The sequence below is a fragment of the Sabethes cyaneus genome, chromosome 3, assembly GCF_943734655.1.
Source record: "Sabethes cyaneus chromosome 3, idSabCyanKW18_F2, whole genome shotgun sequence".
In the NCBI taxonomy this organism is placed as follows: domain Eukaryota; kingdom Metazoa; phylum Arthropoda; class Insecta; order Diptera; family Culicidae; genus Sabethes; species Sabethes cyaneus.
This window is the reverse complement of record NC_071355.1, coordinates 229,628,704-229,769,111: the sequence shown is the minus strand read 5'-3', so window position 1 is coordinate 229,769,111 and position 140,408 is coordinate 229,628,704. Positions and strand designations below refer to the sequence as shown.

General features: G+C 40.5%; 17 protein-coding genes across 24 annotated transcripts; 10 read left to right on the top strand and 7 right to left on the bottom strand.

Moving 5' to 3' along the window:
• Positions 1-33,763: 33,763 nt before the first annotated feature.
• LOC128743787 (probable cationic amino acid transporter) lies at positions 33,764-36,578 on the top strand. The gene is made up of 9 exons (XM_053840454.1): positions 33,764-33,809; positions 34,088-34,254; positions 34,308-34,502; positions 34,568-34,794; positions 34,878-35,032; positions 35,098-35,486; positions 35,564-36,121; positions 36,184-36,351; positions 36,412-36,578. Coding segments are annotated over exons 1-9 (2,028 nt in total). The 5' UTR covers positions 33,764-33,807.
• A 3,410-nt stretch (positions 36,579-39,988) lies between these two features.
• Positions 39,989-41,642, top strand: LOC128743739 (epsilon-sarcoglycan). Its single transcript, XM_053840390.1, has 5 exons — positions 39,989-40,723; positions 40,785-41,026; positions 41,137-41,199; positions 41,283-41,441; positions 41,501-41,642. Exons 1-5 carry the CDS (start codon positions 39,989-39,991, stop codon positions 41,640-41,642), a joined length of 1,341 nt encoding a protein of 446 aa, XP_053696365.1.
• Positions 41,643-52,530: 10,888 nt separating this feature from the next.
• LOC128744484 (ATP-binding cassette sub-family C member 10) lies at positions 52,531-57,686 on the top strand. The gene is made up of 4 exons (XM_053841530.1): positions 52,531-52,568; positions 52,678-54,541; positions 54,599-55,990; positions 56,056-57,686. Exons 2-4 carry the CDS (start codon positions 52,763-52,765, stop codon positions 57,490-57,492), a joined length of 4,608 nt encoding a protein of 1,535 aa, XP_053697505.1. The 5' UTR covers positions 52,531-52,568; positions 52,678-52,762; the 3' UTR covers positions 57,493-57,686.
• On the bottom strand, positions 57,576-58,593 carry LOC128744486 (guanine nucleotide exchange factor MSS4 homolog). The gene is made up of 3 exons (XM_053841531.1): positions 58,361-58,593; positions 57,909-58,043; positions 57,576-57,820 (listed from the first exon to the last, which is right to left on the bottom strand). The coding sequence occupies exons 1-3, from the start codon at positions 58,487-58,489 to the stop codon at positions 57,674-57,676; spliced, it is 411 nt and encodes a 136-aa protein (XP_053697506.1). The 5' UTR covers positions 58,490-58,593; the 3' UTR covers positions 57,576-57,673.
• Positions 58,594-60,960: 2,367 nt separating this feature from the next.
• On the top strand, positions 60,961-64,038 carry LOC128742437 (A-kinase anchor protein 10, mitochondrial). Its single transcript, XM_053838803.1, has 3 exons — positions 60,961-61,107; positions 61,346-62,352; positions 62,419-64,038. Exons 1-3 carry the CDS (start codon positions 61,083-61,085, stop codon positions 63,421-63,423), a joined length of 2,037 nt encoding a protein of 678 aa, XP_053694778.1. The 5' UTR covers positions 60,961-61,082; the 3' UTR covers positions 63,424-64,038.
• Positions 64,039-66,156: 2,118 nt separating this feature from the next.
• On the top strand, positions 66,157-70,799 carry LOC128741200 (ubiquitin-conjugating enzyme E2 E1). 3 transcript variants are annotated; one of them, XM_053836830.1, is made up of 5 exons: positions 66,157-66,320; positions 66,936-67,368; positions 67,428-67,575; positions 67,639-67,723; positions 69,235-70,799. In XM_053836830.1, exons 2-5 carry the CDS (start codon positions 66,949-66,951, stop codon positions 69,245-69,247), a joined length of 666 nt encoding a protein of 221 aa, XP_053692805.1. In that variant the 5' UTR covers positions 66,157-66,320; positions 66,936-66,948; the 3' UTR covers positions 69,248-70,799. The 3 variants fall into 3 exon arrangements, with proteins under 3 accessions (XP_053692805.1, XP_053692806.1, XP_053692807.1); XM_053836831.1 differs by having other exon boundaries at positions 66,923-67,368; XM_053836832.1 differs by having other exon boundaries at positions 66,919-67,368.
• A 1,099-nt stretch (positions 70,800-71,898) lies between these two features.
• On the bottom strand, positions 71,899-74,249 carry LOC128740851 (uncharacterized). Its single transcript, XM_053836420.1, has 3 exons — positions 73,852-74,249; positions 73,275-73,794; positions 71,899-73,221 (listed from the first exon to the last, which is right to left on the bottom strand). Exons 1-3 carry the CDS (start codon positions 74,247-74,249, stop codon positions 71,899-71,901), a joined length of 2,241 nt encoding a protein of 746 aa, XP_053692395.1.
• Positions 74,250-76,111: 1,862 nt separating this feature from the next.
• LOC128741780 (malectin-A) lies at positions 76,112-78,472 on the top strand. Its single transcript, XM_053837814.1, has 2 exons — positions 76,112-76,582; positions 76,741-78,472. The coding sequence occupies exon 2, from the start codon at positions 76,797-76,799 to the stop codon at positions 77,652-77,654; it is 858 nt and encodes a 285-aa protein (XP_053693789.1). The 5' UTR covers positions 76,112-76,582; positions 76,741-76,796; the 3' UTR covers positions 77,655-78,472.
• Positions 78,473-85,468: 6,996 nt separating this feature from the next.
• Positions 85,469-86,886, bottom strand: LOC128740850 (uncharacterized). The gene is made up of 4 exons (XM_053836419.1): positions 86,776-86,886; positions 86,416-86,691; positions 85,626-86,299; positions 85,469-85,517 (listed from the first exon to the last, which is right to left on the bottom strand). Exons 1-4 carry the CDS (start codon positions 86,884-86,886, stop codon positions 85,469-85,471), a joined length of 1,110 nt encoding a protein of 369 aa, XP_053692394.1.
• An 11,404-nt stretch (positions 86,887-98,290) lies between these two features.
• On the top strand, positions 98,291-105,735 carry LOC128743113 (uncharacterized). 5 transcript variants are annotated; one of them, XR_008412282.1, is made up of 5 exons: positions 98,291-98,746; positions 98,813-98,896; positions 98,956-105,466; positions 105,533-105,616; positions 105,676-105,735. XR_008412282.1 is itself a non-coding variant. In XM_053839636.1 (4 exons), the coding sequence occupies exon 4, from the start codon at positions 99,063-99,065 to the stop codon at positions 105,003-105,005; it is 5,943 nt and encodes a 1,980-aa protein (XP_053695611.1). In that variant the 5' UTR covers positions 98,291-98,579; positions 98,677-98,746; positions 98,813-98,896; positions 98,956-99,062; the 3' UTR covers positions 105,006-105,656. The 5 variants fall into 5 exon arrangements, 1 of the variants encoding a protein (XP_053695611.1); XR_008412284.1 differs by lacking the exon at positions 105,676-105,735 and having other exon boundaries at positions 98,956-105,299; positions 105,397-105,466; positions 105,533-105,656; XR_008412283.1 differs by lacking the exon at positions 105,676-105,735 and having other exon boundaries at positions 98,956-105,299; positions 105,397-105,656.
• Positions 105,736-107,145: 1,410 nt separating this feature from the next.
• On the bottom strand, positions 107,146-109,856 carry LOC128742172 (mediator of RNA polymerase II transcription subunit 15). Of its 2 annotated transcripts, XM_053838427.1 has the most exons (4): positions 109,718-109,856; positions 109,509-109,648; positions 108,845-109,453; positions 107,146-108,748 (listed from the first exon to the last, which is right to left on the bottom strand). In XM_053838427.1, the coding sequence occupies exons 1-4, from the start codon at positions 109,774-109,776 to the stop codon at positions 107,319-107,321; spliced, it is 2,238 nt and encodes a 745-aa protein (XP_053694402.1). In that variant the 5' UTR covers positions 109,777-109,856; the 3' UTR covers positions 107,146-107,318. The 2 variants fall into 2 exon arrangements, with proteins under 2 accessions (XP_053694402.1, XP_053694401.1); XM_053838426.1 differs by having other exon boundaries at positions 107,146-109,453.
• Positions 109,857-111,847: 1,991 nt separating this feature from the next.
• LOC128740849 (zinc finger protein 239-like) lies at positions 111,848-112,690 on the top strand. The gene has a single exon (XM_053836418.1). The coding sequence runs from the start codon at positions 111,848-111,850 to the stop codon at positions 112,688-112,690; it is 843 nt and encodes a 280-aa protein (XP_053692393.1).
• A 311-nt stretch (positions 112,691-113,001) lies between these two features.
• Positions 113,002-114,275, bottom strand: LOC128743679 (uncharacterized). The gene is made up of 2 exons (XM_053840302.1): positions 114,103-114,275; positions 113,002-114,037 (listed from the first exon to the last, which is right to left on the bottom strand). The coding sequence occupies exons 1-2, from the start codon at positions 114,223-114,225 to the stop codon at positions 113,408-113,410; spliced, it is 753 nt and encodes a 250-aa protein (XP_053696277.1). The 5' UTR covers positions 114,226-114,275; the 3' UTR covers positions 113,002-113,407.
• A 1,018-nt stretch (positions 114,276-115,293) lies between these two features.
• LOC128743441 (uncharacterized) lies at positions 115,294-117,199 on the bottom strand. Its single transcript, XM_053840019.1, has 3 exons — positions 116,919-117,199; positions 115,462-116,830; positions 115,294-115,401 (listed from the first exon to the last, which is right to left on the bottom strand). Exons 1-3 carry the CDS (start codon positions 117,060-117,062, stop codon positions 115,310-115,312), a joined length of 1,605 nt encoding a protein of 534 aa, XP_053695994.1. The 5' UTR covers positions 117,063-117,199; the 3' UTR covers positions 115,294-115,309.
• A 2,409-nt stretch (positions 117,200-119,608) lies between these two features.
• LOC128742986 (zinc finger protein 865-like) lies at positions 119,609-124,281 on the top strand. Its single transcript, XM_053839487.1, has 5 exons — positions 119,609-119,772; positions 120,873-121,586; positions 121,644-122,529; positions 122,599-123,032; positions 123,253-124,281. Exons 1-5 carry the CDS (start codon positions 119,656-119,658, stop codon positions 124,162-124,164), a joined length of 3,063 nt encoding a protein of 1,020 aa, XP_053695462.1. The 5' UTR covers positions 119,609-119,655; the 3' UTR covers positions 124,165-124,281.
• Positions 124,282-126,826: 2,545 nt separating this feature from the next.
• Positions 126,827-131,377, top strand: LOC128742173 (zinc finger protein 729-like). The gene is made up of 5 exons (XM_053838429.1): positions 126,827-127,071; positions 127,931-128,692; positions 128,752-129,652; positions 129,726-130,156; positions 130,436-131,377. The coding sequence occupies exons 1-5, from the start codon at positions 126,937-126,939 to the stop codon at positions 131,342-131,344; spliced, it is 3,138 nt and encodes a 1,045-aa protein (XP_053694404.1). The 5' UTR covers positions 126,827-126,936; the 3' UTR covers positions 131,345-131,377.
• Positions 131,378-134,193: 2,816 nt separating this feature from the next.
• On the bottom strand, positions 134,194-137,893 carry LOC128741421 (trithorax group protein osa-like). The gene has a single exon (XM_053837227.1). It carries the CDS (start codon positions 137,580-137,582, stop codon positions 135,864-135,866), a length of 1,719 nt encoding a protein of 572 aa, XP_053693202.1. The 5' UTR covers positions 137,583-137,893; the 3' UTR covers positions 134,194-135,863.
• Between the last annotated feature and the right edge of the window lie 2,515 nt (positions 137,894-140,408).

Here is a 140,408-nt window from a genome sequence, read left to right as displayed (position 1 = left end):
CAATGGTGTTGATGCCAAGATGGAGCTAGATGGGGTATGATATGAAGTAGTTGAGGAATACATATACCTTAGTACACTCGTGACATGTAACAACGATGTGCCGCGAAGTGAAACGACGAATTGTAGCCGCGAAACGGTGTTTCTGCGGATTACGTAGTCAGCTGAAGTCCCGTAGTTTGGAAATTCGCATAAAACTGGCGCTCTACAAAACGCTACTTTTTGTGTAGCCTTGCCAGGTAGCGCAGGGAGTCTATCGATTCACGTCTTACCTCGTTGGTGGCCCAGTGGGAAAAGAGGGCGATTTCTCTGCATCCTTTGATGCATGCGTGAATTTTGCAGCGCATGCTAAGATCCGTGGATCTATGTGTCGGAGTTGGTGTTAAACATTAACTATGCGCATACAGTACGCATCCATGTGTTGGTGCATATATTGTTGCGTGGTATTTTCCACAGGCCACACAATCCTTCCGATGGCCCTGATGGGACATGAATCATGGACGCCAAAGGAAGCTGACCGACCGACGAGTGCTTGGGGTTTTTAAGCGTAAAGTTCAATACTGGGTGGCAAACAAAATGAAAAGCGGAGTGTGACGCAGACGCATGGACCACGAGCTGTATCGAGTATGTAAATATGTTGATATAAACAAAGTGTACAAAGTGACAGGCTGCGGTGGGCTGGACACGTGGCCAGAAAGCCCGACGGAAGAGTAGCAAAAACTATTTTCAGCTGAGAACCAGGAAAACGTCTTCTTTTTGTAATGATTGGACCATGAGCAGTGGTCTGCTTCCCAACCACTTCTCGTGGTCGAATCATTACAAAATTTATTTCAAAAAAAGCGTAGAATCAAAATCCGAAATAGCGATTTTTTCCAAAATTTTTAGGCATTCATGTCTTAATTCAGGTGCACGCCATAGACAAAATCATTATCATTTCTTGATAGGATAGTTTAAGCTTTTACGTTAAAAGATAAAATATCTTAGCTTTTAGTAAAATTCATTACTTAAACAGCAATCTTCCCTCATATTTGAGTTTCTACTAAGATACTCAAATATGACTTTAGTTTTTTTGAAATTCCTTTTGAAATCAGAAGTTAAAAATTGTCCCTGATAAAAACAGATTGTTGGGTGCGAAATGCGTAGACCCACATAGAATTGAAGGGAACAGTTCCGTCTTTCTAATAGGATACATGCTTGAAACGAAATTACCAGATACCTTCTTCCATTTATTTTTACTGATCAAGCCCCATAATTAGGCACACCGATTTTCAGAGTGCATTCGCATAATGTTTCCAAAAACTGTGGTTCACTTTCATTCGTTCAAACTTTTTGCCACCACGCACCGCTGTGGCCGGTTTTCAATTGAACTACTACCGGAGATGACCCTAAGAAAGGTAACCGAAAGGCCCTTGTTTTATGGTAACAAGCGAAAAACAAGCAAATCATTCTCTTATTCTGACGACCCACGACGCTGCGCTAGCGGGCTTGAAACGGTGAGAGTGTAACAATTTCCAAGCCTGCAATAATAATAACCCCAGATGATCATTACTCTTCACTTCGATGCCAGCAATACCAGACGGTGTTTTTTTTAAGGACAAAGCAAAGCTAACAGGCCTCCTTCACGACTCTGCGTTCGCTGGTAGCAGCAAGTCTTCAGGTTATATGCTTACAGCCTCTGACTGGAGCAGTAAAAAACGAGCATCAGAAGACGTATAGAAACACGAGCACAACAAAAACAACATTTGAGAAAAGTAAGGAAATGAAGTAAAATTTTGCTTCTATATTTGCCTACCCCATGACGGTTCGTGGTTGGGAGTTTAGTTGCATCTACCGTCACCACCCACCCTTCATAAGAGCGAAAGACAGAGAGAGAGAGAGCTGTCACTAAACCGTAAACCAAATCGTTCGAATGTATGACTCTGTGTAGGGTGACTCCCGTCATGAAATCTAACGGAAGCTGCTGGTGAATGGAACCGCCATCGAAGCTTCACCCTGGGTTACCCTACGGTTGTCTGGACCCACTCCGCATTGTTGGTAGCAGCAGCCTAGAGCCTAGGCAAAGTAGTAGATACCACTCTTCTAGACAGACTCAGACCGAACGCGGAATCGTGGCGGTTTATCAGTTTTCAATTTGCACTTCGCGACGTTAGACGCGCTGTCTGGAACCACGTGCCGGACGAGCAAGATTTTATTTTCGCGCGCAAGTTGTTATCAATCTGCAGTCGGCGATCATTCCGCGTTTCGTAATTGGTGAAGATCGTCGTTCACTAGAATTCTGTGGCATGAAGTTTAACTACTAGCAAATCATTAACGTTCCATCGTATGACAAACGGCTGCTTCGGGTGTTTTGATTGATCTCTGATCCATGGTTCAGATTTTAGCTTCTGGGAAAATGTAAGTAAAGTGAATAATAAGTGACACTCTGTCAACCATGAATCAGTTAATATACCCCGTCTAATGCAACTGTTAGGTACAAATTGGTACAACAACTGGCTGGGGGGAATCGCAAAAGATAATCAAACAGAGTTTTTGACATTTTGGTTTAGTGAAGTTACACGGAGCGGTTGGAAAAGTGCAACCGCAGCATGCAATAGCGGTGAACTAGCTAAGGCAAAGTGGCAAAGTGGATAGTACACTACGGTAGTGTGTGATGATGGCAGATCATTGTGGCATAACACGAAACTTAAGAGTTATATTTTTATTTGCACGGGCGCATAAAGAAAGGAAGAAAGAAACTAATACAGATTCGCATACTGTCTATTCAATTTCCAGTTCCCACAACCCGGGGATCGTGCGGTTTTACCAGAGTTTACCCACTATTGTGCCGTGATTTTCGCAAAGGTGATCACGAAAAAATAAAATCTGTCGTACACGAGCATCAGATTTAATGATTACTATATTGCCGCTTCTCAGACTGTATAAAGCTTCTTTGGCAGGAACGAGGTTGATGGGTTATGTTGAAATGTAAACGAACGAATAGAAGAGTTACGTGCATCGATATATAATATAAACAATTGTTCAAAAGATTGGTCATTAAATAAGCATAAAAGCACTTTACAACATCGACTGAAAATAAGAATAAAAATGTTCAACGAATACGATCGTTCAGCAGTAGTTTGTCGAGGCATGACCCCAATGAAACATAGAAATACCTATCATCGGCAAACGTCGTGCATGTTTGTAGAAATATTTTAATGCAAAACCTGTCCACCAAACCTGTCGCGTAAGAAATACATTAATTTCAAATTGGTTGTGATGTGTTGAAATTCTTATGCTAAATTTTTGCTTCATTGTGTTCAATGGTTTTAGTAGAAATAAATTATTTTCTCCTCTCTATTGCGGTTGATTGCATCGATGATTTGCGCGATTTTAATAGCGTAAGACGGGGCAAAAAGTGTCACCTAAGCTCAAGCTGCGCCAGATTATAAAATATCAGTATTTTAACCGCAATGCGCTGTGTACTTAACATTTTAGGATATTTTCTAAGCAATAGTGGAGACATTCAGCATTAGAAAATATTTTTTCCATTTTTCTAAGAGCTTTGAAAAAGACCCTTTTTTCTGGTAGTGAAAAAACACCGGAGCAAAGTGTGCCATGTTGTTAAATACAATGGTTCAAATTTGTCGGATCCAGCAAAATTATTTAAAACAGTGAAAAACAATTGTAGTTGCATGTTTAAGAAAATTAGTGTAAGTTTTACAGTTTTCCGTAACGTGTATTCAATATTTTCGACACGTTGTTTTAAACATTTCACCGTTTGGTCTATTTTGCAGCTCATGACTTCTTTTTTTCAATCGTTGTTATTTTATGCACACATATAGGTCATAAAGCAAAGGTAATCTAGATTGAACGATAGAAATTTAATATGTTATTTGAATAAACATGAAAATTGACGCTATAAATAGCCTGCAAATCACTTTTCTATGCAGTCGTTAAACATAAATCAATAATTTTTCTATAATATGGGTTAAATACATTGAATTTTTAAATAATAACTAGTTTTCCATTTTGATGTATCGCATAAGCGACTGTGCCAAATATTTCACTAATTTTTAAGTAGTAACTGATAGCTTGCTGGTTATTAGTTATCTCTCTATAAAAAGGTACTGACAAGACGTTTGAAAGAAAAAATATCTCAAATGCGGAATATTGCCTTAGGACATAGAAAACTTCACTGACACACTTTGCCCTGTCCTAGCCTAGTTTGCTGTGGATCAATAAGAGTAGATATAATAACATCAATCAGGCCATATTAATTTGAAAGTCATACTGTTTCACAATAGCGCAGAATGCATCTACTCTTTCATTACAATTTGAAAGCAAATTGTACGATCAAAGAGTGGAAATTGACCGCAACAAACTCAAACTGCATCCATTTTTACAACCTCTTTTAGCGCAAATGATTATCTCTAAATGACATGTCGTAACATGAGATTTTATTAAAAAGAACACTTAATAGTTGATTGCTATGTCGTTTATATTTATTAGTAATAGTAGTTTTAAGGTTTTAACCATGTTTGACCATTAAGTAATCGTAAACTGGTGGACGGATCTATTTTATCTGCGGATATATATTTCTTATCGCAGAACCACCGTCAAATTAGGTTTAAAAACTCCGAACTTTTGAGTTACGCCACACGAATTTTTTTACATTAAATATTACAGAAATTGTGAAGTACATGGCCCAGCCTATGCTCATCAGTTAATTTGAAATTAAATTTGAAATTGGACATAAACCTGAACTTCACATTAGATCAGTATCGGCGCTTAAATTTGAATTTGAAATATGAATTTTGAAGTTTTATTTGAAACTAGCTGATTGCTCGATCTTACTCTGGGTCTCTTTATCTTTCAGCCACTTGTACTTCTATTATTGTAACAACAATTCTCATAATGCAAGAAACAAAACCCTTTGTCTATATTTGAATATGTCTACTCACTTTGTTAGTTTCCCTCTCTTCTTTTGTCACCAGCCTCTTGTAAATCTGTCTTTTTGGTAATCCCAATAAAGTGAGGCCTTTTTTACGTTTTTGAATATCCCTCTTGCCAATGGGGACCCTCTCTCCCCTTTCAGAAACCCCCTCTTATCATACAGCCACTTGTACAACTGCTATCGATCCAAATGGAAGAGAAACGTACCCCTTTACCCATTTGAACCTTCCGCGCCCCTTGATAAAAGACCACCTCTCCCTTTGCTCAACCTCCTTGCGCTGATTAGTTTGTGTCAAAAAACAGGTGTGCTAAGTTTGATCTAGAACCGTTCAGGCGTTCCGGAGTTATGGCGAAATATACATTCATACTCACGTTCCCTGTCTCCCCCCGTGCTAACCCCTTCCCAGTCACCACCCGCTTCTTTCACGTAACCAAATATACATCTGTTTGCTCTCTGAAAATCCCTATAACAGAAGAGAAACAAACTTTTTTAATATATCCATACACTCCTAGAAAGCCCCCCTCCCTAACTCCCCTTAGCATAACCGCCCGCCTTCTTGTCTCCCAGTCACTTACCAACTGCAATCAGTCTAAACGCAAGAGAAACGCAATTCCTTTCAAATATTTGAACCTCCATCTTTTGTCAACCCCCCAGTTCTGATTCCCATATGTCAACGAACATGTGTGTGCCAAGTTTGGTGGAGAACGGTCAAGGCGTTCTTGAGTAATGGCAGAACATACAAACATACTTACGTTCACTTTTATATGTACACTAGCTGATTGCCCGATCTCACTCGGGCCCCTCTGTCACTCAGACACTTGTACATCTGTTTTTGTAACGACAACTCTCATAATGCAAGAAACAAAACACTTTTGGTCATTTCAATATGTCTACCCCCGTTGTCAGTTCCACTCACGTTGTCCTCACCCTGTAAATTGGTCTTCTTCTCAGTAATCCCTATAAATCGGCACAAAATCTTTTCACGTTTTCGAACCTCCCCCTTTTTAATGGCCACCCCCTCGAATTCGAATCGAAGCCACGACCACTTGCTTGTCAAATCAGACTCGTTAACCTAGTTGCTACGGAGCCCCCCTACCCCTTTACCCAATTGAACCTTTCTCTCGCTTTGTCAACCCCCCTGCGTTGATTCTTTTATGCCAAAAGACATGTATTTGACAAACGCCGTTTGATAAAGAACAGTCCAGGAGTTCCGGAGCTATGACTCATACTCATACTCACGTTCTCCGTCCCCCTACCTGTCGGTATCTTTCCAGTCAGCTCCCCTTTCTATCACGTAACTAATTATGCGTCGGTTTGATCTATGAAAATCCCTATAATGGAAAATATCAAAGTTTCTTTTTACCACATATTTCTCCTCGGTGAAATCGCCCTCTTTTCTCAAAGCCACTTGCACAACTGCAATTGGTTAAATGCTAGAGAAACGCAACCCTTTTACTGATTTGGACCTCCTCTTTGTTAGGGTTCCCCCCCTTTTGTCAACCCAGTTCCACCCTTTTTATCAGTTCTGATTCCCTTATAAAACTGCGTCACTGATAATCTGACTATAGTCAGATGTAGAGCTACATTTTCCTTGGCGGTAATGTATTATGCAGCTTCTAACTATTGCTGGTTGGTTAAAAATGTCATCCACGCTACTGGCACGAGCCATTAGCATCCTAGTTCAATTAATCGTCTTGAATAGTTATTCCGCTCACATTCACTGCAGCAAGGCCACCGGCCCCCTACCCATGTGGTTTCAAACTCCCGAATAGTATCGATATCTAGGAGTAGGCACCTGAGTTGTTTTTCTCTCCTTCAAAACCGACACAGGCGGCAGTTTACTTTTGGCGGCATCATCGCTTTATAGGGTTTCAATTACCTACCATGTGTCATCACGAGCACGTAAAGCGCCTGCACTGAATTGACAAAGGGACTTCCTTCGAGGCTGGTTGGTCGTTGGTGCCTATGAGGTAGCACAAACTACAAATTGCTGAATAGTAGTGCGCTTCAAACCACGCGCGCACTCTAGGAATTATGCAACTGAAAAATTGATGAAGCTCGCCCGGTTCTTCGCCGTCTGGCCAACGAATGTGTGGCATGCTTACCTGTCTACCTCTCTGGTAAGTACTGCTTCTGCACTGCACCGCAGTACCATTCATTAACTGTGGTGGTAGTTCGAATGGCGCCAGCGCGCACTAGGCCAGGTTATGCTTCGCCGACGATTAAACGGTTCGGCTTCTTCAGGTGCCGTGACAAGGTCTCCCTAGTTGGTTTGGTTTTCGCAGTAGACGCAATGTTGCACGCGAATGGCATTTTTGCGTGCTGCTTTGAATAATTGCACTTGTTTTCTGACTACCGAAAATAGGAGAGATCTTGAGCCAAACTTTTAGAATTTAATTTCAAGAATATGTATTATGCGAAAGTTACCGGAGAAAAACATTTCGGCACCAATTTTACAAAAGGGCCAATCTGCAAAATGTAAACAAACCGAGTGAGGGTTGTTTTCTGCTGGGCTAGCATAGGGAAAGAAACCCACACTCGGTTTGTTTACATTTTGCAGATTGGTTCTTTTGAAAAGTTGGTGCCGAATTTGGTTTTAAAACGGCATCCGTATCTACATAGCTCTGTTTAAGTTCAGTTTTTGTAGATTCAGTTCAGCAGACAATTCATTTATTTGGCCACAAAATGTCAAAATCGACTGATATCATGCTGACACTGTCCGCCATTCTTCCTCATGGAAAACTGAATTCGACGTTTGCCTCACTTTTTTTTCGGTTTCACCCTCTTCAGCATAATACATAAATTGGTTATTTTATTCTTCCTGCTTGGAGGTCAAGAAAAAAGTCGGATTAGCTTGGTAAATAATAGCTCAGTTGATGATTTCTAGTGAAATTGTTAGAGCCGATTCTATGGTGAACATTTGTGGTTAGCATGCCTTACCGTATCATGATTAAAATTGGTTCAAATATTCAACAGCTTACTTGCTGTTCAAATGCTACTTGACATTTATTTGTTTTTGACGCGTGCCAATGTTCGTCGTCAATGACTTATGTATACATGCCGCGTCTTCTGTTTGAGCACAAAGTCCTCAATTTCATTAAACTTTTTGTTATTATAGAATTATTTTGCGTTTTCATCTAGCGTTTGGCGATAAAAAACGACTAATTATTTTGCCAAAGCGCGGTCAGGATCACGAATTACTCCAATTAACCAATTAAGTCAATTCCCATATACTGCGTAGACTCCAATAAGGACGGATGGAATTAATGGAATCACTCGAGACCTCCTTATTGGAAACGTTTTTATTCGAAACCGCCTTATTCGGGGGACTGCTATACTTCTCTTTATCGAGAAGGAACACAAAAATTCCCCTCTGATATGAAAATATGAATCAATTTTCATTTGCCAGCAATTTGCAGCATCTTGTTGTTGATTTTAGTCTAAGCCAACCGAGGTGCGTCATTTACACTTACAAATGTGCGAGTCAGATGCACCTGGAACGCTTCTAGCAAGTTGAAATAGCTAGTTTTTGAGTGACAACCACTTGCTTCTGGCGCTAGTGTATGGACGATTTAATGTACATTAGCGTCAGAAGCAAGCTGTTGTCACTGCAAAACTACTTATCTTCAATGAACCGGTATGTAGGCAACGCTTGAAAAAGACCGACACATAAACCATCTGACTCCCTTTAGTCTGCTGATGAAGTACAGCAATCCACTGAATAGGCCCTTGGGTGGTTCTGTTTGTTCATCGCAATTTCTCAGGCTTCTTCAAATAGATATAGCTGGTTTTTGATAAGCGAAAAGCCTTTTATAAGCCTTAACAATATGACAAAAATCAGCTTTATTGTTGCGCAACTAAAAAAAATAATGATGAGCTTACGCGCAGTATCACGCATTGTGCGATTCAGGGGATTGCTTTAGAACTGTTAAGGTTTGTACCATACAGACGCGTTCGGCCTGCCGGTAATTTAAACCACACAGACACCACAATAAAAGAGGGGCCTAAAATAGTCGCAGCAACCTGATCATTTCTCGCGACTATAACTCAAATTTAATAGCGTTTTATTAAGACCAAAAAAATGCGCTCAGATATTCAGTAAATGTTATCCAAACAGTTGTTAGGAAAATCTGGTCTCGAATAAATATAGTTTCAACGTAATTCATGAATATTGTTTAGGCTACCGCTTAATGGGCCTAAAATACCCATATAAATACCCACCCTATAATCATCAAAAATATACCCACGCTGAGTAAATGTGTGGAGAACGTAACAAACTACTTGATTTAGTGGAGAACTACGAACGTAACTTGATGCTAGACTACAGAATATGTGGAACAGTGGAGTGGTATAAATAGACGAACACACTCAACCGGAGATTGAGAGTTGTGAGCTCGAACCTCACCTTCACTGAACCCATATTTTAAGGCTAGTAATGAATTTTGCGAGATCTTAGTTTTCTATAAATTCGTCAATAGAGGTTTTCCGTCATATCATACCCCTCCTTTTCTTATTTTTTCTCGAAAGTACTCCCAATACGAGTGACAATGGTGCAAAAATATATTTTTTTCGTTGACTCTAGAATTGACTACGATTTTTTAAATAATGCAAATTGCAAGAATGTTGAGTTTCTTTTCACCAATTCACGAATGTTGAGTTTTAAAAAATTCGTTTCGGCTGCACTGCTTATCAAAATTTTTAGATTTTCTGGCAGCATTGCACAACAGTTTTTGACATATGTGTATCAGCGGTAGAATGAAAAGGACAAAACGAATGAAAAGCTAATGATTACCTTCTTTTTCATTTCGTTTGTTGCTTGCCACAAGAGTAAAGAGTTGCACAAATGGTTTCGAAGTGGTGAAAATAGAGGACACTGGTACAAAAAGGCATGTAATACATCCGAGAAGTGACGGGTTGAAATATACTTATTTTAGTTTTTCATTTTTACAGTAGTTAGAGGCTTTAATAATGAAAGTTTTATATGGGTATCATTTCTAAGAGTCAAAACCGAACATTTAGTGAAAAAAATTTTTTGACGGAAAACCACTATTGTCTTACTTTGTCTCAAGTTACTCGTTTTATTGCAAGAAGAAATGTTCCAATATCAGCACAGTACCTAGATGTCGTCTCCCGGTGCCCGAATATCCTGAAACTTCGCACACGCGAGAATCAAACACTTAGTGTTTTTCTCGTAAAGGTTGGCTAATTGCCAACTACAGTTCATATAATGTTCGAGTCAATGCAATCTGTTCTTATAATGCCTTATCATTATGTCATTATGCCTTAACACATGATTACTTTCCCTGCCGTTGGTGACCATACAGAGACAAATCGACTTTATAACAGCAGTTTTGAAACACACAAACCTTCCTTTTCGGAATAATTATGAATCTATTAAGATGAAACGGTACAGAATCCCAACATGGCCAGATCGATGGCACCTATATCCTCACATGGGCGCCATTTTTCCGCCCATATTTGGATTCAGTACCGTGAAACGGTATTGACGGTGAAACGGCTTATGACTTTTCGTTTTTGACTTTTGAGTTGTAACTTTAGACATGTGACTGCTGACTTTCTCTTAGGCATTTTGTTTTGGACTATCGACTTTTGTCTATTGACTTTTACCTGGCGGGTTTTTACTTTTGATGTTTGTCCTTTAATTTTTGACTTTTTACGTTTAACTTTTAATTAATCAAAAGTTATTACTTTGAGCATCTTAGCAGAATCCCAATGGATTTTTTTACTTTAACTCGTGTTTAACTTTTAATTTTTGGCTTTTAAATTTGGACTTTTGAGTTCATGTTTTCGACTTTTGGCTATCACTCTTTGATTTTTTATTTTTTGTCGTTTGATTCCGACTTTCGACTTTGGGCTTTTGACTTAACTCTTGACCTGTTATCTTTACCTTTGGCTTCTTTCTTTAGACTTTCGACTCTTGATTTTCAAACTATGATTTTGATTTCTAACTTTTGATTTGATTTTGGCTTATGAGCTTTGACTATTTGACTTTGGTTTTTGTCTTTTGAATTTTGCATTTTTATTTATGGCATTTGACTTTTAATTTTTGCTTTTTTTACCTTATTTTTAAGCCCTATCCTTACTTTTTACAAAACCGTGCCGTTTGTAATATATTTCATAGCAAATTTTGGAAATATCAGAATAATTATATGAAAATTGTGAAGTTTGCTACAGATAATTGGTTGTTTTATTTCGCGGATGTCAATGCACACCTTATTTAATAAATTTATTGTATAGTATTTTTTCCAAAAGTTGTCTTAAAATGAAAATGGGCCGGGGGCTTTCGGCGAAAACGGCAATTTATTGATTAAATCCAATATGGTGACCAAATCCAAGATGACCGCTAAGATTTTTGTTTACTCCATTTGAAAGCCCTGTTCTTCTTCTTTACAGAACTATACCGTTTGTTAGTTGTTTCATTGCAAATTTAGGAAATATCACATGAATTAGATCCCAAGGTTTGCTAAATATTCAACTTTTTTTGAAACTGTCGGGACCCTGTTGGCTACTGTTTCGAGGTTTTAAATGCGGAATTCTCATTTTTTTTATCCATTTTCAACCAATCAAGTACAAAAGTTCCAATATTTGAACAACTCGTGGCCCCATTTCGACGAGAATTACTTTTGTGGCTTTTGTGTTTTCTAAATTTCACTGGTTCTGGTCAATCAGTAACTGAGCCAAGCTATTCTGAGTTTTGTATTTCTCACTTTCAACTTTAAAGTCCAATTTTAGATCCGATTCTAGGCTCAACTTAAACTCTGCTGTTATATTCGCTAAATTCTGTAAAAAGCAGCACGTGGTGTTTGGAGTTAAGTTAACTTCCACTTCCACTATTCTGTGATGTTATTTCAAACTTTGGAGTAGAGATGGACAAAGATCTGCAAGTTTCAGGTGTTTCCCTGTTGCAATTCTCATGAAATTTCTTTGAAGAGGGATTACCTATTAAAAGTGCTAGTTTTTGTTGCATAACTTAATATTTTCTCGATTTTATTCTGAAAGGTAATTTTTTTTTTGTTATATTTGTCTCAAATTGCTGCCCACTTTGACTTTTTTTCATCTATTTTGCATCTTCTTTTATTTAAGAGGTATCAAATGTTCTGTACTGTCAGATTTGAAATATCAACTATTACTGTCACCCTAATGTACCTGACCAGGAAATGACCAGTAAAATAGTTAACTCCGTACTTACGCCGTAAGCCATTCACGCACCGAAGATTCATTACCTGCGTGAGGTCGTAAAGTGAACCCTTCGACCACAGACCTAGACTTTTAATTGTTACTCAGTAAACTGGTAAGTTAATTATGCTTTACGACTAATAAAATTTCCTGCTAGTCACATTTAGATCTAGAAGTCTAGATGTTACCGCAAGCACTGTTTCGTAATTGTTTAGAAAAATCCTCATTATTGTACAATGTTTCGGCGTTAGTTTTCCGACTTGACGATAATGAATTTTTACCATCGAAGCGTTAGTCTAATTTTCCTAGCATTATTTCACACCTAATCTACGCTGCAATGTGAGTGATGCACGACGGCCCATCAGCATTTTCACACTGTCTTTTTATCACGCTGCTTTGCTCTGAAACCGGCAAATGGGGCGAACATGTCGGCAGCAGATGAAGGCCCCGTAATTTGCGCATAGATCTTTCCTGCCCGCATTTACGAGGCACTTGTACCTGTACCTACCTGTGCTTGCTTGCACGAATGTGGTGGGCCAGATGATAAGCCTGCAAGCGGTGGCACTTCATGGTTTGCTAAACTAACTAACATCTCTTACGCACTTGACGCAAGCGGGAGCATGGGATCGCGAAAGCCAGCCGGTGTAATTAATAATTTTACATAATTCTAGCCACCATAACTGCTTCGGACGGGATCACTTCACTTTCTTTAATTAGGATACCGCTCTGTACGGCGATTTGCGTTGGGTCTTACCCCCGAGGACTGATAGTGACAAGTGAGTGTCGACGAAGGTTGAGTTATGTCTTCTTGAGTCTTGAACATTTTTTTCTCAAATCTGCATATGCATCTTTGTGGTCATTCGATTCAATGACAACAGGGTTTACCTATATTATTGTACGGTATCAGAATAGTAGTTGTTTTAGTAGAGATAATGTGGTGGTACATCGCCAAGTAATTGACCTTTTCCTCTGATATGACAGCCAATATCTTACGACACACGCTCAGTTTTGCTTCACTCCAGTGTGAAATGACGAGTTCCTTCAATTTAAAAATAGGATTGTTATCTTCATGCTTGGGCTGCGAATTTTTTTAAAGAACAAATAACATTTATTAAGAGATTTGTACTATGAGTTAATATGAGCAAAGTTAAATTTGAGAAAATAAGTAATGTATAAATCAGAAAATTCGCATCCAAATGGATTCGCAACACCTGCTACATTATATGTAATTGTCCAATCTCATCCCAAGTTCCAAATCTGACCAAAGTGGTAAACTAATCAATTTGTTACTGTCGGACAGGTACATTGACTTGCGCGTGTACTTCCACTACTGCCAAAATAACTCGATAGAGCGGACGATGATTTTTACTCTTCATGTTTCAAACGTTCATTTTGGGACCACTCAATGCTACTTGAAGTGTTTTTTTTTCGTTTTTTTTTTGCTTTCATTTATTTTATTGCAGCACTTAATCGGATTGTTGTCCATTGTGGTACCTACCAACTTGTGATGAAATGGTCATCATCTTCATTTTGGTTGATATCTGATTCGTTCTGTCACGTCTCGGTTTGATTGCCGCAATGTTCATAACAACGAACCGTGGAAGCGAAACATGTGCAATATCTGGTGAAGGGAGCCTGCTCTTCATGCAGGTCCTACTTCGTTTACCGAGCTAATGTGTGATGCAGTCTACTACCGTAAACCGGGTTCGTCGCCTGGTATTGTGTCGCCTAGTGTCAATCCAACCAAAGACCAGTACCGAGTGTCTGTCATTCGCACACCTCGTGTGGCTGATCAGTTGGTTGATGAAGTTATTAAAAGTTGTTGATGGTTTTTTTGAATTCTGAAAATAGGCATGACTATATTTGCCGCTTTTGAGCTGAGAACATTAAACTGTTTAGTACGCACTGAGAAAGACCCTCAAGCTTTGAGTCATAAACATGGCCCATTCAGGGTCAATGAGTCCCGTGAAGTTCACAGACATTGAATTCGCACGTAGCTTATTGTACACTAATCTCTGCTCTGCTGTTCATCATTTTTACAATTACTAAACGATGTTTTGCTAATTTAATATTACGGTCTATGATAAGCACTGAAATGTAAAACATTTCAGGCATTTATCGCCGAGCGGCCTGTCCTTTCCTTATCTACACTAACTGTACACGCACTGGTTTGCATTGCGCAACGTTACAACATTCCAAGCCATCGAGACATCAGTCAGTGTCCAGTCTAAAGACATTTCCTAGTTGACTACATCGGTCGTCGGGAGTAGGGACGCAATCACCAGCCAGCCACACGTCGACCGCATCCCGTGTTGGAACCAGGCGTGATGGAGTTTACCGTTCGTCGTCTATTTGTGTAACCGAAGCAGTATGTCAGCGGGTAACCGGGCAACATTCTTTCCCAATTAGGTATGTAACAAGCCGACCATAATAAAAATGCTCATGCCATTAGCTTTGCGCGGCGGAGACGCGCGCCTGATCTCCAGTCAGACGGTGACTATGCGCCATTCGATGGTGGCGTTTCTTGTGATTACAACATTATAACCAACACGTAGAATTTCACTACGAGACAGTAGCAGCACAATTTGCCTTTCAGTTTTTATTCAATAAATGCCACAACAAACTACCCAAACTGACGGCATACGGCTTTAGTTCTAGAGTTTTCTTAGTGGATCAAAGCAGCACTTGAACGGCACTGGTGTGTTGCACGACGGTGTTTTTCCCCCTGCGCAAATAGCTGAAGCACAAACATGTTTCCCTCATATCTCCGAGATGTTAAGGAAGAGATTCTTTTATAATTTATGGAACGGGTTTGATGTTACGGCTGCGCGGTAATACATCGGATCAGCGGTGTGTGGTTTTATCATATTTTCTGCAGTTTCGTTGTGAGGCGTCCCACCGTGAATTGAGGTAAAGCTAAATTTTCTAATCGATCTTCTACGACTCAGCTAAAAATTTACAGGGTTATTTTCGGGGACTGCAAAATCATGTTTACATGCCATGTTTGTTGCTTAACGCCATATTTTTAAAACAGATTGTTTACAAAATCCAAAATAAAACGAAGTTTTAAAAATTCGTTTTACACAAACATTTTGGCGGATTTGAATGTTGTCTTCGGGCAATTTATACTTTAAAGCTGAATTTTGAACCATTTTAAATAGACCTGTTTTTATCAAAACCAGTCAAAATGACTGGTGTATAAGAAACGGTTGGCAAACGGCTCAATAATATGCAACACAGACCTCATAGTGGTCCTTAGCTTTTTATCCTGCATCTTCTATCCCCATCTTCTCATGGTAGGGTAGTCAACCTTTTTTGGACCTCATCTGCAGCTGTACATAATTTGAACACTTATATTTGATTTTGCTGTAAGTGTCCAGCCGGAATGCAACCAACATTAGCGGAGATCTAGGAACCAACCACAGTGGAAGCTACGATCGTATACCGACAGGGAAAAAGGCACTGTGTTGTCTCGGCACTATACGATGGCAGCCTCATCATAAGACTCGGTAGCGATTTAGATAGATTTGGATCGATTTGGAACATTTAGCATGGACAAAGGCGACGAAATAAGGATTTGGAATGGATACTTGGTACATGGAACTGCAAATCGCAAAATTTCGTGGATGGTAACAGCGTTTTGTTTATTTATTTACTATTTGATGGGGCTTTCAACCGTTGGTTGGTTCGCCCCAAATAACAATAGCGTTTTGATCGTTCAGTTCGAACCGCAAAAGTTCTGCATCGTGGCACTATAGGAGATCTGTCGCAAATGTGAGAAGGTGTGGATTTTACCAGAACGGTGGAGCGACCAACGAGCTGGAAACGGACTTTGTAGTGATGGGCATAATGCAGGATCGCGTAATGATCTGGAAGGCGATCAACAAAAGGCTATGTGTGTTGAGGGTAATAGGCCGTTTCTTCACCTACACCATCAAAAATGTGCACTGTCCACACGAAGGTAGACCCGACGGAGACAAGAAAGCGTTCTATGTCCAGCTGGGGTTTTTTTTCGTTTCTACGACAGCTGCTCGCCACGGGATATCATTGTCATCGGGAACATGAACGCCCAGATGGGCAGGGAAGCAATGTCTAGCGATAGCGGCTTTGCTTCAACTGTGCGGCTTCTCGAGGCCTGGTGATCAGAAGCCCCGCTATGTTCCACAAAACCACCTAGAGATCACCTGGTCAACGAACATTGAACCTAATCGACCGTATTCTTATTGAAGGGCCGTTTTTTACGAACATCACCAACGTACGCTCCCTGCGGGGCCTAGGGTACAGATATCGACTGGGACCATTACCTAGTAGCCGTACATGTGCGCGCAAAACTATTGACGATATGTATCTCGCGATAAAGCCGCGCTCGGTTAAACATTCGGCAATTAGACAACCTGCGAGTTAGCGAGAACTACGCACCTTTCTCTGTGAAGCCAGGTGCTTCGTCCCTCGAAGACAGATGAAGCAGGTTAAGCTCCGCCATCAGTGAGGCCCGCAAAGCGCCAGAAGGAGAGCTAGAAAACTATTTCAGCCTAGTGAGACGCGCAAATTGTATGAGAAGGTAAACCAATCTCGTAAAGGATACGATACGTGGGTGTCCCACATCAAATAGCACCACGGAAGAAACGCTGTAGTAAATTACCTGGCTGATTCTTTTCATAGTTTCAGACAACAAAAAATAACCCATTAGTAAGCGTTTGGCACATTAGTTTCAGTCAACTTCAATACCATAACCGTACCCAAGTAGCACACTGTAGGTCCATTTAGTTGAAGCAACCGGATTACGACTGAAATTAGTCATAATTCGGTTACCACAACTACTTTGTAACAACCGTGCTAGTAGGGTATGCTCGCACCTTACGCTCAACTCCACTCAAAAAGTGTTGTACAACTTAGCTGCAGCTTCATCTGTACGGAAATACACTTTTTCTTCATGTCTTCCTCAGATTTGACCTCCTTGGGATACTTTCGTAGTGCCTGCTTAATAATAGCCTAGTATTTTTCGCTGGGCCTTAGTTTCGGTGCGTTGGAGGCGTTCATGTCCTTGGGTATAAAAGTGACTCCGTTGGCTTCGTACCACTCCAATACACCCTTTGAGTATTGGCATGAAGGTAGATCCGGCCAGAAGATCGTAGGGCCCTCGTATTGCTTCGACAGAGGAAGCAGATGCTTTTGTAGACATTCCTTGAAGTAGATTTACCCGTTTACAGTCCCAGTAGTCACAAACGGCTGGTAAATGGTTGAATAATGCGCTCCAGAACCACCACGAAGTTCCACAGCCTCTTATTCAGCAACTCCTATCTCTACCTGCTCGTGGTATCATCCGGGATACGTTACTTAGTTGAAATCGGACAACCGGTGGAAACTAGGGTCGTATACGGACAGAAAAGGGGGCACTCATGCGCAGGCTGAGTGTAAACTCTCCGTCTGCAGGACGGTTCTTGTAAAAGGTATAACTACTAGGAATCAAAGCAGAGGGTACAAAGGCCCTAAAGGAGATGGTTTTAATAGCTGTTATCCATGGCTATTATGTAAAAACTTGAATGGATAAACCTCTAATCCAAGGAGTGAAGCGACCCGTGCCGAGGGTTGAATGGTGGAGGGGGTTCTCTCGCCGCAACGGAGCCTGTGGAGTACCAGGGCGCCCACCACAGTAATCTGCCCTTGCTGCATCAAGCCGGTCACTGATGCAGTGGACGATTTCTTCTCTGCCGGAAAAAACAAAGACACGAAAGAGGTGGAGAGGAGTATAGTAGCATAGGGGAGGAACATCTAGCCCTGTTCCTCGTCTATCCTCAATACACCGACTCGTAGTGAGTCGAAAGACGAGATGGCTCCAACTCTGAAGGGTGAGCTGAAACTATGGGAGAGCCGAACAGTCATGGCCAATTGAATGGCCGTACAATCGCTCAAACATTCTAACCCTCTATAACGTCGAGTATTAAGGTACTCAAAAGTTGCTGAGTCTCAATAAAAGAGATATCAGCACGCTTACCGGTCTTTGACAGGACGTTGTCCGAGTAAATATTATGTTCGGAATCTTGGTTTCGTACAACAATATTTAACGACGGAACACTTACTCTGCAATTGCGGAGCACAAACAGCACGCAGACTGCAATATCTCAAAAAGGGGAGATATGGTCTGCGTCGCCGATCAGGGTAACAAGGTTCAAACCCAAATCACCTCCAAGTGGCACCTGCCTCGCTTCAGCTACCAGCATATTACTTCCTTAATAAGTAATAAGTCAGCTTGAAGCGTACAGAAAAAGTAATAAACGGGGCATACCACAATAGTTCAAAATAATGGACGCAGTGGTAAGGGTACCCAACAGAAGAAGAAGAAAGAAGTCACGAACGGCACACTCCGTTTGCCACATGACGTATTTCTTCCCAAATCATGTTTGCCAAATCATGTATTTATTTGCAAACTATGAAAGTTTCTGCATCCTTACTTCCTTCGGAACATCAAACTTGTGCTGGGCGATGAAGTACAGTAGCCCCGGAAGCTGCCGGAAGCCCGCCTTGACGTAAGTCTCATCATTCATGATGAGAGAGTTGAGGATATTCCAGGTGCTTGCGCAAAATAAATTCGCGACGTTGCTTTTCGGATGACGCCATTTTTTCCAATTTTCGAACAAGTGACCGCGATAAAAATAGAGTGTAAACAATACACTTTAAACTACTTCTACTCAAATTTTCAAGAGAAAATACCCAATGGGTCATTTTCTACAGCGTTTCTTCTGTGGTACAATTTGATGTGGGACACCCTTTACACACCGCAGCCTGACTTGTATAGGAACGAGGAGGGTATCCTGGCCACAAACGACTGCGAGGTGGTTGGTTTCCACCAACCTAGTTTCCCAGTTCTTTGATAGGTATCTCAATTGTTATATAGCATAAGCAAATGGTGCGAAAGTTAACGTAGTAGAGCCTACAAACGATAACAGCGTATCGATTCCCTATCTCAAAGAGATCCGGTGAGAAATCGGTCAGCTGACGAATAATAGAGCCACCGAAAAGGACCGACTCTCGACGAATCTCTACAAAAATGGCCAAGAATCATTAGGAACGGCACTTCACTGGATAACTTCACGCATCGGTCTCGTCGTACTTCCGAAATGCTACATTTCTTTATAGAATCATGCACAAGTCATTTTGACAAATAAACAAATAAACATTAAGTTTATAAAATGTATCCTCTACTTAAAGCTACAAAAGTCATAACATCGTTTCTGAAAGCAAATGTTGCATGTTGTAGAAATTTCGAATTGAAATTACGCGACCAGTCAAAAGGACTGGTCTGGAATATCTAGTGTTAAAAAAAAATCTTGCACAAACACCTGGAAAATGCAGAGCGGTCTGGATCAAAGTTGGCTAAAGTGCTAAAAATAACAAAATGAAAATTAGCAGTGTGTAATGTTCTGAAGGGTTATAAAGAGAACCTAGGTGTCGATAGCAGTGCAGCGGAGAGCTGCAACGGGCATGTGGAACGGAATCAGCGGAACGATTGGTTTAACGATGAATGTAGGGAGGTGATTTATGAGTAGAACGCTGCACGGGCGGGCAAGATACTCAGTGTCATATGTCAGAACGTGGAAAGACGCAAACAGAAGAAGATGCTGTGAAACCAAATCTATCGGGAGAAAAAGCGCTATCAGGAGGAGCAGGAATATGCAGAGTTGGAGCGGCTGCATCGTTCTAGGGAAACCGCGGTGTCGGAGAAAGCGGGGAAGAAGTGCTAGCCCCAACGCAAGGCGAATTTGAGGAGGCCATCATGCAGCTAAAGAACAATACATCAGCTCTCAGCTGGGAAAGATGGCATTGAAGCGGAGCTTTTTAAAATGGTACCAGAAAAGCTAGTCGTTTGTATGCATCGGCTAATTGTTAGAATTTAGGATACAGAACAGCTAACGGAGGAGTGGAAAGATGGGGTTATCTGCCCGATCTATAAAAAGGGCGACAAGTTGGACTGTGACAACAATCGAGCGATCATCGTTCTCAATGCTGCCTATAAAGTGCTATCCCAAGTTATTTTCCGCCGACGCCGAATTGCGAACAGATTTGTGGAAACTTATCAAGCCGGCTTCGTAGGAGCTCGGTCTACAACGTATCAAATATTTACACTGCGTCAGATCCTCCAAAAGTGCCGTGAATACAGAGTTCCCACGCACCATTTGTTCGTTGACTTCAAAGCCGCATATGATACCATCGACCGGTGTTACAGAACTAAATCCGCGAACCAGTCACGTGATATATTTATCATTTAAGTTGCGTTTGTGCTGAATATGGATTGCATTTTGCCACAAAATCAAATGCAACTCTACACAAAACGAATATCCATGGGCAACGTATTTCCAAAAGCACTCGCACTCAGAAAATTTTAACAAGAATTTTAGTAACTCTGCTAATATTCAGAAGACACTCACCCTTATTCTGCGAGGCGAGTGACGTGACTATTTTAGAGTCCGCGAATCAGGTGACACGGTTTGTCACTTAGGTGACACGGGTTTGTTATCTAGGTGACACGGTTGTCACCTAGGTGACTCGACTCGCCGGGGCGAGTCACGGCGAGTGACAATTGTCGTATTGAGTCACGTGACTCGCAGAATAAGGGTTAATGTTCATGCCAATTCAAACAATTGAAAGAATCGTGAAATCTGTCAATTTAGTTTAAAGTTTACTCAGTCAAAGTCAGTTATCTAAAAGGAGAAAAACAAGTTTACAACTCATAACAAAGTTGTACCATTTTTACAATAACGTCAGTTCTTTGGCCTCTCACAACCGAAATGTCAAATCAACGTGAACCAACAACAAATAGCACTAATAAATAATATATAATTAACTGCAAACAACCTATAATTGATTTGAAATATGATCCGCGATAAAATGTATTATTAATGTTACACTTATGCTCATGACGGCAATTTTCATCGATTAATCATATTACGCTCCTGTTTACCATAGCATCACCATATAGCCGTTAGCTGCTGGTGTTTGCCAGAAAAGCTCGCCTATCGAGTTGCTGGCAAGTACTTCCTCGTCCACTGATGCGTCTCATGCAGCGCAGCACAGCATTCCAGGTGGTCATAAAAAGCAGACAGACTCGAATAGGCCACACAGCCTAACTGAAATATTTTCTGATCGTGGCTTACAGTGGCTGCAGTAGCAAACCAGACAGAAGCATTTTCAAATCGAAAATTACATGCAAGCAACATAAATTAGTGCCTCAATCGGTTGGTGAAATTCTTTGCTGACTTAATCGGGGCGTTTTAAAACAACAATTCAAATAAATTGCAACCGAAAACAAGCCCAGTCAATAGATGATTGCTTAGCGCATTTGTATCAGTAACAAATTGGCGAAAAAGTAGTTAGTGACTGATCTTGGGATGAAAATTACGAACGGTACACTCACCAGCGATCAAACCATGTAGCTGATTGAACTCTAAAGACCCTCCGATTATAGTCCACTTTACCAAATTGAAGATCTGATCTACTTCTTTAGCTTGTTGTGTTCGTTATAGGGTATGATTTGTAAAATTTGTAATGCAGATCCAACAATTTACGCACCCGCCTGTCTGATGTGATCCTTCGTCTTACTGTTGAATGGTTTGGTGGTATTTTCGATAACATATAATTACCGCAACTACAGCTACAATTCAATTGAAGAGCATTTACTCGTCTCGATGCAACTTGTAGTGGAAACAGGCATTTATATGTTGGATAACTAAATTGAGACTCAATGAGTACGCGAGGGCCACTTAATAGTTGGAGAGCCTGCTTATTCCGCTTCCGCTTACGGACCAACGTACAATCTCTTAAACAAATTTTTAAGTTGAATCTTTGCGACAACAACAATGTGTAGATATACTGATATACCTACACGCTAGGAAGAGTTGAAATCAACATTTCAATCACGATTACAAGCGTCGTGTCATTGCATTGACCTCATATGAACAGTCTATTGCGATTGTTGTTTGGCGTTATGATTAAATCTTTCCACCTTGAGGATGTGTATATTGAGACCGGTGGTTCAATGTTGGTCATGACAAGTAAAGACGTGATCAGAATTGACCCACATTACCCAATAACAGATTAAATTATTCAAAATCGAATTCTGGTGAATAAAGCGAAAACCTTTTCTCCTCCATTTCAGGTGGATTAAGCTGTTCTGTTTGCTGCAGTCCATTCTGTTGGTAGCGTGCATTTCCCGATACGCCCACCCAGCCGTACTGGAGAATGATGCCAATGAAGCACTTTTACCGGATTATCTTCGAAATCAGCACTACCGAATACCACGAGTTGCCAATGCACTGGCCCGCTTCAGTTGGTTTGGTCCCGGAGAGGAGCTGGTACGAGAACGTCACGCGGAAAAAATATCCCGAGCGGACATCTATACCGTTCTAACGCACGCCGGATTCGTGCCTCGAAGGTTCCACGGCTTTCATCGATAATAATCGCGGCAACAAGCTACGTACCCATCAAGAGTTCACTCGTTACCTGTAGCATAGTCAGAGCTTAGTTGGTTGAAATTTCGAAACTGTTGCCAAAAATGATTGATTCTTAAAACATGTAAATAGACGGCGAGTGCATAATGAAATATGCTGTAGGTATGTTTAGAATTACAACCGGTGAACTGTCAAAAAGATAAAATGCGATTGTGTAATGCTATTGGTAGAGCAAAACGCCAATTTCCTGAAATTAAGAGAATATTTTTTAAACTAGTAGAAAAACAAAACGCTGGAAAAAGGAAATTCTGTTTAAATTATCGCTATTAGTAAACCATCCTTGATTCTAGGTTTGTACAGCAAAATAAAACAAAATGAGATTTCAATAATATTGAGTTTTAGCTAATAAACTGTCCATTTTTCATATAAAACATTGCGCTACACGACGATGCATGAGGCAAAAAAAAATTGTGTCAACTTTTTCCATACCTGAATCCGCACAGAAACCATTGTAGAAGAAGCATGGTTTTATGCAATTGATGACAAAACAGCGAGTTACTTTGTGCTGATTGAATAATACTGATACTGGGAAAACATGAATGCTGGATGTTTTCCCACCGCCTTTCGTGGTCATTGATCAGCAACAATTGGTGATTATTTTCCGGTTACAGTAAGCCGCTATTTAGATCGCTGCTGGTCAGAGGGCATACCACCGTTGAGGTTCGACCTATATCGGTTTAACCGGCATCCGTTGCTAGTGAACGGTTTTATTTGCGGCGCAATAATTAAGTGAGTAAAACACAATAAAACATAATCGTGTTTTAGAGCAGTTCTTATGCTTGTCGTGTTGGGTTTTCGGTTCACAATCATTTTATTATCGAGAAATAATAGACGCTGTAGATATCTACTTGCGCTGCGAAAGTTGGATCGTAATTTGTAACTAACAACTAATGGTTGAATACGAAAAAATCCGGACAAATGAAAAATGCTGCCATTAAACTATTTTTTGACTAAAAGTTTTCAAAATCTTACTGAATTATGCTAAATAGGCATTTGAAACGTTAGTTTAAAAAACCCACAAGTCCTTTCGACACAATTGTTGTAAAACGACTCGAAATAAAATCGATTTTCTCAAAAGTTCCTTCAAATCCTTTTATTATTACAATGCTTTTAAGTTGTTGAATTTTTGGGGGCTTCAAACAAACGAGAACTTGAGTAGTTTTGGACCGTTTTCATTCAGATTTGAGATCTTTTCATGTTCATATTATGTAATTTGCTAGAATAGATTATTATCAATTTATTACGTTTAGCCGCAGGAAGAAGAAGGGGGTTGTAGAGGTCACTAAACCTTATTTGATGAGTGAGATAGGATAATGCAGATTTTAGACACTCGCTGAAGTCGCTTTCTATGCGGTTTGTTTTTTACGCGACTTAAGCGAGTTTCGGAATTCACGCAGTTTTTTACACGAATTACAGAGTTCACGTTGTTTTTTAACGTAAATTTTGAAATTTACATGAATGAACTCTATGAGTTTTGTAGCGTAGTTTTGGTATTCACGAAAAAAAATCCAACCTCCAAAATCCAGAAACATATGAAATTGAAGTTACAAGTTTAAACAGTTTTAAAACGTTCCCGACAGTATTCAATGCAAACGCATGGTACGCCAACCTGCGCTGCCCGTTCTTTGCCTAGGTAGGTCATTTCCATGCTAGAACACTTTTCCTCGCAGTGCGCAGACTCTACCTTCCGGTGAAGCCAAGTGTTCATTTTTCCAAAACATTACATTGACCCAATCGGGATTGCTCGCTGTTGTCGGTGGTCGGGCGAGCTAGTCATCGTGGACGTTTTCACCCGTTCGGTACCGCACTCGAGGCTCCCGGCTGTCTGCAATATTAGTCGAGTGCACTCTGGAAAATAAAAGAACCATAACGTCCAATCGAATAGAGCAGGATTGCGGTGACGGTGACATTTCGAGTCACTCCCCATGTGAGCCGATATTTACTGTTTCATTACATTACATTATTTCGGAATGGTGATTAGTAAAACTAGTTTCCACGGTCAATAATCCTATAATTGCATGAAATCACTTCGAACTGCATACCACAGGAAAAGTGGCCTGGAGTAGGAGTAAAGTGTAAATAGCAGCTACTCGTAAATCGCGTAGAGGTGTTCGATGCACGGAAATAGTGTCGATTCTTACCTGAACTCCGCTAATCAGTGTTGCACAAATGGATATCATATGCTGTTAGAAACGTATCTCTAGTTTCATTGCTGAAAAAATACTTACTGTTGTACATGTTACAAAGTGCCGATTTGTTAATATTAGCCAAGTGTTAATAGCTTGTTCTAGTGTCAAAGTCACATTGACGGTCTCGTGTCTATGGTATTTGCGTTTTGTCGACAGAAAAAAAACCAAATAGGAAAATTTGTTGGATCGATTCTTCTCATTGAAAATTTATTAAGGCACTAGGCCAATTTAGTACAAAAAAATTGGCCTGATTTTGAGGGTATTCCATTAGCAAATGATTTCGTGTCATGCTAGACCCTCGACCACATGGGCGTTCGTGTGCTTTAATTAGTTAAGAGCCACGATTATAATTCATATATTATTTTTATTAAAGTTAATTATCGCGACCACGATAGGTTTGTATCAACCATCGCGTGGATTTTTACTGAACTTGAGATTTACTAGAAAGAATATTTTTTAGGGTCGAACCAAAAATGCTAAGGGATATATTGATTCATCTAGTATGACTAGACCGTCGGTAGAGACAGCTCTGTTAGTGTGTCGAGTGAACTATCCATATAACCATTGCTAATCCTTATTGATTTTCAATAAGCTAGTGTAATAGACCTTGAATAACACATATTGAGGCATTTGTTTTCGTCTTTTCTTCCAGTGTTGGAGTGAAAGGTTTGATATTACCAAACTACTGTATTTCTATCACACATTATTTTAGAAACTATAAGCAAAAACATAACGACTAACAAAATACTTTCATAAAAAATCTTTTTTTTTTTGGAAAATTTTGTTCTTAGAATCCCATGAATTTGATCATACGAGGACACATTTGTGAGATTATTATTTTTTCACAAAACCAATATGTACTTATAGTGAAAGCAAACGTTTCGCAATATTGTGTTATTTTAAAAATCCAATTAGCTCCAGAGCTGTTTCAATAAGAACCCGTGTAAAGAATTTGCCGTGCCGGGCGGAAATATTATAAACAAATTTTGATGTGCTTTTTACTTGAACTAACTGAATCGGATCTGAAAGTGGATGAAATCTCCTTGTTATTATTTGTTTAGACCGAGATAAAAAAAGATCATAATTGGTGAGTCGTCGAACAGATCAACTTATGAAGTTCTGTAAGTGTCTATTTTGTGTGTCTGCCGGCTTGAAGTGACTATCTGCCTGGAATACCCACAGCACCAGAATACGGGTTTATAGTGAGCCTTTCTACAAAGCAAAAAATTTAATTTTCTTAGAAATTAGAAAAAATGGTCTGGGAAGGTTTATCACAAAAATTGGTTATGGAGAAGGGACCCCAGAAAATTGCAAAGCCAAATATAAGAAACGATTGCAAAAGCCAAAATTGTCATTTTAATCTCATAGTAGTGCTACCTAGTATGCAAAACAGAAGTTGATTTGATATGTGAAGCACCGAAAAATAACGGGTGACAACTAAAATTTTGGAATTTTTTTTCTCAAGCTGTCAAAAAAAGGCAAAGATACATGAAGAAGATCTGGGGTGACATTGCGATTCTCGTTTCAAGTGATTTTGGTTCGAGACGCCCATTTGTTTAACGTGGTCGAAACGAAATAAAATCACTCGAAACGAGATGCGCAATGTCACCCCTGATTTACCGAAATTAAAGATACATTATCCATTGTTGAAAAAAATTAGTGTACATTTGAAAACGGTCCGTAATCGGCTGTTCGGCGAAGCTTTCGTTTGCCGTCGAAGCAGGAGCGTTGTACGGCCGGCAGGTCAACTTTGCGAATGCATCTCTTTATTCTACCAATCAACTGTTGGCAATTCGTGGCTCTCCAGTTATTTTTGTACAGGAACGCTTGTGTTTTTTTGGCATAATGCGATGATGCTCTATCCGGCCAAAACACGTATTGTCCATCTGCATGATGTTTTTGTAGAAACAGGATCAAAATTTTCTTCAAACAGGAGGGCTTGTTGTTGAAGAAACGAGAAAGAGAACGATGTCCTTCTGCGTCTATAATTTTGGCTAGTCTTCCACTACCTTGCTTGCGAATAGTTGTTAGGCATCTTAGGATATGGTAAACAGTCGAAACCGCAACATATTTGCATTTTAAAGGTTGTACCGTAAACTTTTTCCCGAGATTTCTGTGAAAGTTCGTAGTAGTTTACAACGCGCTCGCGGAATGCTTCTTGTTTTGACGCCATTTTAAGCAAAACTTGGCAAGCATAAACAAAACAAAAAAATACTGACAGAAAGATGAGAGAAAGAGCACACTCTCATTTCTCCCTGAGCTCGTTTGTTGTTGAGTATAGGGGCCTCGAAAAAAAATCCAAAATTTTAGTTGTCACCCGTTACTTGGAGTGAATAAGAGTAACTTGAAAAACCAGTATGAATAATCGTGACAGAGTAATGCAATGCGAATAAAAAATCCGATACAGTGATTAGAAATTTCAAATTTCTCCTGTAAATGTAAAAAATACGACATTTACTGAACTAAAACAGCTTATTGACTAAGAAATCTAACTGAAATATCAAAATAGGCTATTGCTGAGACAAGAAGTGACAACTCGTAGCAGATTTTTAGACCAGCCGCTGATTGGCCTTGCACGCATAAAAAACACGAAAAGGGCACTCAACAGTGTTATCAAGAATAACATATTTATAACTTTTGGTAACACTGCTAGACAACATGTGAAAAATTAAAATTAAATTAAAAAATAGGTGAAAAGAAAACAAAGAAGCCAATTGTCACGTCTTGTCTCAGGGCTATTGTAACAAAGAGAAAACTCTGTAGCTGGCCGAATCTGGAAAGTTACAAACATTGAAAATCAAAACGAAATTTGGGCTTTCAATTACTTAGTTTACTTTGCGTTTATGGCCTCGCTTTGTCTTGGACTATCGTTTGCAATCATCCTAAGCATCTATGTAACGTAAGAGCCGAAAGATAACATCTGCTGCTCGAGTATTCTCGTCGACAGCGCATATCCAACTGCCTCAAAATCGTCAGCCTCTTTCGGGTTCGAGCTGAATGTTATCTTTACTGGGGTGAAATTGCGATTCTCGTTTCGAGTGATTTTGGTTCGTTTCGCCCATTCGTTTAACATGGTCGAAACGAACCAAAATCACTCGAAACGAGAATCGCAATATCACCCCTGATCTTTCAATCAGTATCCTCGCTACATCACCAATCTATTAAAGCTTGCAGCGGTTTACTGATTTGAGTTTGATACTGGTTATCGAAGGATTGGTTGGACGGAATTGTTTGTCCCATCTACAAAAAGGGTGATCAGCTCGGGAATCATCAAGCGAGCTTCATAGGAGCTCGCACCAAATATTTAAAATCCGACAGATCTTGTCGAAATGTCGGGGGTGCAACGTGCCCACGCATCGCTAGCATATTTATTGACTTCAAACCAGCATACGATACAGTCAATCGAGACCAACTATGGCAGATAATGCACGAGCACAGTTTTCCGGACAAACTGACGCGACTGATTAGAGCTACATTGGATAGCGTGATGTTTTTCGTGCGCATCTCTAGAACACTCTTAAACCCATTCGAGACGCAGCGAGGGTTGAGACAAGGTGACGGCTTAGCCAGCATGCTATTAATATCGCTCTTTGAGCGGGTTAACCAACGAGTCCAGGAGGCTAAAAATTAATGCATCGAAGACCGGGACATGAAGGGAAGAGGCTCAAAGGAGATAAACGCGCGCATTCTATGGACGGTAACTGTGGGCGGCGGCAAGCTAGAAGTGGTAGATGAATTCGAGTATTTAGGATCGCTGGATCCTTATTAGATTTATAGTTACTTATGGACTTGAAGCTTTGACGCGGCTCACGGTGGACGTACGCGCCCTTCCCGCAGCCATATGAATCACGAGCTTTAGGTACTGCTTGGAGAGATTCCCATTGTACATCTGGTAAAATAGGTGGACGGTGGACCGGACACGTCGGAAGAATGCCGCATTATAGTGTGACGAAAACCTGATCGAAAGTGACTTGCGACTTCTGAGACAGCTGGGAAATTGGCGACGAGTGGCCCAAGAACGAGTTAAGTGAAGATAATGGCTTGAAACAGCACGAGCCACCCCGACTCTATGCAGATAACAACGACGACGATGTTACGCTAATCAAGAGGCACCAAGCGCTCCTTCTGCGTCTACGCTGTGTGACCGTAGAGATATTTTTAGTTCACTCCTCCTAGCTTCCGCTTTTAGTCTAGTGTAGGATGTCTACGCCGTCGCGTCGCTAAGTTTTTAGGTGTTGTAGTAGTAATATTAGGCAGAGTGTAGAGTAGAGTTATATAAAAGGAAGACGTTTGTTCTAAAGTAAATCATTAGTCTTCAAGAAGTGTACCAATAAACGTTTTGTTAAGTATACCCGAGAATATATTCTACAGTATCAAAATCATTTGCGAATCCTAGGAATTACTCTTGCTGAAAATCGTGCGTCTCGATTCTAAAGGACCAAACAAAATGCTGCGTCGACGCGTCCGTTAGCGTCACTCTGACAGTTTTCCCATGGGTTTACTGTCAAATTGACGCTGACGGATGCGTTGACGCAGCATTCTGTTTGGGTCTTAAGTCCACCGGATCATACGCTTACTTACCTACTTAGGTGGCTTGCCGTTCTAAGACAAAGCCTGTTGAACAAAGCTTCTCCATATAACTCGGTTGAGGGTTACCGCTCTCCAATTACTCGGACACCGAGTACTCTCCGCCAGATCTCGCTCCACCTGGTCTAACCATCTTGCTCGCTGCGCTCCTGGTCGTCTTGTTCCTACCGGATTTGAGGCGAACACCATCTTTGCAGGGTAGTTGTCCGGCATTCTTGCAACATGCCCCGCCCATCGTATCCGTCCAGCTTTAGCCGCCGTCTAGATACTGGGCTCGCCATAGAGCTGTGCAAGTTCATGGTTCATCCTCCGCCTCCATACTCGGTTCTCCTGTACGCCGCCGAAGATCGTTCTTAGCACTCGTCGTTTGAAAACTCCGAGCACTCGCAGGTACTCCTCGAGCATTGTCCATGTTTCATGCCCGTAGAGAACAACCGGTCTAATAAGCGTCTTGTACAGGGTGCACTTTGTACGGGGTTTTAGTCTGCTCGACCGCAATTACTTGTGGACCCATAGTAAGCACGACTTATGCTGATAATACCAGTGTTTTTGCCAAGTTTGTATAACCATGCTGATAGTTATTTAGCTTTGCTGGTTTTCAGCATGCCGATTGCTCATTTAACCTCTTGGAATTATAAGCCTTAGTTATAAACTGTCGTCTTTCAATTTGGTTCACTGAATCATACACTGCCTTGAAGCGTATAAACAGGTCGCAATGTGAATATTTGGTTCCTTGTGAAGTGTTCCTCTCGGAAATTACATTAATATCCGCTAACAGAGAGTTGCTGTAACTGTTTCAGAAAGAATTTTGTTTACCGAATTGATGAGGATTATACTTCGATAATTAATGCAATCGAGCCAATTGTTGTTTTTATATACCGAATTTATAAGTCCCTTCTATAAGTGACACGTACATTACTTTTTGATATTATGCTTGGTTGAGGTGGTAACGTCAAAAGAGCAAAATCAAAACAAACTGTGCGTGCTATCCCTGCCAGGAGGATGCACAATCCGGTTCCTGATTTTGTTAACAATTTACAGAAGCATATCGTGCCTAGTGCTGACATTTGTTGCTGCTGTGAAGTCTCTTTTCGGCAGCCAGTCTCTTGATATTACAGTGGACCCCCGTTCGTTTGAACGATTCCTCATGCAAACTAACGGGGTTACTTTTTAATTTGAACAACTGGCCACCCTAAATATGCTGAAACTCGTATAAACTGGCCGCCCTGCTCTTTGTTATTATTTTGATGATTTGATTTAGTTAGCAGTTGCAAACAGCGAATATTTCATTCTCTGATCGAATTTCTATCGTAATCGTTGGGAAACAGATTGTGAAACTGATTAAACATGCACCAGTACAAACAAATCGTGTTTATGTGCATTGTCTGCATTAGCAAACGATGCGATGTTGAGAATAACATTTGAACCATTTTTAATTTGCACGTCGTGCAAACCAACGGGGTTCAAATTAAAAAGTGTTCAGATTAAAAACGGTCAAACGAACGGGGGTCCACGGTACTCCCTAGTCTGATGCGTGATAGTAAAGAAACCCAACATGTGTGCTGTGGCTTAGTTTTTCTCAGCTGCAAATCACTCGCACTCTAATTCAAACAATTCACTAGAAGTGACCACAGCAGAATTGTCCAACACTTCTCGCGCCGTGGGGTGCTTTCACTGCTCGTTAGGTTCTCTCCAATCTGTTGGTCGATCCGCTCACCAACTTTGCGTGAGTACTTTACACCAACCTATTCGCTGATAACCGCGAGATGTTCAGCTTCTGCTCTTCTTCGTTGGTCTCGATTTAAATACTTTGGATAGGCGAGCACGAGTCTTATATGTATACAGTGACCCTAATCAAAGTTTGGTCCAGCTAGCACTTTTATATGTATATTGAAGTTACAAATAAGAATTCCGCACGGATATAAGTCCAAAAAATCGTATTTGATACGCCAAAACAGGCACCGCTCGTACGACCATTAATCAAAGCGTGGTCGATCTGAGACCATGTCGCTCCATTTGAGAAAAATCCAAAAGGAGGGGTGTGCTCTCAGGTGTGCTTTCGAATTTTCCGAGTTGCAAAACAACTACTATAGACACAGCGGCAAAGGAATTGCGGTAAAGTTTATTAAAACGGATCGAAAAGTGTTGTCCTGGCCGACCTGTGCACTCAAAATAATTTTCACGTCGAAATTACGGGAAAAGTTATGTGATTATTTTCCATGCAACTTTTCCCGTACTATTTATGTGAATTTCATGTAGTTTGCATTAGTATGCGTACATTTACTTGCAAATCAGATAGATGTTATTGTATTTTCCAATAATGTTCAACGTAAAGTCACGTAACTCCCTGTAGAGAAATTTACGTGATTTTTCACGTGGACAGAACGTGTGGATTATTTTGCGTGTACATTTGAGTCCCCCATTATCGACCTTCATATCATGTCTCGGAAACTCTCCATACGTCTTTTCGGAAAGCTCAAAGAACTCCTACTGCACGTCGTCTGGTTTGCTGTTAGTTGGTGCGTACACGTTGATCAAGCTGTAGTTGAGGAAATTGCCCTTGATTCTCTATATGTATAACCGGTCATTGAAGTACCTTTGAAGAAAATCTGTGGTTTAATTAATAATTAATAGTCGTGTGGTACAGGCTAAAATATTTTTTTTACATAAAATTCAATTTAATTGTCTATTCATTAGTGTAATAATGATCAGCCGCAGCTGATCTAGTCCTTCAAATTTGGTCTCGTTCTTTTTAAGCCAATCAGTTGCCCAGCAATCCATATTAAAATAGGTACCACCGATTTTTATGCCAAAGTTACTTTCCAGGACAAATTAACTTACTTAATTTGTAGTCCAGTGTGTTATTATATTTTGCTCTACACCTGTTAATTTCGCTTTCAATGTTTTAATTTTGAATTCCATTCCACTACGATGAACAATGCGTCAGTGGCGTAGATAGTTTCGCACAGTTGAGGGAATGTAATGCTGTAAAGCCTATCACTGAGGAGCTTGCTATCCTTTGGTTAGGTTGCTGCAGCTGCTCATGGTGTGATAAATTCCCCGAGATCCCCGCAACTACGTTACCGGGGAGCATTCATGTTTACATAACAAACCGAACAGGTTCACCGGAGGTGGAGACTTAAATACCCTATTATACTTTTCCCAGTGGGTAGAATATAAAGAGCTAAGTAACGATGCCGGCAATGTACTGCGTACTTATATGAAAAGCTTAGAGCTACTTGTTAAACAGCAATATACACGTATCGATATCGCCTGAGAATATCACTAGCTATGGCTTTCACAGACAAACGGATAACCCCCGACAAACAGCATCGGTTCAAGTTTGTTCCCAATGTGTTATGTTTGCTTGCGGATGAACTGCCCTTACCATATGCTGTGCCGGTGAGTAGTTTCCCGATTTATGTGCCAGCTGAGAGCGAATACAAATTTACTGAGTCACCTCACGAGGCTGTTAGCGAGGCGATATCGAAGCGTTGATTTGTTCGTTCAATAAACGAACCAGATTGTGCTCGCTGTTGTTGTTGGTTGAGTAGCTTTTCCTATGAATTTTTTTTTTTTTTTTTTTTTCCATGTGTGGACTCATTACTGCGACCAGTATAGTTGATCTATTGTAATATCGCCCGGGTGTTTGCTGTATGACCTGCACTGCATTTCTTTTTTGCTATAATCGCTATTGAGTGAGCGATATGCTTATTAAATTTTATGCGTGCTTGCGTGTATTGGGGTTTACCCTTCCTTCAAAGCTTAATCTACTTTACCCACTTATTCCTCGCTGCCAGCACTATCCCATATTATAGCCGTCCCTGGCGAGGACTCATTCGTACCTCTGACCAGTACACTTAACTATAGGAGGGACATTTGCACTGTCAAGAGGCTTCAGAGGGTAAATATAGAATTCAGCACGAAGGAAGGGTAAATGGAGGGGCCTGAGAATAAACCCATGCTAAAGTCACTTGACATCGAATGGTTTGATTCTACTAAGATTCGAACCCACGACCACTCGCTTGTCAAAGCAGACTCGGTAACCTTGCGGCTACGGAGCCCCCCAAATGAATCCTATGAATTTGTTTTCGGAAGCAATAAAAACAAGAACCAAAACAAATGTCAAACTTTGAAAGTAGAATACGAAATTTACCACGGTGAGCCACTGCACTGCCGACATCGTTGGAATCAGCGAAAATCGAAAAACGCAAGGAAAAGTGTAATTAAAGATAAATCAAGTTGAACCAACCAACCACCCACCCACCCACAGCACGGGTAAGGGTGAGTCATGGGTGCGGTTTGCTGTTGCTGTAGCACAAACTTTGAAAATACACATTTCGTGACGAAAACAAACTGCCGAAAGCAGTGACCACCGTCAAGCCTGCACCTTTGGAATATGTGAGTGGAAAAATGTGCTCAATTTTGGAACGGTAGTTTCTGTTGATTTGGTCTTTTTGTGCCATTAGTCTTGGAAAGAAATTGTTACATCAGTTTTCTATAAACGCTGTAATTTAGATGTCAGGACATTATGATGAGCGAAGTTGATCAGTTTAAATTGCTTGGAAGACCTGTTGCTGTTCGAGAGTAATATTACTGTATTATTAATGACGAATTATTGTTGCTTTGAACTTAATCTAACCGAGCGTACGTCTTAATACATTCTTTTATCTTCGTAGGGTCTTCCCGTCATCTAGCACCTTTCGGGGAGTCGTCGCTCCCGGTACTGGAAGCCGATGGGCTGTCGGAACGCTTATCCTGGTACACCTGATAGCGTACAATGAATCCGGCGGGCCAGGCACTATGGTTGGAACGGCAATAGCTGCCGTTTTTGCTATTTTTTCCGGTACGCTGAAATAGAAATTCTCGTAACAAAAACTTTATAATGTATTATTTTAGGTATATGCAAATCAAGCGTAAAAGTAGTACAAATTTATTATATTCGCACTACACATCGTACGGATTTCTTCTGTCTATTTTTGGCCAAATGGATGGATATTCTGGCCTTGTTTTCCGCCTGTGCCGTTCTAGTGCGAACCCTCAGCTCGTCACTAGATGCAATGACAGGTGGACTCGCCCGAATGTACATTCTAGGTGAGTCTAAATCAATTGAACACTAACAATTTAAGATTTAAAAAACTATCACCTTTCAAAAACAGGCCGGAATTCCCCCGCCAACGAACCCTGGCCGGATGTGATTGGAGTGGTGGTTATCTTCCTCATCAGTGCGATGTTTATGTTAGGGCTAGAAAATACAAGAATATTCAGCGTCCTAATGGTGTCCGGAGTGGCAGCGATGGCAACTGTAATCGGTGTCGTAACAGGCCTAAGGGGAAGCTTTCAGCAGTTCACTACAGAGGCAATTCTTCCCAAGGGAGTTGTTGGGGTGAGTTTGTTGACTTTTACTTCTTTGCATTCGACACCGTGTTTCCGTACATACGAAATTATGTTGGTTTTCCTTTACAACAGCTCCTTTCCGGTGCAGCACTGTCTAGCTTTAGCTATTCTAACGATCTGCTAAACGGCAATTACTGTAAACGGCTCTTGGGGGTTGGTGTTATCATCCTGGTGCTACTATCGAATGAGCTGATTGCTGCTTGCTTAGTAGCAGTGATTAAATTTAGGTGAATGATCATTGTTAATAATACTGCATAATTTATTTTTACAAAGAAATGATTATTATTAACAGTACGAACCACGACTACGAAGCCGTGCCCATATTCGCGATTCTGGAAAATAAGGACTTCCACAAAGCCATCCCGGCGACGGCATGCGTGCTGGTGTTGACCTGCTCGGGCGCGTTGCTCGAATTGTTCCCGGAAATGTACAACCAGATCGTTCATTTGACCACATCCGAGTGGAAGATTCTAGCCAAGCAGATCGGTTATGAAAACCGGGACAGCGGGAGCCCAATACTGGCCGTTTTCACCGGAGGCAGTTTATGTGCGATGCTTACATTTGCTTGTCCGTTGGAGAATTTGATCTACATACTAGCCGCCAGTAATGTGCTGGCAACTTTTTGCAGAGCTTTCTACTTGCTGTATATTCCATTTCGGCCACAATACTTGGAGCAACAAAGTAAGTATTTGAAGTAAACCAAAATATTCCTGTATTTGTCAAGATCATAGTGTAACCACGGATTATTTTTATTGCAGATGACACCTCGCTGGCCTACAGTCGCCTAAGTACAACTTCCAAACCTGCACCTTCGCAGCAGGTCAGCAGCAGCAGCAACAGCAACAAATCCAAACAATCGGTCTGGTTCTTCCGAAAGCCTTCGTCGGCTTCGCTTGCTCATCACGTCCTGCCGAAAAAACACGCCAGTGGTGGTCCCTCCCACGAGGAACAGGAACGGGAATGGCTGCTGCTCGGTGAACCACCTTCGCCGAAAGCTCCGAGCAGTCCACCGAGTGTGGAATCTACGGTACTTTCGGATCAAGTTTCCGATATCGAATGTATTGCCCTGGCGAAGCCGGAAAACGACGAAAGCGACGAAGACAGTTCTACCGATATTGACGCAATTGTTGACGAATACAGACAGAAAGTTAAAGTTTCGACTGCTGGTCCGTTGGACAACAATACGCTGCGACTCCCATCGGCCGTGAGTTGGAGATTTACCTTGTTGTTCATAGCCACGATCCTATGTGGAAGTATACTAACATCGATCGGATTGATGGTATGGGAAACTAATACCATGATCGTTGGGATAAATTGTGAGTTTTTATAATTATTCTCGTTGCATTGTTTTTTAACATTGCTAATCTGAACGTTCTAGTGGTGTTCCTTCCGTCCGCCATTTTGATGCTGTTTCCTAGATACGACCAAGTGACGTCTACATCACCTGCAATCTTGACCTGTACGATAACACTATTTAGCTCAATCGTAATGTTTGCCGCATCATTCAGCATGTCGTGGCCTGCCTTATTGTTATGGTTTTTAGCAGGTACATCAGGATGCAATCTATCAAAAACTTTGGTAATTCATTTACATTTATATGCTCTAGGTCTATTCTTGTTCATCCGATGCGACACCTGGTGCTGTCTATGCTTAGAGCGTCCGTCGTCTAGCCAAATGCTTATTGCAAGTGTTTCCAGCACACGAACCACCATCCGTGTACCACGGCCGCCAAAGGGATCGATTGTACCCTGCCGAATTGCGAATCACAGCTGACACTTGGAGGATAGCGAGGCTGACAGTGAGTTTTTCGGAGAAGAAGACACAGTCGAAGAATGGACCGATTGATGGGTCTAGAATGGGGTGGATGCTTTGCTTTCTCGTTGTACCCCGTGGAATTCCGAAATGTGATCCTGTTTGAAAAAAAATATAAAGCAAGAATAGAAATTGGGAAACAGGGTGAACCGTGTAGTTGATGTGCGTTGAATCTGATCGATAAAATGAAGCAAGGAAGACACCTTTTAATGTGATACAAACATGTTACGAGACAACGTCCAGATTAAAAATGTTAGGTGTGTTTTTCAACTTTTATGTCAATTTGAAGTTAAAAGTTAGTTGTATAACAAAACGGAATACAAATATAAACGAGTTGAAACATAAGCAATCAATGAAAGTATTACACAATTGCGCAACTCATGTGACGCCTTTTGCAACGAAAGCATCGAAAAACCAAAGATATAGCAACGCCGAAATTTCTTATTCCAGATTTCGTTCAAATTTTAACTATCTATATTAGTTGCAGCAGTAGTGAAAATAATTACGGCAAATATTAAGGATGAGTGGCCTTCAAGATCAAGCAGCGATTTTTTCAATATCAGAATCTAGCAGACTAGTAAAACAAATCTCTAAAGGTTATGGCTTAATATTTTATGATCACAAATCAACGACGGGAAAAATATTTACAATTCGATTGCTGTAGAGAAATAATTGTAGTTCAGATATACAAAATTCATTAAGTCTTTTAATGCAACAAAGTTGCGTATTTCAAACAACTGAATTAATGTACAATAAATGAAAAATTTGTTTGTTACATGAAAACCGTGTGAAGAGACGCCAAGATTATTGAAAATTTTGAAAACACTACGTAGGGCAGAAGACCTATCTTCAATTCATAGCGGCTGCCGGTGCGCCCACCGTAGTCTCTTAGTGACTTAATAAACGAAAAACTGATTTTTTGGTGTATTGTTCGAGCCTATCAGAGGCTTATCGTCTACCCCAAATCAGCTAAATCTTTTGAAAGAAACCTGAAAAATTGCGATCAGCGCACCACCCAAATTAGTCAATTGCTATTTCGAAATCGATCTCAAAGCTGTACGAAGCGATCAGAATCGTTTTTGGTTCAAAGAGCGTAGAATTTAAATAAATTGTGAATATTTTTGTATTATAATTTCTTGAAATACATTTTAATCAACGAACAGCCAGTCGTGTTCGTGTATTTTGCGTGTTGCTTTCAAAAGTGTTCAAAATCTTGCGCAGTCTTCTAATGGATCGTCATTTGTTGAATAATGGATGTATTTTCACTATTGACTATCTAGAATCTTGTTTAAATCTAAATTATTAATAAAGAAAAAGAGCTCCAAGCTAAGGTATTTATTCAGACTAAATATAAAATTTACGAAATACAACGTATTATTCTTTTACTCAATGAACAATACATTTTCCTACGGACTAAACCCCATTTCTTTAATTAGAAAAGCATTGACAGTCACTCAAGGTGAATCAACAAGTTCTAAAAAAAACATTTTAACTATAGTACCCGCGGTCGAACTTCCGCTCCAGTCTTGGTCACATGCGCTCGAAGTGAGTTTGTAACGGACGGGGGTCGTCATCGGCATCGTCGGCTGTATAGAACCGGGGCTCTTCTTCTTGTCCTGGTGCGATGTCCTTTGGGATTTCATCTGCATACACCAACAAACTCGGTCCAAAGGTGTCCTTCTCCAATTTCTAGAATGTCCCACACTTTCCAGGTCTCGCTCCACTATAGGTCTAACCAACGAGCACATTCCGAGCGCACCTCAGCGTCTGGTACCAACCGGATTCGAGGCGAACACCATTTTTGCGGGAATGTTGTCTGGCATTCTCACAAAATGTCCCGCCCATTGTGCACTTCAAGCTTTAGCAACTTTCTGGATACTGGGTTCGCCGAAAAGCTGCGCCAGCTCGTGATTCATCCTTCCCCTCCATACACCGTTCTCATATACAAAGATGGTCCTAAGCACTCGACGTTCAAAAACGGTCAAAGTTTTCAAGTCCACGTTTCGTGCCCACAGAAGACTACCGATTAGTTTGTACATGGTACATTTGGTACGGGGGTGAAGCTTACCAGAGCTAAGGATCTTGTGGAGACCGGAGTAAGTACGACTTCCGGGAAGAATACGTTTGCGTATTTCTCTACTGCAGTTGTTATATGACGTCATTAACGACCCGAGGTATACAAATTCTTCCACCTCGTACTCGTCCCCGTCGACCATTTCTCTGGCAACTTCTTATTCTCCTAAATCTTGGAAATAACCCAATGTAGAACCGTTACCAGTATTTCTCGGCCGTGTTTATGAAGCTCTGCTGGCAGATGATCCTTACCGGCGTCTTTGTTCTCGATTTCCCGTTCGACCTCTTGGAGATCAGCAGCTGGGACACTAATGTCTTCCATAGACATTCCTAGGTTGATATCCTTTCCACCTCCTTCTGCAACTTTACCTTGGAGTTGTTTTTTATTTATATATAGTCACTTTAACCAGTTTTTGGTCATTCGTGACTTCTGCGAGATTGGGATTTGAACCTGGGTCCTCGGCGTGAGAGGAGTGTTTTATGTAAAATTTTGTTCTGATTCCACGTCTAATTTCAAACAGACTTTCATGTTTTCATGTTTTTAAGTCAAGTTTTTCCAAGTCTGATTTAAAGTACAAATTCAATTCAAGTTAAAATCCCGTTTCAAATTCAATTTCCAGTTCAAAGTAAAACTGCAAGCCGAATTTAATCTAGGTAAATTCAAAGTCTAGGCTAATATTTTCAAATGAATAAGAGACCTCGTAGGTATGTAGCTATCATCAAAAAACATTAAAATTTTTGGAAAAAATTCTCCCTGAGTTGATTTTTCCCCACACAGTTTCCTCTTTTACCACCAAAAAAATTATTTCGACCTCTTTTAAAATATGTTGAAACTAATTGAGCAAATTGAACGAACACTAACAGTATTAAAACCTATTATTTGACAAACAAACTAAAAGAGGATTATTTTAAACTCTTTCATTTACCTACGTTGGAGTTGATGTAGTAATGTACATCCACATAGTTTTAGTTCACCAGCAGCGTTCTGCTTTCTGAAACAACTTCTTGTAAAATCATTCGAGCAAATTTTCCGGCAAAATCGCAAAGCGCATGCGTCCAGAAAACGAAACGGTATAGAGTAGCAAAAGTCTAAAAGGAGAATAATAATTTTCCCAGCAAGTTTCCATCTTCATCTGTCATTTTCCACACAGAGGAATGTAGTTAAATTATTTCTGAGAAAAAAAAATCTATCAATTCATACTGCATTCAAAGCGTTTTAAGTTGAGCATTGATAAGTGCAGCCGTCTACTGGCAGGATCACGCAGATTATTTGAGCTGGAAAATCTTATTTATAAACAATGGATGGTAAATCGATTTTCCTGCTCCTCGTAATCTCAGTCTTACAAATCAAGGGAGCCGTCTACCTTACTGATGATGTCTACGTTTCGGAGCTGTTCTCATTGCGGGTGGAACCGCGGATGTTCAACTGGACCTTCCAGGGATTGACGGAACAGTTTCAGTATCGACCTTCACTGGAAGGCTACCCGGATTTACCCGCTTGGGTACAGTACATGTATAGTACCGAGTACCATTCAGGATTCCTATACGGTACGCCACCAGAGCGGACCGCGGACAGTAAGGTACCGATTGAAATTATTGCTCTGAACAAGCAAACTTATGAAACCAAAAGGATCGTGTTGATTCTGACCGTGCACCGAAAACCGCCACCGCGGAATGTGATTCAAATGAAAATCGATAACCTTAACTGGGTGCATATGATGGATCCGGGACGAATAGAAAATCTGAAAAACATTTTTCGCAACGATCTATGGCAGGAGAGCCGCGCCGACCTGCACATAATATTTATGGATTCGGCCATTAAGTTGGGTGCTAGGCTTCCATTAAAGCCGCAACAGCGGGAGGGAGTCGTAGTTCATTTGGGAAGTAAGGCCGATTTTTCTGCTAGGCTACTGGATCTGCAGGAAGAGGTGAAACCATTGTATAAAATCGCCTCGTGCAACTACAAGCGGACCTCGGTGCAGACTACTTTCGAAAATTCTGGATTCAAACTGGATTGGTGTGCTTTTAAATTGGTAAAGATTTACGGTGTTAATCTTAAGTAGGATATTAATTTGAATATTTTGGTTATCTCAGCGGGCAGCTGACGACGATATAACTGCGATGCCACACCATCCGCACGAAAGCTTCAAACCGGCTAAGGGATCAGAGCTTAAAACTCTGCACCGTTCGGACAAATGGGATGCACCTATGAAATCGGAGGTCCCCGAAAGGAACTACAGCGATGAGTTTGCGGTTTCGTTCGCCATACCGGGAATGATTTTCGTTCTGCTGCTGTCCATCCTGACGGTGATCCTTTGCTTCCAACACGAGAAACTGTAAGATTCGTTGATTACTGCCGGATTGATATGATAGTTTAATGTTGTGCTATACATATTGATGTTTTAATTTTTGTTTCTTATTTCTTTTAAATGATTGATTTTTCTAGGCAAGATGACGATTCTGAATATTATTTCGATTTTCTGTTTAACATTTGTACAGATTTCTTCAGGTGATTTTTTGTTCTCGATTGTATTAACTTGAGTAGTTTGTGATCATGTAGAGGAACAGATCGATGCATTATTTTATTAACAGGTTGAAAAAATCTTACAGGCAGGAGTATCGCCCGGTTCAGGCAGTTCAGATGGTTCAATATTCACAGCCGAAAGCCGGCTTGGATGCTCAGCGAACGGGCACACTAAAAAGTCTTAAGGACGTTCCGTATGAAGAAGGTTTAAGTCTACGTTCTGCCAGGTAAGAAAATGAACCCAGCAATAAGGCAACTTTCGAATGCATTATTTTCGATACTCTAGCCCAGCGGATAGCTTTTATCCCGATGGAAGCCCACGGATTGGAAATTCTTATCTCCGACCCAAACCACCACCCTACAAGCCTACTTCTGGCTCAACCAGTTCTACTATGCAACGAAAGGTCGGCCCCGGAGTGGATATATGACTTGGAAACCCCCCGAGAATTTTGTTCTGCTAGATGCAGCAAAAATGCTAACATAATCGCACAACCTTACGTAGGGTTTAAATCTATCTAGAGCAATACAAGGATAGTGAATCTGTTATGCAACAGTAGAAATTAACCCATATCTGCCTAAAAGGTATATAAAAATACTAAAGTGATGAACCGCGAATGTGCGAAGGTAATAAATGCCTTCTTCTGGCTGTTATGTTATTTACTCAGATTTACTTATCTTGCTGTGAGTGTGAAGTACAGAATCATAAGAATTACACAAATCGATATTTTAGATTTTCCATGTTTTATTTTCTTTTTTGTAGTTTACTGGTATCAATATTGACTGACAATGACAAATGCCATATGTTAATCAAAAGTAATATCTAAATATCAAAAATTGAACTAATAAGGAGATTTTTCTATACTCGAGTACGAACATTCACAGCAATCTGAGTAGTTTCAGCCCAAATCTGAACTATAATTTATAAGAAACTTCCTAATTTAACATTATCAGGAAGCTGAATTGGAAGATTTGAGCCAACTAAGAATCAATCGTTATTGCTTGGCCTTGAATACTTCATACCATCGATTAACGTTAATCCACCAAGTTCGTCGTATTTAGCAGGTTTTCGTCATTGTTGTATAAGCACGTAGGTCCTAGTACATAACCCAACAGAGATACATGCAATTTTTTGAGGATCAACCTAGTTAAAGATAAATAAACAGTATCTGTAGGAATAAAGTAAACTCTATTTTTTATTTGAATCACTGCAGAAATCCTCTCTGAATCCCATGAATAAATCTTCCTAAAATATTGAAAAATTTAAAACAGATTTTAAGTTTCCAAACTTGTTTGCATTGGCATCATGATATGGTTTTCCTACTAATTCTTTCATTTTATGAAAACATAACTAAATGTAGTTAACATTACCTTAATATGTTATTTTCCAAATGAGTAAAAATGTACAATCAATAAGTAATATCCGACTGAAAATTACAAATACACAATAAAGCATACTGATTTTTAAGTTATTTTATTTCTAAATAGGGTTCATAAATGAGAATTCATAACAATGCACTATGGGCAAAAACGAGAGAAAAAATTCTTATAAAATATAGGTGATCTTATGTAAAATTTTCCGGAGAATCGCGTGGTGCCCACCCCTTTCCTGTTTGTCATCGGGAAGGGCCCCATTTTGCAGACTTTCCCCTATTTTTAATATTTTTCACCCTCGTTGGATTATTCCAAGCAAGGTTTTGAGAAAACTTCAATTTCAATTTCAAGTAAAATTGTACTGCCAGTTTCAACTCACATTTAAGCCCAATTCAAGTCCTATTTCAAGTGCATTTTCAAATCCAACTTGAAGTTTAAATTTGAGTTCAATTTCAGCTACCTTTTTAGGTCCATTTTCAATTCGAATTCAATTCCAATTTGAAGTCCAAATTCCAATCCGGTCCGATGATTTTATGCCTAATTTAGTAGTTTATTTAGTAGCGGCACTTTAAGTTGTCGGAAAACACATTTAAAACCCATAGCTAAGGAGTTAACGTTTAGCGTCTACTTGTTAAGCGAGCTACCAATATCCCTCCCTCACTGCTCTTTCCCCACCATTCCAAAAAAACTTTTATTACTTTCCCCTGCCGTCCCTTCATCAATTGTAGAACCACTGTTTCAAAAAAACAGTTTTTTTGTTTGATATAAAAATTCTGTTCATGAAAATATTCTGTTCATGAAATTTCCGACGAAAAGTTAATGATTGCTCATTTCCCGTTAAGGTTACCACGAGGTTACCAACTTTTTTTGACACTCTTTTATGATACTTGTCCATTCATAGTGCCTGTCGCTAATGAATGTACTAGACAAGGACTAAAAATAGTAAACTTTTCATATTTACTGCCAACAGGTTACAAAAATCTGTTGGATTTAAAATCGTGAAACAGTGTTATATCATATTGTAGAAGCTATTTAATAGCAAGAAACAAATAAATCATCAAAAAATCAAGATATAAGATTGAGACAAACGATCATTCTTACAGCTCATTACCTATATGTAGAATATTTATCGAATCGGAGTATCTGTTTTTCGATTCTTTAAAAACAACGATCCATCGCACATAGGAGTATTTGGCCCAAAAAGTTGGCCATAAGTCCGAAATATGAAATACATGATTTTTATTTATATGTAGTATCTGTAATCTCAGCATAGTCTACTAGTCACGTTAGTATGATTTTGAACTGAATTTATGCTTTTCTTCACTCAGCAAGCTGCCTATTTAGAACGCCATTCGGCAGTAAATTTTTTCGCTTTTAAAATGCGTTTTTCAGCTCGTTGGTGCAAAAACCTAAAAATCCGAGTGAAATAGTGTCTATTCACCATGGGTAAGTATTTATCAGCAAAGAAGGATGTTATTCAATAGTTTTCATGTATAATTGCATGAAATTAATGAATGTCTTCGATACGAATAGTGATTACGAAAATTACCCCAAAAATAGTGGTAAGATCTTAATACTTTAATCAATGTTTTGGTAACCTTCCGAGCATGTCCCGGCAAAATTTCAATCACCATCAGATAGGTCAAACATCACAGAATATAGTGGAATCGAAAAATCTTCCGCATGGTTCCGCTTTGTCGTTTTTTAGACATTTAATTATTTTAAGGTAGGAGTCGTGCGGGTAAGACCGGCACAGAGGATAAGACAAGCACGCATAGAGTTTTACTAGATTGCATTAATCAATTGCGTTATTAAAGACTCAACATATTTGTATTTATTATTTCAGATGTTTTAAAACAGATCGAGCTTACTATAAATCGTAAAATATCAAAATAATAAACAAAATAAACGCGAGTGTCGCTGATGCGCACCCCGTTGTAACTTTTCGCGAGTAGGTTTTAAGCTTTATTTCTCAGAAGAAGTTTCAAACTAAATTTTAAGATTTTATATATTGTAGCTAGCATTGTTTTTCATAAGTGAGATTTAAGTAGAAATATGATTAATAAATGTATAAAAATCGTCTTCTTAAAAAACGTGCCTTGGGAGTAAGACCGGCACCTTTCGAACGGGGTAAGAAAGGCATATTTGCAGGTCGCCGGCAACAGTCACAGTCTGCGTTTGTCTCGCCCTGAATCATTTCACACACTCGTTCAAAGTCATTTATAGAGAAAAAGATGTTATTCAATGTTACGGAGAACCCTCATTATGGTTACCGTACATGTACCGTATTAATGAGTATCGTCCGATGGTCAGTAAACTGACCACTTTCGCGGAGGTTAACGGAAGTTATTCGGCTCTGGTCATTAAGGTATATGATTTGACTTCTATTGGGTTTGCCATCGACTTCTAGAGTGATTCGAGAAAGTACATGATGGGCTTAGTTAATTTTAAATTCCATTTATTCTCATAGTATGTATGTTTAAATTATTCTTAATAAAAAACAATATACTGTACTAAATAAAACTTTGGTAGGAAATTTTCAAGAATACAATGCAACAGAGATGTTTTGAATAGACTTCTGCTTAATTCGGATCCATTGCTTAGTAGCTCAAGGCCGATACCAAGAAAAACAAGCAAACCTTTTTCGACCGAAACGTTGAAGATGTTGCAGGCAAATCAATTTCAAACTGAAGAATATGAGAAATGCAGGGACTATGAAACAGAAGACTAGAATGTGATGCTTCTATACGTACACACCTACACATTTACATACATACATACACTTTTACATCACACATACACCTGTACTAGCTCACATACATACTGACACACATACATACACACATCCAAACACCTAATAAATGGTTATGTTCTTAATCGGTTTTTTATAAATATAAGAGAAAGATACGAATTGAACTTTACAGGGGATTAGTTGGCAATTTCTTTACCTTCATATGCAGAGTTGGGAAATATTTAATTTCTGATCATGTTTTATCAATATCGACTGGAAAGAAGCAATTTAGAATTTTGGCCAGCTTTTTGGGGTAAATACTCCTATGTGCATCGCCCAAGAATAAGAATGACAATTAGGATTACCAGACAAGTCTAGTTTATGTTATAAAAGAAGTAAAAATTCTTTTCATGATCTGAGTAAAAGAGGATAACTCGCAGGTTTTGTTACATATCATAGTAAAATCATTAGTCAACGCGTGCAGGGCGCTATATCTCTGCATATTAGTGTTGATAGGAGGAAATGCTTATCAACTTAGGGACTATATTGGTACACTTCATTGTGCCTGATTTTTAATTTCAGATATAATAAATTTAAGTTTGTCACGAGGTTTTCAAGCCACCGTAAATCTCGCATGTGTATAATATTTCTCGATATAAATTTTCAAACTATGGTTCATTATGTAGTATCATTACCATTATATTTCATTTATAAAAAAGTTGTATTTTTGATCTTAATTTTCTTAATTTAACTGGCAGTACACGAAAATTTCCGAATGTCCAGGTTGGTCTCATATAACCGGTGCTTATAAACTGAGAATCTTTTCGTATGGTAATTTAGCATCGTTTGCTTTCGTGTCTCGCTCATTGCATTTTTCTGACAGCGGTTATTTTAGAACGCCATTTTGAATTCATTTGAGCACACTTAGAAATGGTGCGTTTACAAACCGGAACTTCTATTGAAATCTTATAAACGTGCATTTTAATCGTAAACTCGGTTACCTAGGAACATCGCGCGTTATTTCTATCATATGATTATCAAATATCAAAAACTTAATACCTTTTATACAGCTTAGGGAGAAGTCAAAGTCTTTAAGCAAGTAGTTCTATGATCAAAGGATGCCCAAATGGTATCTCGCGCAGTCAATGTTTAGTTTTTGACGAATTGCCAAATAGACACGTTTGTCTCAAGATAGCTTTCGTGTACAGCAACAAAGGTCTATCGGTATTTAATAACTGACCGCGCGCGATTTCGAACGGTTCGCATATGTTGATAGTACATAACTTTCGGTGCGGTAAATCGATTTTTCATAGTTTTTTCTTATATCGGTATGTCGGATCTTAACTACCTGTTTCGCAATGGCCACGTAACCAAAAACGACCTCGAACCGTACGCGAGCTCGAATGACAGTGATCGCACCACCTGCCTCGGTGGATCCAGAACAATTCCTTTCTACTAACAACAACTCCTTCCTGTAACACTTGTGGATGATGCAGAGGATTCCTCGGTCTCTAGTAGCAGTAAGTGTCGGACTAACATTCCTTTCCCTCCCAAATTGACCTGCATGGGCGTGGCCAGCTTTGCTATTGATCATCATAAAGAATTAGATCACCAGAAAATGCACACTGAGAATGATCTGTTACCTCCTAGTCCCAAGCATCATTCTGATGGTTCTTTGTGCAGTCTCAGCTGATCTAGATCAATCGCGGGCAACTTACGGGCGGTCAAACTAAGCTATGCTATATCATAGTAAAATCATTAGTCAACATATAAATTAAACTTTGGTCAGTTGGACATGGACAGGCGAGAACTTCTTTCAGCCAGAATGAAATAATTTCAAATTTTCAAAGTCGTAGATTTCGATGATGTCGATGCGATTTCTCAATTACTGGCAGCCGGGTCATAGAAAATAGAAAACAAATTATTTTGACAGTTCCTAAAGGATCGTTCTTGAATTCGTTGTTCATTCGACCGCATGTTTCCGAACAGTACAGTTCTCGACGGTTACTCATAAGTGGTTTAAAAGAAAATTCATTCGTTATCGCTCAATCTTCCTTTCTCAATAAAATCCTTGTTCTTTTTTAATACAAGTGTATTATAATAACAGAAAACTAATAATACTAGTGGAAAATATCATTCGTTACACAGGTCGTCAGACCTAACCTCGAAATGAATCAACCACCGCCTGACCCCGGAGCGTCCGGTGGTATTCCGGTGAAAAAACAATATATCAAGTATGAATATCATCATACAGATGTTGGACCCTTTCGCCTTATCGCAGAACTGCTGGATTATGAAAATGGAGATAAGATCAACAAGCTATCATTGGGTAAATTGCTATACAAATCTGCTGAATACAGAGAAAATGTGATAAATATGCGACCATTAGGAAGAAAGAAGCTGCTGATTTTCGTCAAAAACTACACTGTAGCCAACCAAATGCAAGATGATAAAACGATTAAAGAGCGCAACTATAAGATTTACATTCCACGAAGCTTTATCTCAATTACCGGCGTGATTGCAGGAGTTCCAAATGATATGACAATACCAGAAATCCAAGAAAACATAACCTGTGAAGTTCCGATTCTCAACATCTACAGATTGAATCGATATGTCGACGAAGTAAAAATTCCTAGCAACCGAATCAGCATCACATTCCGTTCAAATAAATTACCTGACGATGTCAAATTATACTGCTGCATAAACAAAGTCCTACCGTTTGTCAACAAACCGATACTATGTCATAATTGCTTACGCTATGGCCACAAAACTAACATTTGTAGATCTTACCGCAGATGTGAAATTTGTACCAAGCAGCACGAAGGTGTAGAGCGTACTGATTGCACTAACATTAAAACGTGCCTGTACTGTAAAACAGATGGAAAGCATTGTACAACCGACGTAAATATATGTCCAGAATGGGCACGTCAAAGAAATATTAAAACCATCATGGCTAAAACCAATATGACATATCTCGAAGCAAAAGAAATGAATCCTACTCTAACACAAAACCGGTACGAATTACTTAACAATTTGACGGAATTCCCAACCTTGGCTGATTCATACGCTAAGATGACAGCAGGAAACTTCAAGACCAGAGACACGAATCAATATAAGACGCTGAAAATGAAACGCCCAGTAGAAGAGGTCAATATCGCAGATACTTTGATCAAACACAATGACAAAAAAGATAAAAAGAAAAAAACGGAACACGAACCCGAGCAGCACGGCGTAGCTCTGTTCAATAAATACCGAGCCACGGAATTTGATCGTTGGGCGAAGCAGACTGAAAAACAACGCCAAGAAGACATTCATCAACAGCTAAACAACGGCGGAAAATCTAAGAAGTTTGGAAATATAAACAAAGGATCAGAAAATCACAATAACAGCGAAAATGATATAAGTCAGTCAATGACTTTTCCAGAAACAGAAATGGATTTGTAATGAGTACCGAAATGAAGATATTTCAATGCAACATTCAAAGCTTGGAGAAGAACAAAGACGAACTTGCTAGACAATTGATAGTTGGAAAATACGACATCGCACTTCTATCGGAAACATGGAGCAAAGAAGCACAGGTAAAGAAATATAATATACCAAATCACTTTACGTTTCTAGATTCAAGAGACGACGGATATGGAGGAGCAGCAATAATCATGAAAAAAGAGTATAAGTCCAAAGAATATAAATTGCCGAAGTTCGATTGTATACAATGTGTTGCGAGGGAGATCGTCAATCCTAATATCTTAATTGTCTCAATATATATATCCCCAAATATAAATACAACGGATCTAAAACACAACCTGATGCAAATCATGGACCGATTAAAACAGCACCGGAAAGCGATAATAGGAGGGGACTTTAACGCGCACCATTTTGTGTGGGACAAACGCAAAACTGATCGGAAGGGGTCCATCATAATGGAGATTGTGAATGACACCGAATTTTTGATACTGAACGAGGGACAACATACATTCATTCCAGCAGAAATAAACAAACAAGCTACTTCGATAGATTTAGTAATGACTACGGCAGTATTATATCAGGACACGACGATGCATGTGTTAGATTATGGTATCGGCAGCCGACATTTAGCGATAGCAACGACGATAGCCATCAACGACAAGAAGAAAGCAGAGTACTTTATAAACAAGAAAAAGATAAAGGAAAATATTTCTAAAATCAGTATTGATGCGGTGGAAAATATAAGTGACATACAATCCCAAGTACAAAAAATCATTAAAAAGGCTAGGCAAAAGAACAGGCATGAACCAAAATTTTGGTGGAACGATGAAGTAGAAAAAGCGTGGAATGAAAAAAATAATGCCAGAGCAAAGTTTAATAAAAACAGTGGTTTAGTGGAACTATTAGAACTTAAAAAAGCAGAAGCAAAGTTCACGAGATTAAAAAAAATCGCCACTCAAAACAAATTCAAAGAATTTGCCAGCTCAATAGACCCTACGACTCCTTCAAAAATAATATGGAACGATATCAAACGATTAACTGGCCGCAATAGATGCAAAAGAGAAAATATCCTAGTACACGAAGATAAGGCTTTAGCTCTGAACTTTATGGACAAATATTTTCCATTAGAGGAAGTAGATCGTACAAAGATACAGTATACAACTCACAGAGAAATTTTGAACAAAGAAAAGTGGGACGCTTTCCTCGCTACAAAAAAGAAACACTCGGCAGCCGGCTCAGACGGTATATCGTACGAGATAATGAAAATAATCCCTGAAAAATTACAAAACCTAATGATCAAAGAGCTGAATACTATTTGGAAAACTGGAGCAATTCCAGAGATCATGAAAACTATTAAAGTAATAGCCATTCCGAAGCCTGGCAAATGTCCAGAATCTATAGAGGGAGTCAGACCACTCTCCATGATTAACTGTCTAAGTAAAACACTAAATGCAGCAATCCTCAATGAATATCAGAACTTCTTGGAGAAAGAAAAACTGCTCCCAGCATTATCATTCGGGTTTCGCAAGAAACGATCAACTACCGACTGCCTTAATTTTGTATCTAATGAGATTTATCGCATTAAAAGAGCGGGTAAAGTAGCAGCAGCAATTTTTATAGACCTAACAAATGCATTCAATGCAGTGCAAATCGATAAATTAGAAGAAATTCTCTATGTACAAAGAACACCTCCGGAATACATAAGTTATTTCTCTGCCTTCCTTAGAAAAAGAAAAATAAAATTCGCAGTAGGTCAAGAATCCATAGAAAGGACGATTAGCAACGGTCTGCCGCAGGGTGACGTACTATCACCGACTCTGTTTAATATGTACACTAGTAGTCTTCATGAAATAAAAGTCGAAGGAGTCACATTGGTGCAGTACGCGGATGACTTTGGAGTTTTAATAGAGGGAAAAAATCTAGAGGAAGTAAAACAGCGAGCACAAATATTTGTAGATAAATTCGTTTTGGAGACTCAAAGGCTAAACCTTGACATCAATCCCAGCAAAACTAAATCCATGATTTTCCAAGCAAATAATAGGGAACTACAGATCATCGTCAGAGGAGAACAAATAGAAACAGTTAACCATCACAGATATCTGGGTATGCTAATTGATAAATACTTCCGGTTGGGCAGCCACGTACGAGAACTGAAACAAAAAGCAATACAAAGACTCGACATGATAAAAGTAATTAGTGGAACAAGATATGGAGGACATCCGGAAACCCTGAATGTAATATACAACGGACTGATACGAAATTTCTTAGAATACGGAGTAACCATATACAGCTCAACAACAAAAACCAATTTAAACTTTTTAAATGTTATCAATAACCAATGCTTACGCAGAATAACTGGTTGTACAAGAAGCACCCCAATTAATACATTACAAGCCATCGCTGCACAACAACCGATGCAATTTCGAAGGTTTTACGTTGTAGGAAAATACTTGGTTAAAAACAAATATCATAACTCCGTGGTCTGGCACCAACTGGAAAAAAATATTGGCCTACCCGTGGATGAATCGAAGCGACACTCTTATCTGGAGAAAGTTACACAAGAGCATCACCACGTCTTCTGCAATATGACTAAGGAAGTTACATCAAACAACAATTACAACTCGGTTGTAGTCGAAATAGATTTATTAAGCGAAGTGTGGAGCAAACGCGTCACGTCGAGGATTGTGCTAAAACAACTCACGCTGGGACTGATTCATGGTAAATATGCTGGCAGACAAATATTCTACACAGATGCGTCTAAGCAGCACGACATGTGCGGTATAGGAATTTTTCACGCAGAAAGTAACACCAGATTATCCTTAAAGTTAAAAAACACAGTATGCATAATGTCAGCCGAATTGGAAGCGATTCACATTGCACTGCAATTTATTCAAAACAGTTCGATATCAGCTGCGGTTATTATGACAGACTCCAAATCAGGACTGGAATTGGTTAAAAATGCTAAACAAAACAATGTCAGAGACGAAGTGATAGACAGTATACTTCAGATTGCAAGAGAAACAGATACAACATTACAGTGGATACCTGGTCATGTGGACATAAAGGGAAATGAATTAGCAGACACTTTGGCGAAAGCAGCGATACACCAAGAAAGAACAATAAATAATAAAATGCTAATCCACGATGCAGTAGCGTATTTTCGAAATTTGGCAGACGAGCAAACGCAACAATGGTATGTCAACTATACAGCAGAACTGGGTAAGGGAAGAAAATTTTTTGCACTGCAAAACTCTCTTCAAAAAGATCCGTGGCATAAGAAACTACAACTCAATAACGAAGAAACTCGTACCCTAAACAGAATTTTCTCCGGTCACGACTATTCTAAATATGGTTTATATAGAATGAATCTGGAAAGCGATTGCATATGTGACACATGTGACCAAATAGAAGATGCTAAACATCTCATACTGGCATGCACAAAATACACAAATATCAGAAAAAAGTACAACCTAGACGGTATATGTAACATCCAAAAAATATTTGAAACAAAAAATACGGAAATAATGAAAAATGTAACTAAATTTTTGAAGGAAATCGAAAAATCGATATAACCTTGTATATAACGGCAAAATAATAGGCAGATCCAAGAGAGGTTAAAGAATAATAGTTGGCGATATAGCGAGTTCATGCTGTGCCATTTTTTGACGTACCTTACGTCATATGTGAATGGCCAAAGGGCTGTCACACACCAGAAGTAAGAAGAAGAAGAAGAATTCGTTGTTTGTCCGCTTTCGCAGAGTTTTGTAATATTTCAGATTTCTGCTAGGTATGAATTTATAAAATTGCTGCGTGTTTTTCAGCAATTAATAGAGAAACACCACGTTACCTATAGTGAACAAAATAATTCAATGTCTTAATTTGCAACATTTTTGCAGATATCTAAACCAAGTGTGACAAGAAGAAAATATGACTCACCTGGATTACAACTAAGCCGGGAAAAATAATAAGCTTTTTTCAAAGATGTCAAACTGGAACTTCTCCTGGAATTACGTGTGCCCGTCCGGTTTGCGGCCGTGGGCAAACGACAATAACGAACTGGCACCATGTTTTCAGGAAATTTGCCTGCAACTTCCAATCCTTGTGTTATTTTCTGTGTTTTCTTCCTTCTACTACGGGACTATACAGCGGTCAGTGTTTCGTGATGCGACGCAGATACGATTACTGCGACTTCGGATTGCTGCTGCCGTAGGTTTGGGAATTGTACCGATAATTAAACTATTTTACGTTATTCGTATTCATGGACAAATCTATCCCATCGATGTCCTATTGACGTGTGTTCAGTTTTTGGCTTGGGCAGTGCATATTGGATTTCTTGGAAGTTCGTTCCGACGAGGAACTCTAAGCCATCGTGGACCATTGGTGATAATTGTGTTATGGACTTCGTTACTAGCACTATCTGCTATATGGGTCCATACCAATATTCGATCAGATTATTGGGCGTGGTATGTAGGTGATTTACTGCTTTATGTCGCATACGGGTCGACTTTAATTGCTCCTGGAAGTGCTAACTACCTGCGTGTGCAGAGAACAGTAGATGATGAACAGCAAGCTTTGTTGTCGAATACCTATACCAGATTTCTGGAAGAAATTGATGAAACTGCCTTGGGACCAATTCAGGACGACGCGAACTGGCTGTCTAAACTCATTTTCTACTGGGTCACCCCATTGATAACAAAGGGTGTAGCTGGAAAATTACGGAAAAGTGACGACTTGTTTGACCTGCCCGAGTGTCTCAATATGAACCAGATTGTCGGAAAACTCCAGAGATACTTGGATTGTACCTATTCGCTTTTCAAGTCCTTGCACAAAAGTTTCGGTTGGGAATTTTACCTTATAGGTATTCTTCGCTTGTTGGCTGATTTATCCGGTTTTGCTGGACCTATCCTGCTGGGAGGATTACTACGCAGCGAAAACCATAGTAATGGTACTATCATTCATTCGAACGACTGCGATAACTGCAATGCAATGGATATACGACCCTACTACTATGCTCTAGGTCTGCTGATATCCACACTAATAAGCTGCTTCGCTGGAGTGCATTTCAATTGGCGAATGACGCTAGTTTGCACGAAAATGCGCATGAGTTTAGTCACTGCAATCTATCGAAAGTCGTTAACGGCGAAAGGACTACAAAATGCCAAACCGGATATTCTTAACCTGATGTCAACCGACACCGACCGAATCGTGGGATCGTGCATTAGTTTCCATTCAATGTGGAGCATCCCGTTTCAGTTGTTCACCACTCTGTACTTGCTTTATACACAGCTTGGTCTGGCATTCCTAGCCGGGGTTGCATTCGCTATTCTTCTCATACCAGTAAATCGTAAAATTGCTATGAAAATCGGACAACTTTCGCAAGGTCTAATGACGGCAAAAGACGCTCGCATTTCCATCACTACTGAAACGATCGCGGGTGCAAAGCATATAAAACTAAATGCCTGGGAGGACGTATTTATCGATAAAATCGAACGCATCCGTCGCGAGGAAATAGGATTTCTTTCCAAGCGAAAGTATCTGGATGCATTGTGTGTATATTTTTGGGCTACCACGCCGGTTTTAATGTGTTTGCTAACGTTTGGAACTTCGGTGTTGATAGGCAATACACTCACGGCTGCCACAACCTACACAAGCGTGGCGCTACTAAATATGTTGATTGGACCGCTGAATGCATTTCCTTGGGTACTCAATGGTTTGACCGAAGCATGGGTTTCGCTCAAACGTGTCCAGCAGTTGATTGATGTAAGTATCCATTCCACTCAGTCGTAGTCTATATTTAACAGTAGGATAAACTTCCAGCTCCCGGACATCAATCTGGCAGAGTACTACACACCATTACATGCAACAGACACAACGTTTTCCAACGCATCTCGTCTCCCAGTGGTTATTGCCATCAAAGATGGTCACTTTGAGTTTGAGACAAAACGTAGTCGAAGCGAACGTAATCTCGTGCAGGAGGATATTCGCGATTTCAGTTTCAACAATTTGAACCTTCAAATTCGGCAAGGTGAATTAATCTGTCTGGAAGGTCCCGTGGGGGGTGGTAAAACATCACTTCTTCAGCTATTGCTAGCAAATATCAAGCGCACACAGGGTGTAGTGGCACTCGCAAACCCAGACGACGGTTTCGGGTACGTGGCACAAACACCTTGGCTGCAGCGAGGCACGATTCGGGAGAATATTTTGTGGGGCGAAATGTACGATGATACACGTTACAAAGCGGTTATTTATGCTTGTGCCTTGAACTATGACTTGAATTTGCTGAAAGGCGACAGTACTGGAGTTGGAGAACAGGGAAGAACATTATCCGGAGGACAAAAGGCCAGAATCGCCCTGGCGAGAGCGATTTATCAGGAAAAGAAGATTTACCTGCTGGATGATATTCTATCGTCTTTGGATGCCCACGTTGCGACACATATCGTACGACACTGTATTTTTGGTCTGTTGAAAGATAAGACACGAATCGTTGTAACCCAGCATCCAGTGATTCTTAACCACTCAAATCAAATACTGCACGTGGAGAATGGCGTCGTTAGTCAAAGCGATATCACTAGTAACACTTCCATGGTAAGCGATTTTGAAGACGATAGCGACAGTATGTTACACTGTTTAAACGTTGACTATGAGCCACTGTCACCCAAAGATGAAGACAACAAGAGTCTTGATAGTGTGATGGCGGACGAGACCCGCGAATTTGGCCACCTGGATAAAAAAGTATTGGGAGCTTATTGGCGCGCAATGAGTCGTTCGCTTGGTTTTTGGGTTATTTTCGCGGTTCTTTTAATGCAGTTATCTCGAAACCTCACAGATGCTTGGTTGGCGTATTGGGTTGGCACTTCTACGCCAAGTAATTTTCCGGTTCCAAACAATAGCACCGTGTCTGATATGATTCTGTTGAACGACAAATGGAGCCTATCCTATGTTCGCAGCTTGCTAGCAATGGCACGGGATTTCCTAGCGTCAGTCGGTAAAGGAATCGACCATCGATCCGCACTAGCAGTTGAGCTACAACAGGAATCCTATTTCGAGGAACCTGACAATCGTACGTTAACGTTTTACTATCTTGGAGTTTACAGTGCTTTGGCGGTTGGAAATTCTATCATAACATTCGTACGTGCGTTCTTGTTTGCATACGCTGGCATAAAAGCAGCAAAGTGTATGCATGACAAGCTACTTAAAAGCGTTATTTATGTAAGTATGATAATCTTTTGTACCCGTTACTTAAATCTGTATCATTCTCTAACCATTAATTTCAGACGAAATTTCAATTTTTTGACGTCGCTCCACTAGGTCGCATCCTAAACCGCTTTTCATCGGATGTTTATACAATCGACGATTCACTCCCATTCATTTCAAATATTTTACTGGCACAATTTTTCGGTCTTCTGGGGGCTATTGCAATTAGCCTGTACGCAATGCCATGGCTAGGTTTGCTCATCGTTCCACTGTGCCCAATCTACCTTACACTGCAAAATCAGTATCGCTTCGCCTCCAGAGACATAAAACGGTTATCCAGTAATGCATTGTCTCCGCTTTATGCACATTTCACCGAAACGTTGCAAGGCATGGAAACAATAAGGGCTATGCGTGGTGAAGCACGGTTTAAGCGGGACTTTATTTTTAAACTCGGCGAAAGTATCAAAGTGCAGTTGTCGGCTGCCGCAGCCCAGCAATGGCTTGGATTGAGGCTTCAGCTGCTCGGAGCATTTCTGGTCGGTGGAACAGGATTGCTGGCCGCGATAACTTCCGCCCATTTAACCTCACCGGAAATGGTGGGTTTGGCCATTTCATATGCCCTTTCTATTACCGGATTGCTTTCCGGGCTGTTAAATGCCGTTTCAGAGACTGAACAGGAGTTTGTAGCGGTTGAACGAGTCAATCAATATTGTGAACTAGAACGTGAAGTCAACTACGAAGGTTCGGCAGATCCTCCATTTGGTTGGCCATATCAAGGCGTTGTGATATTTGACCACGTGGGTTTACGTTACCGTGAGCATCTGCCGTACGCAGTGAAAGGAATTTCGTTGCACATATCGTCGTGTGAGCGAATAGGCATTGTAGGCCGAACTGGAGCAGGAAAAAGTTCCGTATTAGCTTCCATGTTGCGAGTTGTTTCCCTTTCTCAGGGAACAGTTACGATCGATAATGTCAATATTGCTACGTTACCTCTAGATGTAGTTCGAAGTCGAATTGCTGTCATTTCACAGGATCCGTTTCTGTTTAACGGAACTATTCGTGAAAACCTGGATCCACGTGGTCTTCATCTGGACTCCGAAATATGGGAAGCAATCACTCGCTGCTTAGCTAGTCCTCTGGTTCAGGCGCTTGGGGGTCTTAACGCCCGCCTTACGACCAACGGATCAAATCTTTCCGCAGGTCAAAAACAATTGCTTTGCCTTACTAGAGCCTTACTAAAAAAATCAAAAATCGTTTTAATCGACGAAGGCACGGCAAATCTAGACTACGAGTCAGAATCCGCCATCCAACTGGTATTGAAAAACGCTTTTCGCGGTCGGACTGTGATATTAATTGCTCATCGACTGAATGGACTGCAAAACACTGATCGCATCGTCGTGATGAAAGATGGAGAAATAGCCGAACAGGGAGCGCCACCACAGCTGGCTCAAAACTCAGACTCACTTTTCCATTCGATGCTACAGGAGCAACAGAATACAGACTTTTTTAACCATTAGACTTCTCTTTAAACCTGTATCAACAGTTTAAAACTAGCCGCTATGTTAGATCCAATTGAGCAAGACACGTAAACAGTTTTAAATGTTGAATATTCATTGTAAGAAATGTCTTACTTTTTATTAGTATATACTTTATTGTAAGTAATGTGTATAGTTTAGATTGTTTATGTAAGCATTAAACTCAATTGTTACAATACCGTACGTTCAGCTTGGTAGCATTCTGCAAATCGTTTGCATGGAATTTAAAAGGAAATCGTCTGACATTCTGATGATCGTAGAAGCAGCAGCAAACTTCACGTGTCCTCCTCGTGCTTAACACGCTGCAGTGCTAAATAGCAACGTTTCGTTTGAAGATCATGATAGCCAACGGGACCGATTTCGCAGTCGGCACAAATAAGATATTTGACATTATTTACCGTATGCGAAAAGCCAATATTCTCGAATGTGAACATATCGGCGACTACCCAGAAATCTTTGAACTTTTTACACACAAATTCGCTTACGTCCACTCCTTGCTGACGCTTTTTTTGGTATGGTTCCGGCAGCTCAAACTAAAACAGTAATAGAAACAAAAAGGAAAAAGAAATATGATCTATTTGTTCAATTATAAGGTTTTCATAGTTCGTAGCTAATCTGTTTTGTAACTTTACGTATACTGCATTGTTGGGTTATTGGCAGTATTGGACAGTAAAATTTAGAGTATTTAGGGGTGCTCTGAATGTGTTATACGTGTGCATTTTGATAAAAAAGATTAGAAAGAGCCATCGTCTGATTGCTCAAACAATAGTAAAAGGATTCAAGGTCAAGTATATTTATTACCAGAACCGAACGTCAAAAACGCTTTCGTTCATTATTCATAGTTCCTTACCTCATTTTCTACGTAATCTGCTGTATCGGGTTTTAACATTAACGAGTCGCAGTGGCTACATTTTACGTTAGTTTTGTTTTTTCCTTCAGCTATTAGACTATCCGGATTGAATTCGTCGTTTGCACTCATTGTGTCGTTTCACCAGCACTAGTCGTTTAATTTCTCGTAGAAAATCATTAATAAACCGTTAGGTATAGTGGTTCCAGTGGAGCGAAGCAAATTCTGATACTAAGCCCTGATAATCGCATGTAATGTTTGTAAACAGCGGCACTCTTTTAGACAGATGTCAAACAAAAAGATATTAAAAATTAATCCACCTTGAAGTCAGAACCGTTTAATCGGTTATTTCGGTTATATTTCAATTTCGATCCGTCCAATTTCCAACTATACAGACCTGAATGAATAAATCTATTTAAAGGGTCGTTAATAAAAAAAAAATTCCTACTATACGATGATAACAAAACTTGTTGAATGTAAATTATAAGCAAGATATATGCAACTATAACATGCGGAGTGCACCGTGAATATAAAGGCCCAGACACAATGCATACGGATTTTACTACGTTGCGGAAATTTGACAGAAAACCCATGGAAAAACTGTCAATTTGCCGCAACATAGTGAAATCCGTATGCATTGTGTTTGGGGCTTAAGAAAAAGAGCAACACGTAGACGTTTTGTTTATGCTTAGGTACAACCTAGGTTTGCCCCACTTACAACCTAACGGCTGTCTAAACGTTCTTTTTTTCACTCAGGTTGAACGCTCTGGGTTAAAGTTTTTAGACGAAGGGTTCGCTCTGGATATTTTTGCAGTTTCAACACCGATTGATTTTTTCCATTCTGCCAAAATGGCTAAATTTTGAAACAAAACGGAGAGTACTATTATAAATAAAGGTAACTCTCCGCTTTCATTCAAAATTTAGCGAAATTTGAGTGTCGGCGCCTCTGTAATCTATAGTCTCTGTAGGTATACCAACCAATTTTGGACTTTATCTGCAACTGTATTGTGCTTCCCGAGAAAATATTTCGTTTTTCAGCTTTACATATTGAGCTTGCTGACGTTTACCGTACGCACACATCGACGCGCGATTTGTTATTGCTGTTGTTAGATTTTACATTGATTTTACACGTTTGTTATTGTTTTCCCCCGGTTATACCCCGGTAAAAAAACATACGTTTGAGTGAAAAACGATAAGTTTTCGTAGCCATTTGCACTGGGCTTAGCAAGCTCTATTTGTGCGCAAAGGTAAATCATGTATCATTGACAGTGTAAGCACGTGTAAGTTTTCTATGTTTATGCTCTTATTCTTTGCTTAAATAACATCTGTTTTGTTCCATCACGTACAGACTTACAAACAACACAGTTACAATGTCTTACGTTAACCGAAAATAATAAAATTTAAATGCTGATTGCGTTTGTAAAAAATTTGTCCATGTTTGAACGGGCAAACACGAAGCAAGCTACCCTAGCATTCAGCTGATGAGCGAGAGAGAAATATTGTTGCTTTTCTCATCACTCTTGCGTTGACAGTTTCTTACGAGATTTCGTGTGAGTGTAAAAGAGATACTTTGACTGCGAGCAACCAGAACAGAGCTGCGCGCAACTGTTAGGCGCACAGCTAAACCTATACGAAAGAAAAAATTTAGATAATAATCGCAATATATAATTTAGACTTTGGACACATCTATTTGATATTGCTATTGCAAATTGCGTACAGCTGCTGATAGAGTCCAAAATAGACTACTGTGTTACCTGACTCATTGAGCTTGCTGACGTTTATCGTACGCACACATCGACGCGCGATTTCTTGTTGCTGTTGTTAGATTTTACATTGATTTTACACGTTTGTTTTTGTTTTCCCCCAGTTATACCCCGGTAAAAAAAACATACGTTTGAGTGATAAACGATAAGTTTTTGTAGCCTTTTGCACTGGGCTTAGCAAGCTCTATAACGAATATACGTTATATACGGGAGAGGGTCTCGTAACTCCCTAACTTTGTGGTTTTTCGTTTAATTGATCATAAATTCGAATAGAGCATACAAATAATAACTATATAACATAAGGAATTACAGGTTTACTCCAAAAATACAAGCATGAGCGATTTTAGAATTTCAGAAATAGGGGTGCATTATGAGTCAGGTAACACAGTAGTTACACTAGTTTGGCGATATTATAGATATTGATGTGCTCGAGTCACTTCTCAATTTTGCTGTGATTTAATATATTTTAAAAATGTCACCCTATATAGGTGATATTTCTGCAATCAGTGGGTTTTATTTTACCATAAGACGAGTATTCATTTGGTAATGAATAAAAAATAATTCCGCAATAGTTAGTTTTCAAAATGTCACATAATCAACCCTTTTGCATGCATTACGCGACCTTTTGAGAACTAAAGCCAGAATTCTTAATCGATTCAAATTTTTGACGAATTGCAGTACTTATTTCAAGCGGTAGGGATTTAAGAAAAGAAAAACATCCCAACTTTGACTTTCCTTTCCCTCAATTTTTTCACTGTCTTTATTTTTAATTTTGACACTGTTTTGACATTTCAGGAATTTTTCTTATTACGTCTTTTGAATCTCGGCGAACAAGTGAAGCAATAATTCATTTTTATACACAAAATCTGGACAATTATGTGATTTTTTCATTGTTTTGTGCTTTAATTAGTTATCCGTAACGCATTACATGACGAAAGATTCAACATAGTCACACGCACAACATGCTGCAGTTTTTCAAAAAGTCTGGTAAGTAAATTCATTATTGGATAAATGAACCGAAACGAGAGCGCTGCTCCCTGCAGTGTTTTCCTTTTTAGTTGGCCACATACCTAAATACAGGTCATTGGCATTTTTCTCCTTCTCCTTGCCCTAATGGGTTTAATAATTTCGTGTGCGATTGTTGTATTTGTTTTTTAAATTGTCCTAATATATACATTGGCCAGACGGGTAATAAGCAAGCTTTCTAATATGTTTCGTTTCACAGCGGTAGGACGAAGAAAGTCCAACAGCGAAGAAAACAAATCTACAGTCGCTGATGTCATCGATGATGCTGAAGTGAATAGGTGTTATAGTCAACAAGAAACGGTTAGTGATGATGAGGCTCTGGCGGAAGCAGAACGATTTTGTATGCAGCATCAGCTAGATACGGTAGAACAGAGGTCCAGACTTTCGCGGAATCTGCTAGACATCTTACGAGAACAGAGCTGTATCTGCTATTTTGTGCAATTTCTCGAAACCAGAGATGCTCTGCCTTTGATAAAATTTTGGCTTGACGTAGAGAGTTTCAAGGCCGCAGCTGTGGAAAGCTTAAAATGGGACACAAAGAATGGAATGTGTACGAGAACTATCAGCCATCATCGTGCGCTAGATCGTAGTGTTTCATCCGATGGATACGATAGCTTATCTTATTTAAGTGTAGACTGTGATGCGCTATCTACTTTTTCGGGAAATGCATTCGATGACGCCGGAACTACATCAACAGTTACCGAAGGTTCTGTAACGGATGGAGACAGCGATCCCAGTCTTTATCCTGCATCGGAAGTCAGTACACCCATTCCGTCTACACCATTAGAAGTATTGATCGAAGAAGACAAGAAACCTGAAGCATCTTTAGCCGATGACGATCGCAAACGTATGCTAGAAGTGTGTGACTTGACGTTACGTCAATCGCTTACGGATGATGAAAAAACACAGATTTTTGAAACAAACAAACTAAAATTAGAGGAACCCATAACGAAGTCAACGAATGGTTACAATTCAGTAATTAATTCGGACGCCGTTCGAATCTACAGAAAGTATCTGGTCAGCAATTCGCCGTATTACATTGAAATTCCAGCTACGGTATTATCTAATATTTCACTTGCTCTCTGTGGAGGAACATGCAGCGAGAGCATCTTTGAGGATGCTCAAAAGTATTTGTTGGAGGTGCTAGAGAAAAGTTATTTGAACCTATTTCTGGAAAGCGGATACTATTGTAAATACACTTTCGAGGTAAATCTTTTTTTCGTTATTTTACTATTACGTTACTATTTAATTGGATTTTTCATGCATATCTAGACTCTTTCTAGCGATAGTCTTAGCCTGAAGGACATTCTGTGCAGTGAAATGGCTCTGTTTTACTTTATGGAGTATCTGGAGCAGAAAGACAAACGCCACATTCTAGAGTTCTGCGTTTCGGCCTGTCATTTTCGGAAGAGTGCCGATGCCAGTCAGGCACAAGCCGATGCGCTTGTTTTGTATGAGAAATATTTTTCTCTACAAGCAACGTGTCCGCTGCATCTGAGCGACAAAGTACGCTTTCTGATTGAAGAACAGATCTGCTCTCAGGATTTGACCATAATCAAAAGCTGCTTCGAACTGGCTTCACGAATTATCGAACGTTTTCTAGAAAAGTCCTATTTTCAGGGATTTTTAAAATCTCAATTATATACTAATTATCTTTCCGAATTGTTGGGAAAGATTAAAACCTTCCCTATGGAAAAGTCCATGAGCGGTAGCTTAGGCATACTAGCAGGTTCTAAGCAGATATTTTCATCAAATCGTACAAAAGCTACAAATCAGCGACGTGGTCATCGGAAGACCTATTCCGATGTGACAAACGACAGCAGCAGAGGGTCTCGACATTCGCCCTTTATCTCATCGCAAAATACTCTGTTGGCTATGTCGGATGTCAGTTTCCATCGGAAGCGTGCTACTCAAACCGGTAGTAGTGGTGGAAATGGAGCCGCAGCGGGTGGCGACATGATGCAAATTGACTCTCGCCAATTGTACAATCCTGATCTTTTATGGAGGCGAAACTCAACGTCGGGATTAAGCTTCGGTCGTGTGGACGCCCTTGGTCGATATGAACGAGATTTTGATTTGGTCGAGCCGCCACAAGACGACGATAAATGGAGCAAAAATCGCTTGAAAAAAGCAATGCGAAAGCTGGTCAATCTGCCAGAAGACAAAGCGCAAGAGGAACTGGCATGGCAGGTGGCCGAAATGATTGTGAAGGACATAACCAGCATTACGATGAGTGGAAGCAACACTGCAGCGGACGCCAATGATGCGTCGGCGTGATGCGGCCATAAAGGTGGTTTGGGCGAGAAAAGTATTGCAATTCGTACGTATTATTTTTATTGTTTTGTTTACAGAAGTTTAAAAAACCTTCCTGCTTCAATCTGTATTCTAGGGCTTACATATATGTAATCGTTTATTCAAACATGTTAATTTTAATTATTTTATTTCTTGTTCTGATAATTTTTATTTAATTTAAAGAATATATATTCAAATGAAAAACTTTTGATGTACAATTTACTGATATGAATTACAATACCAGCATTTAGATATTTATTTACATCACTTGATTTGCTAAATAATGTCTGTTAAGTACATTGTTGATAAACACATTTGAAACTGCATGGTGCTTGAACAAATGAATAAAAAAACAATTCCACTAGATCGGATTTGGGTGAAGCATAAAATCACGATATATTTATCAGAACAGTTATAAGTCACTTTTCTTGAATGTAAAGTTAATGTACAATTGGTGATAGTGGATATAATTGAATTAAACTTAGTACCCATTTTGACAATTTTGGAGCAACACCCATGATGCTTTCTCAAATAAGAGCAGCCAAGATCGAACACATGACGTGACATTGGACAAGAAACAATAATGCATCAAAAAGAATATTTTCTACCATCTCGAATAGTAAATAATTATGCAGCAACTTGAAACTGAAATGTTGTAATTTTACTACTAATGAAAAAGAAAATCTGTCCATGGTTTATAGGTTCATATCGTTCAAGAACAAAGTTCCCCGTTTTGTGATCATCAAGGATATCGTGAGGTGCCGTAATTCCGGCCTAAACTTGGTCAAAAGTTGGCGGTTTCCTAGCGGCCAGTGTTGCGAAGCCCGCACTCGTTTGGTCCAATTTTCTCACACACGCGTACTCATTCTAACGAACACGCCGGCATGAGCATCCCTTTAAAACTCCCGCTTTTATTTCATCATGCAGTGCAACGAGTTTTTGCGCGTATGTGTTTAGCTAACAGCTACATTTGTCGCTCGTCGTTCGTCGTTGCAACTTGCAACCCGATCTGCTGATGCCGATTACACGCGAGGGCTCGCGCTCCCGCCCTTGAGTAGAATCGAGGGCGAAGATGAAGGCCCCGTACACAGTAAACGCGACAGCGACACGACGCGACTTCGCTCACATTCATTTGAATACGCAGCTCTTTTTCGCCCGAAGCAGGGCTACGCATTTAAAACAATGTGAGCGAAGTCGCGTCGCGTCGCTGTCGCATGCACTCTGTACGGGGCCGAAGAAAAAAAAGTAATGCAAAATTTGTATCCCAGTGCGCCACCAGCACAGAACAGAAGTGGAAGTAGAAATCCAAGTATGTACATGCTACCTTCTATAAATACTAGCGAACCTGGCGGTAACGGGTCATTTTTTTCCACGAAAACACACGAACGCATACGAATGCACAAGAAAGCATGTGAAAGCTGCTATGCGATTGGCGGCGAGCGTTCTGCTTATATTGCTGTTATTCGCTTCTATGCGAAAACCTTCCCAAAGAAAAATAAAAACAAAAAAGACTGTTACCAGTTTTGATCGCCGAATCGTTCGGACTTCCACTTCTGTTCTGTGCCACCAGCCTCACGAGCATTTGATTACTCACGAGTTGTTTGCCTCGGGAATTTAAGGGTACCGCCAGAGTGCAAGCGACATGCGAGCAACATGATAGCGAAGTCGTGTCGCATCGCTGCCGCGTTTACTCTGTACGGGGCATAAGCCATGCAGGAAGACGATGTGAGGATGAGCGTGCGCGAGTGTGAGGGTAACTAAATATCTCACACAGCACCGGCGGCTGTTTATTTTAAGCCCCGTACAGAGTAAACGCGACAGCGATGCGACACGACTTCGCTCACATACGTTTAAATACACAGCCCTGCTTCTGGCGAAAAAGTGCTGCGTATTTAAACAAATGTGAGCGAAGTCATGTCGCGTTTACTCTGTACAGGGCCTGCAAGCGACTGCGACGCGACTTCGCTCTCATGTTGCAAAAGAACCTGAATGTCAAAATTCTATCGTCTCTATTCGCTATGTGCGCGAAACGGTGCTGCCACCTTCCCAAGTTTGTTCTATTTGTGAAGTCTGTGCACAGGTTTGTTAAAGAGTGAAAAGGATAGTCAAAACTTTGCACCAAATCTTCACAAACTTTCCATATGGCAGTTCCATGAGAGTACAAGAGATCGATTTGTGCTTACATAGCGAATGCTGGTCCAGCAAAAAAAACTCACTCGTTTTGTTTACATTTGCGACATTCGCCCTTTTGTTAATTCTATCTAGAAATGTCTGGCATCCGCATCACTTGGCATCGGGCGAAAAAGAAAAGAATACCGCACAGCACTAAAACAAGCCGACAGCGGCTTCCAGTGCGGTGAAACTTCTAACGTATTCTTAGCGGAAATAAACGATTTGTAAGTATAAAAATAGTTTAACCAATCGAATAGTGTTTTGCAAGTGAAGGATATTGTAGCGAGAAATGTTGAATCATCACCGAAACTGGTTAAAATTGGATTGAACGGTTGTTTGTTTTATTTTTTTGTGTGAGTTGATAGTAGACATGTATTGGTTTTCGGAAAAGTTGATGAACTTTGTGACGGCTCAACGAGCATGTGTATGTACGGTATGTGTGAACGAAATGATATACAAATGGGTTGTTCGCTGCTGAGCATATGATGCTAGAGCAGGATGGCAACGTAGTTGCAAGTAGGTGGTAGCACTCGCTGCGACCGAAAAAGAACAGCAACAGCAAAAGTCGAGTCTGTGATAGAAGACGACAGGCGAGAAATTCCTGCCCGTAGGAGTAAGCTGTTTTCCGGTGCTATTGTTTGCGGGAAACTATTGAAACAATCCGGCCTCGGTAGTTCAGGTTCGAGTGCATTGAAAGTGACTGAAGAACTGTGCGTATCAGTAAGGTTTCCTATAGCATTTTTGAAAATCAAATTGGGAAAAATCCGTCTCAAAATGGCCGCTTTGATTTATTGGAAAACGAAATTTAAAACTTTTTATCGCATTTTGGGATGCTTTTTGCTTTTAAAATAAGAACAATTTTTACAGGGAAAAAATCGGAATGTTTTATTCATGCAAAATATTACCAATTACAACTGTTCAACAATATGTGATTTATTGTAAATTGATCCCTTTGATCGAGCTAACTTGAATCGATTGAGGAGGAAGAAAAATCATTCACTTCGCACGGTCTTCTGTAGTGATGATGAAAAAATTGCAATAACCCCGAAAACAAAGAGAAGCAAAAGTTCTCGGAAATTGCGCTCTTCTTTATGTTCTTCACAGAATCTCAATAAAATAGATTTGTTATATAATTTTAAATAACTTAGTTGTGAGAATGAAATGTAGATTAGAGGAAGTGCATTTACCTGCTTGGATCAACCCTATCGCGTAAATTGTTTGTTCATTCAGACAGTCAGTCTTTTTTGCGCTTTACTTTAAAATTTAAAAATTAAGGGTTTCTTCACCTTAAATATCTTATATGCTCAGATAGTGCTTTTTTACAGTTCGTGAGAAAATATGTCGACCAGTGCCGGTTCAAGTAGCACTGCTGGAACAGCAACCGGAGCCGGTGGCGGTGCTGCCGGTAGCGGTGGTGGTGGTGGAAGCGCTGGCTCGGGTGGTGGACGCCGTAACGGTAATGGAAATGGAAGTGGAAATACCACTCCAGAAACCCCATCAGTGCCCAAACCTGACACGAAGGAAACTAAGTCTAACCCCAAGATCTCCAAGGCACTAGGAACATCAGCTAAGCGTATCCAGAAGGAGCTCGCTGAAATCACGCTGGACCCACCGCCGAACTGCAGCGCTGGCCCAAAAGGGGATAATCTATATGAATGGGTTTCTACTATTCTCGGACCGCCTGGATCCGTGTACGAGGGAGGAGTATTTTTCCTTGATATACATTTTTCTCCGGAATATCCGTTCAAACCTCCCAAGGTAAGAATGTTTTTCAAACTAATTTTCTTGCATTTACTGACTTTATACTACATTTCAAGGTCACATTTAGAACAAGGATATATCACTGCAATATCAACAGCCAAGGCGTGATCTGTCTAGATATCCTCAAGGACAACTGGTCGCCGGCACTGACAATTTCAAAAGTGCTACTCTCCATTTGTTCCCTTTTAACAGACTGCAATCCAGGTATAGTTTCATTTGCCACAATTAACTTCGAATAGTATATCTAATTGTTTGTTTGTTTGTTAGCTGATCCATTGGTTGGAAGTATTGCCACACAATATCTGCAAAATCGCGAGGAGCATGACCGGATTGCTCGCCTGTGGACTAAGCGGTAAGTGTGAAATTTTGTACAAAATCTCCAACTCGTTTCTATGGTTTGGCAATTCAATTGCACAAGGAATTCTAATGCCTAAAATGTACTCGTACTTTTGGCAACGTCAAATATTTCACTTACAAACATGCGCTCAAACATCAATCAGTTTTCGGACAGAGTCAGTAAAACGTGTCATAAAAAAAAGTTTGTAACTGTAGAATATTTCGAAAGGTAATATTTTTATTTGATGTAGGACTATGTCTTACTGTATGGTGTCAAAAAACATGACACAGCTTTTGCCGGGCTTTTTACGCATTAAACAAATGCATTCCTTGATTATTGGTAATTAGCACTCTTGCGAAGCTCAAAATCCTATTGTACTGGACTGTTGCTGTGATATCGCCCACGCCCACGAACGTTACGCTTATTATTAATTTTATGTGATGTGATTCAGCTTCAAGCGTGTTCTATTTTAACTATCATTACTCACACCAGTACTTACTTAGTTTACTTTAGTGACAACGGACCGTTATCGATCCTGCGCCGAACGAATTATGGTCCTACAGTATTGTGGGTCCTGGTCTCTGCAGAAAATTGTTTTGGCTACTCTTTCATCGGATATTCTGATGACGTGCACAGCCCACCGCTGCCTACAACATTGTACTACCTCCTCTGTATCAGCATCATTGTACAATTGATACAGCTCGTGGTTCATACGCTTGTGCCACACTCCATTTTCCATTTTGTCACCAAGTATATATCGCAGAATTTTACGCTCAAAAACCACAACTAATAAGCGATCAGTTACCTTGAGGAACGTGCTGCTCGAGCTACAGATACTGATACCTGATACCTTTAGTGTTCATTTGTTCATATTCATCCGTAAAGAGGCACCGGGAGGATAAGTGTTCTGTAGAGCGACAGTTTTGTTCGAATTTGCAAGCTACGGGACGTCAGCTGGTGACGTAATCCGTAGAAAGTCCGAATTGCGGTTACAACTCGTCGTTTTATTTCGCGGTTTACATCGTTGTTACATGTCACGAGCGTACCAAGGTATAAAAATTCCTCAACAACTTCATCTCGTTCCCCATCCTGCTTAAAAGGCTTAAGGGCCTCTTCCACTGCTCTATGGTTGATTCCGTTGATATCGACGTTATCCGCAAACCCAAGAAGCAGTGAAATTTCGTGATGTTTGTTTGTTTATTAGAGACACTTTACACGCTATTTTTCCCAGCAGTAGTAAATATATGCAATATTTTTTATTAATAAAATTCTCCAAAGACACCACAGTTGAAAAGTTACACAGTTTTTAAGCAATAGCAAATGATTGCGTTTTTGCAATTTGGGTCCACTGTACATCGAGGTAATACGGTCCATATAGAATTCATATACGGTCCATATAGGGATTGATAGGCCTGAGAATAAACCCATGGTGCAAATCACTCAAACTCATGACTACCGAGTGGAGCGTTAAAAGTAATAGTAAATATAAGTATATACTTAATGCTTTTTCCTTTTCTATTTTTCAGATATGCTACGTGATTTCCTAATTCTGAGGTTCTGTATATTTTTATGTGAAAATCAGTAATATTTATAAATTTAACCGTAACGAAGGAAACATACTACAACTAAAAATAACTTACAACAGAAAAAAGAAACCGTTTAGTAACAGGAAGCAAAATATACCCTCCTGAAAATCAGAATTGCAACTAAGCAAACACCGAAAAAATCAATATGCAAAATTGACAAACCAGTAATTGTCTTATCGTAACAACTCCATTTTCCTTTTTACTGAAATTAAAATTTTACAGCATCTGTACAGTATTGGCAAGTACGATACTGTAGAAAAACGTTGCTAAATTTTGCTAAAGTTTGTAACAAAAAATAGAACAAAATTACCCCGCAAATTTTCTCCTACGAAATCAAGGTGTTCAATTTGACGAAATATTTATAAAATTCTCAAAAAGCAAGTCTCGCCAGTTTGTTTTTATTTACCACCACAAAAAGCATACAGAACTCAGCAGCAGGACGAAAGCGGATATACTGCTAGCATCAAATGATTAAATTAGGTTAATTTTACTAATTAATATGTGTAAGCAGCTGACTGAAAACTGCAGATTACGAAGAAAGAACATGATAAGCACATCATCGTGTGGCGATGATCGTTTTCATTGGTTACAAGAGATTTTTGTTTGACATCTTTTCATTACTTTGCAAGTCTCTGTGCACAACAAACATTTTGCTGAAGCAATAATTTCCTGGGAACGCGCCCAGCACCAGCAATTGTAGAAACCAATCGGTGGAGAATGTGATGTGTTGGTAAATTTAAAGACTGACCGATGAATGCTACGATCGCCGCAGAATCACATTGCAATGAATACAACCGTGCTCGCGTTTTCAGAAAATATATTTAAACTATTGTTCCTACGTATTGTCAGACTATTGCTTTACCTATTTTCTAAGTAAAACTGTACACTTCGGCTCGCAGCTCTACAATAGATTGAGTGATCCATACGCTCAATGAAAAATTCGAAATAAATTTAAAAGTTGACTTTTCAAACCCGTTAAGAGACTTTAAGAACAAACGTGGAAAAGAATGTGAATAATGTGATATGTAAAAAACGAATTGAAAACCAACAGATTAAAACTGATGAAATGTAGATGAAGCAGCCTTCGTTTCGCAGCCGGACTCAGCCATTGACATATACGTTTTAGTTATACCGCCAAACGGAGTTGTCCTTGGAGGCCAGATAAGGGCCGATGACTCTCCAGGATCTCGTTTTATGTGAAAGCTTCATATCAATGCTGGGAATTTGCATGCCAACTCCACTAGAAACTAGCGACGCAAACCGTCGGTCTGTCGCTGCAGAACGAACGCTAGCAGGAACGAGAACTTGCGTCATAAAAAACCACTCTAAATAGTTCTCGAGATAGGCAACGTGATGGAAATTCTTCAACGTTCTCCTTCTTTTTTTCTAAAACAAAAGCCATCAAAACGAAATTCAGCCAAGCACATAAACGTAAATTTGAAAGGGATGGAGACAACCGTATTGAAACAAAAACAATATTTAAACTATACAGATAATAAAATGCAGTAAATGTGTAACTTTGTTTTTATTTGCTGGGATCACCGTTCCACCGTACACGGGAATAATTTATGGACTTGAAAAAATCTTTGAATGGAAAGTTGTTTGATTTTGGGCGCCGTAATGATCAGAGTCCGATGTAATACAGCGATCAGTGGATGTTGGTTTCCCGTGTGAGTATTCAATCCAGCGTGTCGTTGGATGCTACCCGTCTTCAATATGACACTTGAAACCTAGTGCTAAATTATTCGTCGCTTTTCTGCATACCGATCGGACATACAGAGATTGCTGACATTTATCTTACGCACACTTTGCCACGTATACGTGCACGCGTTTCGTGTACTAAGCTGGAAGGGACGATATCGGAACGGAGTTTATTAAGATGGACCCGGAAAATCTGGTCTCTTGTTTGCGCTGGCTGATTGTAAGAAGTTGGGAAACAGCTACTGGAGGAGTGCCTGTTCGCCGCGATTCTCAACGCGGATGTTCGAGGGAAGGCTCCGTTCTCGAGGTTGGTCTATTCCATAGTAACGGAGCCTTGTAAGTCGCAAGGGCCTGCACAGTTTCGTCGTTCCGTCAGTAAAAACGAATTAGATTAATTTTCTCGGCCGGTGGTTGACTACAGTAGACAGAGGAAGAGGCACAATTTGTGTTTATAAATAATTTAACCTGCCAAATGTTGGTAGAATTTGCAATACGTCGCACGCTTAATAAAGAGGTTGTGGAGTCTCTTGTCCAGTACCTCTGTGGTTCAAAGGATCGTTACTGCCAACGAGCCACAAGGCCTGGAAGGTGAATGAGAATGGGATGAATCATGAGCTCTTTTAACACTATTCAAACAGTGCAATATTACGTTTCTCGGGTAATTTTTCAAATAGACCTATGTGACAATGCGAGATTTTCTTCGCGTCTCCGCTCTTCCGCTTTTCACGGCTTCATAAATGCATAGAAAAGAAAATATTCAAAACATTCAGCTAACTAGTGACCCAGGCAACCGATTCATGCTAAGCTGATTTGTTAAAATCTCTCATTGTTACGTAGGTCTATTTGAAAAATTACCCGAGATTTGTATTAGGTACTTAACCGCACAATCTTTTCCGATTTACGCTATGTGACTGTTGACCGAGTGCTATCAGATAGTTTTCGCACAGTTTTTCTGTGGAATGCTCCTACGATGTATTTATCGTAGTCGGGATGACTTTCTACGATACATCGCCAGTAAAATTTCTCAACACTTAACGCTAACAGCGCCAATCCGTATCCAATGGCCAGAGCGATAAATGCTGCCGTTAACTTTTTCAGGTCCATCGTGGCTTCTTGCGGTGGTAGTTCAATGTTGGATTGAAATTCCTCGATGGCATCGGCCAACCACTTGTTAGTTAGGCCCGCTTCCACCAACGCTCTCACGTGCTTATCTATTTTCGGCTTCAGAGGCGAGTTTTTCTCCATCCCAATCGAAATGGGCATGTGAATTGCACACTGTTCCATGATATGTAGTGTTTCACGCGCTTTTTCCGACTTAAGCGTAGCACGCAACTGTTTTAACATGTAAACGTTGTCATAGTACGCAAAGTTCCCATCGACCACTCGTTCTACGGCGACCTCCGCATTTGGAGTGTGCTCCAGCTTTTCCCCGATTATCATTAACGATTTGTCCTGAGCAGTTTGGAAAAATAGACGAGTTTGTTCTCCCCAAGCTCCACAACGAATTGGACTTTCGGCTAAATCTTTCAGATGGTCAATGGTTAGTCTGGCCACCGGATTCGCGAGAATAGCTGTAAGCGAAGCGCGATACGCGACCACTAGAAGAATACAGTAGATCCAGTACCAGCCCGTCAAAATGCGAAGTGGCCATCGTTGCGGGAGTCGCGGCAGTGACACCAAAAGTAACATGCTGTAGGTGTAGATAATGCAGCCGGAAAATGTATCGAATATGTCTCTTGGAGGATGTGGGTCTCTCCATGGAAGAGCTTTCCGCTTGAACGGAACCATTTTGAGCATTTTCAGTTTCGTTAAATCGAGCTCATGGCTTTGTTTCCTTTTGGATTTGAACCGTTGGATCTGTTTTAATTTTAGTCTACAGATTTCTGCTATTTTGTTAAGCCATTTGCAATGTCTGTTTCTCCATGAACTCCTATGCTTGGCAATTAGCTCCAAATCACGCCGGTAATGCTTTTCATCTCGAACATACATCAACATTCGGGACAGTGCATAAAACACAGATCCTATAGAAAATAGGGAAATAAGTACTCCAGCCCACATACCGACAGTGAATGGAAGTATCAACGTGGTCCATGAATTGTCGGTAAGCGCCTCCGGTGTTATAAAAGTGAGACATTCTGTATTGTATGGAATGCTAAGATCCATGATTTCCAAATGATATTCAGTGTGATGCAAATCAGCCAACGCAAAATCAGCCCGACCTTCATTCTAAAATATCAATTTGAAAATTTATTGTAATTAACTTGCTAAAACTAGATTACCATTTCTGCTAGAAGTCCAGTACTATTACCATTATCTGTAATAGCTCCCCACTTTTCCGTCACAGCATCTTCCGTTTCGTAAAAGTCCATTGCAAATCTCATAGCTTCAGAGATTGCTTTAAGCAGCTCAACCTCTAAGCCGTAATACTTCAAATGGTCATCCGTTTCATTGTGTGTAGTGCGAAAAATAGCCGGCGTATGCTCTAACACGACAACTTTCATGGTTTGTCCATCCATGTTTAAAGTTTTGTCGAAAAATAGCTTCCGATTGTAGCGAAATTTTCCGTCATGCCAGAAATCCAACCTCTTTGCAACGAACACACCTTTCAGCGGAAACGGAAAGGGAACAGTGCTGACTTCGTAGTGCTCATTCATTAGTTGGCCTTTAGATCCACCGAATGATAGTTGTCTCACGAATAGGACGTTAACGATTCGCTTCCATAGATAGAGCAGGTCAGGCACAAACAGCCTATGGTCGTGCAGAAAAAGAAACTGTGCCCGGGTATTGATAATTCGTGTTCTGGTGAAATCGAACCATTAATATAGCAAATATTTAAATACATAATTTAATCCATACTTGTCCCCAAATCTTAACAATCGCTCCATTTGAATTCCATTAGTCAGCAATATTATATAAGCACCGCAACCAATTCGTCGAATTTCCTCCAATATGCAGGTGACCCGCGGGCTTGGATTTAACGTGTCTTCGTCATCCGGAATCTGCAGAACATACCTCGGCTGGGTGTGAATCTCAAGAAATAGCTTATCTGTTAAGGTTATGGCGTACAGAGAGTCCGTGATAAAGGCAAAGCAGTGACCCGCCCTCATTTTGCCAACCAAATCGACCAGAAAATGGCTAAATTGAGCCAAATCATTCTCATCCGCGAAATGATCAGACTCCAAAGTTTGTGTTGAAATTAGGAATGTAATTAGAAGAAATGCTGCTATCTGACGGTATCGGTGCAGCATGGTCATGTCGTACAGGTACAATTCGAATAACTTGTTTCAATCACTTTACTTAAACAACTAATCTTGAAAATTTCTAAACTCAATTGCAAGAGTACGACAGAAGCGTTTGAATTTGAAATGTAAATGAGATATAAATTTTTAATTTTTACTCTAGTTTTATTTATGGTCATTCCTTGACGAGCGCGTGCTGAAAATAGCATACAAGAATGCAACAGTTGGTTCACTACCTACCGTATGAATGAATGAAAGTATTACTAAAAGGTGCTGAAAGACTGCTTGAAAGAAATCTTATTCTACCTTGCGTTCTGATACAAGTCCTATCATACTTTAATCAGCTATGGCATTGATTAAATGGGACAATTTTTTTCTATGTTTATAATTATTTGAGTATTTTCTATAACTATAATTCCTTCAGAGGATCATAAAAAATAACTACCCAGATAACACAATATCGTAATAGAAAGTTCACATTAAATCGTTTTCATGTCAATTTCACATTGGAATTGTATAATGATTAGCGTATGTCAAATCGAAGTGAACAATAAGTTGTTTTGCAGTCGTGCGTGTCTTCATATACAATTCATGACTGTGAATTATAAAGCAGGATAGACAATTGCAATATTTGATTATATCTATATCATATATTCAGAAGTATTTAGTTGCGTGTTATAAAAACTGCGCAAAATAGAATTACAAATAGTTGTCAAAATTTTCGCACGTATATCGCCTCCACTTTGGTACATATATGGCCTTATATGGCGTGAGATATAACTTTTTCGTTCAGATATGATTTCGTATACCTCAGTTGCAATCGAGATATACAAACCAAATGGTTTACTGGGTAATTTTACATTATTTTTTCATTTTTCAATTTTATTCAACAATATTCATATACTGGGCAACCGCCCAGTTAGCTTCGAGGTAACGTCGCTGGTCTAATAAGCCGGTAGTTATATGTTCGAATCTCGGCTGGATGGTGCCGCTAGATAAAACCAGTAGGATCGTTGCACTATGTCATCGCGTAGTTTTACTTTCGCAGCGATCCTCGACACTGAGTTGAGACGAGACTCGATCACGGGTACGATCGGATGGAATATAAATGGTCTACAGATATAAGTTACGTTTCTACAACTTGATAGATTCAGTTAAAGTTGACATTGACATTGTCCTGTCGGAATAAAGCATTTCAGCTAGTGGAATCAGTGGAGGTTCTCCCAGAGAAAATGAGAATGATCGTGCTGAGATATTGGCCTTCAATCAACCATTTATAATACACTATACATTCGTGTAATAGATTGCTATTACATTGCTAGTTGGCTATGGATTTTATGGTCTAAGCTTTGCCATCACTCACAAAAGATATTTGCGATTTTGCAGTGTTGGAGCGAATGCGAAAGAAACTGCGGACGATTTTTGACGGAGCATAAACTAAAATCGGAGGACAGTGCCAACCAAAAACCAAACAAAACATGTTAAAAGGGGTAACAAATTAGCGACAGATGTAAATATTTAGTTTAACGATCTAAATTGATATTTCGGTAAAGATATGTATCCCGGCCATCAAGTTTATGTGAATTTCTTTGGGAAATGAAATGTATAAGTAGTATAATAATGATCTATTGTAACACAGAAAAATTTATAAAAATCGCTGATCGGAATTGTTCAATTCTTGAAAGATCAAAGTTTTTTTCGCGTATGTAGTAAATAAATAAGTACAATGTCAAACATTTATGGGAACTGAGCACCTGAAAAAACAAAGACCAAATTTTTGCGTACACTATGTGCAACAAATTTTTGGAATGCCTATCGTTGGTCCCCTAGTTAGTACGTCCGAGAAACGTCAAAGTATAAATAAACCAGTGGAGCTGCCTGATTGGCTGCGTTCATTGATGGCATACCTGGCATACGGCTAGATATACGGCAGAATTCGTCCGGGAAAAGTTATTCTGTCGCCCAGTAAATAAGTTATTTGAGTTAAAGTTATTGAGAAGTACAAACACTCTATTCAAAAGGCAGAACTCGGTATAGCTACAGTTTCTTAGCTTAAAAATAACTCCGACTTTATTTACTCAGTTGCTTCAAGTGCTTCACATGCTATTCCCTTCCTGATACCCACTCGATGCAATGGAAAAATAAATCAATAAAAATGCCACGTAATGTTGTGCTGTTAGTGATAACGTTTTACCCGGATTATCGCCAACCTGGAAAAGTTTTTGGAAGCTGGTCACGGTAACTAGTTAAATTGGTATTATTTTGTCCTCACTGGAGAAGAAGGCACAGATCTGGATTGGTTCCGGTAGATCCGAAGCACCGTTCAAGCGAAAAGCTAACATTAGAAGGTAAGAATGTCCTTATTGCTAGTCGATAACATGCCGCATGTGTGTTAAAAATAATTATCACAAACCACCAAATTAGTAATTTTAAAAGCCCATATCGGAATTTAAATTTGTTTCAGCTTTGTATAAAGAAATGTTTATATCTAGAAACTTTTTTGTAGATAATAACCGACTACCTGCGTAGCAGAAGATTAGTAGAAGGCAAATTGATCTCGTAATGGTTGCAATGCCTTCCTTTTATCGCACGATCTGTGTTCTATTGAGCTGCATTGCGTCTTTTCGCTCATTCGTAACGGCTGCCCAGCAAAATGTGATATACGCAATTAATGCCGGTGGTGAAGCTCATATCGATTCGCATGGAATCAAATACGAGCGAGATCCCCTGATGGGGAAAGTCGGTACCGAGTCAGATTACGGCAAGCAGCTCCTGATGATCAATCGAGTCAAACCGAACGATGAAGTACTATACCAGACGGAACGATATCATCATGACACCTTCGGGTATGATCTACCGATTGCTGGTGATGGAGAGTACGTCTTAATATTGAAATTTTGTGAGGTGTATTTTAATGCTGCCAATATGAAGGTTTTTGATGTTTTACTGAACAACCGACATATGGTCATTACGGATCTGGACATATTTTCCCTGGTTGGCAAAGGAACAGCACACGATGAGTACGTGTACTTCACCGTTTCGCGTGGAAAGTTATATTTCAAGGAAGAAGATTCCGAGATTCGCGGAGGAAAAGTGAAACTGGAGTTTTTAAAGGGTTATAAAGATAATCCTAAAATCAATGCCATCGTTCTGCTTAAAGGTTACGATGAAGTTAACCTGCCAAGATTGACCCCACTAGCCAGCGAACAGCCGGTGCAGGAAAGTTACGGCGGGGACTCACAAACAGTCGACACTGTTGCAGATGGGGATGTGTTAACAGACGGAAAAGCTAAACAGCGAAAAACTAGTGGCCCGAAGCAACCGAATCCGTACTCTCTGGATGAATCGTCCATGATGTTGCCAGTTTTTATAGCCATCGGAGCATTTATACCGCTATTGTTTTGTTTGTGTCGACTGTGATTTTGTTCAACATATTGTTTTTTGGTTCTTTGGTTTCATGAGAGAGTATCAGATAGGTGGACAGTCGTCCATGACACAACACTTACGCGGTGCTGGCGGTTAACACATTTGTTAAAATATTTTTAATTAGTGAAAACAGTTCTGATATTTACAACGTATCAACTTAAAGTGGTACCTTTACAAGGTAGAAAAGAATGTTTCAGAAAACGATGGTATTCAACTTTTAGGTTTAAACTTCTAGGGCAGCCGGAAAAAGATTACGTTGAGATCACATTGTCAGTTGATATAATTGACTAGCTAACTAGCTGACATTTTTTCAACAAAAAGAAAATACACACAAATTATCAGCAACGTTTCTACCGCTCAAATCGATAGCGACAGTCGATTCTTACCATTAGCAATGAAAATTTTACCAGTAACTTAACTAATATATTACTTATAGAATGCTAGAACGCGAAAAGCTCAAAAATATGTTAGTTGTTGAATGCTGATATATAAGTATAATAGAGGTAAGCCACCCGGCACAATTTTAAATGCACTAAACTACAAGCAGCTGTGAGACGTACTTATATTATGTTAGATTTTACTTCGTCTATTTGATTTAGATACAACGAAATGCATAATGGATAGTGAGAGAAGCTCCGACTAGAACTAGAACTGCTAGATTATAACTTCAAAACAGTCATTTTTGTATGAGTTCAGCCTGTAGCACGCCAGCTACTTTTTAATTTATTGTTAGTGATAAGAGAAGCCTATGAAATAACTCATATCGCTAGGCCGAACCGTCAAATCAATAAACATGATTTGTATTGCGCATATGATATGTCTCGTTTCTATTGAAATCTTAGCGTTTTCCTGCTTTTGGTAATATGTAGCAAATATGTAAAAATCGGTCAAAAATACGAAACAGATCCGAAGCCCGTAAATATGCGATCCTTTTTGCCAACTTGAGTAATGCCGATATATAGTCTTGTGTGCTTGTATTTATACAGGATGTCGATTTCCTGGAAAAACCTGGAAAATCAGGGGATATCAGGGAATTCATTTTTGGATCAGGGAAATCAGGGAATATCAGGGAATTTCGACATTTAATCAGGGAAATTTTGTTTACCCGGCAATATTGTAGATCAACTTTGGAATCAAATCAATTTTCGTGTAAAATATACGCAGATTGATCGGTTGAATTAAAACTTGTTACATGTCTAGTGGCGACTCGATTATCTTTCAGTTTGCCGTAAATTTCTTATTTGTTTTGCGCCGTACAATTGTCAGACTTCACTCGCTGTAGTGCTCGAAATCGGCAATGGCAGGCCTCAAGCACTTCACGGTGCAGATATCAAGAGCACAAACCGGGATACAGACTGTTATTTACACGCGATCCACAGCGTTTTCACCAATTGCAGAATTTTACACTCAGAAGCCCCAAGCATTGATCATCTTCCTTCAGTGTCCATGATTCATGTCCGTTAAGGGTTACCGGGAGCATTAACGTTCTGTAGAATTTGCGTTTATGCGAGTTGGCAACCTTCGGGACTGGTTCAGCTGGTTACGTACTACGCAGAAAGCTTACATGTTTCTCTGTTCTGACGTGATCCGCAGTGAGCATGCGACTCTTGGCCTGGTTCTTCTCATCTGTCATTTCCTGGCATTCGACATCAAACAAGCTATTACACTCACCCTTGTTCTGCGAGGCGAGTGACGTAACTAATTTGGAGTCATCGCGAATGAGGTGACAATTGTCACCTAGGCGACTCACTTTGTCACCTAGGTGACTCACTTTGTCACCTAGGTGACTCACTTTGTCACCTAGGTGACTCACTTTGTCACCTAGGTGACTCACTTTGTCACCTAGATGACTCACTTTGTCATCTAGGTGACTCGCTTTGTCACCTAGGTTACACGGTTTATCACTTAGGTGGCACGGGGTTGTTACCTAGGTGACACGGTTGTCACCTAGGTGACAGCACTCAATTCGACTCGCCGTGGCGAGTCACGGCGAGTGACAATTATTGAGTCACGTGACTCGCAGAATAAGGGTGATTGTCTTCCCCACGTCGTGCCTATCACTTCCCTCGTAGTTGTTGGCGCCATGGCGGATCCTCCACAGCCTACTTACGTCTTATTCCCTTTCGTCATGCTGTTCTGCGATTCATTGATCAAGCTTTCTGGTGTACTCCACTGCAACGTGGAGTGGATATGCGTGGATCTTAAGACGAGATAGTGGTCAAAGTCGCTAAGAAAAGACTGAATATTGTGACTTCCAAAAAGTATTGACCGTTAAACAGGATCGATCTGGGAGCTAGAGTCTTGAATTTTCAAGTCGTGCGCACCCCATAAATCCTTTCGAACCTGTCATAGAATTCGTCAGCAAAGCAAAGCAAAGTCTTGAGCATTAACCGTCACTAGACATTATCCTTCTTTATCGACAGACTTCGCAGCCGGCTGTTAGAGTACAGGAAAATTACGGGGTCAGTGCAACCATCCTACTGATTCTATTTAACAAAAACCGGCTAGCCGAGATTCGAACACAACTGGCTTGTTAGATCAGCATCGTACCTCGAAGCTAACTGGGCGATTCAATTCCTTCCTAGTATCATCGAATTTATGATTGTGACTATACGTTGATTAAGCTGTAGTTGAAGTATTTGCCTTAATTTTCAACACCCATATACGGTCATCGGACCGAACGGCCGGCCACCGAACTACCTTCGAGTCATTGTTGCTCTCAAGCCTCGATAGTTGCAATCCGAAATCATGACACACAGCTTTAGTCTTATAGTCTTAACTTCGCATACTGTCCATCATTGAGGGTTAAAATATTTGCTATTTGGACATTTTCTAACAATATATCTAGCTAAAGTTTTGCCGTACCTCGAAGCCAGCAAAACGCACATTTTTGTACCAAAAATCTTTAAGGAATCATCTCCTTAACCCCATACTTTTTGCAGCAAAGATAACAAGCTGAAACTTCCAGGAAAGTTTTGTTTTAGTTTAACTGAAAACCCGCAGACATGTGTCCACCTTCCAGCGGCAAAGTTACTAGTTTGAGCTGACTGAAAATTAGCAAGATTTGTTATGTTTACACGGCTGTAATTTTGTTGTACGTAACATCTAAGCTTTGTGCAAAAACAGGTCGATTAGATTATTTCTCAATCTTTGTTTCTTTGGATTCAAGTTGATACCTCAAACATAACTGTCCCTAGACTCGATAGAAGAGGGCGTTTTCGAAACGCTGGTAAGAAATAGGTTAAGAATCTTTGATATGTGTTCTTAAATCATGAAGAAATCTAGCTTTAGTTTTCAGCAGCTTGCATAAGTCATGCTAAAGGGTTAAAAACTTAAGCCATAAATCGCCCAAATAAGCTTGACATTCGAGTTTTGAGGGTCAGGGAAAAATATTTGAAGCATCAGGGAAAGTCAGGGAATTTTATTTTTGGATTTGAGTCGACACCCTGTTATAAGAAACGCTGAAATGTTTCCTGTTTCTAAATGTGACTGAACTTTCGAATCTCGACTAGAAAAGCCTGATAAGCTCAATTTGATCGTAGCACTAGTCCCGCAATTGTCCCGTACACTGCCTGTAAAGTCTGCAAAAAATGAACCGCTCAGATCTTTGATGGTCCGCACTCTGCCCAGGTCAGTCGATGACATTAAGTAATTGAAAGCGATTGGATTGGACTTTTACATCAGCTTGCCTTCCATTTCTTTTTCACCAATATAGAAGCAGGTCATTGTATTCCTAGAAAGTAATACGATCAACAACAAATATGTATAGGTTTCGGTGCTCTGAGCGCATTGCATGAATCACTAACAATATAAAGTGCAGTGACCCCAGGTAGCTCCCCTGTGAAACGCAGTGAAGAGTAGATATTAACAGCTGCGATAAGGTGCTTCCAAATCGCACCGATTATATGCTTCAAATTTACACAAGTACGAGAAAATTCTAACTTCAAAAAATATTAATTTTAACTTTCCAAGCCAATGTTCTGTGTTCCACGGCTAACGTTTTATCTGGTGAACGATTGTTAGGCTGATTGCGTTACGACAGGTTTTTTAACAGAAGTGGATAAATTTCCAAATCATCTTTGGAAATGCGTGAATGAAAGCTAGTGAACTAGTGAAGGGCCAAAATATTTCAGCACAAGCGTCAACAACGGTAGCAGAAACCAGCTAGCTGCTTTGTCTGCACCGGCTGTTGTGAAAATTAGGGATATTGAATAGCTACCGGAGGAATGGAAAGATGTGCTTATCTGCCCGATCAAGAAAGGAGACAAACTGGACTATGAAAACTATAATGCGATCACCGTTCTCAACGCCGTATACAAAGTGCTCTCCCAAATCATGTTCTAATGACTCTCTAATTCCGAACAGATTTGTGGGAAGTTATCAAGCCGGCTCCGTTGAAGGACGGTTAGAGGCGGTTCAAATATTTACACTGCGTATATCTTTCAAAAAGGCCGTATAGAGTTTCCACGCACCATGTGTTTGTTGATTTCAAAGCTGCATATGATACTATCAAACTAAAAGAGCTATGGACAACCACGGACGAGAACGGCTTCCCCGGAAAACTGATCAGACTGATTGAATCGACGATGGATGGTGCATAGTACTGCGTTCGGATTTCTGGTGATTTATCGAGTTTATTCGAATCACACAGATATGGCTTCCTGAAATTAAATAATTAATTAATTAAATAATAAAATTGAAATTAAATCTACCATGTATTAAATTGGATAAGTTTTTATTTAATTCCAGGTTTCGTATTGTACTAAGACGTTCTAGATGGTGGTCTTCCATATGCCTGCGGTTTAACAAATCGCTACAAGTTTTTATAAACCAAGCGGATATTAACACGGGGCCACGGTCTTTAAGACGACATAAACGACTAAAAAAATTTAAAAAATCATTACTTTTTTATTTCAGATTTTGATTCTGCAATCTTTTCCGCTTATTTTGATACTAAATTTGTAATGATCCGACCATGGGAAGTGGTCGAAAAACGATCATACACATAGCATTCCAGTGCGGCGCGGAACATCATTGACAGAATAAAACGCCGCTCCTAGAAAACTACGATTTTCAAACTTTATGTGCCTTTTTCTCAGAAACTACACAACGTATTGGAACAAACTTTTTTTGTTTTGTTGGTAGTAGCTAGGCAAAGACTTTTATAACTTTTCAGTTTCGTAAACAAAACACAGCTAGAGAAAACAGAAAAAGAAAACAAAATTTTATTTTTTCAGGCATCTATTTTTCTTCTATTTCGTTTTTTTTTTCAAGCTGTGTTTTGTTAACAAAACTGAAAAGTTATAAAAGTCTTTGCCAAGCTACTACCAACAAAACAAAAAAAAGTTTGTTCCAATACGTTGTGTAGTTTCTGAGAAAAAGGTATATAAAGTTTAAAAATCATGGTTTTTCAGGAGCGGCGTTTTATTCCGCCGAAGTTGTTCCACGCCGCACTGGAATGCTTATGTGTATGATCATTTTTCGGCTATTTCCCGTGATCGGATCATTACAAATTTAATATCAAAATAAGCGGAAAAGATTGCAGAATCAAAATCTATAATAAAAAAATAATGATTTTTTCAAAATTTTTGGTCGTTTATGTCCCCTTAACAAATCTAGTTTATTTCATCTGCTTAGCTGATTACATTGATAGTATCGGCAGAAGATGTGTGCCGGTTGCAGTCATAAGACTAAAGCGTGTAGCAGAGAAGATTCGGTTTAAGATCAATATGCACGTCCAAAAGGAAGTACATCTCGGTCGGCTGAACTGAGGCTAATCGACGCTGCTTGGGCAGTAGTGCAAGTGTAACGATCGACGACGATGAGTTCGAAGCAGTTGACGAATTGGCTCATTGGTGAACGATGGACCATTACACCAGCCGTGAAATTTGAAGACGTATTATCAGCGAAAATCGTGATTATTATTGGCTTCACCAGAAACTGCAGTCGAACAGACCAAGCTCCGTACAAGGTGTGCTCTGTACAAGACGACCATCAGACCAATTGTTCTCTAGAGGCATGAAACCTGGACAATGCTCGAGGAGAACCTGCGAGTGCTAGAAATTTTCGAAAGACGCTGCACTAAGAACGATCTGCGGCGGCGTACAGAAAAATGGAGTATGAACGATGAATTCGCGCAATTCTATGGCAAAACCAGCATTCAAAAAGTGGCTAAAGCTGGACAGATATAATAAGCAAGCCATGTTGCAAGAATGCCGGACATTTACTTGGTTACTGCAGCGCCTCGGCCAAACAGAATATAAAGTAGTGTATGAGGCAAGTGTAGATTCAACTCTACAATATTATCTACAATATTGTCGAAGAAAATGTAGTCAATCTTTTGCATTTATAACGCTATAGAGCTGCAATGTCGCTGGCAGCAAAAAGAACGCTCTTTTTTCCAAATATACTAGTCGTTCAGGACCTCTTATTATCCCGAATATTCGTTATTGAGGATCGCTACAATGCCGGTGTGACGTCGGCATCAGGAACGATCCGGAAGACCGCTGTTGACCTGGATGTGTCAATCGGGACTGCCCACACCATCATGGCGAAGGACCTGGGATGCAAGCCGTACAAGAAACGCAAGGTTCACGGGATAACGGAGGCTACAACGAAGAAGAGGCTGGACAGAGTAAAACTGATACGTTCGCGGCACGCTGGTCAGGAGTTCGTGTTTTCTGATGAGAAATTCTTCATCTTGCAACAGCCGCACAATGTCCAAAATGATCGGCCGGGGCGCCGACGTTGGCCAGCATCCCCCCGTCTCACATAAACATCCCGCATTTCCGGTCGGTGATGGTTTGGGAAGCCGTATTCAAGCGGGGGAAGTTTCCACAGGTGTTTATCGAGAAAAGCGTGAAAATCAACGCCGCGTACTATAAGACCGAGGTCTGGAGAAGGTTCTGGCCCCGGTGCTTCATGACCTCTACGGGAAAGATCATTGCATCTTCCAACAGGATGGCGCACCGGCCCACACGGCGAATATCGTCCAAGTGTGGTGCCGGAAGAATTTGACTGATCTTCTCGATAGGACTTTGTGACCTCCCAGCTCCCCGGATCTTAGTCCCCTGGACTTTTATGTTGCACAGTCGTACATGCTGGCCAAGCAGAGCGAACATAAAGTGAGCACTATGGACCAATTTAAGAAGCTCATTTCCAAGATATGGGACGAGATGCCCTTGGACCAGATGCGTGCCGCGTGTGATTCTTTTGGGAAACGTCTCAAGCTCGTCATAAACCACGAAAGGGGGGTGCTTCCACCAAATATGTCGTAAAGGTTCTCAATAAACACTGCTTCAATAAACTCAATTGACTCAGAAAAGAATATCTTGCATTTTCTTTTTTAAAACACATTTTTAAAGTGTATTCGAACTTATTGAACACCCTGTATATTTGCTTAAATGCTTATTGGCTTGCATTTGAATAGCATTGATAATGCTTATTGGTTACCTGGGTAGTTTAGGAATGCTCAGTTAAAATAATCAAATGCGTAATGCTTTAAACGGTTAGCCAAAGCTAAATTTTTCAGTGAGCGGGTAATCATTTATCGGCAGCGCACTTTAGGATATAAAATAAATATGAATTGATTATGATTTTTTGTACATTTTATTTGATTTAAATAGTTTCTCTTAATTCTAGATTTGTGTAATAACTTGGCGCACAATTAAACTACAAATGCAATAGTTGCGGCAAAGCCTGCCGCAAAATAAAATAAAATATAATCTGCAGTCTAGCTAAGTATTTTGTAATCAGCACCAGTCATTGAAGCGATTGTGTGTGTGTCCACTTCACGATAGCTAATTTTCTCAGTCACCCTTCTCCCGGAAGGAAGCCAGCAGTTTAATCAGCCTGGAACTGTCTTGAAAAAGATCGAAGCAAAAAATTAAACATGTGAATTCGTGCGTTGGTTTAAACGTTTCATTTCATAGTTCACTATTCAAAAGTTAGTTTAGGAATACTTACATGCCAGGCATTCGCACACGGCATTTGCCGGTTCTGTCACGATGTTCCCCCCGAGGGCACGGTGTTGCCTCTAGGGGAGGCGAGTCTAGGTGCGCTTCACCGTTACTAGGCAGGGCTTCGATATCCGAATGGCGATGGCGCGCCATCGCATCCACCGATTCTCGAGCGGCAGGATGTTTACGGTAACGGTTGCGTCGATTGGCCATAATGCGGGAATTGGAATTACGGTATTTCGGTTTAAGGACCGGTTCAACAATAACTTCAACTGGAATTTCCTGGTAATCATAATGGATCGGATTCGGATGGTAATTGGGTGTTGGTTTGAAGATGTATATGTTGCTGGGAGGGGGCGTAGTTGCTACTGGAGCCGCCATTATATAGGTGGAATTATCTTGACTTTCAGGAGAAGCTTCCATAACAAATGTATCATTAACTGAGTCGGCTTCAACCTTGACTGGTATTTCTTCATCTAGAGACGGCTTAGCACTTGTAGTGCTAGTGGTGGTAGGTTTAGCTGTTGTCGAGGTGCGTCTAGTTGAGGTAATCACTACCGGTGCTTTGGTGGTAGACTTTGGAGGTTTTGAAGTTGCTGATCCACCGAAAATCGGAAATGGGCTAACGGTCAGATGTGAAGGGTCATAGTCGTAGTCCCCGTAATCATAAATCGTATCATCCTACATTTGAAAAAAAGAAAAAAGAAAACGTGAAGTAATTAAGCTTGAATCTAGACATGGCTACCTCGCACGTAATGTGCGATAATCAGCACGTTAATGATCTCTACTACTCTTACCCCAAATTCACCGTCGAATTTCTCACCATCGACCGAGATAATTTTCACATCTTTGATATTGACGTGAATATTATACTTGCCGGTCTGCCGTTGGTCGTAGGTGGTAAAGGAAGGTTTTCTGCCGCCGCCGCTTCCGTCGATTTTCGCTTTGCTCGAAAGCATGCTCGCACTTTCCGTTATGCTAACACCGACAATCGACACCAGCAGCATCAGCGTTAGCATAACGAAATTCTTTGCCCTGTACGATGATCGCAGCATTTCAGAACCGAGCTGGCTCTGTAAATATATACAAAACATATGGAGAGGAGAAAGTGATAATCAAAGTGTATGATTAGGCAATTTGGTGTGAGAATGAAAGACCGAGTTGTTGCGAACTATTTTCTTGTGGTTAGGTGGTAAATATTCTGGACAGGCACTGGCGGGGATTGGCGTGATGATGTGCGAATTGCAGATTTGATTGATTTTTGCCATTTATATCACATACAATAGCCTTTTAAATACAGTTTCGTTTAATGGTTCTTTTTCGCCATTTCACTGATTTGGTCTCTTTCTATGGGAGTTATTTTCGCATCATTATACTGTGCTACATATCTAGTTTATTGGGGCAAACCATGAAAATGACGCATGTTCAAGTTTGGTGTCGGTAAATGACAGGCGAATCTTGCTAAAATTGGATTTTTTAAATGCGTGACGAGAATAAGTATTTGGACTAGATTATTTTTTCCACAGAATCGTACTAACGATGCATTACCGCTTTCACACCACAAGTAGAGTGAAAACTTCCTATCAAATAATTTTTTTTGGGTTCTAATATTACAACTGAACAACTGAACTAGAAAAATGTGTATCAAGTGAACTTGAGCAGTCCATTGGATGGCAAGCTGGAGTGTGAGTACGATTTGAAGATTTGCATGTGCAGTAACGGTCGCTCGATTTGTTGCTTGAGTAGAAGACTGTGCTAGCTCAAACCATACTTATACGAGCGGGGGTAGATTCGTCATTGAGGTTCAGCTTCGAGATCACTTACCTAGTTACGGTCTCACACTATTTACGTTAATTAGCTAAGTTGATACCATTTCAATTGCGAAACTATCTTATCGTATCTTATCTGCAATTCTTGCAATTCTAGCAAACTTCATGATGAAAAAGAAAAAATTGATGCGAGAATAGTTTTTCCTTTTATTTATTCTCAGCGGATGGTGGTAATGAGATAAAGCCGAATTGCTTATTTGATCATATTCAAAACATTCGAACATTAAACTATTCAAAACAGGGTACAGGAATGGTTGGTCTTTGATTTTGAAATTGTTGTTATCAGTATAAGGGGATTATAAAATCTAATGAAAGTTTCTTAGACACAAACTGAAACGTCGTTACCAAGAATGGGTAAAATGAAAAATTTGAAACATTGTAGCATAGCAGAGCATACTTTGAGCATACTTTTGTGTATTCTATCGTAAGCCATCGAATTAATTTTAACCTTCTGCGGCTGAGATGATAGCACTGACGAACTGACATGACACTGGATTTTCGCTTTTGATGCACGAGATGACTGGTAAGCGATTGCATACTTAAAGCGTACCGTCGGTGCCTTGCGCATAAAATAAATCCTACAGTGGTTCACAGCTTCTTATCCAGCAACTCCTAACCATTTCTCCTTGTGGTACCAACCGGGATGCGAGTAACTGTGGTGGAGGTCGGTTAACCAACCCTGATGGGCGCCAAGGTCGTATGCTGTCGAGGAAGGAGGGCTCTTGTGAGCTTCGTTGATCCTCCGGCGTGATAGGGGCAACTATGAACTATGGATTGAAAACTCGGGATCCCGAGTAGCACACTTTAGGTCTATTTGGTTGAAGCAACCGGATCCGCATTACGACTGAAATTAGTCATATTTCGGTTACCACAACAACTTTGTGTTAGTAGAGATGTGGAACTACCGATCTCTCAACTTCGAAAAGAAACACTCAAGTACTCTCCGACGTATTGAAGAGCCGCAAGTTCGACGTGGCAGCGCAAGCGCTGTAGAAGATGAGCTGGAAACGCTCAATGGTGCGTACATTTGGAGTTGAACATACCATCGGCGCAAGAACTGAGGCAACACACTCGAGCTGGATACAGCGTTCATAGTGATGCACGTGATGCGGAAACAGATGATCGGGTTGGTAGCCAATCAATTCTTAGACGTGCAAGTTAAGAATCAAGGGCCGATTCTTCAACAGAAGCATCATCAACGTGCACAGCCCTCACCTCTGAAGTACCGACAGGCTTCATTTTTGGCTTTAGCACCGTAAATACAAAAATAAAACTGATTTTCTTCAACAATTTTGTAGCTAATCACTAATTCTACAATTGTCCTTTATACTACATTTTCGAATTCTGTTTTGTTGAAGCACTGTAGTCAAATGAACATTTACTGAGCAAAAAATCGAAAATGAGCCTAAGTAAACGACAACACGCAGTTGAAGCGTGAATACGGCCGCAACCGATAACATGATGTCAAGAATGTCATCGGGGATTTAGGTCGACCAGAAGGAGGAATCCAGTAATTGGAGGATCGGTGAAATGGACCTATGACTTATCGATTTTCGGCACTTCAATGGATAATTTCAAGTATTTGGAAGGAGGAGAAACTACCCGCGGAGTGAATGGAAGGTGTGGTCTGTTCTGTACCATCTACAAAAACTCCCCAAAATCTACCCCGGCTCTCGGCTGGTAGAAATAATTAAGTACTTATCGATTTTACCGACTCTAAGAACATAGCCGTACATAGTACCTTCTTCCATCATAGACCCACAGCTACACTTGGAAGTCACCAAATCACAGATCCACTACGTGTCGATCGACTATCGACATTTTTCAGACATTATTGACGTCAGATCCTGTCGGAGCACTAACGTTGACTCGGACCACTACCTAGCGATAAGTTAGCTGCGACCAAAACTCTTCCAAACATTGAATACCGACACCAGCGATTAAATTTTACGCAGCTGAAGCAGCCAGGCGTCGCCGTAAACTACGCGTTGTCACTTGAAGCTGCGCTGCCGGAAAAGAATGAGCTGAACGAAGGCCCTCTCGAAAAAAGGGCGACAAGTATGACTGAACTATCGTGCAATCACCGTTCTCAACGCCGCCCACAAGCTGCTATCTCAAATTGTCTTCCGCCGACTATCACCAATTGAGAACAGATTTGTGGGAATTTATCAATCCACCTTCGTTAAAGGTCAGTTAACAACGGATCAAACATTTACACTGCGGCAAATCCTCCAAAAAGGCCGTGAATACAGATGCACGCATCGTTTGTTGGTTGACTTTAAAGCTGCATATGATCCCATCGACCTAAAGGAGCGATGGAAAATCAAGGATGAGAGACTTTCCCAGGAAGCTGATCAAACTGATTCAAGCTACAATGGTGTGCTGTGTTCGGCTTTCGGGTAGATTGTCGAGTTCATTCGAATCGCACAATATTTGGATCGATACAAATATTTTATAAATTTTTCGAGGATTGACTGAGTTATCAGCATAGAAAATTTTACTACTTTGATACGTTATTTTGATACCATGTTACATATGTATAACGTAAGTTTTTAAGTGCTAGGCTTTTCCAACCAGTAATAAAGCGAGAATTTCTTGTTAGACAGCGCATCATTATTTCTAATTTTTCAATAGCGTGCACCTCGTAATCAATATTCATAATTTCTTTATTGGAGTCGATGCGTGGAAGATTGTCCGATCGATTAGCGCAATATCTCTGATATTTATTAAGAACTAACTGCGTGTAAAACATTATCACTTTGCTGACGTCTTTCCCAGTCAATCACGAAGCGAGAATTTCTAGTTAGACAATCATTCCATTATTTTCTACAATTATTTTCCACTTCAGACCACAATAGTTTTCTATATTTGATTCGAAGCGTAGAAGATTTTTCGATCGATTGGTGTAAAACTATTGGAAATCGATCAGGAAGTTACTAGCGTTCAAAACCTGATCACTTTTCAAGAGATTTTTTGTAATGATACCTAATATCTAGCCAAATAGCCAAACCTTGCCATAACACGTCAAAAAACTACTTACAATCTGAGTTGGAACGCTTCAAACACGTTCTTAGTAGGTTGAATCACGTTTGGGTTGATTCAACCAATTTATGGAAAATATTTAGGTTAGTGATGGACTAAGCCACGACGTCGTGGACTAAGCATTTAAACCATATAATATGGGATAAATGCTTATGGACCAACCCCAATGAGCTAGCAGTTATTGATTTCAATAATCGCCAATCTTCCGCATCCAGCAGTTATAATAACAATTTATCACAGTTCACCGTTATATTTTACCAAGAACATCGAGCACGTTACATTATTATCTACCGACCATCGCAAATTTCCGTTGCAATTCGCATGAAACGATTTTTCCCTCTTCTGAAATGCACCAACGGACATGACATAGACACAGGTCTGTTCCTCCTTCCGTCGCAATGATGAACAACACGAGCGGAGAAGTTTGCGAAAAAGAGGTTGCACCGCAGATTAATTGTCTGCTCCTGCTTTATACATATGGCGATCTACCGTACTTATTCGATCTTCGAACAGTGTTGCTTTTAGACATTTGAATATTTAATTCTATTGAGGGCCCCGTAAATTGTAAATTTCTTCATATGTTTGCGATCTGGGAGAAGAGGTTTTAATTTAACAATTAGCATGTTATTTAAACTAGTCAACAAAAATGAAGTGTCATTGAGAACCTTGAAGACATATGCATGATCTATTTAATTTTTTGATCCTTCCTTCCTTGATGCTCTATTTTTTTCAGAACAAATTGGAACAACCTGTGAGTGACTGTCTAAATTTGACCGTTCTATGCTTCTAAATAATTATCATCAGTTAAGGGAGTTCCCCCTTTCCATATTTTCTTAAGGGGTGACAAAACGAAAGTAAAATTTAAATCTTTTAGCAAACTTTTTATTCGACTATTAAACTTTAAATTATTCTAGACTGTTCGAAGTTCCAAACCACAACGGTAGGTTCATTCCTATGCTTTCGACTTTCTTCGGTTCGGTTTCGCTGCATCAATAGTGCTGCCGACATAGGCAATCAATAATAAAAATATAGAACACAATAACAATTCCTGCGCGCTCTCATGCGTTTTCCTTCCTGCAACGGTAGCGCGGAGACATTGGCGTGGCTAGCCGTTTAATCTAGGAGCCGTAAACGTTAAAAAAAAGTGGTCCGTGTTGGGAAAAATACAGAAATCATTGTTCTAAGCTTGAGTGAGATTGATTTCCGGCTACATTCTACAGCTATGGACAGCATGAAGCAGATAATTTCCACATTAATGGCAGTAAAGTTGTTAGATTTCTAGAACTAACTGTTGTTTTTGATTACTGAAATTTCAAAATCTTTAATAGGTAAACTATGTAAAGATTCCAACTAAAAATTGATAAATGTGCAGATGGAACTAACTTGTAGTCGCAATCATTATTCAGTACCCAAATAAAAGGTTTTAAATTCGTTTTAACTTTTGCATGTGTACCAATTATTCTTCTAACTTTTTTCCACGTAATTTAAGAAGATTTTAATAACCAGTCCAACTTTGTCATTTATTTCCAATTACTTAGCTAATTTTTAATTAAAAGAATCTTTAACTTGCCCGTAAATCCTAGTAAATGAAATGCACATTTTATTCAATCATATAAACTGCCCCTCGCCAATTACGCCAATGAGAATAGAAGCATAATAAATAATGGGCCGTTGACGCGTACTGCGCTGCCATTCTTCTGGAAGCATTTGCATTCATCTTTCAAGCTCGCCGAGACAAAACCGAATCGCTTGGCCTAAAGAATGATACCTTATTGAATCTCAGCCTCTTTAGTTACCGTGAATTCAGGAAAATTACCATATAAGTAACACAATTATGAATAACTTTCCGCCTTTTTGCCGAACGCCAAAGAAATGTACAATAGCCACTTGAGGGTGTAGTTAAGTAAAAATGTAAATTTTATATACATATACTTATCCAAGAAACATGAAAGTTCTAAATAGCAACTCGAATGTCGGAAAAATTACACACAATTTCCACCGTCCGCTAAGTAATAGACACTTTTTTTTCTTTTTATAATTTTTATGATTCCAATTCTACAAAGTGTGCTTTTTTATAATCACAAAATGTCTAGTACCACAAAAAACTAGTTCTTGTTTACACTAGTCTCTTCACAAGATTTAACTTGCAAGCATGATCAACACACAAAACGTTAGAACGTACCACTTTTGAACACTGACTGCACCGTTGATTGCGTAAATCCGTCAACAACAGAACGGCCGATCACGTGCACGTGCCTATAATACCGAAAGATTCAAAGACTTCTAAGCGACGAACCCGATCTGCTGTTTGGGCGTGCAAACTAAACTTGAATCGAACGAACAACGATGGATGGTAGAGATGTTGTGCGGTCAAGGTCTGTCCGAAGAATGAATCGGAGAAAGGCTTTTCTTCGCGATATATTTGCCATCATCAGCATCAGGTACCACCAGTCAGTCGGCGCGGTAGGTGCATCCAGAAGAAATCCTACAGTATGCAGTATGCGGGTTGATACAATAGGTGAAGAAAATAGAGAAATGAATTCTGCTATTGAAATTAGATTTAACTAGCATGCCAATCAATAATATGTGGAAGAATTAATAGGTTTGTTTATGCGTTTCTTTATTGAAATTCAAGCAGTCATGTGAAATTAATCTTTTGACTCTTTGATAATAACAAACTGCTAAATGCCAAAAATATTGATTAATCCAGAACTTAATTAATTTTTTACTCGATGAAAGAATCCAAATTGGGAGAATCTCGATTGAGGTGCACCGCATTCTTCTCGTGAGAGCGTTTCATTGCCTTTTCACACCATTCCATTAACGAGCGAATAAAAGAACGTGATAATCCACGATAATACCAAGAAAGAAGGAAGGAAAGTTTTGTGCGAAATAATGCACATGTACTGAACTTAGTCGGTTGAACTGGAATGAGACGCGAAAACGGCGAGCAGAATAAACGTGTATAACAAAGCACAAAAATAAAGCTAAGTGGTCCGAAAACCAGTAAAAACATAACGGGCCTTTGTGCGCGAGATACATGGAAAATGTAGAAGGAGAACAGACTGAATCATATGCGGACGACCGACGGACGGAAGGATCGCACGGCGCGCATGCCACGCACTGTGCTGCTGCCAAAGAACGTGCCAAACGACCTTCTTAATTCTGTCAGAGCTTGGCACGGAAATAAACCGAGGTAACAGTAATTAAAATTTATAAATAAATTAAATAATTAATTTGGACAAACTAACGGCTTTATCGCAAAAGAGACAGCTAAGATTGTGGGTGTCCAGATTATTTTAATGAAATGTCATTATGAATTTCGTTGTACAAATCATATTATCAGTACCTGCGTACTATTCAGGAAATCGTATTACAAATTGGCATAACAGTTTGGGTGTATTTGGTTAATGGTTAGTATTGATACATACAGGTATCACTTTATTGCTGAGTTTTTAACTTGCGGATCTGATCATATATACTAATCAGTATAATTTACATTTTTGAATTTTATAATTTATAATTATAAGCTTTCTTTAAAGCAAGGAAAATTGGAAAAAAATCATTCGAAATGTTCTGGAAAACTCTTTTTTATCTATTTCAAACTACTTCACCTTAGAGTGGTTCAACGGCCCAATTTTGTACGTAATAGAATTTTTTTTTCTAAATTAAAAGATGAATCTTTCTTAATTTTTCGATGACAATCCGATTATCGCATCAATGCCGTTCTCTTTCATAGTCTACGCTTTGTGGTCGTAGAGTTCCGCCGAGAGACCTAGCATCTTATATGGCACGAGTTACGAGTTAGTTTGCCCTGTTGGCAACCACTGTCCGCCTATTCACTTCACGGCTCACACCGTACCACTAAACGTACCAAGATAAACAAATTGGTCGACCACTTCAAAGTGTCTCCATTTATCGCCACCGCAGTGCCACAACCCGAAAGGCTAACACGCTGTCTACCAACCACCATGTACTTTGTTTTGGTAGCTTATCTATGATCTGTGATCAGCCCAATCCTTGCAGCTTCCTCCTTAAGATCCGTGTACGCCACTTCCACAGCTCTACGGTTACCACCGATAATATCGATGTCGTCCGCAAACCCTAAGATGAAGATGTAAGATTTCGCAATGACGGTACCGCTTTTCTTCACGCCCACCCTTCGAATAGCATCTTCCAATGCAATGTTAAACAGCAAAATTGATCGCTTCAAACCAGTTAAGGTCACAAACGAATGATTGATTGCACAATACAGCCGTTCGATCCAAACGTTTTAAAGTTCTGCAGGGGATACCATGCTTTCCAGCAAAGCAGCCTTTTTTGCAGTTCTCTAGCTGCGGCAGAATCGCGGCGAACACGCTGACAGACGAAAGACGAACAGCGTAACACGCAGTACCTTGCAAGTCGCAAGGGCCTGCATAGTATCGTTGTTCCGCCGACCGTCGGTGGTTTCTGCGGTAGACGGAGGAAGAGGCACAATTTGTGTGTAAAAATAACCCAAACCTTGTGACCAAAGCAGTCTCCTTGGTTCAAAGGTACAAGTACCAGCAAGCCACATGCCCTGGCGTGTTTTGTGGGTTCAATCTTATAATCTTAGATTATAGCTTGGTTCGATCCATGCACCTTCCAGCCAGGGATGCCACATATAATTCTGTGTTTTTTGTTGGAAAAATCTAGCCATCTGTACAGCAAGGAAAAATATTTGTGTGAAAATCTATCCAATGCTAAGCAATGAGAGTGAAAGAGACGGAGTGTAATTTTGCTGACTAGTTCCGTCTCTTTCACTCTCATTGTAAAAGCTCAAAAATCTGTTTAATCCTTGTAATTGGCGAAAGTCTATATTCAGATTCTGTACAGGCGATTTCTTTCAAATATCTGTTATACACAGAATAATCTGTGCTTGTGGCAACCTTGCTTCCAGCATTGGACAAAAGGTAGGAGTCACAACGACAGCTTGTTAAGCATGGCTACCAATAACCCCGCCGCCCTCACCTTTCCACTCTTTCCCCTTCATTCAAAAATTCTTCATTACTTTCCCCTACCGTACCATATTTATCAATTGTAGAATCACCCATGGTGAGTATAGATACTCTATACACCATGGAACCACCGTTTCAAAAAAAAAGCTTCATCTTGTTCAACATTCAACAGTACATCGAAATGTTATTTCAAACGCCTGGCCACCTGCGATCTTTCGGTAATCAGGTTGCCCTCCTTGTCGTTGCACATAACAGGAGGTGGTACGGTTGCTGATTCCGTTGGTCGTTTTGAGGAAGCTTCTCGTATAATGCCTCTCGCAGCAATTCTCCGCCTCCGCAAGAACGCGATCCCAGTGCTCTAGCGTTTCTTACGACTGTAAAGTCTCTTGTGCATCTCGATATCTCTCTCTACTCTAGCGTGTCACAGTTACAGCCGACATATGAGCTCTAGATCGATTCTTCTCATCTGTCTGGTACTCTGTAGTACTGACTACTGAGTGCATTGTCGACGTGCTCTGCAAGTTATTCACCGATCCACTCATCAGTTTTCCCTATCATCAGAGAGTACTATGCAGCAATGTTCAGTTCTATCTTCCCTGATGGCCTCGATTTGAAGTAACGGGACAAAAAAACTCTTCGCGTCCGACTTGAGTATTTGTATCCCCAATGACTATCTTTATGTCATGCCATGGGCACACATTATATGACGTTTCGATAAGATCATATAACTCCTCCTTCACGTCATCGAGGGCCCTATTGTCACAGCCACCTCAGCTAAATTTTTTAGGTGAGAGCACAATTTGCGATTCTCAGAGTCACCTAGGTGACTCCGCTCACCTGGGTGACTGTGCAATTCAAATAAAAAGCCCTAATCTCAAAGTCACCTTACTCACCTCATTTCTCTCACGCGCCGTATTCTGACAGTCACCCTCACCTCACCTAACAGCTCCCCATTTGGTGTCTCTGAGAATCGCAAATTGTGCTCTCACCCAAAAAATTTAGGTGAGGTGATTGTGAGAATAGGGCCCGAGACCTGTAAGATGGAGTGACTGTAAGAATAGGTCGGGTGAGAGAACTGAGGTGAAGTGCGGTGACTGTGAGAATAGAGCCCCGGGTTTGTCGTTCGTCGGTGCGCACACATTTATCAGGGTGTAGTTAAACAATTTGCCCTTAATTCTAAACATGAATAGATGGGGCTCCATCTAATGACACGCTTCATTTGTCTTCCATGTAATAAAAATCCGACTCCATATTCTGCTTTATTGCCGCCACTGTAGTACAGTGGACCCCCGTTGGTTTGAACGATTCCTCATGCAAACTAACGGGGTTAGTTTTTAATTTGAACAACTGGCAACTCTACATATGCTGGAACTTGTGTGATCTGGACGCCCTACTCTTTGTTATTGTTTTGGTGGTTTGATTCAGTTGGAAGTTGGAAGCAGCGAATATTTCATTCTCCGATCGGATTTCTATCATAATCGTTGGGAAAACGCAATGTGAAACAGATTAAATACGCTAGATCAGGACAAACAAATCGCGTTTATGCGCATTGTCTGTATAAGCAAATGATGTCATGTTGAGAATGACATTTGAACCATTTTTAATTTGCACGTTGTGCAAACCAACGGGGTGCAAATTAAAAAGTGTTCAGATTAAAAGCGGTCAAACGAACGGGGGTCCACGGTGCATAGCACAGTGGTCCAATCAGCGAAATACGTGATCGTGTGATATTGCGCCGAAACGTGAAGTTTTTCATCAGGAATTTGCCACTTTGGGAAATATTTAAGCTCAAAGAAGTATTATTTTTCATCAAAAAAGCTCAATATCTCCGAAATTTCAGAAAATCACGTATAATAATGTTCTACAAAAACGTTGATTTTAAAAAGATAAACAACTTTCTAGAACACTATGAGCACGTAAAAGTTGACCAGAATAACTCAAGGTTTAATAGTTGATTTAAAGGGTTTGTCCATGAATAACGCTTCATAGACAATTTCCATGAAGAGATACAAGTATGGTGTCTTTGACAAAGTTGTTTGTATTGATATTTACTACAACTTTGCCGAATGTACTAAACCTGTATCTCGAATGTACGAGAAAATAATTTTCTTATCTCATTTTTAAGGGAATTAATCACCCAAAGATTTCTCTCACAAGAAGGGGCTTATTATACCAAGAATTGTTCCTAAAGACACTATATGCGAAAAACTTCACGTTTCGGCGCAATATCAAACGATCACGTATTTCGCTGTTTGGACAACTGTGCATAGGTGTAATACTTGAAAGTCGTGCCCGATATAGGATCTACTTCGCACTTTCTGAATGGCTGCAGTCTCGACCTTCATCTGCTGCTGCAGCTTTCTTGCCTGGATACCCGCGTGTGCCGGTACAAGTAGAGTCCTGACATTCCAAGCACCAAGTTTCCAATAATCGTTTACTTTTTTCGTTTGCCTGGGTCCATACAGATTATTTCGTTGTGGGTCATCTCCTAAATTGTTCGTCTTGCTAGGGCTGCGATGCCTTGTCTCGCGGACAGGTCTACCGTCTTAGATACAGCTGGCGAGACACGAGATGTTTTCATAAGTCAGCCACTCGCTCTGCCGTCTCGATGCCGCCGCTAACCTAGGATACCTAGGGTTGGTTACCCAATCTCCACTAAGCTTGGACGTATCCCGGCTGGTACCACGAGGAGATAGAGATAGAGGTTGCTGGATAAAAGAACCACGACGGGGTCTATTTTATGCCCAAATACAGTGCAAAGCATTAAAGGCATGCATGCGTTTGCATTAAAGGTGCTTGTTGGGAGCACTGCACTGAGCGCATCGCGTACACAGCCGAACGTTCAGCCGGGGTATGTTCCTTTAACGACCACGATCAACTTCAGGTCGTATGTTGACGTGCGGTGTAAAACAACAACAAATAGAGACGAGTGAGTGACGGGACGGAAGAAAACAATAAAAATTAAGAAGTAAATAGTAGTCAGGATAAAAGGAAAGTTGTGCTATTTATAATAGGGAGTGAGATTTATAAAACAAATTTAATTAAGCCTAATTTGCACCAAAAAATACCGTGTATTTGATTCGTGAATTCAGGATACAAAAGTTGATCACTGTGAGTAATGTGTGACTTGATTAAAAGTTGTTATTCTACCTAAAAACGAAATGCAAAATTTGTTAACCTAGATAAAAACACACATTAAAACTTACAGCTAAAGATCGAGAACAAGGCAGGAGAAAAATAGATTAAAGTTAGTGTGAAAATTATTGGAAACGCTAAAAGTAAGTAAAAGCTAAAAGAATTATGTACAATTATTTACAAAGTTCTTAATCCTACATTTGCGCTAGGGTGAATCAATTTTCTTATTGCTCGAAGACAGCTGCTAGAGAAGAACGTGGCCGATCTGCTGGAGGGAAAAAGAAACTAAAAATGTAAGTTAGAGTAGGGCTAGTTTAAGTAATGTAAATCTAATCAAACAATATAATTCTAGCTTTGATCTGCCAGAAAATAAGGCTGATTCCAAGGAAATAGTTTCATTTGTTCAAAGTAGTCCGAACAAAATCAAAGATTTTTATCTCTCGGACATAACCTCGAAAGATGGCTAATTCGAAGTCCGGCAGCTGCCTTCTGTGTTCGGAAGTGGACACAAACGAAATGGTCCAATGTGACCAGTGCGACGGATGGGCGCATTACGGTTGTGCTGGAGTGAATGATACGGTAAAGGATCACCCGTGGAGCTGTCCGAAGTGCAGCAACTTTCTGCAAGTACCCAAAAAGAAAGGTGCTGCTGTCGCAACGTCGAAAAAGACCTCCACGGATGGAAAGAAGACAAGTTCGAAGGGAGAAACTGGCTCAGTGAGTAGTGCTGTTTTGACAATCGAAGAATCTTTGCGAAAGATGCAAGAAGAGATGGATGCCAAGGAGAAGGCCTTGGAGAACGAGCGCATTCTACGTAGGAAACGGCTCGAAATGGAACGTGCGATGAAGGAGAAGGAATTAAGCCTGGAGAGAGAACTACGCCAAATGGAATTGGACCAAGAGCGGGAGTTACGGGCAGATCAGCTGAAACAGGAGCAGGAATTGCTGAACCAGCGCCTGAAGGAAGAGGAAGAGTTTCTCAAAAGGCGAAACAAGCTGCGTGAACAGTTCAAAAATGCAAAAAAAGTACTGGTTGAAAACTACGGCGGTACGGGTCGTGAAAAGGAAGAAGATCAAAAAGAGGATGGAGATGAAGAAGGCGCTGTTGGTGGAATTCCGGATGAAGAAGAAGAGGAAGACTTTCATCGGAAGGTAGAGGATTGGCTCGATAACCAGAAGCTTCAACAGAAACCTGTGGTGTCTGGTGCCAAGGCAACAAAGGGGCCCTTGCCCCCTCCCACTTTACCGAAAAACCCGAGTGCAAATCGTCACGATATTCCAAATAATGAGGATCCGTTCGAACGATTGACTCGCGATGAACGGAACTTATTAGAAGGGCTATTGGATCGTACACGAAACGTGTCGAGGCCGGAACCGGTAGGGCTCTCCCAAGCGCAAATATCCGCTCGACAGTCCATTTCCAAGCAGTTACCGGTGTTTAGGGGCGAGGCTGAACTCTGGCCGATTTTCATCAGTAGCTATGAGTATACCACCGAAGCGTGTGGATTTTCTAACCTGGACAATTTGAAGCGCCTGCAGGACAGCCTAAAAGGGGATGCTCTAGAAGCCGTGAGAAGTCGGCTGGTCCTCCCTGACTCGGTTCCCGATGTAATCCGCGATCTCCGGAATTTGTTCGGGAGGCCTGAGAAGCTTTTAAAAACGCTGCTGATGAAAGTGCGCCAGGCCAAGTCACCAAGAGCTGACCGTTTAGAAACATTCATACATTTCGGTATAACGGTCAAGCAGCTCTGCGACCACTTAGAAGCTGCGAAGCTCGTGGATCATTTGAGCAACCCCATGTTGGTCCAAGAGCTTGTGGATAAGCTCCCTCCAAACTACAAGCTGGATTGGGTCCGCTACAAACGGAACCAAGTCGGCACTCCATTAAGGATCTTTACCGAATTCATGAACGGTATTGTTTCCGATGTCTCCGAGGTCAGCGAATTCTCCACTCACGATCTTCACGATCACAGTGAACGTTCCGCGCGAGCGAAGCAGAACAAGAAGGAGTTTGTCCACGTCCACAACTCCTTCCCCGGCAAAAGGGAAACGACGCCGAATGTGAAAAGTGAAAAGCCGTGCTGGGTGTGCAAGAGGACTGATCACAAGATCAGGTTTTGCGACGACTTCCGTAAACTAAACATCGCAGAACGTCTAAAGCTGGTCGAAAGGTTCAAGTTGTGTGAACTGTGCCTTAATAACCATGGAAAGAGCCGCTGCAACTTTAAGATTCGCTGCAACGTGGCAAACTGCCAAGGAGGACATAATCCGCTTTTGCACCGTTCCGAAGAAATTGTCCAGATAATGGAGGTCCAGTGTAATGCTCACAACCGCCTAAATCGCTCCGTGTTGTTTAGGATGCTACCGGTTACGCTTCACGTCGGGAACCGAGGACTGGATATCCTTGCATTTTTGGATGAGGGGTCCTCCATTACCCTGGTCGAGGATTCTATCGCCAACAAGTTGAAGATCAACGGAACAGCTGAGCCGCTAGTCGTCACATGGACTGGGAACATGAAGCGCTTCGAGAACGGTTCTCGGAAAGTGGATCTGATGGTATCCGCTAGAGGCTCAACCGAGCAGTTCCCGCTACGAGAAGCTCGCACCGTTGCGGAACTCATTTTGCCTAAACAGGAGATGCAATTCCGCGAGATCGCGGCACGCTATCCCCACTTACAGGGCCTACCGGTTGAGGATTATGACGCAGAAGAACCGAAAATGATGATCGGGTTGGACAACATGCACGTATTCGCTCCGCTCGAATCTAGGGTTGGTAGACCGGGCGAGCCTATCGGTGTTCGGTCGCAATTAGGCTGGACAGTCTACGGACAGGAGAACCAGTGTTCGTTGTCGAGTGCGGTGGTGAATTTTCACGCAGTGGAGCCAGTGAGCAACCAGGCGTTGCACGATATGATTCGCAGCCAATACGTGATGGAGGAAGCAGGAGTTACACCGGCCGGAATTCCGGAGTCGGCCGAAAACGAACGTGCTCGTGAGATTCTTCAAAGTACGACGGTTCGTGTTGGATGTCGTTTCGAGACAGGGCTCCTGTGGCGCGATGACGAGCGGAAGTTCCCTGACAGCTATCCGATGGCTGTGCGCAGGATGCAAGCATTGGAGAGGAAGCTGTTAAAAAACGAGGCGTTGCGGCAGAATGTGGAGAAGCAGATCACCGACTATCAATTGAAGGGTTACGCGCACATTGCTACGCCGGCTGAACTCGTCGACACCGATCCAGCAGCAGTATGGTATCTACCCCTTAACGTTGTGACGAACCCTAAAAAGCCGGGAAAGGTGCGCCTTGTGTGGGACGCAGCTGCAACAGTAAACGGCGTTTCCCTGAATACAGAACTGTTAAAGGGGCCTGACATGCTGACGTCTCTCCCGGCAGTAATTCAACGCTTTCGTGAGCGTAGCGTCGGGTTTGGTGGTGACATACAGGAAATGTACCACCAGATCCGGATCAGAGCGGAGGATAAACAGGCGCAACGGTTCCTGTATCGTCCTTCAAGTAACGACAAACCGCAGGTGTTCGTCATGGACGTGGCGACTTTCGGATCGACTTGCTCACCTTGCTCTGCGCAATTCATCAAGAACTTAAACGCAGAGGAGCACGCGGAGCAGTATCCGGAAGCGGCGGTAGCGATTGTGAAAAACCATTACGTCGACGACTATTTCGACAGTCTAGACACGGCTGAGGAGGCAATTAGGAGAGCCCAGGAGGTGAAAGCTATCCATTCCCGTGGCGGTTTCAACATCCGAAACTGGGTCTCAAATTCGTCGGAGTTTCTGCGAGAGATGGGAGAGCAACGCGACAGCAGCGCGGTGCGCTTTCACCAGGACAAGCAAGCCGAAACAGAACGGGTGCTCGGGATCGTCTGGGATTCTGAAGAAGATGAGTTTTCCTTCTCCACCATCACCAATGCAGGATTCCAGTTGAAGATCTCAGGTGAAGTGCGGCCAACGAAGAGGAACGTTCTCAGCTGCGTCATGGCGATGTTCGATCCGTTGGGCCTACTAGCACCGTTCACGATATCCGGGAAAATGTTGATTCAGGACTTGTGGAGGACCGGGTGTGAATGGGATGAGCAAATCGACGACGAATCGATGGAGAAATGGATGCGGTGGGTTGAGTTGCTGCCGACGATTGCGGAGATCAGGATTCCGCGAAGCTATTTCGGGAAAGCACACTCTCAACAAGTGAAAGACCTGCAGCTTCATATATTCACCGATGCTGGAGAGAAGGCGTATGGGTGCGTAGGATATTTTCGTGCCATCGTCAACGAAGAGATCGTTTGTGTGCTGGTGATGAGTCGTACCAAGGTTGCCCCGCTGAAGCAACTGAGTATTCCACGGCTAGAACTGCAGGCCGCAGTGCTGGGCGCCAGGTTAGTGCGCACCGTTCAAGAGAGCCACAGTTACAAGATCCAGCAAACGTTCCTCTGGACCGATTCGCGGACGGTCTTGTCTTGGATTAGATCGGATCAGCGAAGGTATAAGCCATTCGTCGGTTTTCGCATTGGAGAAATCCTCAGCCGTACGAATCTGTCCGATTGGCGTTGGACACCGACGAAACTAAACGAGGCAGACAGACTTACGAAGTGGAGGCGTGATGCAGAGTTGGAATCGAACAGTAGCTGGTTCAAAGGGCCCAGTTTTTTGTACCAAGACGAGGCGAACTGGCCGCAGCAGACTGCGCCGGCCAACACGAAAGAAGAGCTACGGGCGCAGTTCCTGTTTCACGACGTGGTTGTGCAGGACACTCTGGTCGACGTTCATCGGTTCTCCAAATGGAACGTGTTAGTAAGGACGGTGGCTTGCGTATGCAGATTCGGGTCCAACTGTCGAAGGCGAATGAAAGGCGATCCGATCGAAACTTTGAAGGCGACGAAGAACCAGGCGAAGTCGTTGAGGTCGGTGAAGTGGTCAGCAGTACGTACACCGTTGAAGCAGGAGGAATTCCAGCAGGCGGAGCGGTATCTATTACGAGCGGTTCAGGCCGAAGCGTTCGGGGATGAGTTGAAAACCTTGATGAAGAATCGAAACAGACCTACGAGTGAGTGGATAGTCTTGGAGAAGTCGAGCCCACTGTACAAGTTGACGCCACTGGTCGACGAAAACGACGTGATTCGGATGGAAGGACGTACGGAGAAAGCCGAATTCTTACCATTCGATCTGCGCTTTCCAGTGATTCTACCGAGAGACCACCATGTGACGGAGTTGATCGTGCAGCACTACCACGAACGCTTCGGGCACGGTTATCGAGAAACGGTTAAAAACGAGATACGGCAGCGGTTCTACATTCCAAAGGTCGGTACGGTGGTGTACAAAGTATCGAAGGCGTGTCAGTGGTGTAAGGTTCATCATAGTCGTCCACGGGTCCCGAGGATGGCAGCTTTACCGGTACAGCGTTTGCAACCCTATCGACGACCGTTCAGTTTCACCGGAATAGACTACCTCGGCCCAGTTAACGTTACGGTAGCGCGTCATAGCGAAAAGCGCTGGATAGCCGTGTTCACCTGCTTCGTGACGCGCGCTGTTCACCTAGAAGTGAGTGCTAGCCTGACCACACAGTCGTGTTTGATGGCTATTCGTCGCTTCATACATCGTAGAGGGCCACCGCAAGAGTTCTTCTCCGACAACGGGACTAACCTGAAAGGTGCAAGCAAGGAGCTGACAGGGATGATCAACGATATCAACAGCGGCTGCGCGGACGAGTTAACCGACGCGCGGATGCAGTGGTCATTCAACCCACCAGCTGCCCCCCACATGGGTGGGGTATGGGAGCGATTGGTCAGATCGGTTAAGGAGGCGTTGGAAGCATTGAACGACGGGAAGCGGTTGACAGATGAAATTCTACACACGTCAGTAACAGCAGCAGAAGATATGATTAACTCGAGGCCGCTGGTGTACGTTTCGCAGGAGACAGTTGAGGCAGAAGCACTCAGTCCGAACCACTTTCTGCGAGGTGTTTCGCCAAACGAGCCACAGATGGTTCCCCCTCCACCGCACCCTGCTGAAGTGTTGCGGGATGCATATAAGCGTTCGCAGGAGTTGGCGCAGGAGATGTGGGGCCGATGGATCAAGGAGTACGTGCCGTCGTTGAACCAGCGGTCGAAATGGCACGGTGAAGCGAGAGTGCTGAAGAAAGGCGACCTAGTCTACGTAGTCGAGGGGTCCAAGCGAAGATCCTGGGTACGTGGAAGAATCGAGGAGGTCATCCCGGCGAGTGACGGCCGCGTTCGGCAGGCCTTGGTCCGGACGAGCAGTGGTTTGTTTCGGCGAGCTGTGGCGCAGTTGGCTGTGATCGAGGTTGGCGAAGAAGATGGTGGTAAAGCCAGACCGGAAGTGGCCTCCGGACTAGGTTTACGGGCCGGGGAAATGTTGGGAGCACTGCACTGAGCGCATCGCGTACACAGCCGAACGTTCAGCCGGGGTATGTTCCTTTAACGACCACGATCAACTTCAGGTCGTATGTTGACGTGCGGTGTAAAACAACAACAAATAGAGACGAGTGAGTGACGGGACGGAAGAAAACAATAAAAATTAAGAAGTAAATAGTAGTCAGGATAAAAGGAAAGTTGTGCTATTTATAATAGGGAGTGAGATTTATAAAACAAATTTAATTAAGCCTAATTTGCACCAAAAAATACCGTGTATTTGATTCGTGAATTCAGGATACAAAAGTTGATCACTGTGAGTAATGTGTGACTTGATTAAAAGTTGTTATTCTACCTAAAAACGAAATGCAAAATTTGTTAACCTAGATAAAAACACACATTAAAACTTACAGCTAAAGATCGAGAACAAGGCAGGAGAAAAATAGATTAAAGTTAGTGTGAAAATTATTGGAAACGCTAAAAGTAAGTAAAAGCTAAAAGAATTATGTACAATTATTTACAAAGTTCTTAATCCTACATTTGCGCTAGGGTGAATCAATTTTCTTATTGCTCGAAGACAGCTGCTAGAGAAGAACGTGGCCGATCTGCTGGAGGGAAAAAGAAACTAAAAATGTAAGTTAGAGTAGGGCTAGTTTAAGTAATGTAAATCTAATCAAACAATATAATTCTAGCTTTGATCTGCCAGAAAATAAGGCTGATTCCAAGGAAATAGTTTCATTTGTTCAAAGTAGTCCGAACAGTGCTTGCATATCACGCATAAACTCAAAAACAAATGGACAGAATTGATTCCTTTTTTCGGTTCTTTTATTTTAGTCTGCGCCAAGTTTATACGCGAAAAATAATAGGGCTATTCACGTAGCGCTTGGTATGTTGCGTATACAATTCCGTGTATATACTGCCGCTATTCGCTTAACAGTCCCAGTTTCTATGTAGTTTCATTATCACTTCATTGCGTTTTGTTTATGCTTGGGTATGAAATGGGGAAGGCAACTAGTAAAAATCGCCCAGCTCTACCCATCCCAAGACCCTACCTAGCGCCTTCACATGGCCATACCTGGAAATACTTCAATTTGTATAATTGAGTAGCCAAGCTAGAAGGTGCGGGGTCGTGTGGTTTTCAGGTCCTTAACTCACAACTGTAGTTTTAGGCAACCATTGAACCACACGACTTTATTTTCAAGTGTTATACTATTTAAACTAATATTATCGGTAGACTAATCTATTTACAGATAGCGAAATAAGGCGCTATAACCTTGGCCAATTGCAGTCTGGTTGCCGGTCTAAATCCCATTAGTTTATCCCGAGGGTTCGGAGTATCACTTAATCTTTATTAGCAAAGATACTCCCAACGACTGTAAATAAATCATTATCTATATAGGATGAGTTTGGTACGGGAGGTCCACGCATTCTTCCTTTCCCTTGATTTCAAGGAGTTCAATGGAATTAGGTATTATTTGTGGTTCCACTTGATTCCTTGGAATTCTCTCTGCGGTACATGCTGCAGTTGGCCTGGTCGTTGACGTTGACAAGAAAAGTGATTAATTCAAGTAGTTATCATTTTTCAGGATGCTTTCAAGAATTGGTTGCGTAAGTGTGAGATTATATTATATTATAGATTAAATTATTGCGTTTTTTTTTTGTTGGAATAATAGTCACTTTAACCAGCTTGGGTCATTCGTGACTTCTGCGGGGTTGGGATTTGAATCCGAGTCCTCGGCGTGAATGCTGACCACTACGCCGGGATTGACCCCTAATATTGCGTTTTGCTTATGCTTCTTGTGTCATACTTCTTATCGGCAATTTAGTTGTCTGGATTATTTCATGACCATAAATTAAAATTGTGCATAATATACCGGGAGTGTAGCCCGACGTAAAGTTTTGCGCTACAGAAACAATAAGTTTTGAAATTTTCTGGCTTAAAAAATATTGGAGCTGTATTTCCAGCATTACTATTACCGAATTCTTTGGATTTTGGTCTACATTCCCCAATATCTCGCGGTAATCCATCGTAACCCGAGACATAAATGAACATGTTTTCTTGCGGAAAAAACTACCTCGTTGCATAGTGTTCTTTTAGTTCCAATTATTGTACTTTGTTCTAATATCATTCAAAAGTGTATTTATTTAGTTTATTACTGCTAATTCGTAGAATAGAAACGAAAACAAATTAATCATGCAATGAAAATGATACACTAGGCCGTATGAATAAAACAGTTTGCTTTTCTTTTCCCGAGTAAATCTAATGGGAGAGTTTGCTCTAACTCTTTTATTCATACGGTCTAATTGGAAAAGCACTTACCTAAACTAGAGCATATTACATGCCGAGCAGCACGCTGGTGGCACTCGGCGCCACCTGGCTGGGATTGGGGGCGCAAGCCTGACGAACCGACATTTCCCAGCTATCTAGCAGATGCGACAGTGAAAACATCTCCGGCAACTTGCAGATTCTGGCAAGGAAAGACTTCTGCACTTGAATCAGAAACGGAGTTGCATTATACTCTTGCTCGATCAGCGTACAGCTAGGCGAGATGAACGGATAATCCTCCGGAATGGTAACAGCAACCGGCGGAACGCACGGAAGATGTTTATCGTCCAACCAGCAGATAAGCTTTATAGTTTTGGTGCCACCAACGGCACATTGATCTAATGAAACCTTGAATTTTTGATCCAGACGGGCAATTTCACCCTGCAATATGTGTGGAATCTCCTGTGTGCCACCGGAGCTTGAACCCAAGGACTCTTCAATTGCTAACCGTGGTTGCTTAGCAGGCGTTGGTAGGTTTTTTATATCTGGACCAAATAAAGCCTCCAAACAAGGGCGGAATGTGCGTTGAAGTGTGTGGTTTCCAAGAGAACTTTGTAGATTAGCGGAAACGGCTTCAACAAGCGGATTGTTGAGCGGTGTTTCACGCATCGAGCCGAGCTGGCTGGTAAGAGCAGCTTCGCACTTGTATAGCGTTTCCAAAGGAATACGCCGAGTTGGATTGCATAGTATTTCCAACAATCGTTTCAATTTACCGATTTTATCCACATCGTCATTTTCCATTCTCGCAATCATACGTTTGAGTGGTTCTATGTACTTTGTCAAAGATCGATACTTCTCGCGGTAAAGTTGTTCATCCTGAGGATTTAAAGGACTAGGTGCAGCTCCACCTGGTTGACCTGGTGTGTTCAGAGTAGAACCAGGAGATTGTCCAATGTTCCTAGGAGGAACGCTACCCATTTGTGGGCTAGGAGAAGGAATTAAAGCCGGACTTGGAATCATCTGCCCCGGATGGGATTGTGGTCCCATGGATCCTGGTCCAACTGGTGACGGCACCGATGGAGAGGGTGATTGACGTAGGAATTGGTTTGGAGTAACACTGCGTACCGCTCCGCCAGGATAAACTTGACCGCCACTCATCATGTCCTGTGGTTTTCGAATCATAGAATTCGCTCCAATGGGTACAAAATTTGCTTGAGAACCCCCCATTTGATTACCTGGAATGTTTCCACCAGGACCCATCCCTGTAGCATTTATCTGCCCAGGACCAACGTTTGACACACCCTGAGCTTGCTGTTGTTGATTACTTTGCTGTTGTAAATTGCCAGGTCCCATATTACCGATTCCCGCCTGCGCCTGCTGTTGAGCAACTGCCTGTTGCTGTATTTGCGTCATATTTCCTCCAGGGCCAGCAACTCCTGAATTCATCTGATTCATCTGTCCTGCAGCCATACCCATTTGTTGTTGATTTGGATTCATACCTGGAGGTAATTGTTGTCGAATTACTTGATTTGGATTAACACCCATATTATCCATAGGACTACCACCGGTCATTTGACCCGGTCCTTGATTCATACCAGCTGAGTTCAATTGTTGACTTAAAGCGTTCTGGTTCATCTGAGCTCCGGGGTTCATTTGCATTCCGCCCATCGCACTCATTGGATTGATCTGGTTAGAACCGCCTGGACCGGATCCTTGCTGTTGTCCTGGTTGCTGCTGACCTTGTTGCATACCCGTTCCGCCCATCTGATTTTGCATCTGCATAGGATTCATTTGACCCATTTGATTCTGATTACCAATGCCGACAATTTTTCCTCCGCTCATTCCGCCGGGTCCCATAACACCACCCATTTGATTCGGCATTCCTGGTTGCCCTGACATCATACCACCCATTTGATTGGGTCCTCCCATGCCTACGCGGTTCGCTCCTTGCATCCCGGCCATAGCGCCCGTCATCGGCATCTGAGGACGATTCAATGTCTGTAGCAAATTGGAAGCATTGCCAGCGCCCATTTGACCACCCATGGGGCCTCCCGGTCCCATTTGTCCGCCCATCATTTGCGGCCGAGTGCCCTGCGACGCCAGCGTCTGCAAAGCGTTTATAGGATCCGGCATACCGCCCTGCTGGCCGGGATTGCCTCCGTCTTGATTTGAGCCTGCCACATTTTGTGGATTTTTCTTCGAATCTTGAATGATAAAATCATAAATTTTGTGTGAAAAGGTTAAAGAAAAAAAAATTACTCATTTCGCGGACGTGAAGAATCAAACGAGCGACATAGCCAAGGTATTCGTCTTTGGTGCGGGCTTTAGTGAAAACGTGATTTTCCATTTCAAGACCATTTTTGCTAGATGTCAACCCGGATTGCTGGATAGCTTCATTGCTGTAAAATAAAAATGAAGGCACTCAGAAGATTACAGCTTGGCAAGCCCAACACTGATAAATGTCTTACATCTTGTTTACTACGCTTTGCCGGAAGTTTGATGTTTTCCAAGAATTATCATCAGCCATTTCGATATGTTGCTGCTTTGTATCGCAACACTGTTAGCAATGATCAAAGGGAATTATTTCAAAACTAATTTTAGAAGCTTGATGAAGTGAACAGCGAAGGCAAAGACTAAAAAAATTTCTACAGAACTGACTACTTTGACAGCTAGACCGCACGAAACATACATAAAAGCACGAACAGCGCGAATCAACCGGGTGTTACGGGCGTTACACAAATTTTGGTTTTGCGGGGCCACCAAGGGGTTCCCAGCCTTTCCAACAGTAATGAAGTAATTTGCGGTTTCGTCTCTAACGAGAGTGACATTAGCTGGACTTCGTTAATGCTGGAGTAAGAGGGGAGCAGAGAGTGGAGGAGAGGATCCGGGGATCCGGGAGTTTGGAATTTGATGTTATTCATATTATTCCTACTGCAATAAGCGAGCGAGGGCCACAGCTAATGTCAAAAAATCTTTATATGTGTGTATGTGTTTATATGTTTTGATCAAGACGATAGGACGATACCCTACAATCCTACCGGTCACGCTCTGGGCAAAACATATACGATACCTTATAAGTTGCAGCCTGCAACCTAATTCTGTTCTGTTAAATTTTCGTGTAATTTGATCTCAGTTTGTATGTCGGGCAACGGGGCAACGCGTTAAGCTATGTTTATAAAGCGAGGCCAGTACTTTTCTAAGCATACCCTGATTTTCTCAGATCCTAGCAAATGAAATAACGAAATTTTAAATTTTTAGATCTAAACGTTACAATGGAAATGGTAAACGAACCAAACATTCAACATCGTTGCAGAATATGCCTAGCTTCGGAAGCAGAAGAGTTTGTATCCCTCCAGTGTAGATGCGACTCTCTTCAGATGCGATTAATAGAGGAAATGATGCAGGATCTTACCGGCGCAGAGTGTACGCCGGCGAAACAAAACGACGGGTTACCGCAGTACATTTGTAAAGATTGTTTCGAATCACTCTATAGAGCATGTGCGTTTCAAAATCGTGATTTCGTGATGAACCGGCACTTGAAAAATCAGTACCTATTAAGAGAGGTTAAAATAGAGTCTCGTTGCCGGATATGTGCCGTAATCGGTACAAACAAGCCGTATTCATTATACCGCATTTACGAAGAAGGAAACGTTATGATTTCGGATATGATGGAGCGGATTTTTGGTGTTTCAAAACCAAATGATCAAGATAAGCTCCCTCAGAACATTTGTGGCAAATGTTTCCACCAATTAGTTGATGCATACAAGTTCAGAGAACTGATTTTAAGGTCGAATATGCAGCTGAGAAGTGAGAGCCGTAATTTCCTTTTGTCTAGTAGCGTAAAGAATAGACCAATAAAAGCTTTCCAGTGGCGGCTGCCGATTAAACAAGGGCAGATAAAAGGTGAAATCGATCCTCTTATGTATCTAGAGTTACACACGGAGTTTGCTCCATTACTTTCGCAGTTTTATATCATCGAGGAAGCAGAACTCTATGATCGGTTGCAATTTCACGGCGTTATATGCTGTTGTGGTGAACTGTACGAAAGTGAAGAACGACTATCTAGGCATCGAAAATCTTGCCCATCTATCAAATGTCCTGATAGTCTAAAACGGTTTCAATCCGCTGGTGATCTTCAGAAACATCAAGCAATCCAACACCAAAAGTTATTCTACCGGTGTAAAATTTGCAACATCCTAACAAAGGAGCGTTCTGATTTAGAATTGCATTGCGAATTCACCAGATTTCATGTATTACTGGATTCATCTGAAGAAGAAAGAAAGAAATTTGATGAACAGATTGAGACAGTTTATAAACCAGACAATCGGTGTTGCGAATGCCACCAGCAATTTGATAACGGCTCTTCATTGATCGATCACGCCAAAGAAATTCACTTCAACAATGTCGAGAAGCGCTGGTCATTTGTGTGTATGATTTGCTACCGTAGTTTTTCCAACGGACGTCTTTTATTTGAACATCAGCAAACATTCAGCGGGACAAGAACATATATTTGCAGAAGAGATGATTGCCAATTTAAAACGAAGCAAAGGGCAGATGCTAAGAAACACATTGAAGTAGGGTTACACTGTACTGTAAACATGCTTGTAAAGGCGGAACCAGAGAGAGAATCTAGCCCGGAGGAATACTTTTGCTGTGTTAACCGATGTCACGAAGTTTTGCCGAGCAGACAAGATTTGGAGAATCATTGTGCCAACGAACATAAAGAGCAGATAACCAGTAATAGCCTTTTAAGCAAAGTTCTAACCGGGTTTAGTTGTCCGTTGTGTAAGCGAAGTTTTTCAAATCAGAGCATGTTAGAATCTCACATTCGAACGCAAACGAAGCGAAACTACATTTGTTGCAACTGCGGCAACAAATATGCAACCCGAGAGTCCCTAATGAGTCATGAAAAACGTCACGCTGTACGGTCCGTGACGTTCTCTTGCGAAATATGTGATGCCAGGTTTCGTGAAAAACGGACTCTTAATATACACATTCGTCGTGATCATGAGAAAATCCTTCCGGAAGCATGCCCGAGCTGTGAGAAACGTTTCGTTACCACAGGTGAATTACGAATGCACATTAAGCTGAAGCATCTTAAACACCCGTGGAAGTGTACAACTTGCCAGAGCGCATTTGCTACCAAGCAATTACTACAAAAGCACACGAAGACTCACACCGATGAGAGACCATTCGAATGTAAGTATTGTCCAAAAACTTACCGGCATGCGCCAGACTTGAAGCGGCATGAAATGGTTATTCATCTCGGGGAAAAACCATTCCGCTGCGAACTGTGCCCGGCATCTTTCGTTCGCAATCGTGACCTGCAATTACACATGACGGTGCACACGGGCAAAAAGTTTTACACGTGTTCAATCTGTTCATTTTCGACCAACAATAGTAAAAAACTGTCCATACATTACCAGGAGGAACACCTGTGAGAGAAGGGTTCGTTGTTTATTCGATCATATACATAGAAGCAAGCTGTTATAAATTTTTGATGTTCTTGCCGACCATTTGAAGATTATACCTGTTTGATTTAGTACCTACAGTTTTGTAGTTCACTCTGAATGTTTAAAATCTGGAACAAAGGTGTTTTGACAATATTTCATTTCATTGATCAGTAATCCGTGTAAGATAAATGAGGACTAGGGCAAGATTCGTCTATAAGAAGCAAAGTTCTACTAAGATCGGTATCGCATCGGTACAACTTTTTTTGTCTTCGTTTTTATGTTTTTTTTTTGCGCAGGGTTTGCACTGTTTTGTCTAGCCTTCTGTTGGAGCCATTAGAATCTACAATGCAAACTGTGACAAAATTCATATTTAATAGCCTTTTAGTTTTTATTATGACGAAAAGAAAGTCCGGAAACATTCACAAATATTCGATAAGTTTTTGAAACAATGTTTGTCCATGCTTTCATTGAATGCAACATTGATTGTATTTCATCGTTGCAATTGTAAATTATTTAAATTGTATTTGCGTGGAGATTCAGTAGATGAATTTGAATACTGTGTTCAATAAACATAAGGGATTTTTGCTTTAAGCAAATAATCAATTTCCGTCATGACCAGTAGCATGCTTATGAATCGTTCCTGGTTGGAAAGCTAACATCAAAAGTTTAGTGTTATTTCTAGCATCCCCACCAGCACTTAACCATTCATTTCTGCACCAAACCTAGTCCTATAAACGCTGTCGAGTCATGATTAGCTGTATGCTGTACCAGTTGCTGCTGTTGTAACATTTCTACTTCACGAAATTTTGCACGCTTCATTGCTTGCCTTATCCGATCCCGTTCCCTTTGGACGCGTATTTCTTCATCACTTCGGCTGGCACGGCGCTTAGCCTGGCGGACTCGCGCACGTTCACGCTCCCGTTCCCGCTGATCGTCGGTCATTTTGGCACGACGCTTTGCGGTCGACAGCCGTTGCCGTTCACGGTGCGTACGTGCCTCCGAAATCCAGTCTTTATTGCATCTCTTGTGAAGATCGCTTTCAATTGCAGGTAAAATGTCAAATGTGTTAGGATATTCTACTGGAACCGAAAGTATTTCGTTCTCTAATTCGAGTTTTACGGCAACAGAATTGCTGTGGTTCTGGAATGTGCGATTATCATTCGTTCCATGAGAATTAGGTGCCTGTGTTGGATTTTTATCTTGCGCTGGCTGAGGAAACAACTTTGAAAAAATTTCCTCTGATTCGCGGCATAATTGTATGAAGGCGTATGTTTCATCCAGCCGTATGATGCAGGAGTCGCAAAGAAACTGCGGCAATCTGAAGTCCTTTGTTAGCTAGAACAAAGCAAATAACAACGTTAATCATAAAATAACATTCTAAACCATCAAATAAATATTACTATTATTTGAGTACACGCAAATATCAGTTCCTGTAGTTTCAGACCGTGTCGGATGGAAGAACTGGCAATAGGATTTGGATGAGCAATAATTTGTATTCGACAAAGACGACAGAATGTTGACATTGCAATTGTTTTTTTCAGTAAAAATGGCACAAAACTTCACTATTTTCTATATGCTCCGTTGCAGTGATTAAAATAATCTCGTTTTTGATTGTTTACCAGGGCTTGGGGTGGTTCAGGATTATTACTTTTGGCTGCGTACTTTTGTTATGTCTCAGCATTTTTGTTGGATTTATTGTGATTTTCTATACATTCATCGCAGATGTATGACATGTCGGTCGATGTTGAAAATTCGTATTTGAGTTTGGGGCTGATAGATATCATTTCTGAGTTATATGTTTGAAACCAGTCGTTGACAATTCGGGAACAAAAAGTAATGTTATCGTGAAATTTTTATTTTTACCATTGAAAATCGACTAAGAAAATAAATTTCATGATTTAGCAAGTGATCTATTTCGATATTTCTTAAGGTCCTATGCATGTACGCATATGTTGCACTCAAAGCGGAAAGAATGTTAAACGTGTCATTCGAACCGAGTATATCGAGCCAACTTGATTCGTACGTGTTTGGAGGCATTCATAGAGTTATAGCATAGATCTAGAGTGACTGTATACAGAGTGGCGACAATGTCAAAATTGGAATGATAATTATCTGTCAGTGTCATTCCAATCGAGCAGACGACCTATCCAACGCGTATGCAGGAAAGAGAAAGAAAAACCTTGGAAAAACCGCATTGCATACATTTGGGATGACTTGTCGCCACTCTGTATATAGTCACTCTACATAGATCATTTTCCAATTGAATGGAGCAAAAATGTTGAAGATCGATAACCAAATTTCTGAGTTTGGCCCTCAAAACCTTAAGTTTACTTTTCACGACGCTCGCATTTAGATTTTTTTTTTTTGAAATATGACATTCTACCATCCCGTCAGAGAAAATCCTATGATAATAAAACATGTAAATAGGTAGTAAAATGAAAATACGTATTTTAAACAATGACGTGACGAATTCCTTTGGCCTAATTAACCAAGAAGAATCATTTTAGGAAACGAAATACATCCTTCTTTGTCACGCACAACTTTATATTTTAATCTAAATATTGAACAAATATTGAAAAAACTAAATTAAACCTTAAGATAAAGTCGTCAACAATATACAAAATCATCGTTTTGTTTCGACACTCCAAATTTGCTTCTTCTCTGTCTAGTGTTGTGCGACTCCGTCTCAACCGGCCTTACTGAAAGCAAAGAAAATGGTTCAATGTATGTATTCCAGACGGTTATTTACAATAGTTTACTGTTGCCTTCTTTGTTCCTTTCGTTGGTAGATCGATTGGAGTCGTTGGTCGGACTGCTGTGCTGCGGTGTTTTACCTGTTATTGAATTGTTTACACTCTGCGATTTATTACTTATAGTTCTATTCAATTCAATTCGACTTATGTCCAAAGGATCTGCTTCACCACCACCCTCAGTAACGCAATCGGTTTCTTCTTTAATTTCGGTAAGGGCTATTTCTTCTTCCCATTCCGTATCAATAAACTGTGTTGTCTGATTATTGTGCTTTTTTACATGCAAAATAATCATTTCATTCATTACAGTGTAGAAATCACATTCGTTACAACGGAATCCAATTTGAAACTCATCATTGGCCAATGCTTGAGCAGTTTGAATAGGACGAAAGTTTTTAACGGGTAATTGACATTTAGCACACTTTGCGAGAATCGCATTCACGGCGTAGGTCATCCGACAAACGGAACACATGAAGCTCAAGATTTTGGATACAGAAAAATGTTTCTTTTTGTCCATGTCCTCATAACGGTGTGGAATTAACACACTTTCCGACGCAACCGTTTGCCATTTTTCTGGAGGTGTAGTAGACTGCTGTTTTGGTTCAGCAGTTTTTTTGAGTGGTGTTGATTTTATTAGTTCTTTTAACTCGGATGAAGAAGAAAAATATAATTTTCGAGGTTGGCTCGGACTGGATGTTTTTGCCACCGTCGAAGCTTCATCTAGGTTTGCATTAGTTGGTGTGGAGCCGGCGGTGGTTTTTGCAACCTGTGTTGATTTCTTCCTTGATACAGTTTTGGTCGCGATATTCGATGATTTACTTTTTGGATTCTTAGCTGCAGTAGTTTTTGAAAGCGTCTTAAACTGGGAAGGTATTTCGTTTAAGCACGTTTTAGACTTCCTTAGTATATTGTTGATGGAAACAGAATCATTGCAAAGTATAGCATCGATGCCTGACTTTCGTTCCTGTATTTTTAATTCTAGTGTGGCATCCTTAGTAAGCGGCTTACGTAAGCTCTCATTAGACTGCCGGCAAAGCGTTCGAAATTCGAATCCAGTGATTAAATCATTGAGACAAATGTCGCAAATGTATCGGGGAAAGTCATCATTTTCAATTATATCAATGCCAGCAAACTGTTGTATCATTTCGCTGATACTTAAAATCTGACCTTCGCAGATACCACCAAGCAACACAAGTTCTGTGGCATCGTGTTTCAAACAAAGTCGGCAACGGTTATATCTATCCTCATCGTTTTGCGGTTTAAAGCGCTTGAAATTTCCCCACGATTGACGACAGCGTTTCCAGCATGCATAGGCCACATCCAGACTTTCCATGCACTCATCACACATCAGCTGTGGTAGCTTATCCATTGTAGAAATCTAAAATTAAATGATTTTTTCAAATATTTGATTTTTGTTGACCCTTTCAAATTTGCTGTAGGGTGAAAAATTTCGAACGTCCTCTTACTGGAATGCCCGTACTGGCAAGAACCATGTGCGCCAGCAACATCTTTTGAGTAGCAGCGACACAAAACAGAGACATCAGCTCATCAACTTCGGTTCGTAAACAAATGCGACAGCGCAGATCTTCGCACTCTTTAGTATTGGACATCTTTATGCAAAAACTTGCCCTAAATTGAATATTACTAGGGGCAACAAATGATCTAAATCCGTTGTAACAATATTCAGTAACAAACGATATCGCGGTACACTAAATTTTTCTGGTATCTGAAGTAAATAGAAATGTTCCGGGTTCCGACCGGAAAAAACAACGTTACTGACTGAGAATCGTTACGGCGCACTAAACAAAGATTGCAGCCAAAATATGTTTAGGCGTTATGACCGTTATGAGAATGGCAAAACATGTGAACAAGGGGTTTCTAACGATGGTGATTACAATGTACCAAAGAATATTTAGATTGCCGATGTGCATAGGATAGTGATTTGTGTTCATCAGGAAAAAAAATTTTACTTCGAAAAAAAAAATTGCAAATGCAATTTAACCACATATTTGTATACGCGGCGAAGTATGCGAACGGTAAATGTCAGCACTGTCTATGCGGTTTGTGCAGTATTCCACCACGCACACATTTAAAAATTTTTTGACATTAGGTCACAGAGAACAGACAATTATGCTTATATAAAATATCATGCAAATGGTGTGTAAACTTTTTAATAAGACACTAGCGACATCTCACATCAGGTGCACCAGTTGTCCAATATCCTCGTTGCCAAATTTAATATATTGTCTTGTTATACTCTGCATATTCGAAATACTGGCTACTCTGATATAAGTTACTGTAGCAACGGCAGTAACTTTGTTTATGTTATTTATTGAACCTGGCTGAAAATCGAAAATAGAAACCAAAAGGCATCTGAAGAATTAATTTTATTTGATAATTACCGGAAATAGGTGTCGTGTTTAGAGTTTTACAATAATTGAACGCACCATTCGTACCGCTTGACACCATTGCGGCGGCACCTGCAGCAGCCTTCTCAACTTTGATCACATTCCAGAGAACCTTACCGTCATGAAGACTTTCGTATAGACGAGCGGGTGCGGAAAGCCGCACAGAATCTTTTTGAACCAAAATGCAAAAAAAGTTGGTTTATTTACACAAAGATAGTTTAACGGATGAGTTAAAAAGGAATAACTCAAGCACTGCTATTTTTAATAAATGTTGTTTACTTTAATTTTTGTTCAACAGATTGCATAAACAACACGCTAGTGCTATAGCGACGCCTTGGTGAAAACATGAATACTTTGATATGCATTGACAGACATTAAAAATCAAAATCAATCCTCTTAGTGATGTGAGCGCCACGTAGCGGGAGCATTACCACTTACTTTCAAAATGACGGTTGAGCTTTTACACACGTAGCGAGTTTAAGATGAATGTCTGTTCTCTGTGATTAGGTGTTGCCCTCGCTGAAGCTGTTTGTAGTAGAAATAATATCAACAACATCCAATTCCAAACTCCCGGATCCTTTCCACCACTCTGAATCTGAACCCCACACATATGAGCCCCAGCTAATGATATTCTCGTTTAGTCGTTTAGTGACGAAACCGCAAATTACTTCATACAGTTGAACTTCGTCAGTGGTTGAACAGAGAATTTAGTGATGCCTTAAGTAGGGCGAATGAGGTATTTTGGCTCACTACGGCAAAAACAAATGGAGTGGGTTAAAATAGAGACCGCGTAACGGATGGGCCAAGATACCACATTTACCCTAATCAGTACATGAAGTAACTAGCATAGAAACAATTTGATTGACACTGTGAATTATTACGAAGAACAGCCGTTGGGTGTATTCATTTCATTACCCCATACATGTGCGCATATATTAGGTTGGAAATGAACAAAATGTTGGCGGTTCATTCCCAACATCTGCTTTTGCCGGTTTGTCCAACATGTTCGGCTGGTTTGACCAGCATGTTCGAACGCTTATGGGGGTCTTAAAACTTGAGGTGAGTTGAGGACCAACTTTTCACTTAATGTGCACGCTTATTCATATTAATTGAGGTCAGATTGAAAATGTTCGTATTAAAGAAAGTCGGGGGCTCACGGTAATCAAGAGTGATGATCAGTAAAGCTGACAGTCAAGCTTGCTAAAGTCAAGGTAAGGTTATCAGAAGTAATTTTTCCAAGAATTTTTCGCAGCGGTGCGTTCGTGAGTTGTAATCGCTGCTGTTGGAAACAGGAAACCCAAGGGGTTTCCAGTAAGGCGTATGAGTGCGTAGTAATCAGAGATTACTTACATAATCATTTACGAATTAATTAGGTAATCAATGGTAATCAGTAGATGATAATCTTAAGTAATCATTGGTAACCATGATTAATTTATAGTAATCACAAGAGATTGCTTACTGGTAATCAGAGGTAATCAGTAAAGTATTGTAATCAAAAGTAACTTTTTTCAAAGGTGCGTAGTAATCATTGCTGTTGGAAACCCCTTGAGGAAATTGTTCTGTGTAACAAATATATATATATGAACCCCTCACTTCAATCATAACAACTGTCACTGTAACATTTCCATTTGGCTGCGTTTGAATTGTTTTGGTTCAAACGTTCTAAACATCTTTAGATTATAATTAAATATCTAATAAAATAAATAGATAACAGGAAGTGTTTTACAAAAGTTGGGCTTGTATATCGATTGTAAGCGAGTGCTCCTAAGTTTAGTTTTGGGTGTTCATTCGAAAAATGTATGATCGTTGTTGGATCTGTCGGCAACAAAAGACCACTGGCTTGGGTTTGTTGTCGCAAATTGGCAAGCAAAATACGATTTCCGAGATAATTAAAGCTGTCGTCGGTATCAAGGTAAGCTGTTTTTTACTAGATATTAGCACAATAAATGAAATTTTCAATAAAATATGAGAATATTTGAGTTGTTTTCGCGCTTATATTGCATCAGCATTGGCTAAATCCCGGTAAGAAATGTCGGTCAGACGTATTTCGGCAAATGCGCACCTTATTACGCCATTTTTATGTCGCTGGCGTCTCAGCTACGCAGCATATGCGAGAAAGAAATAGCAAGTGATCGCATACGTTTCATTCGATAATTTTGGCAGCAAGCAGCTGAATTTATATCAGATATTTCCGGTATTTCTGTCCGAAAAGCGCTTTTTTCGCCCCAAGAAACCTATCCTTAATTCTTTATATTGATAATAATAGGGTAAAATGTCTTTTATGTGATTAAAACGTAAAAAAAACAACCAGGTGTCGTTTCTTCATGGAAATATCTTCTTTGTGGCGCAAAAAGATCAACTTTTTCACAGCGGAACCCGGCGATATGGATTTTTAGACCTTTTCAGTTTTCTTCATTTCGAGTAAACTAGGGTACAATGCCTTTCTTTTGGCAAAAACTGCCAGAAATAGATGCGTGCCGTGAATAAGCACCGCATCATTGGAATCCTTATAAAAATAATTTTCTTTTGATATCAAAAGATAAAATCTAGCTCAGCGGCATTTTGAGATATACACCCTCATTCTGTATTTCGAACGAAACTGGATGGTATGGTATTCCGCCAGCAAAATCAAATGGACAAAACAAGTCGAACGAAATAAAGACCCGTTCAAAATACAGAATAAGGATGATAGTGATAAAGGTTTTTTTTTCGAAAAAAATCTTTACTGTGTAATGATTTTTGGGTTAAAACACTCATAGAGTCATAATATTATATTGGCTAAATGAAATTGTGCTAGGACTTCTAATAATTTGATCCCAACAAATTGTTTCCAAATAAATATTTTAAAATCGTATTTTTTTTGTTATTCCTTCTATCAGGCTTTGGCTGAGGCCGATGACGGCCCATCCAGCCTAAAATCGTATACATATAAAAAATGTTTTAGTGCTATTTGAGAACGTAAAACTTGCTTGAAGGGCAATAATCTAATAATTTTTTTTAATTCCCTACCAGTTGGATGATTACGTTGAAATTGACCGCCTTGTTTGCAGTCCCTGTGTCGATCAGTTAAATAAAACCTATAAACTTTGGAGACAATGTAGGAAGTCTCAACTGCAGCAAAAATGTGCTGAAGGCGAAGAAGACGAACAATATTTCTGCCGACTATGTGCGAAACACGACGTCGATGAGTTAATCGCATTAGCTTGTGTTTGCGATACTTGGAGTATGAAGGTCAGCGATATGGTTGAGTTTTTGTCCGGGGTAGTCATTAAAAGTGACGATAGATTATCGCCGTACATATGTGACGATTGTCTACAATTCGTAAATAAGGGTTGTATGTTCAAGCAGAAGTGCTTGGAAGCGGAATTGTCATTTCTTAGTCACGTTGCGCGTAAATGGGATATGATGAAATTCAAGGATGGCAGGAGCAATGACCTAGTCGTTGACTTGTATACCACTGCTCTTCCGCGCTGGAATACACAAGAGGGTAATATTACCCACACTTATTGTATGATATGCAGTTTGGAAACTCCATTTCATCTATTCTCAAACACATGCAACGGATGCCGTTTGGAGTACAAGAATTTTGATGACATTATCAACAGTAAAAATATACCTATAGAAATAGCCCAGCTTGAAACAGATTCAAATTCGAATGTGGATGAAATGGAATCCGATTGTTCGATAGATGAAGAGCCCAGTGCTGTCAGTTTATCTCCTAAAAAGGTAGGTTTTATGGGATATGTTTTTCTATCTGTTATCTTGTAAAATTTTCATTTACAGAATCGTGCTGCGGAGGTTAATCATAACAAGCATGCCAAACCACCTCCAGATATCAAAAATTGCTTCGAAGTTGTTGAAAATATAGATGCCATGTACCAAAGAGTCCGTCGTAAGGGACCAATGTGTTGCGGTTGCAAAATTTTTTTTCTATCCTACGCTGAGTTGGAGCGGCACCGCGAAATGTATCATGTTGAAATGCTCGCTGAGGCGGAATCTTGTTTCGCTTGCGAAGGTTGTGGGAGGTTGTTCCGTACCAAAGGTAACCTTAGGACTCACGTGGCAAAGTCAGAACAAGACACATTTTACTACTGCATAATTTGCGAAAAACTTTTTTTTGACAACTATAATTTTAAACTACACAAAGCAGCAATACATGCAAACGGTATTGCTGATAGTGCGGAAATTCTCGATAAGTTTAAAACGAAGACGGTTTTGCGATACAAATGTAAGATGAGCGACTGCAGGAAACTAGAGAAAACCGCTGCAAAATTCCAAAAGCATTACTCTGACCGTCATGAATTAGAGCTCGATAAAGAGGAGCTTATCAATGATCCATCCTACCGGGCAAGAGTAAAAATGCATTATTGCAAGGTGGATGGGTGCAAAGTTGTTTCAATAAGTTTGCCATTTATGATTAGGCACTACTCTGTGTATCATTCAACGCAGCCAGAGAAAAACGTCGGAATTCCGCCTATGACGATAGCTGATCACAAATCAAGTTTTAAACCGGAAGCTCCAGATATTAACCAATTCACCATGATTGATAGCATAGATAACGCAATAGGTATTCTAAGAACCGACAGTGAATTTTGCTGTGGATGTTTCACATTTCATAAAACAGCTGACGATTTACAACTGCATGTTTCAGCAGTACATGATAATAATGGTAAATACTAGTACTTTCAACTATTAAATTAACATTTTTAATGTCATATGTTTTTGTTTTCTTTTGCAGCGGAAAAAAAATTTGCATTTGTTTGTGATAAATGCACTAAAGGGTTCTATGCTATGCCCGAATATTCATATCACATGTCCGTATCTAACAAAGGAATTTACTATTACTGTCAGCCATGCGAGCTATTTCTTTGGGATATGCGGGAAGTAACTCGCCACAAAATGGTCTGTCTTCACCGAGAAACCATAGACAACAAGATTCTGTTCGATACCGTTCCGTGTACAACGTTTGTTTGTTGTGGTTGTAGCGAAAAGTTTGATCTAGAAGACAAACTTATTGAGCATCGCAAAAGCGTTCATCATGATCCACCCAAGCCCAGCAATCGTTGGAGGAACACGTCGGTTTGCAATTTCTGTCACAAACACTTCCAGATGAAAGAAGAACTAGAAAAACATGAAGCTCAGTTTTCTAATACAAATTTATACAAATGCAAGGTAAGTAACTCAGTAAACACACTTTTCCGGTGAACCGTTTTTCGGGGTACTTTTTAATTAAAAATTAGAATATTTAATCTGTTGAAATTAAATATTCTAATTTTTAAATAAAAAGTACCCCGGTTGTATTATAAAACAACATTTTTATAGAATAGCGATTCGTGTTTGTTAAGAAATCAACCATGTTACACAGCAATGTTTATTTTCATTTCATTTTCAGGTTGGCCAGTGCATATTCGAGACTAGAAAAATAGCAGTGATCAAAAAACATGTTTTCACCCGGACTCATCTGGACCCCAGCGGCTTAAGTGTTCCCGTTTACAACCCGCAGCCAACAGAATATGAATGTTGTATTTTTTCTTGTGATTTCGTTAGCATGTCCCATGCTGATGTAGTCAAACATGTGACCGAATGTCATAATAATGCGAAATCGTATAATGCTGTAAGATACGGCAGCCGAAGATTTCCCTGTGAAGCTTGCAGCAAGGGGTATGATACCTGGTACCAGCTACTGAACCATATAAGCAAAAGGCCTACAGTAATTTGCAAATTTTGCGGCAGAAATATGCCGAAAGCAGAACTGGTTATTCATCAACCAGACTGTCCTAAGAAAATTGAAGTCGGTTGTGATGTATGCGGTAAACAGTTTGAAGCAGAAAGACTTATGAAAGTGCATAAGAAAAATTATCACAAAAATGCTCGTAAACGATCAATGGGTACAGTTTGCAACGTATGTGGATTATTATTTACGAATATTAAGGCTCACATGCTAACTCACGGTGATCAGAAGCCGTTCAAATGCAGTCAATGCCCGATGGGTTTTCGATCGAAGATAGCACTTGATAATCATGGTGCCGTTCATACAAAAGAGAAAGCTTTCCTTTGTCGTTATGAAGGATGTACCAGTCGCTATGCTCATGCTACCGATCGCTTCCGACATGAACGACAAGTCCACATGAATATCATGCCGTTTAGCTGTACTATGTGTTCAAAATCTTTTGGACGAGACCGGGATCTGCGACTACACCAGCGGATGCACACCGGGCGAAAGCTATATCCTTGCGATAAATGCAGTGCCAGCTTCGACAAATTAATCGACCTTAAGCGGCACGAGTGTGATGATGAATCTTAGATTTGACTTTTTTTTTCGTTATGTCGTTCTAACAGTAATATGTTATAATTTGCAAGCATAAATACTAAAACGTTATAAATAAAATGGTAAACACGTAAAAATTTGTAAAAAAGAGAATTTGAGTAACCAAAAATTACTCCTGTCCTGGTGTCGATTGTGAAGATTCAGAAATTTTGTATGGGAAAGAAGAGTAAAGTGGTAACCCTTGCAAAACGTGAAGATACTTTAAGGTATATCTGCGATTTTCAACCTTTGGTTTTTGTTCGTGAAGCCTTTTGCGAGATTCACTTTGCTACCAACGAGTTTGCAAGGCCTTGTAGCACCGCACCCTTGTAGAAGGGTGTAATAAAATTAAAAAGTGATTTGTTTTAGATATTTATTTCAGTGTGACTATTTTAGATAGTATTAAGCAACGGCACTTCTGCTTTAAGATATATAACAAGATGAGCATAAGCTGCTTTGTATTAGACAAGGAAAGAATGACCCTCAATATGCACATTTGCTGTCGTTTAGGGTGTGTTCAATATCGGAGAACACAAGAGAGAAAGAGAAACAGCTTGCTTTGAGTTGCTTCGGAATCGAAACTTCTGAATGTGTGTGTCATTGAATTCTCGTTGGAAAGAGAAGTCCCAAAACTGGGAAAACTAAACGGCTCTGAAAGTAAATTTCAGTTTTTGAACGGATACACAGATTATATCGGTTTCGTTTGGTTAAGACAGCCACGACATTAGTATGGCACCCAAAATGTAATATTTTTTGTAGGATTTTATTCAAAAAGTTATGTCTGTTTGTCTGTGGTATTAGCAAGGCAGTAATTTACTTTTGTTTTTCTTTATGAATTTGTTTGAACTTTGGTTTTTATCAACGTGTTTGAACTTTGTTGACTGCTTAAATATTCTTTCAATGTCTACCTTTTTTAAATAAAACTTGAATTTTGATGTCTTACTAAAAAATCTTACTAATAGCGAACTTTTGTTTTCATTTGCTCCTATCTGACAGATCAAATTCATCCAGTTCCAACCCGGATTGAATAAACAAATTCGCTACAAGATTTTTTATGGGGGGAGGGGGGATTGGTTAAAATCTTATATAGGGGGGAGGGCGGGTTCAAAAATGAGGAACAAACCCTTACGTAATTATACGCACAGCTCTTTTTCGCCCGAAATAGGCAAAGTGCATTTAGCAACATGTGGGCGAAGTCGCAGTCGCTTTTACTCTGTATAGGCTTAAACGTCTTTCTAAGGCATTGTTTTAAATGTAGCCCTGCTTCGGGCGAAAAAGAGCTGCATATTCAAATGAGTGTAAGCGAAGTCGCGTCGCGTCGCCGTCGCGTGCACTCTGTAGGCATCCTAAGGCCCCGTACAGAGTAAACGCGACATGAGAGCGAAGTCGTGTCGCGTTTACCCTGTACAGGGCCTAAGGGTACCGCCAGAGTGCAAGCGACATGCAACGCGACGCGACATTTCTTGCTGTAGTTATATGCGCAGCCCTTTTTCGCCCGAAGCAGGACTGTCTAAGGGCCTAAGGGTACCGCCAGAGTAAACGCGATGCGAGGCGACTTCGCTCACATTCGTTTAAATACGAAGTATTTCGTGACTTAGGGTGCCTACAGAGTGCACGCGACAGCGACCTGACGCGACTTCGCTCACATTCATTTAAATACGCAACTCTTTTTCGCCGGAATCGGGGCTACGCATTTAAAGCAATGTGAGCGAAGTCACGGCGTTGTCGTGGCCCCACTCACATTCGTTTAAATACGCAGCCCTGCTTCTGGCGAAAAAGAGTTGCGTATTTAAATGAATGTGAGCGAAGTCGCGTCAGGTCGCTGTCGCGTGCACTCTGTAGGCACCCTAAGTCACGAAACTATCAAGTAATTTTCTTAAGTTAACTACCCAGGTAACCAATAAGCATTTCTAATGCAATTTGTATGCAAACCAATAAGCATTTAAGCTGCCTTAAATGCTATTTTGGCAAAATAAGCAGCTACTTTACTGCTAGCCCTCTTATAGTGCTGACAATGCTTATTTGCAGCTTGTTACCGACAAGAAGAATTTAAATAGCATTGTGGATGCCAATTCACAACAGTTATGCAGCCAGAAAGCTGATAAACAGCAACCTGCAGTTTAAAACGCCAGGGATGCTAATAAACGATTAATTTACTGCTTATATTAACGCTTATTGGCTACCTGGGTAAGGCTTTAGGGTTTGTTTATTGAGGCGTGCTATGCTAACAAGGTAAAAGGAAAGTGAAACGTTATAACTATGTATCATATGTATTAGTATCTGTGGCTGGAGCAGCACGTTCCTCGTAGTCATCTAGAAGATTTGTGCCTCTGGTGCCTCAACGCTATACATAAGCACAGATAAGTTCTCTGGTGATTTAAGCACAAATCAATCTATTTTTGTACACTAATAGAACTGCCCATATGGAGCGTTTATTAGAATTTGTGCAAAATATTGTCTGTGTTTTGCATTCTTTAGTGCAGCATAATTTTTGATAATAAATTTTTCACCTTTCGGACAGCGAATTTATATTCTCTTTAATTTCCCTTATGAGAAGAAGATTTCTTATTGGGATTTGTGGATCTTTCATCAACTGTCATTGTCAAGTTTCCATTTGGCTGCGGTCCGGTCGCTGCGGTTGAATATTGTTTGGTTTTATTTGGTTAAAACTTCTTAAATTATATTAGTAAAATTAATCATTAAAATTGTTTCCTGCAACATAGGTTCGTACAAGTGATTGTAAGCGAAGGTTTCTAAATTCAGTTTTAGATGTTCAATCGAAAAATGACCTTAAGTTGTTGGATCTGTCAGCAACAAGAAACCACAGGTTTGGTTTTGTTGTCACAACGAGTTGGAACTCAAAATACGATTTCAGCGATAATTAAAGCTATCGTTGGTATTAAGGTAAGCCGTGCTTATTATTATAGGTACTGACACGTTTCAGTGAAACAAGTTAGGAATATTCGAAAAGATGTTTTTGCGCTTAATGTATCGTGAGATTCTCAGGTTGAGAATTCCACCATGTCGAATGTCATGCCCCGAGAGTTAAGACCTACGAGTCGTAGGCTACGACAAATATAGAGCGGGTCCCGATAAAAAGTCCCCAAAACTTTTTTCCTGTAAGGCATTTATAATGACAAAATTGGCTTTCATCGTCCGATGATTGACATTTTAGATTATTAAAGGAATTTTTAGTAATCTAAATTGACAACCATTGATGCAATCACGCTTTTAAGATAGTATTAACCAATTTTCCCTAAAGTAAATATTTTTCTTAATATGTTGGAGTAGCTATTTTGCACATATTGTAATACGAGTTGCAACTATATTTATTGAATGTGCCTTTGTGGAATAATCTGCAAATTTCAAATAACTGCCGATTAGGCCCTAAAGATGAATTTTAAATTATTAAATCGATATCATATTTAGTTCTAAAACCTGCCAGCTCGATCTTATTAATGTAATGATTGTACGAGGCACACCCGACTACTCAAGCTACTAGTTTCTCCCGTGTTACCTCTATCATAAGTATAGTTTTAGTGTTATTTGAACTGGTAACATTAGCATGCCTTAAATGACTTCTGCCTAAAAGAAAATATTCTAAATATTTTTTCATATACCTACTATAAATTTCCTCCTTTTTGTAAGTCGAATAAAAGCAGAAGGTCAAGTTATAAAAACGGAATGTAGCCTTGCTTTGCTTATTATTTCCTCCTGTTACATTAAATTTCTAGTAAGCAACTTTTTTTTGACTATGTGCCAGTTGGATGAGGACGTTGAAATACAGCGCCTTATTTGCAGTCTATGTGTCGATCGGTTAAATCAGACCTATACATTTTGGAAACAATGTTGGGAGTCTCAACTGCAACAAAAACCTCCTGAAGGAGAAGTAAATGAACAATATTGTCGACTATGTGGGAAACACGATGTCGATGAGTTGATTGCATTGGAGTGTGCTTGCGATACCTGGAATAAGAAAGTCACCGATATGGTTGAGTTTTTGTCCGGTGTAGTAATCGAAGGTGACGATAGATTATCGCCTTACATATGTGATATTTGCCTGCAAGCCGTAAGTACGGCTTGCATTTTTAAGCAGCAGTGCTTGGAAGCGGAATTGTCATTTCTCAGTCAAGCAGTACGCAAATGGGATATGATGAAGTTCGAGGGTGCCGCGAGAGATGACTTAGTCGTTGATTTATATACCGCTGCTCTTCCACGCTGGAACACACGAGAATGTAGTCTTACCCACACCTATTGCCTGATATGCAATTTGGAAACTCCAATCCATCTATTCTCCAGTATATGTCACGGATGTCGTTTGGAGTTTAGGAATTTTAACGACATCATCAGCAGTGCAAGCGAACCTCTAGAACTAGCTAACTTCGAAACGGACTCAAAGCAGCTAGAACTAAGTAACCTCGAAACGGATTCAAATCCGAATATGGATATTGATTTCGATATCCCAGATGCACAAACGGAATCCGATTGTTCGGTGGATGAAGAGCCTAGCGCTTTGCCTAAAAAGGTAGGTTTAAATGGATCATGTTTTTCTACCGGCTATTTTGAAAAAAATACCTCTTACAGAATCGTCCTGCGGTAGTTAATTATAGTATTGGTTTCAAATTCGTTTGGGATATCGAAAATTGCATCGAATTTGTTGAAGATTTAGATGACACGTGTCAAAGAGTTCGTCGTAAGGGACCAATGTGCTGCAGCTGTAAGATTTTTTTTCCATCCGACTCTGAGCTCGAGCAACATCGGGAAATGTATCATGCTCAAAAGTTATCTGAGGAGGAGTCTCGTTCTGTTTGCAAAGTTTGTGGGAAGTTATTCCGTAACAAACGTGAATTTAGGTATCACATGGCGTATTCAGAACGCGACACATTTTATTATTGTAAACTATGCGAAAAATTTTATTTTCGCATTTACGATTTCAAAAATCATAAAACATCAATATTACATTGCAACAGCGTTGCTGAAAGAGCGGAATTTCTCGATAATTTTGAAACTAAGTCTGTTATGCGATATCAATGCAAGATAAATGGATGCAAGAAATTAGAGAAAACCGTTGAAGAATTTCAAAAGCACTACATTGATCGCCATCATTTGGAGCTCGATAAAGACAAGCTTAATAATGATCCATCCTTCCGCGCTGAAACAAAAGTGTATTGTTGTAAGATGGATGGGTGCGATGTTGACTCAATAAGCTTGCGACATATCATTAACCATTGCTCTGTGTGTCGTCCAAAGCAGTCAGATGAAAGCAACGAAATGCCGCCTATGACGGTAGCTGAACACAAATCAAGTTTTAAACCGGAAGCGCCCGATATTAAACAATTTACCAAGGTTGATAATATAGATAACATAATAGATGTTCTGAAAACTGACCGTGAATGTTGTTGTGGATGTTTCACTTTTCATGAAACAGCTGATGATTTACAACGACATGTTTCTGCAATACATACAGTGCATGTTGATAATGAAGGTAAATATTAGTTCTTTCAATGACTAAACTAGTAGCTCTGTTTTATGTGTTTTGTTTTTGTTTTGATTTGCAGACAAAAAGCCGTTTCCGTTGGTTTGTACTAAATGCAGTAAAGGGTTCAACGCTAAGGCCGAATATTCACATCACATGTCCATATCTAGCGGAGGAATTTATTATTACTGTCAGCCATGCGAGGTATTTCTTTGGGACTTACGGGATGTAAATCGTCACAGATCGGTCTGCCCTCACCGAGACACCATAGATGGCAGGGTTCTGTTTGATACGGTTCCGTGTACAAAGTTTATTTGTTGTGGTTGTAGCAAACAGTTTGATATAGAAGACAATCTTATTGAGCATCGTAAAAACGTTCACGGACCGCCTAATCCCAGCAATCGTTGGAGGAACTTGTGGGTTTGTAAATACTGCCATAAACAGTACCAGAACGAGGAAGAACTGCAGGAACATCAAGCAAAGTTTTCTAATACAAATTTTTACAAGTGCAAGGTAAGGAACTTAGTTAACTTAATAAATAAATGTACAAGCTGTACTGTAATATTTTGTCCTACTACAACACCAGACTTAAACTGGAACACAACAAAATACCACATTGTGTATTGTCTCCAAACACATCTCTTACCAAGTTTAATTGTTAAGATTGATGTAAAACTTTTTGATATTTTCGTACGATTTCGTAAATATTAATATGTAACATGTTCGTATCCCTAACAACTACGAATCGCTAATTCGTAATATTAATATTTATTTGTTTCCTTCTTTTTTAAGGTCGGCGAGTGCGTATTCGAGACTAGAAACATAGGAGTAATTAGGAAACATGTTTTCGCTCAAACCCACCTGGATGCCAGCGGTATAACTGTAACCGTTTACAAACCCCAGCCAGTAGATTATGCGTGTTGTATTTTTTCTTGTGATTTCGTTAGTAAATGCTTCGCTGATGTAGTCAAACATGTAGCGGACTGTCATGCGAATGCGAAATCCCATAATGCCGTCAGATGCAGCGGTCGAAAATTATTCTGTGAAGCTTGCAGCACAGGATATAATACGTGGTACCAAATACTGAACCATAAAAGCAAGACTCGTTCGATAAGATGTAGATTTTGCGGAATCAGTATGAAGAAAGCAAAACTGATTATTCATCGGCCACAGTGTTCTAAGAAAATTGAAGTTTCTTGTGATATATGCGGTAGACAGTGCCAATCAGAAGCAATTTTGAAATTGCACAAGAAAAGATTTCACAAAAGTCGTAAACAACCGGAGGGTACAGTTTGTAGTATATGTGGACAGGTATACTCAAATATTTATAATCACATGATAACTCACAGTGACGAGAGACCATTTAAATGTGATCTATGCCCGATGGGTTTTCGATATAAGTCCCAGCTTAATAATCATAGAGCGGTTCATACTAAAGAAAGGGCTTTCCTTTGTCGTTTTGAAGGCTGTGATAATCGCTATGCTCACTCTGCAGATCGCTTCCGACACGAGCGGCAAGTGCATATGAAAATCATGCCGCACAGCTGTTCTATATGTTCAAAGTCTTTTGGACGGGACCGCGATCTCCGGTTGCACCAACGGCTGCACACCGGGCGAAAGTTATATCCTTGCAACAAATGTAATGATAGTTTTGATAAATTGATTGACCTCAAGCAGCACGAGTGTGATGATGAATTTTAGATTAGATTTTTTTTCATTATTTCGTTCTAACAGTCAAGGAATTATTATAATATAGTATTAGTGTAAAAACAAATAAAATACTATAAAAACAAAGCAAATAAAATTGTAAAATTGTAAACCGAAAATCATTCCCGTCGTGGTGGCAAGTGAGAAGAATTTTCAAGTGGATGAAAGTTTTCTCGGGAAAGAAGAGTAAGGAAAACGAAAAAGCAAATTATTGCATTGGACAAAAGGTAGGAGTCACAACAACTTATTAAGCGTACGTAGCTATCAAACCCCCCCCCCCCCCCTCACCTTTCCACTCTTTCCCCTTACATTCAAAAATTCTTCATTACTTTCCCCTACCCCTGCAGCATCAAGTGTAGAACCACCGCACCGTTTTAAAAAAATATTAATATATGCTTGACCGCATTTCAAGGTCAAGTCTAAAAACACGAGGTTTGGTCTAAATTATGTCATGACATTTTTGGAGGATTTGTCGGTGTGAGAAATCCGTATCCGCCCCATAAAACGCGCCTGGTACTGCCCCACGTAATCTCTTGCTATTGGGAACCGACGACGGTCTCGGAGAGCACCTTGTAAGCGGTGTTGATCAGCGTGAAACCACTACTTCTATCCACTCATTCGGTAGTTTTTCCTTCAGTATATCTTTAAAATGCCGTTGAAGTGAGTGTTGTTGCCAATGATTTCTTACCGTTTTTGTAGAGTTCTGCCGAGAGTCGGTCCTGTTTGGTGGCTGTATTTAGCGGCTCGAAATCAGGAGCCGGGACACTGTTATCGTTTGTAGGCACTCCTATAGGGTAACTTCTGTTCCGCCTTTTTCTGTTGTATCGCCATTGAGATGCGAGATCTGCAGAGAACTGGAATCTGCAATGACAATGAAGAAGACCCAGAGGCGTATGGCAACGCAGTTTAGTCAACGACATCCGAAGCTGAGAACCTGTCCAGGCGTGCAGTGCAGTCGGCAGTGAAGATCTCTGAGTGCATCCCTTTGTGTTGCCGGACCGGCGAACATGAACCAGGAAGTAAGTAAGTAAGCAATAGAAGATAGGGTTGACTTTTGCTACTATTTTTCTACATACGACAAACTATAGATGGAAAACAATGCGCTGCATTCCCGCAGCATCAATTACATGCGGTATCCCGGATGAACTTTGCTTCGAAACTTGTTGTCAGCCCTTCCATTGTCAACAGTATCGGAAGCGGCTTCGGATGACAATAGTCTTGACAGTGATCTGCAAACACATCCTCTCATTGATCGCCTTCCAGTTTATCACGTGATCGTGCATTCGTCTTATCATTATTACAAAGATTGTTCCTAGTTCGATTATCGTTTCATCGCTCTGGTAAAATTAAGCCTTTCTGTCATGCGATCTGCAGTTTTAGGTACCAAGCATCAATTTCAAGTCCTTATTTCATCACCGTTGTCTATGGCGAATGCTCCGAGTCGAATTTCGTTCATTGTTCGTAGTAACTTTGTTTATGTTGGTTGCCTTACTAGGGACCGAAACAGCACGTTTCTTGATTCAGCTGCCCGCTTCGGATCAGACGATGTTGTGAGCCGCTCCTAACCGGTAGTACCGGCACTCGCAGAGTTGAGGATGCGGCAAGTCGTCAAGAGCCGCTCCGGACATGGGGACAGCCGTGAGCCTAGCAAAGCCGACACTCACCATTCGCATGAATGCCTACGTCCCTGTTCGTACACGATATTAGTTTCTGCCGAGGTTGGTTACCCGATCTCCTGAGGTGCAAATCTTTCAGACGAGTGTGAGGATCGATCGAGCTAAGTGAAAAGGGTTTCTGTGAGCAGCAGAGGATACAGGCCTTGCTTCTAGTTTAGTGAAAACCTTCCGTCTAGTCATTGAAAGACAGCCTTAATTCGTGGATCAATGAGAACAGCCCCAAAGCTGACAACAGTTACTACATAGCTACGGTTCTTGAAAGTGCCGAAATCTTGCTGAGAGAGGACGTCTCAATATTCTTCGGGCGTGTTTCGGACGGCTGTAGGCAGTGGGAAAGAGCACTTTTAGATATTGCTGATTCGTGAGAAATAATCGTAGTTAAACAGAAGCCGGATGATGATCAAAACTAACGCTGTATAGAATTTGGTAATAAAAATGCTGAACAAAGTTGATTGCCGAATCGACGGAGTATTCAAGCGTACGGTGTTGCATTCCATATTTAATGGGAAATTGGAAGATGGTGTTTGGCGCAGATACATGAATCACGTATTGCAACGCAATTACAGATATGTTGAGTTTGTCGAGAGTAATAAAATATGACAGGATACAGCTGACTAGACAAGTGTTCAAAATGGTTAACAATAGAGCTCCCAAAACTACCTTCAGCATAGAATAAGGTACAGGTTGTTACTACCGGGGTACGACGGGGAGTTGATAAAGACATTCAGGAAAAGCATTTTTCTTTTCTGTAAAGTTTTAGTCTGTCATGCAATGTTTAGGAATTTGTGTCTCGCAAAGCATTTGGAATGTTGGCATTATTCTTTCCAATGTCTCAAAGAAAGGAAGTTAGCAGAAACCATTTAAGAAATCAAACAGCTAGGCGAATTAATTGTTTGGAAACATTCAAAGACATGCAGCGCTTGCATTATTTTACCTCTACCCTATATTCATATCCGGATTGTCATCACAGTCTAAGGCAAGATACGACCACTTCTCTTTTCCGTTTCGTGTACAGTTTGAAACCAATTACATTGGAAAATGACAGTAATTAACAGTAACAGTAAAGGATAGGCACACCGGAAAAAGAGGACTAAGCATAAGCCAGGTGACGTCTCTTGTCTTACACCATTATTCATTTACATTCAAGTTAAACACTGTTGGATTGGATGGGGCTTTATTAATGCTTTATGTACCAAACGGAAACATTAATAGCAAACAAATTTAAGTGTACGATCGATATCTTGAAGATTAGTATCTGTATTTTGATAACTCTGAACTGAACTGAATGCCGCTGCAAAGGGTTTAGTTTATTTTCGGCTGATTATTCTATGCGGAACCAATTTTGCAAAATTTTCAGCATCAATATTAAAGCGGTTGTAAGAACACACATGAGTGCCGAAGTGTATGTTTGGGTTAATATTTTCTCATTGATTTTATCGTAATTTTATGTTTCAAATCGGGTGTTGCTTTACAGTCGACAGATCTGGCGTACAATAGGAAAAGATGTTCCATAACATCCATCAAAATAAAATATTTACATTGTTTCGCTCTAGCATTCATAAAAGTGACAAAGTGAATTGTATTTTCGTATCATTAGGTATCTGTTATAACAGTTATATCTATCACATTAAATTTCTCTGTAGACTCTGTTGAATATATATTTAACATTGTTACTGATTTGAAGGTATCGCTACGTCGAATGTTGTAACCATAGTAGGGCAAGATAGCCTTGTAAAGTCATCTAAAATAGTTAGCTACCATGTATTATAGCTGGGTTCGAGTAATTTCGTTTCAAAGGGAAAGGAAAAATTTGGCAATGTTAAAGAGTACTAAATTATCGAGAAACTAGAGCTTGTTTATGAGAGTATTCGTAGATTTTACATGTGAGATTATGTTCAGCACAGTTATATTAGCTGGTAATTATTGTTATGTTTTGTATAGTGTTGGTAATCCTACCGATATAGAAAGCTTTTCCTACTGCTTTCCTATTTCTTCATTAGGCGTTGACAATTCCATGATTTATTGCAACACGTGTGACATATAGTGACTGAATGCTTATAAAACTATTTCCTACCACCATAGAGATTACTTTAGTGAGTGATGTTTGTTTTGCAGGTGACTAATAATTGCAAGTGATGTCATGCAAAGGAATCTAACTTGAAACTTATAGTTTCTGCTAAATCTAAATTACGCAAAATAAAATAGATTGACATTTTTAATTTTGTTCTCCAAAGATGCGTGGTACGTTATTAGCACGTCTATATTGTTGCGCAAATATTAAGTGAGTAATAACACGTCTTTCGTGAAATTTTGCTAGATTTTGATTGCAGTTTTTACCAACACTGTATACACCAATCACTGTAAATTTCCGAGATTCGTTTCAACATATCTCTCCAATTTTAACAATATGTATTAGCAAGTATAAATTGTCGCGTTACAAGCTAAGCGGCTCCTTTAGATTTACGTGTGATACGACTAATATGCACTAATTTGTACACAAACCAATAGCATTATTCATGATTTGATCCATATCTCACTTTCAGGTTCCTACGAAAAATGTTCCAAATTATTTTTGATTATTCGGTTTCAGTTGAGATTCGACTGTATTCGGTGTTATTTTCTGTCTTTAATTTGGTATTTCACAACTACTGATCTGATGTTTAAGCATGCATAAGTTCAACTAACAAGTAAACCACGCAATTTTGACTAGTAGTGTTTGTTCCGGCATATGATCAGATATTTTTCATAAAAAATTGATTGTAAGAGAGCTATCTTTGATCGTACATGCCAGCAATGCACGGTAAATTTTGCAATTACCTAGGTAGCTGCATTAGCAATTAGTAGTAACGACAGATGGCGGCCAGAAGTGCCGGTAGCGCTGTGAGCAGGAACGATTTAGCAACTGCTGGTGTCATGTTGGATCCGTTGGTTTCATGCGGTGACTGATTCAATGGTTGACTGGTAACAGGAACGGCAGCATCCTCGGATCCAGTAGGGGCTCCCAAATTAACTGGTCCATGGTTGGGATCTGATACAAACTGCCCGGTGGCTGGATCGTAACTACCAGGTGTAAAAATTTGTGACAGAGGATCGTACTGGCCCTGCTGGAAAATATTGGTGTCTGGAATGTAGCGACCGGGGGTAAAAACTCCAGTAGCTGGATCGTATTCTCCTGGCGGCACGTATTGCCCGGTAGCTGGGTAGTACTGGCCGGGTGGTGGATAATACTGTTTTCCTGTCGGAACCGGCGCGGGGCTTGTTTCGTTATATTGAGCTAATGGTGTAGGGGTAGAGGCTTCGGTGGTGCTGTTCGATTGCTCGCTCGTCGAGTTATTGTTCATGATCACTGGAGTATTAGGAACACCTGCTAAACCTCCATCCTTGGCGTCTGGTGCAGCTACTTGTGGATTTGTGGAATCACCGGCGACTGGAGCAGGTGCCATAGCAGGGGCTACCGGTGCGGCGGCCGGTGCTGCGGGAGCTCCAGGAGCTGGTGCAGCTGCTGCAACCGGTACGGCGTTATTGTTGTTGTCTGGATTAGCATTCACTACAGTTACACGATCGCGATAGATAACACGGTCTTCCGGTTTAAGGGCATTATATATGGCAGCACCAGCCGCACCAGCTAGCAATCCTGTACCAACACCGGCTGCTATACCACCAAGACCTATTCCAGAGGACGGCGGTTTGTATGCTCCAACCGGGATAGCATTGATCGGGAAACTAGGTGCAGGTGCATAATTAACAGCAGGAGCTACACCGCCACCTTGGAATCCACCATGTGGAGCATGGTATCCAGTTCCGCCTGCTGGAAATCCACCAAATGAGGGTTGATGACCTCCAAATCCACCGGATTGTCCGAAGCTACCATGCTGTGCATAACCACCAGGCTGTCCAAATCCTCCCGGTTGACCAAATCCTCCTGGTTGGCCGAAACCGCCTGGCTGTCCTGGTTTGAAACCTTGATTACCGGCGCTGTACATTGGTGGTGGTTGATTGAATGGCGAATTGAGATTGGGGTTGTTAACGGCCGAGTATGGTGGCGGAGCTCCATGGTGTTGATTTACAGAATACGGCGGTGGCGGTGCTCCATGAGTTTGATGCATGTTATGTTGTTGTTGCACTGGATATGGTGGTTTATTCGCTCCAGCTGCACTTTGAACAGGATAAGGTGGAGCTTTCGGTGCATTCTGAGCTGGATATGGAGGAGGCGCAGCAGGCTTTGCCGCTGGATTATTATTTACGTTCCATCCAATTGGTCGAGAATTGGCCGAGTTGTCTACTGGTGCTGATGGTTGCGGCTTTGGTTTCTGCTGGTAATTGTTGTAACTCAACGACCCAGGATTACTGTAACTAGTCTGGGCTGTCTGAGTTTTTGCAGGTTTTGAAATACGTCCGCTGCTTGAAGAAGAGCTCTTGCTGCGACTGTTGTTCGTCTTTCGCGCTTCTAACGCAGGCAAGAAATTAGACACATACAAAAGTATGCAAAACGTGACCACCTTCAACTTATTTTGGTCTATTCGTATCGAAACTCTTCGCTTCATTTTGTGAGTCATTTGGTTTTGCACAACAACACACACTCCACAAACGAGTTTATTGGAAAAATTCGCTTCAAGATTGTTTCGCGTTATTGCGTTTCTCTCGTACACACTTGGTGCCCCCACTCGAAACACTCTTATACTGTTTTCTTTTATCTTACGTCGAACTAGGATCAAAGTAAATCTGCTTTACTTCACAATTGCACAAATCACGAAATTTTCTAACGACAAAACCAGTTTCGCTATATAATTGATAGCTATTTTCGCTTTGATGAATAAGAAAGGAAAATCAATAAATGCAAATTCGCTTACTACCAGACGAGACGGCTTTGTATGACATCGAACGGACGAACGGGATAATAATGAGATATCCACCACTCAATTCAAGTTGCCAACTTGCCACGGTCGAATGTTCCATGAGACGGCGCACACACAGTTGCAGCTGATGACGATTGAGGGGGCGATCATAAATCGGGTAAGCTCGGTAAGCTCAATATGGCAAAAGATAAGCGGGGCAAAGAAGCAATCAATGAAGTGAAAAATTATTCTATTGTAAGTAGATTCTATGGCAAACTAAAGGCGGGCGACTGAAAATCTACAATATTTCACAAGGAAAACAGGTGGTTGGTGGCAAATTGTGGGATACGTGAATTATGAACGGTACCTTGCCAGTATAGGGACGAAACCAACACGATGAACGCCATTCAACGAAAATAAATTATGCAAAAAATTCACCACTCTGTTTTGCTTGCGCTTATCAGCTGTGTGCGTAAAAAGCGTGTAACTAACGGCAATGGTAGTAGTGGTAGTACTAGCTGTGGTGAAACATGACTGTTCATAGTTTATTCAATGAAATCGTTTACGTAGTTAAGTTAGCCTGTTAAGTGGGGAAAACCGTTGTGTAGCCAATACTGGAAGGTTTAAATTTCATGCGATACCGGCAAGTTCGATTTGAATTTTTCAAGCATTTTCAAAAATTAATGCTAAGTGATCTTATACTATTTTTCTCGAGGCATTTGAGAATCAAAATATAAAATCTGAATTCTTAGCGTCTTAATAGTATGATGTTGTGATTACGTGATGGTCATCTTGTGTGGTGAATTTTACAATCACGATCAACGAATTCGCAGGAAATGGAAGATGCACGTTAACTCTTTAACGTAGCTTTGGCCTTGTTTGGTTCGCTGACATGAAGGAAGACACGAAATGAATGAGTGATCATGTTGAGTCCATATTTGTAAAGATAACGATACCAGAATGGATGCCTCCAACCAGTGGCTGTACTGTGTAGTGTCTTTCAATATGGTTGACATTGGCGTAGCTAGGTAATTTCCCTGGAGGGGGCCTAGGGGGTGCCTTCCAAAAAAATTTACATTATGATCCAGTTACGCCGGCTGTCACCGATAGCACAGGGTTTTGTAAGGAAATACCAGACGGGCTTCATGAGAGCCCTCGCAATTACGGACCAGATGTTTACCATCCGACAGATCTTGCAGAAATATCGGGAGTACAACGTGCCCATGCACCACATCTTTATTAATTTCAAAGTAGCATACGATGCACTCGATCGAGGCTAGCTATGACAGATAATGCACGAACACGATTTTCCGGATAAACTGGGGTAAACGATCAGAACTGCATTGGATCGAGGGATGTATTCCGTGTGTAACTCGGGGACACTTTCGAATCCTTCTTACATACTCTAGATCGCTCTTGAGGGGGTGGTCCGACGAAAGCGAAGTTTAGGAGGATTGGGTTAAACATAAGTGCGTCGAAGCCCAAATACATGGAAGAAAGAGCACAGACTAACAGACGTAACACTTCAGACAAATTTTCTAACAAAACATCGTTTCAATGACACCCCAAAAAATTGGGAAAAAACACTAGCACCACCTGGTGCAGTCTTCGCGCTACGCAGTGCATGCCGCTATAAATTTAGCCATGCCATAACTTTACTTGTATATTATCTGACAACAGCGTCGTGGCAGGCGTGGCGGCGTTCTCGCGCAGCGACTGTTGTTTGAGTCTTGGCTTAAGTGAACATTTAAAATGATCGTTTTCATTGGCGATGGAATGAGGCTTCAGTGTTACGTCTGTTAGTCTGTGGAAAGAGGCTTAATAAATCAAACACATGCCTCACCTCACACGGACGGTAACTGTTTACGGCGACACTTGCCGGAAGCGGAAGGTACTATGGAAAATATTTAGCGGAGTACAAACTGAAAGTGGAGAGTGGCAGAGACGAATGAATCACGAGCTACAGAAACTGTTTGGAGAGATTCCCATTGTCATCTGGCGAAAGTCAGTAGGCTACCGTGGGCCGGACATGTCGTAAAGATACCGGACCGGGGTGGCTACTAGGCTACTGACGGCTGCTGACGATTACAACAACTACGCGTTTGCGATACCTAGTAGAAAAGGAAAACATCAACGCAGTGGGAATCTATACACTGAATTTTTTCCGGTTTTTAATTTACAATGGGGAAAATTTCTGGAGGGGGCCGGCAGAATTCTGGAGGGGGCCTGGTACCCCAGGCACCCCCTCTAGCTACGCCAATGATGGTTGAGTATTATACTTTTTTTTTTCTTAATTTGAATACTGCACAGCTAAGACTGACAGAGGTGATGAAGTATTATAATTGATGCAATGAATGAAAATAAAAAGTAAACTAATTTTATCTTTGTAAAAGTTCCAATATAAAAGTCAGCATGCTGACTACGTGCACGTGTCTTTCCCAATCGAGAATGATATTTCTGCAAAATTCAGTAAATTTTCTATAGTCGCCCTTAAATTTTAAATACATATTAGACATTATAATAATTGTTTTTTAAAAATATTTTCCG

Bases quoted from the DNA above. Each gene is read 5' to 3' on its own strand.
- LOC128744484 (XM_053841530.1), top strand. From the start codon at position 52,763: ATGTCAAACTGGAACTTCTCCTGGAATTACGTGTGCCCGTCCGGTTTG. The intron at 54,542-54,598 runs GTAAGTATCCAT...ATAAACTTCCAG, and splicing joins GTGTCCAGCAGTTGATTGAT to CTCCCGGACATCAATCTGGC. The intron at 55,991-56,055 runs GTAAGTATGATA...CATTAATTTCAG, and splicing joins TACTTAAAAGCGTTATTTAT to ACGAAATTTCAATTTTTTGA.
- LOC128741780 (XM_053837814.1), top strand. From the start codon at position 76,797: ATGGTTGCAATGCCTTCCTTTTATCGCACGATCTGTGTTCTATTGAGC.
- LOC128742173 (XM_053838429.1), top strand. From the start codon at position 126,937: ATGTTCAATCGAAAAATGACCTTAAGTTGTTGGATCTGTCAGCAACAA. The intron at 129,653-129,725 runs GTAAATATTAGT...TTTGATTTGCAG, and splicing joins AGTGCATGTTGATAATGAAG to ACAAAAAGCCGTTTCCGTTG. The intron at 130,157-130,435 runs GTAAGGAACTTA...TTCTTTTTTAAG, and splicing joins CAAATTTTTACAAGTGCAAG to GTCGGCGAGTGCGTATTCGA.
- LOC128742437 (XM_053838803.1), top strand. From the start codon at position 61,083: ATGCTGCAGTTTTTCAAAAAGTCTG. The intron at 61,108-61,345 runs GTAAGTAAATTC...TTCGTTTCACAG, and splicing joins GCAGTTTTTCAAAAAGTCTG to CGGTAGGACGAAGAAAGTCC. The intron at 62,353-62,418 runs GTAAATCTTTTT...ATGCATATCTAG, and splicing joins ATTGTAAATACACTTTCGAG to ACTCTTTCTAGCGATAGTCT.
- LOC128742986 (XM_053839487.1), top strand. From the start codon at position 119,656: ATGTATGATCGTTGTTGGATCTGTCGGCAACAAAAGACCACTGGCTTG. The intron at 119,773-120,872 runs GTAAGCTGTTTT...ATTCCCTACCAG, and splicing joins AAGCTGTCGTCGGTATCAAG to TTGGATGATTACGTTGAAAT. The intron at 122,530-122,598 runs GTAAATACTAGT...TTTCTTTTGCAG, and splicing joins AGCAGTACATGATAATAATG to CGGAAAAAAAATTTGCATTT.
- LOC128743679 (XM_053840302.1), bottom strand. From the start codon at position 114,225: ATGTCAACATTCTGTCGTCTTTGTCGAATACAAATTATTGCTCATCCA. The intron at 114,038-114,102 runs GTAATATTTATT...GCTTTGTTCTAG, and splicing joins TTGCGTGTACTCAAATAATA to CTAACAAAGGACTTCAGATT.
- LOC128740851 (XM_053836420.1), bottom strand. From the start codon at position 74,249: ATGACCATGCTGCACCGATACCGTCAGATAGCAGCATTTCTTCTAATT. The intron at 73,795-73,851 runs GTATGGATTAAA...CGATTTCACCAG, and splicing joins TTGTTAAGATTTGGGGACAA to AACACGAATTATCAATACCC. The intron at 73,222-73,274 runs GTAATCTAGTTT...TTGATATTTTAG, and splicing joins CTGGACTTCTAGCAGAAATG to AATGAAGGTCGGGCTGATTT.
- LOC128742172 (XM_053838426.1), bottom strand. From the start codon at position 109,776: ATGGCTGATGATAATTCTTGGAAAACATCAAACTTCCGGCAAAGCGTA. The intron at 109,649-109,717 runs GTAAGACATTTA...TTTATTTTACAG, and splicing joins CAAAGCGTAGTAAACAAGAT to CAATGAAGCTATCCAGCAAT. The intron at 109,454-109,508 runs GTAATTTTTTTT...TTATCATTCAAG, and splicing joins TCTTCACGTCCGCGAAATGA to ATTCGAAGAAAAATCCACAA.
- LOC128741421 (XM_053837227.1), bottom strand. From the start codon at position 137,582: ATGACTCACAAAATGAAGCGAAGAGTTTCGATACGAATAGACCAAAAT.
- LOC128744486 (XM_053841531.1), bottom strand. From the start codon at position 58,489: ATGAGTGCAAACGACGAATTCAATCCGGATAGTCTAATAGCTGAAGGA. The intron at 58,044-58,360 runs GTAAGGAACTAT...TTACTGTTTTAG, and splicing joins CAGATTACGTAGAAAATGAG to TTTGAGCTGCCGGAACCATA. The intron at 57,821-57,908 runs GTAAATAATGTC...GTTGCTATTTAG, and splicing joins ATATTGGCTTTTCGCATACG to CACTGCAGCGTGTTAAGCAC.
- LOC128741200 (XM_053836830.1), top strand. From the start codon at position 66,949: ATGTCGACCAGTGCCGGTTCAAGTAGCACTGCTGGAACAGCAACCGGA. The intron at 67,369-67,427 runs GTAAGAATGTTT...CTACATTTCAAG, and splicing joins ATCCGTTCAAACCTCCCAAG to GTCACATTTAGAACAAGGAT. The intron at 67,576-67,638 runs GTATAGTTTCAT...TTTGTTTGTTAG, and splicing joins TTTAACAGACTGCAATCCAG to CTGATCCATTGGTTGGAAGT.
- LOC128743113 (XM_053839636.1), top strand. From the start codon at position 99,063: ATGGCTAATTCGAAGTCCGGCAGCTGCCTTCTGTGTTCGGAAGTGGAC.
- LOC128743739 (XM_053840390.1), top strand. From the start codon at position 39,989: ATGGATGGTAAATCGATTTTCCTGCTCCTCGTAATCTCAGTCTTACAA. The intron at 40,724-40,784 runs GTAAAGATTTAC...TGGTTATCTCAG, and splicing joins ATTGGTGTGCTTTTAAATTG to CGGGCAGCTGACGACGATAT. The intron at 41,442-41,500 runs GTAAGAAAATGA...TCGATACTCTAG, and splicing joins TTAAGTCTACGTTCTGCCAG to CCCAGCGGATAGCTTTTATC.
- LOC128743787 (XM_053840454.1), top strand. The intron at 35,033-35,097 runs GTGAATGATCAT...TATTATTAACAG, and splicing joins GTAGCAGTGATTAAATTTAG to TACGAACCACGACTACGAAG. The intron at 36,352-36,411 runs GTACATCAGGAT...TATATGCTCTAG, and splicing joins ATTGTTATGGTTTTTAGCAG to GTCTATTCTTGTTCATCCGA.
- LOC128743441 (XM_053840019.1), bottom strand. From the start codon at position 117,062: ATGTCCAATACTAAAGAGTGCGAAGATCTGCGCTGTCGCATTTGTTTA. The intron at 116,831-116,918 runs GTAAGAGGACGT...ATTTAATTTTAG, and splicing joins TTGCCAGTACGGGCATTCCA to ATTTCTACAATGGATAAGCT. The intron at 115,402-115,461 runs GTAAACTATTGT...CTTTGCTTTCAG, and splicing joins AAGGAACAAAGAAGGCAACA to TAAGGCCGGTTGAGACGGAG.
- LOC128740849 (XM_053836418.1), top strand. From the start codon at position 111,848: ATGCTTGTAAAGGCGGAACCAGAGAGAGAATCTAGCCCGGAGGAATAC.
- LOC128740850 (XM_053836419.1), bottom strand. From the start codon at position 86,886: ATGGCAAAAATCAATCAAATCTGCAATTCGCACATCATCACGCCAATC. The intron at 86,692-86,775 runs GTCTTTCATTCT...ATATATTTACAG, and splicing joins AAATAGTTCGCAACAACTCG to AGCCAGCTCGGTTCTGAAAT. The intron at 85,518-85,625 runs GTAAGTATTCCT...TTTTCAAGACAG, and splicing joins CGTGTGCGAATGCCTGGCAT to TTCCAGGCTGATTAAACTGC.